Source organism: Aulonocara sp. 'chitande type north' Nkhata Bay, linkage group LG12 (assembly GCF_057382095.1).
Source record: "Aulonocara sp. 'chitande type north' Nkhata Bay isolate Kocher_YH1m ecotype deep benthic linkage group LG12, A_spYH_male_GT1.1, whole genome shotgun sequence".
Lineage (NCBI taxonomy): Eukaryota > Metazoa > Chordata > Actinopteri > Cichliformes > Cichlidae > Aulonocara > Aulonocara sp. 'chitande type north' Nkhata Bay.
The window spans coordinates 8858606-8980501 of NC_141355.1; the positions used below are offsets into that span (position 1 = coordinate 8858606).

The following is a 121896-nucleotide window of genomic DNA, read 5'->3' on the forward strand; positions in this document are numbered from 1 at the left end:
TCATGACCCGGAAAGGCAGTGTCCGTTCCAATAATCTCCGGAGAAAAAACATGAGGAGCCAAGATATAGTCACTCACTTGTGTTCTTGGTGTGGAGCGTCGGTGGCGCGCACGCCGCTTTTTCTTGGAAGTGGAAGACGGCGGTGCACTAGGTGGAAGTCCCTGGTAACTCCGAGGTCCCCCGAGAGCCAGTCGAGTTCCACGGAAAGAGTGCTCGTGCTCTGGAATGAGCCATGGCTTCCACCGGAGCTCCTCCTCCAATAGAGCGCTGAATATTGACTGACGTTCGTCGTAGTCCAAATCTATGGCGTCCAGCGCTTCCTCGCACTGGACCGTGGCAAGAGTGTGGCAAGACTGTGACGAGGGTGTGGAAACTGATGAGCTGAGAGGTGGTGACGCTGTGGCGAGTCTCAGCGAACCGACACGAACCGTCTCAGGCTCGCAAGGCAGCGGCAGTGATTCCTGTTCGCGGTTTTGATGCTGCTGCGGTGGAAAAACTGTGCGAACAAAATCCTGCACATCCTCCGACAATCCCGCCGCGTAAGCAGGATATGCAGACAAAATCTGTTTTAGCTGAACTCTGGTTGACTCCTTCTCATTCTCCTGTCTGCACGCGGAGTAGCAAATCCACTGTCCGCGGAGAATGGTCACCTGAGTGTTGAACTCCCAAAAATCCTCACAGATGTCCGCTGGGTCCATACTGGTCGGTTCGTACTGTCACGGCGGGGTGCGCCGGTGTGTTTTTGAAACAGGACCCAAAAGCAGATGTGGACGAGGTGTTGCAGGTTTAAACAGAAAGCGATCCTTTATTTGGATGATTGCAGGAGTAAACCAGGAAACCAAAGTAAACTGACAAGACACTAAGAAACAAAATACTAAACGGTACTGAGACCAAAACCTAAACTATAACTATGACTGAGGTGGAAATAAACAGGCTAAGACTATGACTAACGTGGAAATAACAGACGAAAACTAGACCTATGACTGAGGTGAGGTAAACAGGCTAAGACTATGACTAACGTGGAAATAACAGGCGAAAACTAGACCTATGACTGAGGTGAGGTAAACAGACGAACCGACAATGGCATGCAGAAAACAAAGGGCTTAAATACATACAAGAGGTGATCAGGGGAAGTAGAGACACATGAGGGGAACAGCTGACTAACATAAACCTAATGACAGGACCAGGAGAGGAAAGCTAAATACAATAAACAAAGAACACATGACACTGTCAGAATAAAACAGGAAACACTAAAACTAGACATGACAGCACAAACTAACAGACCTAATACATAATGAATAAATACAAGAACCCAAAACATAGAAAACCAGAGGAACAATAAACAAAAGCTGCCCAAACTAAAGACAGAGAGGAAATGACACAAAACTAATCACATAACAAAATGAGACAAATACAAACATGAACTCAGAGCGCTGGGTCAGAGACCCAGCCTGTGACAGATCCTGGGGAACACTACATGGAGCTCGCTGATGGATCCAGGACAAACAATGTCGCACTCAAGAGGGGAGACGCGAACGTCTCTCTACGAGACACACAAGGACACTGTACCACCATCACACTGAGAGATGCTCTGTTCATCCCATCCTACCCTCAGAGCATATTTTCAGTGAAGGCAGCTACAAACTATGGAGCACAGGTGATCTTCAAGAAGGGACAGAACGAACTAGTGAACAAAGATGGGACAGTCTTCCCCATCGAAGAATACAACAGACTCTACTATTTGAAAACGGTAAACATTGAAACATCACTCAATGACATAATGTCCTGTGATACTGTTAATCTGGCTTGTGATGTAAAAACATGGCACGAAATTTTAGGACATTGTAATGTTAGCGATGTGTTAAAACTACCTGATGTTGTAGATGGCATGAAAATCACAGGCAGGGGGATGCTAGATTGTAATGTGTGCACAGAAGGGAAATTCACTAACAACAGAAACAGACAAAGTGACCCAAAAGCGAGTGAACCATTACAGTTGGTACACACTGACCTAGCCGGCCCTATTGAACCAAGTGGCCAGAGTGGTCATAAATACGCTATAGTATTTACCGATGATTTTTCTGGGGCAGTGTCAGTTTACTTCCTAAAACAGAAAAGTGACACGACAGAGGCCACAGCAAAGTTTCTAACTGACTGTGCACCATACGGCAGTGTTAAGTGCATTAGATCGGACAATGGCACAGAGTTCACAAGCAGTTCCTTTCAGTCTCTTTTAAGAGAAAAAGGCATAAAGCATGAAACATCTGCACCATATTCTCCTCATCAAAATGGCACAGCTGAGAGGCAATGGAGAACTCTCTTTGAAATGGGGAGGTGTCTCTTACTAGAAAAAGAGCTGCCAAAAGAATTATGGCCTTACGCCATTCAAAATGCAGCTCACACCCGCAACAGATGCTACAGTAATAGGACTAAAAGTACACCATATCAAATGTTAACAGGGAAAAGACCAGATCTCTCAAAACTGTGGATATTTGGATCAGACTGTTATGCATACACACATAACCACAAGAAACTTGATCCCAGATGTGAAAAAGGAATATTTGTGGGTTATAGTAAAAATAGCCCAGCATACCTGGTCTATAACCCTCGCACAGGAAAAGTGTCAAAACACAGGCTTGTGAGATTTATCAAGAAGAACACTGTTGAACAACAAACACAGACTGATGAATATGACTCAGAAATTCAGACTTATGAGTATGTAGTACCCTCAAAAGAAAGTACAGGACAACAAAATGAAAATGCAGCAGAAAACAGACCTCCTAGAGAAGAGGAAACCAACACAAATGAACCAAACCCTGACATAGAAAGAAATGAGGGTGATGAGCAAAACCAAACTGAGCGCTATCCTAACAGAGAAAGGAAACCTCCGAAATATCTAGAGGATTACACATCTAACTGCAAAGATTTAGCAAATGTAACCTCTGTAAGTGTTGATTATTGTTACAGAGCAACCTGTGGAATCCCCCAAACCTATAAAGAGGCGCTGATGTCACCAGAGGCACCAAGGTGGAAACAGGCAATGACAGAAGAAATCAACTCTCTGAAAGAGAATGACACATTCGAACTGACTACTTTACCTACTGGTAGAAATACCATTGGAGGAAAATGGGTCTACGCCCTCAAAGAAAATGAACAAGGACAAATATTCAAAGCCAGGTTTGTAGCAAAAGGTTACAACCAGACACAAGGAATAGATTACCAAGGGACATTTGCACCAACAGCAAACATGACATCTGTGCGAACCCTAATGCAAATAGCAGTCCAGAATGATCTTATTATCCACCAAATGGATGTTAAAACTGCATATTTGCATGCTCCCATTGAGGAAGAAATATACATGGAACAACCAGAAGGTTTTGAGCAAACAGAGTCAGGAGAAAACTTGGTGTACAAATTAAAGAAATCCCTTTACGGGTTAAAACAATCAGGTAGAAACTGGTACAAACTCTTGAATGACTACCTTGAACAAAATGACTTTGAAAGAAACCTTTCTGATCACTGTGTATACAGGACATTGGACACGAAACTCTACTGGTTATCATCTGGGTAGATGACTTGATCATTGCGGCTAGCAATACTAACTTGTTAAACACATTCAAAGAAACAATGAGGTCAAAGTTTAACATGAAAGACCTGGGGAAAATATCCAGTTTTCTTGGGATACAGTTTATACAAAAAGAGAGTGAAATCAGGATGAATCAGAAGAGGTACATTCAAAGAATGTTGGAACGCTTTGGGATGTCTGAATGCAAACCCAGATCCACACCGTGTGAACTAAAAACGGACACTACTACATGTGGAGGAAATGATGCAAATGAGACTGTTAACTCAAGAGAGTACAGAGAAATAGTGGGCAGTTTGATATATGCCATGACATGTACGAGACCAGATATAAGCTGGGTGGTTAGCAGACTATCTCAAACACTAGCTCAACCCACGAGAGAGGACTTAGTAACGGCAAAACAAGTCCTCAGATACCTAAAAGGCACAAACGACTTCGAACTGATCTTTAAGAAAAGCAGTGAGGATCTAGATCTAATTGCTTACAGTGACTCTGACTGGGCATCCCCTGTAAAAGACAGACGCAGTACAACAGGCTACTGTTTTGCACTTACTAAAGAGGGACCAGTAATATCTTGGAAAACAAAGAAACAGCCTACAGTGGCACTCTCAACACGTGAAGCTGAATACATTGGTCTTGCAACCACTACTCAGGAAAGCATGTACTTAACCCAACTGTTAAACGGCATGGACAGAAAAAGGTACACATGTACTAAACTGTTTGGGGACAACCAAGGGGCCATTGCGTTGAGTAAAAACCCAGTGAACAGACAGAGGTCAAAGCATATTGATGTGAAATATCACTTCATTCGTGAAGCGGTAAATGAAAGGAAAATCTGCATTGAACACTGTCCATCAGAAGAAATGGCTGCAGACATACTAACAAAACCAGTTACAAGAGTGAGACTCAGAAAGTTTCAAAAATGGTTCTTTGGAAATGCATAAGATGCTATGGGTTAACAGCATGAGAACAAGGGGGGGGGGGGGGGGGGGGTGTTAGATTTGTGTTCTCAAGAGTAAATATATTTATTTATTTTATGTTGTGAAAGACGTTTTCTGATTGTCATTTTATTTTGAAAAGGATTTTATTTTGGTGATTATAGATGACTTCACTTCCTGTTCCTGTTGTTCCGAAGCGCGAACTGCTGAAGCAATGATGTATCTCATTCCCTTCCTGTGTTGCTAACAATAAAAGAAACGGGCAAAGTAATCAACCAAGTGAGTGTATTATTAAGAGAACATGGCCGAAGAAGAAGGAAACTCTTCAAGCTCAACAGAACACATTCAATCCAAGGAGTATTGTGTAAAAGTGGTAAAGTTCTTGAAAGTGTCTGAGAAAGAAGCCAGATAGTGAGTCTTTAGGATGAGTGACAATGCTTTATAAAAGAGAAAATAAAACGAGTCGGAAAATTACTGATGTGGTAAATGTTTTACCTTGTGGGATGTGAACTGTGGCTCAGATGGCTCCAAGATGGCGCTGGAGTGACGGCAGCCTTTCCAAGTAGCTCTGCAACACCGCACCTTTTTCTTAACTTTAACTTTTTTTAGACTAGGCTTTCAAACTTTATTTCACCTTCCTCTAGTTACTCTACTTATACCTCTTATACCACTACAGTTTGCATACAAGGCGGATGTCGGAGTGGAGGATGCCATCCTGTACCTCCTGCATAGAGCCCACTCACACCTGGATGGGGGAAAAGGCACGGTCAGGATCCTGTTTCTTGACTTTTCCAGTGCCTTTAATACCATCCGTCCATGTATGCTTCAGGAAAAACTGAACAGGATGGAGGTGGACCCCTGCCTGGTGGCTTGGATCTCCGACTACCTCACCGACAGACCACAGTACGTCAGGCTGAAGGACATCACGTCTGACACTGTGGTCAGCAGCACAGGAGCACCACAGGGAACTGTGCTGTCCCCTCTTCTCTTCACCCTGTACACCTCTGACTTCTGCTACAACTCTGAATTGTGCCACATTCAGAAGTTTGCAGATGACACGGCCATCATGGGGTGTATCTGGGATGATCAGGAAGAGGAGTACAGAAGTCTGGTGAGGAACTTTGTCGCATGGAGTCACACAAACCACCTGCAACTCAACACCTCAAAGACTAAGGAACTGGTTGTGGACTTCGGGAGGTCCAGAGAAGGTCCACTGCCGGTTCAGATAGAGGGGGAGGAGGTGGAGGTGGTCAACAAGTACAAGTACCTCGGGCTGTGGGTGGACAACAAACTGGACTGGTCATGCAACACAAGAGCACCTGTATAAAAAAAGCCCAAAGCCGACTGTACTTCCTCAGGAGGCTGAGGTCTTTTAACATCTGCAGGAAGCTCCTGAGGATGTTTTACCAGTCAGTGGTTGCTGGAGTACTTTTCTATACTGTGGTGTGCTGGGGGAGCAGCACAGCAAAGAAGGACTCATCCAGGCTGGAAAAACTGATCAGGAAGGCTGGCTCTGTGGTCGGCTTGAAGCTGGACACTCTGGTGACAGTGGCAGAGAAAAGGACACTAAAAAACTGCTGGACATTATGGACAATGCCAGGCATCCTCTGCACACGGCCATTAACAACCAGAAGAGTCTGTTCAGTGACAGGTTGCTTCTCCCAAAGACAAGAACTAACAGACTTAAAAACTCCTTTGTCCCACACGCCATCAAACTGTTTAACTCCTCTCTGGAGGGGAGAGGGAGGGGAAACAGGAGGAGAAAGGAGGGGGGAACAACTAAGCTGTAGTGCCTCTTCACCTCACTGTGCAATACCTTTTGTGCAATACTTTTGTTAATAGTCAACAGTGCAATAGACTCAATACTTTAAATGTGCAATTCACTTGTATTTTTATTTTTATTCCTATTTATTCTATTTATCCCCTTCGTATATTTTATTTATATATGTCTCTGTATTTATATATGTGTGTGTGTGTGTGTGTGTGTGTGTGTGTGTGTGTGTGTGTGTATATATAATATTCTGTAACTCTGTAACTTCTGTCGGTGCTGTGCTTTTGGAAACCGAATTTCCCAGAGGAACCCACCCGAGCAAGGCTGGACTGGGACAAAAAATCGGCCCGGGCATTTTGACTAGAGACCGGCCCACCAGGATAAAGATTGAAAATGTGACGTCATTCAGGGGTAAAACCGCAAAGGATTCTGGGAACTTATGGCAAGAGGTACTAGCGCACGCAGGCTTTCAATTGAACTCAGTTACACAGCGATAAAAAGAAACCCAAAAAATGGCAAGAAGCTGTTATATTATTAACTGCAATAGCCGGTCGCATGACAGCCACGGGAAGCCGACGGGTAAAGAGATCGGTTTTTTTTGGTTTTTTTTATCGGAATACGTTGTTGAAGAGATAATTTTTTAAGCCATGTTTCCGAAGTAAGAGCCGACGGATGGTCTGGATATACCAAATATAACGTCTCAGAACACTCCAGCTCACATGTTAGTCTGCTCCAAGCATTTCCACAGAGGTCAGAGTTTTTTAGTAGTTAACTCATTCACTGCCATTGACGTCTATAGCCGTCAATGGCAGTGAATGAGTCAATGGGTTTAACTCATTCACTGCCAATGGCTGGCAGTGAATGAGTTAATAGTCATTTTTCTTAACATAATTGGTGATATAGATTACAAGCAAGTCTGGCGCTGAACAGAAATTGTCGCGCTATGCTCTTTTATTTATTGTGCATAAATAGTGAATTGTCCTGACACAATATTGCGTTTCGCTTCTGTTATTACCATGGTACATTGACAAAAACATATACTTTTATTCACAGGATAAAACAGTTGTTTTGTATCACTAATTGTCCTGTGCGATTACAACATACAATATTATTGTCACTGCTACATTTCTGTAATGCTACCAGAAATTATTTCCACTACTAATTAATTACCGTTGAGCTCAAAGGTTATATTAATAAACGGTTAACGAATGTGTATTTATGACGACGATTTGTGAGACTGGTAAACTTACCTTTGTTTGTACGATGGTTTTTCGTTCTACACGGTGCGGTTCAAGGTCCTGCACCCATTCGTCGCTAAACTGTACCTGGGCTTGTTGCAGTGACCTGAAGTTACTAAACTTAATGAGTGTATGCACTCACTCCAAGAACCGTATAATTATAAATCTGCGCGTGGTGAAAGTTGGGCACTCTGTCCACTCTGTGTGCTCGTAAGGGTCTGACCCTTTCACTCCTTTGATTTTTTTTCCTCGTATCTTTTCTTTGTCTTTTCGTCGAGTCTGTCTTTGTACAGACTGGCATTGTTCTCCTTTTGTTTTGTACATTCCTTTTTTGTGCGGCAAAGAAAAAACAAGAAGGTATTGGAACCAGAGAATGAACGTTTTGCGGTGCTGCAAATGTTTGTATTTAATGCTGTACTTGGATTGTTTTGCCACGAGTTCCCGGCATGCAATGCACGAAAATCACGTGATTGCTAAACAAGGGGGAGGGTGCATCCGGCCTCCTCGGCTGTAATTGGTCCAGCCCAGAGTCGATCATGAACAATTGGCCAATCCAACACCTTTCATTATATATACCCTTCCTTAAAAAAAAAAAAAAAAAAAAAAAGATCCATCGGCCCATAAAAACAAAAAATCGCCAGCGGCCCACCGGGCAAATGCCCGGTATGCCCGATGGCCAGTCCAGCTATGCACCCGAGGGATTAATAAAGTTTTATCTTATCTTATCTTAGATAAACTTGATGCAACAGAAGAAAAACAGAAGCAAGAAGAAATTGTAACTTGTGTGATCTCATGCAGCTAGGATGCTAGCGTTTTTAATAAATGTTTGCACTATTCAAATTCAAATTCAAATTCAAATTTTATTTGTCACACACACACAACCATACACAGTATGACATGGGGGTGAAATGCTTGTAGCTGTACAATGCCCGACCATTAAATGACAGAAGAAAAGTTTTACAATATTTACAATTTACTACAAAAATTTACAAATTAACTTAGGAATTTACAGTAAAGAATGAGCAAATAGCAGAAGAGATTATAAAGATAAGGATTATAAATTATAGGAATTATAGGATTATAGGAAATGTGTGGTGGTGCGTGTGGTGACGTGTGTGAGAGTCCAGTCTTATAGTGACGTGTTTGGGAGAGTCCAGTCCTACACCTGGTTCAGGGCCCGAATAGCCTGGGGGAAGAAGCTCCTCCTCATTCTCTCTGTTTTGGCCTTAAGGGAGCGGAAGCGCTTCCCAGACCTCAACAGTGAGAAGAGTCCATTGTTGGGATGGGAGAGGTCCATCATAATCTTCCTAGCTTTGGACTTGCACCGCTTGGTGTAGATGGACAGCAGGTCAGGGAGCTCTGATTGAATGATGCGTTCTGCCGAGCGCACCACCCTTTGCAGATCTCGTCTGTCCTGCTTGGTGCTGTTCCCAAACCAGGTGCAGATGTTTGACGTCAGGACGCTCTCGATGGTGCAGGAGTAGAAGTTCTTGAGCACCTTCAGTGGCAGATGGAAGTCTCTAAGTCTTCTGAGGAAGAAGAGACGCTGACGGGCTTTCTTAACCAGGGTGTTGATGTGACAGGACCATGACAGGTCCTGAGTGATGTGGACACCCAGGTATCGGAAACTGTCCACTCTCTCCACTGGCGTGCCACTGATGATGAGGGGTTTGTAATTCCTCGCCTGCAATTTGTTATTGTCAGGATGTCCGAAAAACTCCCTGAAAAGCCTTCAGTTAATCCAAAATGCTGCAGCAAGAGTCCTGACAGGGACTAGAAAGAGAGAGCAGATTTCTCCTGTTTTGGCTTCCCTTCATTGGCTTCCTGTTAAATCCAGAATTGAATTCAAAATCCTGCTCCTCACATACAGGGTCTTAAATAATCAGGCCCCATCTTATCTTAATGACCTTGTAGTACCATATCACCCTATTAGAGCACTTCGCTCTCGCTCTGCAGGCCTACTTGTTGTTCCCAGAGTATTTAAAAGTAGAATGGGAGGGAGAGCCTTCAGTTTTCAGGCCCCTCTTCTGTGGAACCAGCTTCCAGTTTGAAATCGGGAGACAGACACTATCTCTACTTTCAAGATTAGGCTTAAAACTTTCCTTTTTGCTAAAGCATATAGTTAGGGCTGGACCAGGTGACCCTGAATCCTCCCTTAGTTGTGCTGCAATAGACGTAGGCTGCCGGGGATTCCCATGATGCATTGAGTTTTTCCTTTCCAGTCACCTTTCTCACTCACTATGTATTAATAGACATCTCTGCATTGAATCATATCTGTTATTAACCTCTGTCTCTCTTCCACAGCATGTCTTTATCCTGTTTTCCTTCTCTCACCCCAACCAGTCGCAGCAGATGGCCCCGCCCCTCCCTGAGCCTGGTTCTGTCGTAGGTTTCTTCCTGTTAAAAGGGAGTTTTTCCTTCCCACTGTCGCCAAACTTCTTGCTCATAGGGGGTCACATGATTGTTGGGCTTTTCTCTGTATCTACTGAACAATATGAAGCGCCTTGAGGTGACTGTTGTTGTGATTTGGCGCTATATAAATAAAATTGAATGGAATTGAATTGAACTGTTTCCAATAAAACAGAAAAATGTGCAGATGTACAGATGCAATCATATTGTGTTAGTTATTGCACATTACCCAGATGCTCTGAGTTTATTTATTTGTGTGCTCACTTGCATTGGTTCATCATATTAGTGGTATAGTGGTTAGTGGTATATATGCGTATAATTCAATAACTTGCCAGACATTTATCTACCTCTTCTACTCAGGCTGTACTTGACCACCAAATCTTACAGAAATGTTTACACTTGTATGGCTTTCACATAATCTTAAAAGGATTAACATTAACACATTTTGTTCATTGTGTATTGATAATCAAATCTTCTTCACCAAACCACTTCTGTAGCAAATTAAATCTGTTATAGTAGCAGCGGTAATACTACTGCAGGGTAAGACCAAGATCTTGCTAGAACAGTAAGCTATCAAGTTAATTTACCCCACTCATAAAATCCAAAAACCACAGCTAATGTAGATTATGCTAATCTCTCCTTCACGACTTTGTTGCACCTCTAGACTGCTATTAGCATTTTAACTGTTTTTAGATTACTCCTTGGACACACTATTGTCAGTTGTGCATTTGGATCGGACTGTGATTTTCCTCCACTGTGTTGCAGGATTGAAAACCACTGATCAGGTCTGCACTGCTGCCCATGCTGGTTGTGTCAGGTGCTCTTCTTCATGTGATATTCACACATACACAATGAAAAGTTTGGACGCACCTTCTCATTTAATGTTTTTTCTATATTTTTACCACTTTCTACATTGTAGATACATACTGAAGACATCAAATATATGAAGATATATGACATTATATAACAAAGAAAAATTGCAACACTAAATGTCTCATATTTTAGATTGCTGAAAGTAGCCCCCTTTTGCTTTGTTGACAGTGCGGCAAACCTGTGGCCTTCTCTCAATGAGCTTCAGTTAGTCCAGAAAATTGCTAAAACAAGGATAAATTCATCAAAGTCACCAGCCTCCAAGAGTGTGCAATGCAGTAATCAAAGCAAAGGCTGGCTATTTTGAAGAATCTGAATTATAAAACATGTTTTGAGTTATTTCACACTTTTTTGTTAGCTACATACTTCCATATGTGTTCATTCATAGTTTTGTTGCCTTCAGTGAGAATCTACAATGTAAATAGTCATGAAAACAAATCAGAAGTTTTCAAAACAATAACACGGCGCACAGTCTAATGTCAAAAAGAAGTAAGGGAGCACACCTCTGAGACTGCAAGACAAGGACTCAATTTTCTTTGTCCACACTCAAATTTTAAAAACAGTTCCCAAGTTTCTGAAAATGTTCATGCAGGTGAAAGGTCAAAATGTATTTTGAAAAGCTAAGTTTAACAAAATACCCATCTCCCTCTTACTGTTTCAGTGTCCGTGATTCCCTTTTGTTAGCTAAAGTTAACTTGATTTAAAATATTCATTCACTTGATTTGCTCAAATGACAATTGGTGAAAGATGATTCAAGTTTTACAATTTATTTAACTGTTAGAAATAAAAATCTATTTTGTTCTGCAAACATAATGCATAATTCATTATTGTCACTGTGTAAACTTTTGTTTGCCTTGGACAGGAGCATTTCACACTTCAGCTGAGATGCAGAGCAAGACCCCAGAGAGAAGCCCAAGCCAGCATCTCTAAGCAAAAAGAGGAAGGCAACGACAGGCATGAGCGGCATGATGATGGCATTTGTGGGGATGCAGAAGAAGCGATACAGTGAGTTTATGCAACTAGAGCAGCTAGACCAGCAGCAAGAGAAATAAACCCTGAGCACATGGAGGAAGGCACAGAACAAGATAAAGGAATACGCCCCCCACCCCCAAGAAACAAGAAAGTTCATGCGTTCAAATAATAAACAGACTGTGAAGTCATGATGCCTTTGCCACACACACATATTCAGAAGCTACCCTTTTGCTCTGTTCACCCTCTCCCGGAACTTCATAATGATTATGTCCACAATTCCCATGAGGAAGCACTATTGTGTTTGAGGTTTTTATGCCTTTTGCACCAATTACATGCCAAACAAGAGCGCAACTCCCCCCAAAGGGTAAAAGCTATACTAAAATTACGTTTTAGAATGTTTTTATTACAGCAACCTGTCATCAGCCTGTTATGATGTAATTGTGGCATCATAGGGTGTTGTACAGCTCTCTCCGTGTCCTCTCATATGATATTTTATTCAAATGATTTCTTGATTTTTTTTTTAAGATCAAATTGGATCATGGACACTAGCAGTGAAGGTCAAATGTCTGGCAAACCTAGGTACTCATGGCCTAGTATACTGCTGGGAAACTTTAAAGATGGTCCATAAAACGCTGTGGGTAAGCACCAATAATATATCTCTGTGTGGTAAAGGATTTTTACTAACACAATATCCAAGAAGTTTGTGCCTCAGCTTTTTAAACGGAATATCTGGTAATTTATTTATATGTTTCTGAACAATAAATAGCGGGATTTTGGGTTTTTGTGATGCAGCTACACAATCTAAAGATGTAGCTTACTAATCAAACATGCTAGCATCAGCTGATAATTTAGCACTTCCCCCCTTTTATCCAGATGTGGTCTGGTCTTGAACGTGTTTGCTACCAAAATGCCTACACTGAGGCATCAGGATGGATTTCATGGACAAATTGGTGGCTACAGTTTTTCTATACAGTACTTAGAAAAAGTACATACAAAAATCTAAGCCATCCACCTGTCAACTTGACCCTCTCCCTACTGTGTTAGTTAAAGCCTGTCTTCCCTCTTTAGCTCCTCTCATAACCAATATTATTCATTCCTCCCTGAACACTGGGATTGTTCCTGAAGCACTGAAAAAGGCTTCTGTTATTCCAACTCTCAAAAAGCCTGGTGCAGACCCCAATAACTTTGATAATCTTCGCCCTATATCAAATCTCCCCTTTATTTCAAAAATTCTTGAAAAAGTTGTCGCCGCCCAGCTTCATTCACATCTCAATGACCATAATCTCTATGAACAATTTCAATCTGGTTTCCGCCCCAATCATAGCACAGAAACTGCTCTGTTAAGGATTACCAATGACCTTCTGATGGCAGCTGATTCTGGTCTCCTATCCATTCTCACCCTTCTTGATCTTAGTGCGGCGTTTGATACCATTTCTCACAATATTCTCCTGAACCGGTTAGCTTCCATTGGTATTAGTCATACCCCACTTACCTGGTTTACCTCCTATCTCTCAGACCGCACTCAGTTTATCCAACTTAAATCCCATTCTTCAGCTCTCTATCCTGTTTCTGCTGGTGTGCCCCAGGGTTCAGTATTGGGGCCTCTTTTATTCATTATTTATATGCTTCCTCTTGGTTATATATTCCGAAAATATAATATAAATTTTCACTGTTATGCCGATGACACCCAGCTCTACCTTTCTTCTAAACCCAATTCATCCCTCCCACCTACCTCCCTCTCAGACTGTCTTATTGAGATTAGATCCTGGTTCTCCTCCAATTTCCTCAAACTTAACAGTAATAAAACTGAAGTTTTACTTGTTGGTACACCATCTATCTTAACCAAATCCCACAGCTTTTCCATTAACGTTGAAAATTCTCCCACCCTTCCCTCCCCTCAGGTTAAGAGTTTGGGTGTCATACTTGATAATACTCTTTCATTCCAGTCTCACATTAATTACATAACACGGTCTGCTTACTTCCATTTACGTAATATTCACCGACTCCGTCCCTTCCTTACTCCCCATGCTGCTGCCATCCTTGTCCATAGTCTTATTACATCCCGTATTGATTACTGTAATTCCCTCCTATTTGGTCTCCCTAAAAGGTCCCTTCATAAACTCCAACTTCTTCAAAATTCTGCAGCTCGGCTCATAACTTGCACTCTGTTAAGTGCTCATATTACCCCAGTTCTTCAGCAGCTTCACTGGTTGCCCATAGAAGCCAGGATAAATTTTAAAATCTTACTTCTTGCATAAAGTGTATCCATAAATCTGCTCCTTCATATTTGTGTGACCTGCTCCATATCACCACTGTTTCCCACACTCTCAGATCATCATCTGCTATTCATCTTACTGTTCCGTCCTCACACCTTATCACTATGGGGAACAGAGCTTTCAGTCGCTCTGCTCCTCGGCTCTGGAACTCTCTTCCTCCTGCACTAAGAAATATTGACTCCCTCTCCGTATTTAAGACACAGCTCAAAACACATCTGTTTAAACTGGCTTATTTGCTTTAATGCTGATTTTATCTGTTGTCACGCTCTGTTTTGTAATTTTAACTTATTTTATGTATTTTATGACTATTGTTCCTTTTATTAATTGTGTTTTTTGTAAGGTGACCTTGGGTTTCTGAAAGGCGCCCTCAAATAAAATGTATTATTATTATTATTATTATAGTATGTTTTCTCCTTCACTGAGACCCTCACAGCAGTTGGGGATATTTTGAGGCATAATCTACACTCACTGGACACTTTAGTAGTTACATTTTGCTACTACTAGAGTGGAGCCCATTCCCATCTTTCATTAGACCACATCCCAAAGGTGTTCTATTGAGATCTAGTCATTTAAGTACAGTCAACGCCATGTTTTGGAGATTATGTATCGGAATTTCAGGAGCAGGACCACGCCTCCAGACATGCTCATTCCGGTTGTCATCTATATAGGTTCCCCCAGTTCTGCAAGCTGTTCATTCTTGTTTACGTGCCCCTCCCTCCCTCCTTGTTCTCAATTCTTTAACTTCTTCATTTCTATTTAGTGCATGGGGATCTGCCAGACCCGGGAGCCGTCGCCAGTCCCCTTCGAGGCCTTCCCCAAACCGCAGCTCAATTCATGTCCAAGCGTTCACCTTTACCTACTAAAGCACTGTCAAACCTAAAATGAGGACGTGGGCCCAGCTAGTGAAATGTCAAAAACAAAAAAAAAAACCTGTTTGACATGTTACATGGTATGAGCCGTTAGAAGATGGATACGGTCATGTGGTCATAAAGCGATGGATGAAGAACAGCCATAGAGAAACTGCTTCTAAAGATATCAGACTTGGACAGTGATATACAGAAAAAAATCAAAAAATGTCTTTTTTTCATTCAAATGTGTTGACTAGAAAATTCACATCTTATTTATCTCCTTACTAATATTAATGCTGTACCTTAGCACATCCATCAGTCAGTTAACTGCACATGACAGGGTACTGAACAGGGGTTTGTATTCGTATTGGTACTTTGTACCCTGTTTGTGTCTGTTTTACGTTGCAATATTTAGATGCAATGTGAACTATTTAATGGTGTCTTCTTTGTTGTTCTTTTCTGTTTTGTCCAGAAAAGAAAACAACAGGAAAATGCTTAAAGATCAGCTAATGAGCTTGCAGGTTGGCCTAAAAATAATCAGAGGGAGCCAAGCTTAAAGCCAGCTAGCAGCATGCACTATGTTTGGGATCAAATGAGACAGCAAATGGCAATAATTCACTTGCAGATTGTCACAGTATCTGCCATGATTGTGTAATAAGGAAACTGCTGGGGTGAATAGAAGAGGTATCAGAGACAGCAGTGATATTCTATACTTGAGCAGTCGGTGTTGCTGGTGGAGTATAGAAACATAAATGATAAATGGATTGTAACCTAGCAATATTTTCAAAAGAAATGTCTCAATGCATGAATGCTTATGAGTCAGTAAGCCTTTGCTGCTACTTTAAATGCTTATTGGGGGAAAAAATGACATACTCTTGCTGCAATTTTAAAAGTTAAAAACCAGAATTAAGGTGGTTAAATTGTCTAATAACTCCTTTCTTTGAGATATTGACATCTGAAGCCACTGCTCATCTGCTGGTGACTAATCGGAGAGAAGTGCAACAAAAGAAAATTACACTGACAAAAACAATAAAAGGAATTTTGTTTTGAAAAGGCTTAGCTGAGCTTTTACTTAATCTGCCACAAAGAGACCCCTGTTTTTAACAGATGCTGTTTGAAAGATGGAGTAATGCAAATGTACAGAGCAACATGCAGCTGGTGACAATAGGCTCAGGAAGAAAGGGCAGAGGAAGGAAGATGGAGAAAAAAAAGCAGCTGCCTCTCATATCATCCAAAGCTGGCAAAATTTAACATTTTTAATCTGAGCTTGCAGGTGGTTGAAGAGTGAGGAGAAAATAAAGACACGACAACAGACTCTTTCATATTTATAAACTCGAAACCGAGGTGCTTCACTCTGTGTCTTTCCTTTATTCTTTTTCTTCTGACGTTGGCTGTTTGGCCTTGCTGTTTTCCCTCACCTTCCTCTCAGCAGAATACGAATGGCAGACCAAGACTGTCACAGCTTTTCACAGACTGCCTGCCAAAGCCCAGCAGTGTGGAAACAGTTTTAATCCATTCACTTAAAAAGCAAATTTCAAGGAATTTTAAAAAGTCATCTCTGGTCTCTGTCAGCATTTAGCAGCGTTATTGGGATTGCCAAGTTTTAACCAGCACTTCTAGTTAACTGTTGGCTTGAGGGAAGAAGGAAGGATTTGATTTTTTTTTTAACCTTAGTGAAGCTTAAAGTCTGATACCACACTAATACCACAAATATTGAATCAATATTGTACCAGCACAAATCTGCTCTCTGTAGTGGCGCTCTTTATGGTGCCATAAAATATGCATTCACTGTTACCCTGCTACCCTGTTAGATGTCCCAAGGTAACTCATTAACAGTGACTGGCAGAGATATGGTAAATGTATATCTGTGGATACTTCTCCACTTTGCACTTTGTTGCCTGTCATGAAAGAAACAAGTTTTTTCCCCATTTCTTCAGTCAAATCTATAAAATCAAGGGTGATCGTGGCTCAAGAGTTGGCAGTTGGTCTTGTAATCGTAAGGTTGCCAGTCGAGCCCCGGCTCGGACAGTCTCGGTCGTTGCGTCCTTGGGCAAGACACTTCACCTACCGCCTGCTGGTGATGGCCAGAGCAGAGGGGCCGATGGCACAATATGGCAGCCTCGCTTCTGTCAGTCTGCCCCAGGGCAGCTGAGGCTACAACTGTAGCTTGCCTCCACCAGTGTGTGAATGAATAGTGGAATTGTAAAGTGCTTTGAGGGTCTCGAAAAGCACTATATAAATGCAATCCATTATTGTTATTATTAAAATATGCCAAAGATGGTTTGACAGGCATAAAATAAGATTTTCGAAGAAGTGGTAACCCTACAAACCTATCTGTAGCAGATAGAGTATCTGAACATCAGTTAAAAAGTAGGAAATGCCATGCAATGCCATCTAGAAGCATATGATTGCCAGAAGCTTAATTTTTCAGTTTGAAACACTCAGTGTAGTAAAATCATACCTGGCTGCTCCTGTCTGCATGCCAAAGCATAGATTTAGCTTTGAAGCACGATGGACTAATCCAACTGTTGGCCTCTTTTTCTAGCCTTGATCTAGAGTAGCACAGATGTTCTAGTCAAGAACAGTTATGATCTGTATAGGATAAGATAAGTATAGAAGCAAGGGACAAAGAAATTTATACTTTGATTTGTCATCTCAACAGGTAACCTGTTTCTTGCTAATCGTCTTTGTTAAGATGTAGGACTTTTGATAACTCCTTAAGAACTTAATCAAGGAAAATGAACTCTAAGGAAAATTCATCTTCCTCTTTCACGTTGGATAATTCAGATAAGCTGAAAAAGCATTTTCATACTAACACATAAGATAACAAGATGGTTGGTGGTATCTCAGGTAACACTATGACATTTGATTCAAATTTGCCCCGCAGATATTGAAAGATAACTTTGTCACACAGTGCTCAAATCTTTTATTTATAGTAATTTAAATGACTGTATTAATCAAGGTGTGGTTTCTCTGTGGTTTTTCTAAGCTGAAGCTTTTGCAGAATACTTGTTCCTTACAGCACACTAAAGCCTACTATAAATATGTGATGATCTATCAGATAATTTAATGGATTGCTGTGGATACAGAACATAAAATATTCTGTATATATAGTTCAAAAATATACATCTGCAGTTGTAGTATTCATCCAACACCATCAGAAATAACAGTAAAACAGTGACAAGGTCCAGTTTTATGCTTGATACTGTGGGTAAAACACAAGTCTGCTTGCAACACATGCCACTGAGCTCATGTAGTCCTTTTTTCTATCCCTGTGAGCGTTTCCTGTTATTTCAGCTGGTGTTCTGTCAGGTCATCATCTTTCTTCAGTGAGGATGTGTCCATAGAGAGACATATCTTGAGTGAGTTCAGGTCATTCTCCTCTGTGTGAGACTGAAAGATAACTATAACTCTGAGATTCTGCTTCCACCAGCTTCATTATAAGTAGCTTCCCATCTTTTGCTATTACTGCAATTCTTTTTCTTTGAATTTTCCAACACATTCCACCAAAGTTTGCATTGTATGCGCCCATGTGGAGTCCTATGCACATAGAGGAGGCAGCAAAAGACACAATTTAAGTAAAAGAGGGAAAGTGTCTGTCCCGCAAAAGCAGTGCAGTCTCATATAAACTGGGACCTCTGGTCACCCCTCATTCATTTAACATTAACCAGTAATGACTTCTCTATTGGGTAAAATACAGTTTAAACAAGCAGACATATCATTATGTAAAGCTACTTTCAATACTACTGATATTTTCTTTCTCTGAAATGGATTTTTCTGAGTTAACTTCAGTAGTTACTGCCTCCAAACCATCAATATGTCTATTGGTCGGGTCATCAACAGCAGGCTCATGAACAGCCCTAAGATGATCCCTTGCTCAGTGAGATGAGCTTTCAGCCATTGCAGACATTATTACAACCCACACAGATACATGAGCATACATGGTCATTGCAGTATTTCAAGAAAAGACAAAAATACAACCCTTGACAGTTTACCATTGTGGCAGGGTGTGGTCTCTGGCTCTGCTGCAGTGGAGGGGAGGGGCAGTGGGCTTGAGGGGCAGTGCCAGGGAGGCTGAGGGCTAGCTGGAAGGGATTTCACTAATGAATGCTCCTCTTTATATAGTGACGCAGAGAACCAGAGAGGAGGCGATGTTTGTGTTTGTGTGTGTTTGTGTGTGTGTGTGTGTGTGTGTGTGTGTGTGTGTGGGGGGGGTAGCTGGAAAGCTGTCCAGACTCATCAAAGTGCTGACCACGAAACTCTGTGGCTGAGCTGCCGGGAGGAAAGCATCTAGCTTGACACACTGTGTAAATAAAACTGTTACAATATAAACAAACGCTGTGTGGGTTCGTGGTGTGTCACAGTCATATATAATGTACTACTTAATGTTTGTTGAAGTTAATTAAGTATTTTGTGTCACTTTCTAAATACCAGCATGTCATACAACACCCAAAGTCAAAACATAATGGAATGTAATTATTTCTTGTGATTAGTTCCACTGGGGTCCGTTCTTCGTACCTCGCTAAGTAAGTTAGCTGGATTTGATTGTTGACGATTTCGCGTGATCTTGGATCGTTCAGTTCCCCGAAGCTCATCCGGGACTTGCTGTCATAGCAACAGAGCCGTAAGCATAAACCTGCTCGGGAGCAGGTTTACTTTATGTAAACAGGATTAGATCGCGGCCACGCAGGTATGTCCGCTTCATTTATACGAAAGCAACAGCGATATTCCACCACTGTTTCACCATAAATAAATAACATCAATGTAACTAAAGATAATGCAGCACTTGATCCTTTTATTGATGTCACACAGATACATACAGGTCATTTCCTAAAAAAGGGAAATGTACTATTAACATTCTATTACATGTATGTGATTATTACAGATGTAATTCATATTTCAGAGTAGTAATTGCAAATTACTTCGTGTAATCAAGATGGGAGACCACGGCTATAAAAGCGAAGGTGGATTTGGGAAGTCTGTCGCAGTCATATCCTGTCCGTATACGTGAGCAACCCATTGCGGAAGGTGCAAGATTGATAAGGAGAGTCCTCAGAATTCAGCGTATATTGCGGGACAGACAGGATCCTTTAGCTCAGCGCGACAGTGTGCTCATAGAGAGATATCGATATTTCCGTGAGGATATTATTTACTTAACCAACTTGTTGACGAGGGGATGCAGGACCACCACCTGTCCTTTTTTGCTCTGCCCTTTTCTTGGTTGCTGTTATGAACACAGATTATTTCAGGGTCTCTTTCCAAGAGACTAAAAGCAATATAAGTGATAAATATTACCATTCTGTAGAATATTCTTATATTTCACTTTTACCTGTTCCCATGTTCTAGTGGGTCCTGTTGTGGCTCTAATGTGAAAGGGGATATAATATAACATAATATAATGTAATATAATATTGGATAATATAGTGTAATATAATAAATCTACCCTACCGCCTACTGGTGTTGGCCAGAGGGGCCGATGGCGCAATATGGCAGCCTGGCTTCTGTCAGTCTGCCCCAGGGCAGCTGTGGCTACAACCGTAGCTGCCTCCACCAGTGTGTGAATGTGAGAGTGAATGAATAGTGGCATTGTCATGCGCTTTGGGTGCCTTGAAAAGCGCTATATCAATCCACTCCATTATTATTGTTATTATTAAATTACTTACGAGTTTAATTTGTCAGCAACTTTCTGCCAGCCCTCTCTCCTTGCTTTTGCAGCCTTTGCAGTGTTCCCTTGCGTTTTAATTAAACTCTGAAACTCCTGAAATCCCTCAATCAAGAGTTCTTGCTCTGCTGCCGAAAAATACCGAGCGCTCTCCTTCGACATTTTCGCCGACCAATCAGAGGGTTGCCGATCAATGTTTCTACTATCAATGCGTAGCCCCTTTTACGACACCCAGTGATCTCACATTACTTCATCCAGCTGTACTAATCGTCAACAGCAGGTGTGTTCGGAGAACCGGATTAGCAAGCTCACGGTTAGCGCAATGATTTGGTCTTGGATGTGTCATTTGATCTTGGATGTAGTAAGCGACGTATGAAGAACGGGCCCCTGAACTAAAAAAAGTTCTGTTTATAGATGCACAATGTGTATAGCAGGTAAACTTTGGTAAATTCATCCCTAAAATCTGCATCCATTCTTAATGTAACAGCAGCTGCCAACAATAAAACAGAAAGAAGAGAATATTAACATGTAAGCCTGAATAATTCACAGCGTTTTCACACATGACTAGCTGCTTGTTTTAATTTAAAGCCAGTGTAAAAGTATTTGTAATGAGAGATTAGCAGCAGTCTCTTTGCCTGACATTATAGTATAGCTGACAAAGGATCTATTCAGGTAGCATAACTCACAAACAATAAGGCATCCCTCTTTCCCCAATCTTGCCGTATTTCTTCTGCTATGAACCACTGCTAATTTCTTCTGTGAGATGTAATCAGTCTCAGAACAAATACACATAAAATAAATTTCATGCACATGATACAAACTGACAGAACAGCTTCCACTAGCATCCAACATATGATGCTGACTTCTGAGACTATGGAGAAGGGGACAGTGGTTGATGTCTATACTCCTTTGAATGCAATCCATGACCTTTAGCAGTTTGGTTTGATCACTGACACACATAATCTGTGGTTCCATACTGCAGTCTAGTCCATTTGCACATCAAAGCTGGTATTGCCAATCAACAATAAACAGATGCCAGAGAAAACTCATAATGTTGGGAAAAGCAATTCTTAACAATAAGTAAAAATCTTTCAGATATCTCCTTTTGAAATAATATTGTCTGAAGGTTCTGATTGTCTGTTTACTCTTTCCTGCAATACTGTTATAATTAACTAAGTGGATAATGGTAAAAAAGCTAACATCAGTAAAGAGTTTTGTCAGTATTTATGAATCTATCATGCAACACATAGCTATTTTTTTTAAGTTTTAAAGTGAGAACATATATTTGATGGTTCTTCCTTCTGTGTTTTTGTGTCAGTCCCAGTTTTTTTACTTGATGTTAGATCAGGGGAATTTGCCCCTCCTTTCAGTTGCTAATGTGTCTTCAGTAAAGGTTCACACTAACCTGGAGATTTTACAGGATGCATAAAGCAGCAACAGGTCTGCAGATGTTGCAAAAACTAACACTCACCATAACAGCCTCAGCTGGAAAAATCAATGCTTATGTTAGGCTCCTCTTCATCAAATTCAGCTCAGCCTTTCACACCACCATTCCCGGTGGAGAGCTGAGGTTGCTCGGGTTGGACAGGTGTAAATGGATCCTGGACTTCCTGATTGAGAGGCAGATTATTTGAGTGAGCAGCCGCATATCTGACACAATCTCAGTAAGCAAAGGTTCAACTCAGGGCTGCGTTGTGAGTCTCCTGTTCTTTACCCTGCTGACCCATGTCTGTATGGCCAGTTTCACCACCTTGTTATCATCATGCTGATGAAACTACAGTTGTCCTAACCACCTCTTCCAATGCACAATTGAAAGTGTTATCACCTACTGTATTACATCCTGTCTTTTTGGACATCTGCATGATATCCAAAGAGAAAAAGCTGGAAAAGCCTGTGAAAAACAGCAGGGAAGATCACTTGTCACCCTCACACCCACCCACTCTTCAAATATAGCACACTGTTCACTGTGTGAATATGTGTCCCTTCTAGTGTTGTTCTGCATGCCCCTGTTTTTCTGTCTCTGTGTCAGTATGTACATGTGTGTGTTTACCTTTTCTCCCACCTGGTTTCTGCTTTCTTTGAGTAACTCACCTGTTTGCAATCTGCTGATTAACTCAGCTGCAGCTCATCAGAGGATTAAAGCTGGCTGAGCACCAACTCGTTAGTCACCAGATTGACAAGCCAGGTAACGTGCTCGGCCTCAGTTCTGTCCATCTGTTCATTTTGTGCAAGGTTAACTATTGTTTCTGTCCAGTCCTCTTGTAGTGTGTGTGTGCCTGCCCACGAACAACCTGGCAAACCCCACCACTTCACCCTCAAAACAATGTTAGCTTGTTTTATCCTCTACTTGTAACCGGAAAACATTACCATTGCTCAGCTTTGCTGGTCCATTCTTCAGTCTGTTTGGGATATTTATTTCATATTGTGATGTTTTTACTCTTCTTTTAATATATTTGTACACTCTGTTTAGTGTATGATATGCGGTATTTCATAATGGTAAGTAAATGCAGGAGATATTCAATTTAAATTAGATTTAAGCACCAAAAGAGGGCTGGTGCTTGCAAAAGTCATTAGCTTTATTCCTTTGTTCAGCTCTTGCATTTAAATTCTCATCTAATCATTTGGAATTGAAATCCCTGAACTCCATCGGGGGTGCTACACTGACGTCTGCAACCTCTTCTGATTCTGTCTTATTCCTCACCAGCTGCACCTTCTTCACTCATCGAATAGCCGACTGTGCTATCTGTCAGTGCATATGCTTCATGCTACTGTACGTTATTCTGGTTTTTGTTTTGTTTGCCTGGTGTCTTAGACATCATTTATCTTCTCCCTCACCTGTAGATCTGTCTAGTCCTTCTCTAGCCCCCACTTTCCAACCCTTGCTTGGACAGCTCTTCTGCCAATGACTTTAACACTCCAGCTCTCTCTTTTTCATTTCAGCCTAACTCCCTGTTCTCTGAATTTTGCTCTGGTTGGTTTTTTGTAGGAAACCCCTGCTCCGCCTTAACGCATTGCGTGACTTTAACCTCAGGCTTAACTCTCCAGCTGTCAGTTGGAGTTGGCAAGTAAACCGCAGCCACTTTATAATAAACAACATTTTTTCATGCCCTATGATTGTTTGCTCTTGCGTTGATTAGTTCGGTGCTTTGCGTCACAGAGGAAACATTTTAAGTTGTTATAGGCCCACACTTTCTTGTTGTTGTATGCCTACCCTTGCAGTACTCCTGTCTATGTTCTTCATCTACCAGATTATCCCACCTCAAATACTTCCTTTGAAAGTCCCCTTGTCCTCTTTCCTTCTGTCTAGATGATATGCCGAACACCTTCTTAGCAGAACCTATCACAGCTCTGTGCAACATTCTTCCTTATTCTACTTAAACCATCTAATCCGTGGCTTCACCGTCACTCTTTTCCCTTTCTTTTTTACCCCCCAAAATCATCCTACAGACTACCAAGCAATGCTGCCTAGCTATACCCTCCCCTGACATCAACTTGCAATCTAGCTAAATGTTCGCTTCAGTTTTCCCTTTGCCCCTGGTCGTGGTTGTGTTTCTTCCCCATGTGCTCTCAGTCAGCGTTTCCTGGAGTTTAATTATGACTGGATGCATAATTTGATTTTCCCTCATGGATTTACCCAGAAAGCTGATTCTGTTCATCTGGACATTGCACTTTCAGTGGGAGAAGTGTTTCATCATTCATCCAAGGGTCCTCTTAAGTCTTGTGAACTTACTGTGTGGACTTGTGAATTTATGGACTTTACATCAAACACATTAAAAGGTTTGTTGATCTTGTGAATCACCTGCCTTCTTCTTAGAGTCTGCGTTTGGGTAACTCAAGCTCACTTACGTCTTGATGCATGCTCAAACATCTAGGTAAGTAAATCTCCAAAAGTTGATTCAGTTCATCTGGACAGAATCAATTGAAAGAGTGCCCACAACTACAGGCCAGTGGACACTCTTTCAATGATGAGGATGTACACACCCTGGACAGGGAGGAACGCTGGTTTGAGCGCGGAGTCAAGGAGGCCATTTATGTGAAAAGGGAATGACCATCTCTGAATCGAGGAGGGGGCCTAATGGTACATCTTTTGCCATCATACAATGATGTGATTGCAGACATTCCCCAACTCTCTGTGAATGGTACTCATGACCATTGATCAGTGGTCTTTGATCAGTGGTCTTTGATCAGTGGTTGTTGATCAATGGTCATGAGAATTTGCATAATTATAATTAAGGAACTGACCTCCCAATCCATTGTTCCTTCAGTGGGCTGGTTTCAGTCATTATGCAAATGTACTGTTTATAAGATTGGGGAAACCTGCAGGCAGCTGAGACTGAAGAAGTCACTTGGATGAGTGACGAAACGTTTCTCCCACTGAAAACGCTACGTCCAGATGAACAGAATCAGCCTTTTAGGATTTCCTTTAAAACCTGAAATGATCCTTTAAAAACTGCACTTTGAATTTACTTGGGTATCTTTGACTAATATTATAATTTGCTGATCTACATATGAAAAGTTTACAATAATAGCCATAACTTCATTAATCATTAAGCATGATCATTAGATGAACCAGATGAATAGAATCAACTTAAATCTAACATTTTTTTCTAATTACTATATAGTATAATAAACATATTACCAAGGTTTATGAAAATATAATGAATGCTAATATTATGTAAAGAGTTCTTGAACCCAAGAGCAGAATTTCATACCCAGTGAATCAAATCTTCAGTTTCTGTGAAAAGAAACACTTTTTCAAAGAAAAGAGGCTACAGCAGGTCATTAAACTGATCTACTGTAGCCTGATGAGCTACTCTGATCAGTACATGTTGGCGAAATGTCAACATAATGACTGCATGATTAACTCTGGACACCAATAGTATTAAATCAGAAGAAAACTATCCGTGCAGTGTTGAAGTATGCAAGAAGGAAATATCAATCAAAAAGAATGTGGCTAAGTTTTCTTAAAACTTAAAACTTAGCCAGGTCAGCAGACGCAGCATCGAGCATCATCTTCTCCTGAATCAAAGGAGAGGAGCATAGCTCTCAGGTCACTGTTTTTCTGAAAACTGGAGTTGATTAACACTGCCTGTGTGAAGGATCTCTACTCCTTCACTCTGAGCAACCTCCCAGCTGGCCTTTTGTAATCAGGATCACGGTCTTTACCTCTGTATGCCCTCCCACAAGCTATGCTCTTAACGCTGATCGTCAGCATCATCTCCTTGATCTTTTCCTCGCTCTGTGCCGTCTCTGTATTGATCTTAAGTAAAGAAAAACTTTCTCCAAAACTTGTTGGACCTACTGCAGCGATCTGAGATTTAATGGGATGGCAATCTAAGTAATTTCTGCCAACACTTACATCATGTATGCACTAGACAGGTGAACGCTTGCTTGCCCAAAGATCAGCTGTCAATTGGAAATTGAGTCCTTGACTGGCGTCATGTTTTTATTTGTGGCTTCAGCAAATCTATGCGAATGATTCCTTTGAAAGTATCCAGTATAATCACTAACAGGCTCACTGTCAAATTTTTGAGGGACATATTGACACAGCATGTCAGTCTTTGCTTTTATAAGTGAAATTCTTCTTTGCTTCAAGTTTCCCTTCAGCCAGTCACTGCTGTCAGAGAAAACATGCTGCTATTATTGGCTGTCTTGGGGTAGACATAACTGACAGACCTGAACTGATTATAACTCACGTACATCCCAGAAAATGGTACCTGCTGCACATATTTTAAATAAATCTAATGCCAGTCACCCAGCAGCCTAGGGAGGGTTCAGGTCAGCTTACCCAGCTTCAGCTGTAATATTTATTAAAAGGTTCATAGTCACACTGTCACAAACAGTTTAGCTCAGAGCTCCGGGAAATGTTGATGTAAACTCCACTGACCTTTCATAAACATGAATGCAATCAGTGTTGGCAAATGTGATAGTCAACTTGGTATACAGCCAGTGACCATGGTGACCCCTTTGGATACACATAGACAACTGCACTCTGTGTTGACCATGCTCAGAATCTTAGTTGTTTTATTTATTGCACCCCCCCCCCCCCCCCCAAAAAAAAATGTTTTTGTGTTTTTGTACAAATCTAGTTTTTATTTTCCATAATTCCATAGGTCTATCAGAAAATCTGTTAATTCTTTGAAGATTCTAAGATTTATGATCAGCATTCGTACTGCAGCCAGCTGCTGTATACTGGGCTTCACCTTTGCTTATTCAAGTCTGTTAACTGGACACCTTAAGTTGTTTGTACTATTGTTGCCTTTTGGAAAAATGTTCAGTGTAAATATCTGACAGATAATTTGGCAACTCCTCCAAACAGTGTTTAGCTCCAGTTTTGTTAAGAATTTCTCATATTTTATTTGTTACTTTATTTGTTTAGGGGGGGTTGCCCTACTATTGTAGTAGTTGTGGGAGTCTCCTAGTGGGTGCGTGATTCTAGCGGCAGCCATTCCATGCTGCTCATGTTCTGTTTTCAGGTGAAACCATACCGTTGTAACGCATGTATGTACGGACCGAGTAGAGCCGTGGAGGCCTGGCTTGTATGGCTGACAACGAATAAAGGTCTGTTGTTTGATTTAACTGACTGGCTTCAAGTTATCCAGCCAGCCTTCCTCCACACCACATGCCCGCTGGACCTGCTAGCCACTCCTTCCTCGCCAGACTGCTGTTACACTAGCAGGTATCCTTGTCAGTGCTTTGCACTTGCAAACTAAGCTAGCTAGTTGTAGCTGGTAACTTAGCACCACATGTGGCAAAAGTACAGACATTCTGTACTTCAGTAGAAGTACAGATACCTGTGTTAAAAATAGTCCAGTAAAAGTTGATGTACTGAAGCAACTTCTTTACTGAGGTAAGAGTGAAAAAGTACAGGCTCCGCAATGTACTCAAAGTAGGAAAGCACAAAGTAGCTCATTGAGGACAATTATAACCATTTTTGTACAAAGGTAATCAGAACCTTGTAGAATATTAATATAATAATAAAATAATGTTTGTACATGAGAATATAAATGTTATTCAAATCTAAATTCTGATTCTAATGAATGTACTTAGCTTTAATTTTTATATAGGACAGCTGCAGTGAAAGATAATTTAAAAAATAACTATTGTCTGTTGTCTACATGGTAGACTTTGCCTCCACAACTAAACAGTAAAATGAGAACAGGCAGGGGGATTCAGTCGGTGAGCGACCCCTAAGATTTGCGTAGTGGCTCCACGTGGGTGGGGGTGGGGGGTTAGAAATCAATCATTTCTAACGTGAGCTTCAGTAGGTTTTCTTAGTGTATATGTTGTGATCAGCTGACCTTAACACAACTGAATTCAGCCAGATGTATGCAGATGTTTCACTGCTATCTTGGCTGATTTCCATCACCTACACTGACACCACACTGTTTATACTGTCTTTATACTAGACAGTGTACAGTTGGAATGAAGCTGGAATTCAGTGAGTTAATCTAAGCATCATCAGATTAATTGCAAATTCATCTCTGATATACTGGATCTAACCTAGCACTGTGCAGCAGTCCAACACAGAGCTTTACTCTGAATTCACCACATTAATGCAAACTAATCTGTTTATCCTGCACAAAACTTCCCAGTATTTTCATGCAACATGTGTTAGTATCACTTCATTTGTTTTGCAGTATGTTTCACAACACGTCATATAGAAATCCAATATATGATTAAAATGATCATATGTAGAATGGTATATTTGTACTTTGTTACTTACCACCTCTGCTTTGCACTACATAATCATACAGTGACTCAAATATGGTGACATTTCACAGTTGCAAATGCAAATAACCTCTCTAGAGATTTGAAAGTTTCCTGTTCTGTTAATTGATTGCGGTTTCTTGTAAAGGTCTCAGTGCATTTCAAAAGAACATTGCATGTGTGTTCTACAGTTTGTCTAGAAAGATTGCACGTCATTGACTCTGAATGACTGAAAGGCTGTCTCGACTTCCCTCCTTGACATCTGTGGCTTGCCGTGTATTTGTTTGTGTGTCAGACACTTTAAGAAAGTCACTTTTATGGTGTGCTCGGCTGTACATGTGGGAAGTGGCAAAGGTTGCAGCTTGAAGAATGAAAAACCAAAGCTATTCAGTTTGCCCCTTTGGATGTCTGACCAATTGCTATATAAAGTGGGCATGCTTGTCAGATTGTCTGCTTCAGGAAGGATGATTCAGACGATGTTGAAGCACTTCATAGGCCCTATACTGACATCTTAGCAATCTCTTGTTTCTTTGTGGTGTCAGAAAAGCACTTCTTGTTCAGACTGAAACCCACTTGTTACTGTAAATGACCCATATCATGAATACGATCTTCCTTCAATCATTCACTGTTCCCAGACATTCTTTTGTATGATTTGTATTAGAGTTTAGCGAGAGATTTTGAACATCTTTCACACCCACGCTTACATACACGCCTTACTTACGGTCCACATTATATTCGCTGCCTTTATTGGGCCCAGCCACTATTTTCCTGTCTCTCCACAGATGTTGTATGGGGTTAGAGCTTTGGCTGGGCCGCTCGCCCCAAACACAAATCATTTTTGGCTCCACTTTCAGATAGCAGATCATCACCTCCCTGTATTTTACTGATTTCACCTGATCGGGCTCATATTTCTGGGTGCCTGGGCTTTGCCTGACATGGTGCTTGAAGTTCTGCACACACGGTTAAATTTTGACCTCGTCAGACTACAAAACATTAAAGGCAAACTCTCAGCACTGTTCGTAGTCAACCAGAAATATTGGGCTGAGAAGAAGACACTGGACACATACACAAATTTAGGAGATTTATTAACAAAGGCAGAATGAAAGTAACAGTAGAGGATGGATATTCTTTCACTCTATTCAATGAAAAATAGAGCAGCGGGCAAGCGCAGGGAAGGATCGTTCAAGTGATGCTGACAGGATGATGGTGGATATATAGAAGAGGATCACAAGGGATAAGGGATAATAAGCTGCTATTACCATAAAGTGCTTCTAATAATGTGGGTAACTGCGACACATAAACAAAACTGATAAAGATAATTAAACATAAACATAATGAGCACATATTAGAACATGGGTAAATGAGACACACTGTTTTATTAGTTGTTTCATTATGACTGGAGTCTGAGTCACATTGTCAGAGGAGCAATACAGCATTGTTTTGTTTTTGTTTTTTTTTCTGCCTGTCCCATTTGGTTCTTTAGCCATCAGAATTGTTGTCTGAAGACCAACAAGAATACCCAATGGATTTACTTTGCCAAATGGATCATCGTGGCATTGCCGTATTGGTCCATTTGGTCGATCTTTGTTTTTATTATTCATTATATTTTATTTTCAGATGTTACAGACGGGACAGACATGAGTGAGGGATAGGAAAGGGAGAAAGAAAGAGGAAGGAAAGGAAAAACAGAAGGGGAGAGGGACAGTGAGAAAGGGGGGGAGAAAAAAAAATAAAAATCTCCTGGATCACCTGTTGAGAGAAGAATAGAAAACAAGCAAAAAAGACAAAAAAACAACAAAACAAAGCAACATACTAAACACAACACCATCGCATTAATCTAGCTAAGTGTAAACAGCAGTAAATACTAAATATTCAATGTTGTTGTGCAGCACGCAGGACAGATGTGCTTCGAAGTAGCAGCCAAGAAAGGTGTAATTTGGGTCTACGAGCAGTGAACACCCGTGTGCATACCTGTGTGGATCAGCGCGCTTGTATTCCAAAGGTTTCTCCATGTAATACAGCATTGTTGACTGCTGATCTATGAATTTGCAACTATATTGCATGACTTCAGTCAGATGGACTCTGTTGGTTTCTTTTGAAACTTTAAATATTATGTGTTTATGTGACTAAGTTTAAGTCTTGCCAGACAGAAGAAGGCACTTGGATGTGAGATGAAATGTTTCTCACTGAAAACAATATGTTCAGATGAACAGAATCAAGTTGTTGGGATTTCCTTAGCTGGATGATTAGCATGCATCTGCTGATGTTTGTTGAGCTGATAGAAATATTGCATTTGGAATTACATTTAAAAACCATTACTCCCTTTATGCTCGCTCCAGCCAGAAATCAGCAGGAAGACACAATCTCACTGAGTGAAAGGGACAAGCGAGGGAAAAATAGGTATATAGTGCTGGGAAGCATTGTATTCATACAATTCACATTTTGTGAATTTCTCCACGATGCAAACAGATTTTTCATTGGGTTGTGGAACATTTTATAAACAGGACTTTACCCCAAGGAATGGGGTCATTTGGTAGAATCCAACTGAATGATATTTAAACAAAGAGGTTTTTGAGAGTTTATAAGAAAATCAAAGAATATTTCCACATGGTTTCTGCTGCTAGTTGACTTCTTCCACCTCCAAAGTTCTGAATGTATGAATTTGACATCTGCTGTTAGTAAGAAGTGTCTTCCCCATGTATGTTTTTGCAGCGGCACCAGATCTGACATTAATAATCATACCGTAGCTGCACACACTGTATTTCCCTCGTTTTAAAATTAATCAAAGCACTTTGAATTGTAAAGTTAAAGTGAAAAAGCCAATAAAACGTTGAGCTTGACATAAGAGGTGCTTCTGCTGGGTAGCTAATTTATATAATTGGTTCGTGTGTATTTTCCACATCAGTAGAGCACTGTATAATCCTTGGAATTACAATGTAAATGAACAAAAGAATCACCCTAAGATGAGACCTAAGGACTTCAAATGACAGCAGTAGGGGATGCTTCATTTTAGGCACATTTAAGTTCTGTCACAGTGGAAACCATTAGCAGGCCTGATGCATTTGCATGAAGTCACTGAAAGCTTTTGATTAATGTAATTGGCTTGACTTCACTTGTTGCACTTTTATGAATGTATAATCATATCAAGGGAAGAGCTGCTGGTTGCTCTAATCCTTCACCAGCTTTTATCAAAAACAATATAATGTATATAGTTTTTTTTAAATAATGAGGTATTTAATTTGTTTTGTTTTATATAAAAACAGATTGTCAGCAGGTATGCTACAATTAGCAGACAGAACTCTCACCAAAAGCCCGGAGTTTAATTGAAACTGTGAGTTCTTTTATTTTCATGATGAGAGTTACATGAAAATACTTCACTATCCTGACACTACAATTATGGCTAATAAGCCTAGTTTAGCATAAATTCAAAAGAGTACGAGCTGGCCTAGCCCTGTCTAGTCAAAGCAGACCTCAGGAAGTCACATGCTTACAGTGTCCAAAGTTTCTTTTTCCCCCAATAGCTACATTATTATCTTACACCTGTTACTTTGTAGTTTTTCACACACTTAGATTTCAGAGGTTAAAGCCTTCTAACACATATATATTTAAATAGAGATTGAGAGTGGATTTTGTGTTGTATCTGAGACCATCTGTTACTCCAAGAAGCCTCATTTGGTATCAAACTTCACAGAGGATTGAATTTTTCTAAAGATTTCACAAATTATACACTTCTTCATTTAATGACAGACTGATAATGGATCAATATGTTCTTTGTAGTCTTGCAGGGTAAAAATGAGGACATTCAGTTAAAATCAACAGTCAAAACTGAAATGAAAGGCACGGACTTAGAGCTAAAAGGCAAAATATATTTTTTATTGCTTTTTCTTAGGAAGTACATTTGAGATGATATGGCAGGTGAGGGCCAAAGGTTGAAGGAAGCTGGTGGCTCGCAAAACCGTGCAGAGTGGGGATGAAGAGAGTGTACATGGATGGCGAACTGTCAGGGAGGGAGGCTAGCAGAGAAGCAGGCAGACAAGGAACAAGGGAAACCACAACTTAGACAAAGAGAAAGAGACATGGGGCACAGAACACAGAGCGAAAAGAATAAAAATAAGAGAAACCTGTCAGACACACAGAGAGTGGATTTTCTGCAGTGGTAAATGTGCCGTTTCTTTTTAGTTATTTTTAGAGAGATATTATTTGGATCTGCACTGAATATGAATGGGTGCTCAGCCTTGTAGTTTTTGATTAATTTTGCCTTTGAACCAAAACTGGGAGTGAAAACATACCCCTGCACCTAAGCAGTGACACAAACTGGACTCATGACACATATTTGCACTGTGGGTGGTTTTCATGGCTTTTTAAGATTGCTGGCTTAGGGAAGGTTGGTTAAAGTTTGAAAATGTTATCAGCATTTCTATATCTATTGAATGGAAGGAGGAAAACTCAAGTAAAAGTGAAAAGCGATTCCATGTCCACATTGACACCAGGCGAAATTTTAGACCCTAAAAAAATGCTTTTTGTCATTTATTAACCTTTTTTAAAGTTAGTTTAACCCTCAAACAGGATTTACTGTTTACTGTTGCTAAAAAATAATGAATCTTTATATGAGTGTGAATCATCATTGTTGACCAGTCACATAAGTCATAGTTGCAAAGCTTGTGTCGATTGTTTTCAGTGTGCCATTTTTTCTCCGAGCTTGCAGACGACACGCAGTGGAGCACAATTTTAGTCCTCATTTGAAAACTTCATGAAAACCTGCCTACCATGGGTGACAGAGGTGCACAGACCTTTTTACATTCAGAATTCATCTTTGAAGTTTTCCCATTTGCTGCAAATTATTATTTTATTGTCCCCTGGTTTAAATCTGTACTATTTTCACTGCAAATGAGCCTGTAAAATTCACAGTGCTGTAATCTGGGGACCCTGAATTCCAGACAATTCAGGCTCTGTGCTAAATGCAGACTTTACATCATGGCCCTCAGTGCTCCCCCTTCCCTCTTTTCATGTGACTAACCATCTTGAATCTTTTTCCCCTGTATGCAAATTAGTGTGTGCCAGTCCACTTCTCTTTGAGTTGCCATTTCTGTGCTTCTTCACAGTCCTGAAAATAGCTTTCTTGGACTAAAATACAGCCTAAAAACTAAACGAGTGACTGGCAGCCTTGTGGTTGTCAAGAGGTTAAACTTCGACAGGAAATACTGGAATTTCATGATTAGTGACCTTATATACACATCTCTCCTGAGTCCTAAACCAAAAGGTTATGAGGATTAATTAAAATGTTCCCATTGGATATGTTGGAGTGATATTTAGCATGCTGACTCATTTTTATTTGGCTGAGTTTAAGACATCAAAAAGTATTTAAATTCTTACCCTTTACAGGAAGGAAGTACACCCTCTATAAATGCTGTTTACATATCAGGACATAATAAAAAGAGTTTTTCTAGTTTTTAGCAGGTCTTGAAATTTTGTAAATATGATCTCTGATGAACAGCGATATGAGATTTTGCACCATGTCATCATTTATTCAACAGCAATTAAGCCAAAGTGCAGAAGCAGTGTGTGGAAAACATAAATACACCATTACTGTTTCCATAGGACTTCACAGGAAAAACAGTAGCCATATGCTGCTAGTCAAATGCACTTAACTACATATGATTATTAGCATGTGTGACCACCTTGCAATTCTTCCCAGCAAATTCACCACTAGGTCAGACCATATAATGCTCAGAGAAACCAAATGGAAATTAAGAGCAGAAAACCCAGTGAGTCACTTGACTCAAAAGAAATGATGTCATATGAATTAAAGTACAGTTAATTTAATTAAAATTTTCAGCAAAATTCAGAAAAATTAACAAAAATGAAGCACGTGTAATCGAAATACAGAAAAGGTCAACGTCAAGATGTTTATCTTTATTTCATGTGCTTATTTTGAATGTTTGTTAAAAATGATTAAGATAAATGGCTGTAGGTGCAACCATCACAAATGCAGGATCACACATGATGCATTAAATTGCGCTGTGCCAAAAGAATAATCATATAATGTATGAATTCACTGAGAGTAATGCAAGACCAGTTGCTTCCACAGTTAATAGTGCACGTTCTTTTTATGCGCAGCAGATTGAAGAAATTTGTTCTCTGTTCAGGAAATGATTCCATCATGTTCAAGGTGGAGTGCATTACCAGGCTGATATGCAGTAAAAATGCCAATATCAACCTGAAAAATCGCCAGATTTGTATATAAATGATCATAACCCTCTAGTGTGTGCGTGTCCTGGCTGGAATGCGATTATGTCCTCAGCAGGGTGTTCTGCAATGCAGCTGACAGTGAAGTGCAATGATATTCTTTCAGTTTCTCTCTGGAGAGACACCTCCAACACTCAGCACTCTACCACTTATTTTAGCTCTCACACACACACCAGGTAGAGAAAACATGCAGTCACTCAAGGGCATTAGCTCACTTGGAGTTAATGCACAGCCATAAATAAAAGTATTGTGCCTGGGAAAAGCCCTTGAGATTCATCATCTGATTTTCAAGTTGGTCCGACCAAATGTTCATGGACAAAATGGAAATAGATGCACAAGCCACATTTATAATTTAGACTTGTGAGGACACTGTCATGATCCTGGATCGTTGACCTAGCGTTTTGTTTCATTTTGGTTTCATCTTGTGTTTGGTGTTTATTCTGATTCTGTATTAATTCTTTGGGTTGGTGGTCGTGTTTATTATCCCTACCTGTGTCTCCCCTCTGTGCTCCGTTCAGGTCCCTGCGTTTTTTGTTGTAAAACAGTCTGTGTGTTTCCAGTTTTACTTTGTAGGTCTGCTTCTCGTTATGTCCATTAATTTCAGCTGTGTCCACCCCTGCATGTCATCTCCTCATTACCTAGTGTGTATTTATAGTGTGTGTTGGCTTTTGTTCGTCGTCGGATTGTCTGTGTTTCATGGTGTAACGACGGCTCCCTCCCTCCGTCCACCGCTCAGGTTTGCCCTTTAGTTTTCCCAGTCTAGGTTTTTTCAGTCCTTAGTCATTTCTCACTGCCTGTTCTGTCACTCCACTGTTGTAAATAAACATCACTCTCATCACCAGTCAACTGCCTGCATTTTGAGTCCTTTTCCTCCTACACCACACGGCTCACCCCGCGGGCCGTGACAAACACGCTGCCATTCAGCCACCCTCGGTTAATGAATGTATTCCAAGTCTGCGCAAATGTTTTGCTTCATCGCAGCATGTCAGAAATAAAATGTGAGACCTTCCAGACAATTCCTTAGTTGCACAAGTATAATAATAATTGATCAACAAATCGATTTACTTTGCCTTACAGAAACCTGGTTGCAGCAGGATGATTATGTTAGTTTAAATGAATCTTATCTTAATGACCTTGTAGTACCATATCACCCTATTAGAGCACTTTGCTCTCACACTGCAGGCCTACTTCTTGTTCCTAGAGTATTTAAAAGTAGAATGGGAGGCAGAGCCTTCAGTTTTCAGGCCCCTCTTCTGTGGAACCAGCTTCCAGTTTGGATTCGGGAGACAGACACTATCTGTACTTTCAAGATTAGGCTTAAAACTTTCCTTTTTGCTAAAGCATATAGTTAGGGCAGGACCAGGTGACCCTGAATCCTCCCTTAGTTATGCTGCAATAGACATAGGCTGCCGGGGATTCCCATGATGCATTGAGTTTTTCCTTCACTCACTATGTATTAATAGACCTCTCTGCATTGAATCATATTTGTTATTAACCTCTGTCTCTCTTCCACAGCATGTCTTTCATTCTGTCTTCCTTCTCACAACCCAACCAGTCGCAGCAGATGGCCCCGCCCCTCCCTGAGCCTGGTTCTGCTGGGGGTTTCTTCCTGTTCAAAGGGAATTTTTACTTTCCCACTGTCGCCAAAGTGCTTGCTCATAGGGGGTCATATGATTGTTGGGCTTTTCTCTGTATCTATTATTGTACGATCTACTCTACAATATAAAGCGCCTTGAGGCGACTGTTGTTGTGATTTGGCGCTATATAAATAAAATTGAATCGAATCAAACAAGTAACTAGGTCAAGTCAACCAAGTTGGCAAAATACACAGACCATTATAAACCTGCTGTCTCCCCTGTTAGGAAAGAGCAACATTGAGCTAACAGTGTGTACCTGTAACTTTTAATGCCAAAATGGAACATGGCAGTTGTTGGCTTAAAGGCTTTTTCCAGTCTGGAAGAATTATTTTGTGTAAAGTAAGTATTACTCCATAACACAACTGTAGTCCCAACAATGCTAACACATGGTTTTCTTTCAGGGTGACTGATTCAAGCTAATTACAAGACTCATTAATCACCATGGAAACTTATCACATATTGTGTGTCATGGTCCTTTTGACCCAGCTGTTTGAGTTTCCTGTGTTTTAAAGATTTTTTGTATTATGGTTCATTATTAGTTTAAAGTTAGTTGGTTTTAAGTTTCTTCTATTCCCTGTTTAGTTCTTTGTTTATTAGGTTCCCTTGTGTCTCTGTCCTCTGCGTCCCTCTCTGTGTGTCTGTGTTTGTGCGTGTTCATGTGGGCGTCCCTATGTCTTGTTTCCCTCTTCTATTCCCACATTCCCCTCATTGTGTTCATCCCATCATGTCTCCCTTGTCGTCATGTTCACTCGCTCCCTCTCTTGTCTGCCTTTCCTCCACTCCTGTGTCAAGCTCATGTGTCAGTATCGCATTCCATCATTTCCTGTTTTATTTTGACAGTCTTGCGTCCCATGTTCAGTGTGTCCACTTTGCTTCGTCCTGTCTTGTCACTATGTTCAATATTCCCAGCTGTGTTTCCCGTGTGTTTCCTTCTTCGTCACCCTCACATGTATTTATGTGTTTAGCTATCTGTCATGTCTCTAGGTTTCCTCGTATCCAGCCCAGGTTTTCATTTTTAAGGTTGTCTTGTTTATTTTCTAGTTTTCCCAGTTTAGGTTTAGTTTAGTGTTGAATTGTTTTGCCCTTTGTTTTGGATTCTTTATCAGCCCCAATTAACGGCTCGCCTTCTGTTCCTCCTCACTCACGCCTCAGTGTCTGCATTTGGGTCCTCCTCCTCTCACCACACGATCTGCCATTACAGGTCGTGGCATTGTGTCAACATTTCAAGCTCATAAATGTTTATTTTAGGACGTCATAAAGGAGTACACCTGATATTTTAACATATTATGAATCTAACCAAACTCAGTAATGGCAGAAAAATCTACTATGTAATATAAAGTATGATAAATATATTAACATTAAACAAGTTGTACTGGGCCCAGTTCACTAGATTGAAATGCTGCTATCGAAAACTACATGCATGACACTGCAAAAGTCTTAAACCGCCCCATATGTCTTCATATTTTGGTATTTCACCTGACCATTTTTAAAGGAATGTGGTTGTTTTGTTCGTTAAGCCATTTAACACGAGGGATGGGTACCGGTATCCGGTTCTGACATAAGCGGTAGTAACCAGACCGAAAAGCAGCACACATTTCGGTGCTTTTTTTTTTTTCCTGAGCTGTCATACACTTTGGATTCTAGCCAATCATTTTACCTTTCCAAGGACAGTAGGCGGGCCCAGGTACGTACGTTCTTTTAGAGCAGAGCTACAGATTAAAAATGCCCAAGGCGAAGCGGTCAAAAGTCTGGCTGTACTTCACAGCAAAAGATGAAAACTCAGCAGCCTGCAACAAGTGCTTTAAGGTGATACTGTGCAAAGCAGGTAACACCTCGAGTCTGATGAAACACCTGGTGACGCATAGCGTTTTTTTAAAAGCCGAGAAATGCACCGTATTTGATAGCTTGCTGCAAGACCGAGCACCGAGTGCGGGTGTGGTGCCTGTTACCGGTGTTGTGCCAAAAACTGATTTCCAATATTTCCGTGTATTTTTTATGTGTAATATCTTTACGTATGTTGGTAAATAGACTTTGGTGAACAGCATTTACAAAGTGGTTATATATAGAATTAAAAAATTATCTGTTTTTTCAAGTATCTTTACAACTCTGTGTTATTGTACTTCCATTATAACCAATCTGGTCCTTTATCCCCAGTTAAAATATTTTTACAGAACTATTTTAATATTTGCTGCCATTTCTGCTGTCCTTCTGGCCAACTTACTCTTACAAAAGACATACTTAATGTTAATGACATTTTTGGTAGACAATCACTTTTTGGCACAACACCGAACCCGGAGTTAGCAACATCCCCCAAGAACCCGAAGAATAGAGTCCTGGCCCCTAGCCCTGCCAGTGTAGCAGAAATGATGATGGATGATGACGGCAGCAGCAGCCGTTCTTCTCTGCGTGAGTAGCTTAATGTTGTTCGTGTGTAATTTACGTTGAGTAGGCTAACCACGTTATTACATTAATGCACGTTAGGTGAACTAGCACCGTAGTTACATGCGGCTGTCTTCTTGTTTGATGGCAGATGCTCCCTTCACCCTGGCCAAAAAGGCTAAAATGACCAAAGAAAAAGTGGAAAACAGCTAAACATGAGAGGTTTTTGGACAAAGTTTGTGTCTTTTCCATTGATTAAGCACTGCTTCCAGCCAAGAGTGATACCATATATGCCCTATAGCTGCAGAAAAGGCTAACATTGTTATCTTTTTACAAAAAAACAGCTAAACATGAGAGGTTTTTGGACAAAGTTTGTGTTCTCCATTCTTTAAGTACCAGCACCGTTTCAAAAGTACCGGTTTGGCACCGGTATCGGATAGAACCTAAACGATACCCATCCCTATTTATCACTTAGCTATGAATTATTCAAACATAAAAACGGTACACACTAAGTCAAGGGATGAACCAGTGCTGTGTCTGTGCATAACTTAGCAAAGAATACATTTTAAATTGTGTCTTTAAGCATCTTTTTATCTTTAGTGAACAGAAAAAAGGGCAGCTAACATACAAAGAAGAACTTTGAGTGTATTTTAAGAAGCCCAGAGAACTATTAAGACTGATTAAAGACCTTACTGGAACGCTTCCTAAGAGATTTCAGGCTGTCTTGAAGAACAAAGGTGGTCATACCAAATATTAAATGTCAAGCTCCCTAGAAAGTGAAGAACAAAATGACAAGATTTGCTTTATTGTATTTTTGCATGTTTCTGTAAATTCCTTTACCATGAAAAAAAATCAAGACTTTTGCACAGTTCTGTATTTTAAAGGATTTAATACATGTAACAGATGATGATGGAACAGGTGTCCCAAAGACCATGCACACACACACGTCACCAGCTGTAAAAGAGGAACGGTTAAAGAGACTCGGGATTTAATGAGCTGTTGGCTGAAGGTGCCACCGGGAACTGATGGAGACCCCAAAGTGTGATAATCACCCTGAGCAAGAGCACTTAACCTCATATTTCTATCTCAATTACATTTCTGGGGAGCTCTATTTCCTCCTAGACAGGCAGCAGGGTGATGCATTGTGTCACATCCAATAAGACAGCAGGAGCTTAAATAAATAAATTGCAGAGATATGTTCATCGGAAGCATATTTGTGGTATTTCCAAAAAAAAGAAGTGAATGAGAAAACAAATACTTTTGCACCGTATGCATCAAATAAATATGTTTTAAAGGTATAATTCAGCACTATGCATGATTTAGACTGAAACCAATTTTGCTCGTGAGAATATTTTTAACATAATTTTACAGGAAGAACATTTTTCCACAGCAAAAAATGTTTCTACCACAGAGGTATAATACTGTTGCAATTTTTGCAAATGTATTTACAGTGTTTTACAGTTTCCAGACCTGGGTCTGGGGTTTGCTGAGCCTTGGCCCCTGTGGGACATGGTCATGGAGGAAGAGGTTTCCCTTCACTACCACTGGATGCTGCTGCCCCTCCCTGGGATGCAGGTGCTTGCTGGTTTCAGGGTGCGTGGCTGGATCTTATTTTTAGTAAGGCCAGAAAACATTATTGCATAAGAGTGGTCTGAAAGGAAGTCACAAGCTCCAGAAATGACCTTTATTTCGTCTTTTATACGATACCTTTAAGAGCTGAGAACAACTCAAACGACTTCCTCTTTCATCCACGAACTCCTGGCAGTCATGGGTTGAAAAGACACAGTAAAAAAAGAGCTTCTGTAACCACCTTTCCTGTTCTTATTGTGTTTCTTACATAAAGGTTTTGGTAAATTTCTTTACAGTTGCATGTGTCTAAGACAGATTTTTAGTTGAAGGTTCAGACTGATTGTTTCTAAATGTTGTTGTCGGGTAAACTTATTGTCCTTCATTTACCTCATCCATTTTTCTGCTGGGTTTGTTTGCTGTCAGAGTGACAGAAGTATTCCTGAATGTCCTGAAGTATTTTGTGTTGAGCCTTCCTGCCCTTATCTTCTAGAGCTGGATCTTAGATAGTTTTTAGCTTTAGGCTTCTCCCATTGACAGATGGTCTGGGATCAGTGCAATTACCGTCATGTGAAAAAGAAAGTTTTCACAGGACTCTGTGCAATGCTGTGAGTCAATAAGTTGACCATGAACCCCTCTATTCTGGAGTCAAATATGAGACCATCTGTCTCAATGGCACAAAAAGAAAATAATCAACGTGTAGCATTGACTGAAACCTGATTAAAATGCTGTGTTGGGACCTTATGATGACTGGATATGTAAAGCGCTTTGGGGTCCTTAGGGACTAGTAAAGCGCTATATAAATACAGGCCATTTACCATTTAAGAGAGCTGTGCATAAATGGATGTGCGGAAAACTCAAAGCAAAACAAAGCTAGAAAGAGAAGGACAAAATTCCTCCATTGATACATTCATACAGAAAATTTCAAATTATTGCTGCTAAAGGTGGTTCTACAAGCTATTAATAGAGTGTATGCAGTTTGTTAGTGTATTTGTCATGATTCGGCTGTGTGGCAGGCAGGATGAGGACCCAAAATGCAAACTCACGGACTCAGGGGATAAACTCAAAATCACAGCTTTAATGCTGGAAGGCAGATCACAAGAAATACAAAACTTAAACCGGGAACAATAACTAACACTTGCAGAGAGACACAGGGAAATCCACGCAGCTATGAGGGAGACTACGACACAGAACTGAGGGAGACGCAGACATAAATACACAGAGGGTTAACGAGGGAAGTGGGAGCACACGGGGAACACAGCTGACACAGATAATCATAACGAGACAGGGCAGGAGTGAACACAACATGACGCATACTGACGAGAGACTGTCAAAGTAAAACAGGAAGTACAGAGGTTCAGACAGGAGGAGAGAGCACGGGGAGAACACAGACATAACAGGCTGGGGGAAACATGGAATAAAACACGAAAGGGGACAAGGGCTCATGAATACATAGAGGGGCACACAGGGGGTGAGAGTCACAAAGGGAAAGCACACAGGGAACAACATAACAGGGCAACTCCGGAAACAGAACCTAAACAGGGAACTGAATACAAAAAATACAAGAGAAGAATACTGGGCCAACACGGCCCAGGACCATGACAGTATTACGTTTTGCGAAACTTTCTGTTGGTAGTTTTTTAAAGAAGATGATTACAATCTCTAAAAAAAAAGTATCTGTAGTTCTGCTGCAGCGACTTTTGATTCTTCGGTTTTAGGGTTGTCATGCTGGATTGACTTTGATCTGTTCTTTTTTTCAACCTCCATTCAGTTTGACAGTGTTATCAGATTCCAGTGTTAAATCAGTGACCTACTCTGTAAATGTATTATTGTCAGCGGCAACTTCTTGCTGTGCTGAGCTTGGTGTTCCCTCGTGGTTGTGACAGATGCCAAGAAAATTGGGCATACTGTAGTGAACATTTATATATTTATCTGACTGACTAAAATAACTTTGGCATGCGTTTACAGCGCAACTAGCTTTGCATATCTATGACTTATTGTGATAAAGTTATTTTTATGTCCAGGTGACTGATTTAATTTATTATTGTTTTCTTTTTCTTTTTTTCTTTAGAAAATTAAATGTTAAAAAATGTAAAAGTAGAATTTACCATCTGCATTCATCCAGCAGCACTTGGTGAGATACATTTATATTACAATCTAATTAAAATATTGCTTAAAAGCAGGAGTGATGTTTGTCTTTAATATCACAGGGAGTTTCTGGTTATACTGATAGACTGTAGATGTTTCCTCCTTGAATTTCCCTTCCTTGGTTTGGGAAATGACAGGAAGCAGACGCAGTGCAGAACTGAGCTTCTTAAAGGCTGGCAGCAGATGTGATATTTATGACCGTTTTTTAAAAAATCAGACACTGGCTGTGGTTCTCTACCAGACCACAGGCAGCGCTCAGAGAAGACTCTTTTTTTTTAAACTTTTTATTTTATTTATTTGAACAACTCACCTGTCCATTACGCATACAGTTTCTTCAGAATAACAGCATACAAAGAGAGTCACAAACTCAAGACAGTGAAATTAGAAAGAAAAAGAAACAAACAAATATATATATATGTATAAAAATATAGACACATATAGAATAATAATTAGAAAAATAAGATAAAGTAAAACAAAAGAAAAAAAAGGAAACATGCCTGTGGTGTCAAACATTTCCATCGTTCATTTCACTTTTTTTTTTGTATGCTCATCTTCATTCAGTTCAGTCTTTTTTTCCCCTTCCGTTGTACGTCAACCATTTTCCCCAGTACTTCAAAAAGCGTTCTTCCTTTAATTTCAGTTTATATGTAAGGTTCTCCATCTCCATAATGTCCTCCACAATTGCTACCCACTGCTGCTTTCCTGGTGTTTCTGTCTTAAGCCAGTTTTTGGTGATGGCCTTCTTTGCTGCCAAAAGGAGAATCTTAGCCAGGTAACGATCCTTTACATCTACAGTACCTTCCAAGTACAAAACAAGGCAGGTTCTAGGAATAATATAACCTAATATATCACAGAGAGCCGAGTGAATTTTAACCCAGAAAGTGTGAATTTTTCTGCATTTCCAGAAAATGTGTGTATGGTCTGGTTCATCCCATCCACACAGCCTCCAACATTGTTGTTGTGTATTGGTTTGTTTATTTTTAATCTTAGGTGTAATAAAATAGCGAATTTGATTTTTCCAGATGAATTCTCTCCACCTCAATGAGTGAGTTGTATTCTTATGTTCTTTCCATGTTTCATACCACACCCTCTCAGTGATTTCTTCACTCAGCTCTCTTTCCCATTTTACTTTAACATATACAGTTGATTCCTGTCTTGATTCCATCAAACATTTGTATAGGGTGGACACTGTTTTTGGAATAACACTTTTATATGCCAGTATAATTATTTTTATAATAGGATGGATTTTGTCTTCCTCTATTTTTATGTTTTTATTAAAGTAATCTCTCACCTGTAAGTATCTGTAGAAATCCTTGTTTTTTTTAAGTTGTATTCCGGTTTTAATTCTTCAAAACTTTTAATTTCTCCTTTTTTGATTAATAAACAAATTGCTGTGATTCCCTTTTCATTCCAATTTTTTAAACCAAGATCCAATTTTCCTGGTCTAAATTATTCATCGAAGCCTATCCATTTTAGCAAACCAAGCTCTTTGCCAATCCTGAACTCCTTTACTGTATCATACCATACATTTAATGTAAAGGATATTATCGGGTTCCTATCTTGGTCTTTAGTTACGTTATGCTGGCATTAGGTATTTTCTGTTCTGCAGCAGTTTGCCCTCTAGTGGTTGTTTTTGTGTATTTTTTTTACTCTGTAAGATCTAGCGAGAGGCAGTTTCACCTCCGTTAATCTGTTGCCATCCATGCCTTCACAAGCTGATAAGCGGCATCATCTGTGAGTAATATTGTTTGTTATCACTGAGACAACTTGTGTGCATTATTATTTGTTGTGAAGGCGTGATATAGTTTGTAGTTAGAATTTAATTTGAATGCATGTATAACCTAAGCTATTAAGGTTAAGCTAGCTCATATGTCATGTGGTTTCTTTAACGTTTTGATCATGAGTGTGATTTCATTTGATGTTTTATTCGGGCACTCACTAAGCAGATAAATATTGTGCTCATATTTTTGAATATGTGTTTGTTATACTGTATATTGAGGCAACATTTTTATTGGTTTATTTCTGGTTTTGTCAACAGTTTCACACTTTTTCCTTATTAAATCATCCAACTCAACACATTGGCCTGTTCCCTGGATTTTGATTAGGACAGTGTTTAGCTGTCTGTATAGCTGAGTCTACGTTCACGAGGACAACGCTTAGTGAGGACAGAACATACGTATTCAGGGGTCTTTTTCATACCCATGTTTGTTTGAATTGGGACATTGAGTGTGGAGAGCTCCACATCCTTCCAGCGAGCCCCGTAATCATCACTACACCAATATGTTATCTGGCGTATCTGTGCAGCACGAAAATATTCTTTTAAATTAGGGAGCGACATTCCTCCTTTCTCCTTAGTAAGCTGTAAAGTAGTGTGACACACTGTAATGTGTGGTCACATCATGTGATTTAATTTTTGTATATCGTATAAGCTTTTAGGTGTAGTTTTGTTAAGGAAGGGCCTTAAGCTTGTGATTTTTGTTGGAGATCCAACATGTGGTGTGATCCCTAGTTACGCCACAAGGGGGCACTTCCGCCCTAGTGAGATGGTTTAGTGTGACGCTACTGCTCGTCTTCAGTTCTGGCAGAAGCGAGAGAGGAAACACACTACCTGTCGTCCATCTCATGATTTATCTGTTTTTTTTCAGGTTAGTAAGTAATAAGGCCACACATGTGGTCCGCATAATTTACATGCCAAATAAGGGTAAAACCTGACCAGCAGTTTGTTTTGCTGGGATCTGTATTCGTCTGTTTTGCTCATTGAAATGTGTTACGATCGAGAGTAGGAGCTAGCTTAGCTCGCCACATCCTGGAGTAGCTGTTAGCTTTGTTGTTTTCTAAACTTAAGGCACCCTGTTGTAACAAAAGTACACCACGGCTCCTGTATACTTGAGTTAATGTGTTCGCAGAGACAGTTTGATGTGTTGTCACTGTTATTGTCTAAAGTTAGTGTAATAACCTATAATAATTCTGATCGCTCTGCAATGTTGATGTGGAGATTTCCACTATACAGGTACTCCATTAGTATATGGTACAGTACTGGAATGTTTGCTTTATCAAACTATGTGTGAAAAAAGTGTGATTTATAGCTCTTAGTAACAAACAACAGAGATGACTGTTTAGATTTTTGTTTATACTTTTACTATACTATTTTAGTTTATTCTGATTTTGGGCTTTGGGAATGTGAGACAGAGATGTTAAGAAGTTTTTGCAACCTGTTGTGAACACATGAATGTGTTTAAATAAAGATCTGGCAGAAGCGAGAGAGGAAACACACTACCTGTCGTCCATCTCATGATTTATCTGTTTTTTTCAGAACCAGACATAATCTGTCAGCCGCCCTCTTGCTTGGGGTGTGTTACAGATTCTTGGGGGCTCGTCCGGGATTGGCTCTCCACATTGCCATGAGCTAATCCCACAACCTACAACACCTCGTGCTGGTAAAGCTGACAGCGTGATGCCGGCTGCCCCAAAGTGAGCTGTCTGTGTGAGACAAGCTGAGACCAAGTGAGGAAGAGGGCTGGACCCAAAAGCAACCTACTACGAGAGACTGGGGAAGACGTCGTCATGGCAGACCAGGAGAGGAAAAGCCTGGTATGGGACATCAGGAAAAGCCTACTGTCGCTGTCATCCAACGAACTTTTCCAGATTACTTCTACAGTCAGCCCTGTTCCAGGCAAAGATGCTGCAGAGCTTTCCAGCGGAGACGCAGAGGGATGTTTCGAGTACATCCACGCCTTTATGTACAGTAAGAACTTGTTAGATGCTGAGGATAGGGGCATGGGAGAACTGCTAGCCCTAAAAGATGTTGTCGATGAGGTTGTTCAGTCTCAAAGTAGTGTAATCTTACCTGCTGGGTCAAGTGTAAATACAAAGCCAATGTCCCCACTTATCACTGTCCCACCTACTGCATCAGCCCAACCAGCTAACACTGATGTACTATTTTCTGATGTAACAAATGTAACCACTCCTGTAACAGCAAACGCCAAGCTAATCACTGAGACAACTAATGAACTCAGTTGTGACGTTTTACCAGAGAATGTCCAAAAGATGCTGTTAGACTATGAGGATTTGAGCCAAAAGCTTGGTAGGCTGATGCACATTCCCACACCTCAAGCTACAGCACAACCTACACTCTCAGTCCCACATCACTCTGAGACACAGATGGACGTTTCCAGACACAGAGGACCCGAACAAGTAGTATCATTGAAGGATCTGTCCTACATTCATCGCCGTGAATTCAAAGTTCAAGGAAGCCAAATTGGAGATCACTCATCTGATATCAGCTTTAACAGTGTTTGCAGACAGATAGAGGAGGGGACAAAGGACAATTTCACTGAGTCTGAGATCGTGAGAGGTGTGCTAAGGATAATAAAGCCAGGAGATTTCAAGGACATGCTGGTCAATAAAGAAGACATGACTGTGGCTGAGCTCAAGGGGTTCCTCCAGTCGCACTTAGGTGAGAGGAATAGCACAGAACTATTCCAAGAACTAATGTGTGCCAAACAAAATGAGCATGAAACCCCTCAGCAGTTCCTCTACCGTGTTATTGGACTGAAGCAAAGAATATTGTTTGGGTCAAAACAGCCAGGGACTGATATCAGGTATAGCCCAGACACAGTACAAGATGTCTTCCTACACACAGTGTATCAGGGAATAGGACACAAGTACAATGATATTCGCAGGGAGCTTAAACCTTTACTTTCAGACAACACAGTTACAGATGAGACAATCCTAAAGCATGTCATGAGGGTAACAAGTGATGAAAGTGAACGACAAAGGCGTTTGGGGTCAACACAACGCTTAAGACAAGCTGCTGCACATAGTCTACAGGTTGAGGGAGAACAGGTTAAGCAGGCAAATACAAAGAAAGACATGACAGAGCATAGAGCTAAATCAGATGAAGTACAGAAGCTTGCAGAGAAAATAGATGTGCTCACCAAACTAGTAGACACCCTAGCAGAGAAAGTGGAGAGAAGCCAGTCATACAGCTGTCTACCCCCCAAGCCACAACCAACCAGAAGAGGAAGCCGTTATGGTTGTCCAAAATGTGTGCAGGAGGGGTTACAAGATTGTAAACACTGCTTCTCTTGTGGCGAACAGGGACACAGAGCTGTGGGTTGCCTAAAAAACCCTAAGCAGCAGGGAAACGTGAACCGGTTGCTGTGGGGGGACAAACAGTAACCGGAGTTCTTCCCAAGTCCCAATTCACAGACAGAGGAGCTGAAACAGACACCACCCACAATGTGACGGGGAACAGCAGGTTCAAAACAACTATTGAAACAGCTGCTGTTAACAAAAAGCATAGCCGTGAGAGAACTGCTGCTGACCCCCTAAAAGACACGACGCCTACCAATGAACCTGTTGCCAAATTAATAGGTAGGAAAGCTTTGACTAAGTGTATTCTCAATGGCCTCGCAGTCAATGCTCTCTTGGACACTGGGGCCCAAGTCAGCATAATAGACCGCCATTGGAGAGACAAGTACTTACCTGATCTTGACGTTCGTCCCCTGACTGAGTTAATTGAACTCATGGAGGATAAAAAGACACTGGAAGTGTATGCAGTGAATGGAGGGCTAATCCCCTTTGATGGCTGGGTGATCATAACCCTGAACTTACCAGGAAATGAGGACCCAGATTTATCAGTCAGTGTACCCTTCCTGGTGAGCTCGTTGCCTTTAGAAATGCCACTTTTGGGATTCAATGTGGTTGAAGTAGTGATTCAGGGAAAACCAGAAAGGCTAGCTTCCACTTTAAGTCGCCTCCTAGGTGGGGCAATGTCCATCCCTGATGACACAGCAAAGACCATTGTCCATTTTGTGCAGACAAAAAAACCTGTTTCTGCTCAGGGGCGCCTGAGAACAGGTCCGAAAGACAAAGTCATCCCAGCTGGTAGCGTAACCTGGGTAAAATGTAAAGTACCACCACAGTTTGACTCTGGCGACCCTCTAGTGCTGTTCGAACCTGAGGAAAATTGCCCACAGTTACAACAGCTAGATGTGGGTGAGGGCCTCTTAGAAGTTCAGATGGGCAGAACTCCGCATGTAAATTTGCCTTTAGGAAACCAGACAAAACATGACATTATTCTACCCCGAAAAGCTTTGATTGGCAGTATCCAGCCTATCAAGAAAATTGTTGAGACTGACTCACTCCCAAACAGAGACCTGGAGATCCAGAGTCCTACCACTGCACCACCTACTCCAAGTTGTTCCACTCTATTGTGGCATCCACCCGTTGATGTACATCACCTCACAGAGGAGCAGCAGGGAGTTGTAAGGAAAATGCTGTTTGAGGAGTCAGCTACTTTTGCAAAGGATGCTAATGATATAGGCTGTATTACAAGTCTAGAGCTGTCACTAAATCTTAAAGATGACATCCCTGTGCAAAAAGCCTACAGCTCAGTTCCAAAGCCATTATTCAATGAAATGGCCTGTATTTATATAGGGCTTTACTAGTCCCTAAGGACCCCAAAGCGCTTTACATATCCAGTCATCCACCCATTCACACACACATTCACACACTGGTGATGGCAAGCTACATTGTAGCCACAGCCACCCTGGGGCGCACTGACAGAGGCGAGGCTGCCGGACACTGGCGCCACCGGGCCCTCTGACCACCACCAGTAGGCAACGGGTGAAGTGTCTTGCCCAAGGACACAACGACCGAGACTGTCCAAGCCGGGGCTCGAACCGGCAACCTTCCGATTACAAGGCGACCTCCCAACTCTTGAGCCACGATCGCTCAAGAGTAAATGAAGTAAAGGAGTACATCCAGGACCTTTTAGCAAAGGGCTGGATAATCAAATCAAAATCTCCTTATGCTGCCCCTGTTGTATGTGTCCGCAAAAAGGATGGCACATTACGCCTGTGCATCGACTACCGGTTACTAAACCAGAAAACCATACCTGATAGGCACCCACTGCCCCGTATCCAAGATCTGATCGATACGCTGGGGGGCCATTGCTGGTTCAGTATTCTTGACCAAGGAAAGGCATACCACCAGGGATTTATGGCAGAGGGCTCAAGGCATCTCACAGCCTTTGTAACTCCCTGGGGGTTGTATGAGTGGGTCAGAATACCCTTCAGCCTCTCCAATGCGCCTGCAGCCTTTCAGAGGAGTATGGAGGAGATGCTGGATGCATTTAGGGATGAATGTTGCATTCTCTACCTAGATGACATCCTCTGCTATGCCAAAACCTTTGAGGAGCATGTTGAGGGCGTCCGCAAAGTTTTGAAAGCACTTCAGCATCACGGTGTGAAGCTAAGGCCTGAAAAGTACGAACTCTTTCGCAGACAAGTAAGATATTTGGGTCGCCTCGTATCAGCAGAGGGTGTGCAAATTGACCCAAAGGATCTAGAGGCTGTGCAGTCACTCAGGGCCAAAACACCGCAGACTGTTGGCGATGTGAGGCGGCTCCTGGGCTTCCTCAGCTATTACCATAGCTATATTCAGGACTTCTCACGTATCGCAAAGCCTGTGTATGAGCTTCTCCAAGCCAAGTCTGACATTTCACGAGCACCACCTCACCAGAGGAAATCCAAAGGCAGTCAGCTGTCCTCCAATACTCCTGTGGTGTGGACTGGTGAACACCAGGGGGCACTGGAGCGACTCATCGACATGCTCACCCACCCTCCAGTCCTGGCCTACCCAGACTTCCACTTACCTTTCTTGCTACACACAGATGCCTCAGAGCAAGGCCTTGGCGCTGTACTCTATCAGCAGCAAGATGGTAAGCTAAGGGTTATTGGGTATGGCTCCAGAACGCTGTCTCCAGCCGAGAAAAACTATTGCCTGCACAGTGGGAAATTAGAATTTCTGGCGCTTAAATGGGCGGTGTGTGAAAAGTTTAGAGACTACCTCTATTATGCCCCACACTTCACCATCTATACTGACAACAACCCTGTGACTTACATAATGAGCACTGCTAAGCTTAATGCTGTTGGGCATCGCTGGGTTGGGGAGTTGTCAGATTTCCGGTTTGAGATAAAATACAGACCAGGAAAGGTAAATATAGATGCTGACACGTTGTCCCGCATGCCCCTTGACATTGAGAAGTACGTGACAGCATGTACTGAGGGGCTCTCTCATGAAGTTGTGCAAACCACATGGGGTGGGGCCAAAGCAGCCCAGGAACACGATGTAGCTTGGGTCGCCATCCTGGCTCTTACTGCTAACACAAACCAAGACCCCCCAACTTCACTTCCAACCATAAGCAGTGAGGAGTTGGTGAAGGCTCAAAGGGAAGACCCAGCAGTGGGAGAAATCATTCGGCTAAAAGAGACAAATGCTGTAATGACAAACGAGATACGACAAACAGTAGGTAAAGCTGCAAGGAGATTGCTTCATGAATGGAGCAAACTGCCTTGACAATGGACTTTTGTATCGACGTACTACTGAAAGACAGCAACTTGTTCTCCCAGCAGTTTACAAGGCCAAGGTACTAAAATACCTCCATGACGACATGGGACACATTGGTACTGACCGAGTACTGGCCCTAGCTAGAGAGAGGTTCTACTGGCCATTTATGAAACAGGAAGTTGAAAACTATGTCACAAGGAAGTGTCCCTGCATAAAACAAAAAAAACCGGTTGGACATGTCCGTGCCCCAATGGGCACAATCACTTCAAACTCACCTTTGGATCTTGTATGCATAGATTACCTGCACCTAGAGCCCAGCCGAGGTGGATATGAATATATCCTGGTCGTAGTAGATCATTTTACAAGGTTTGCTCAAGCATACCCGACCAAAAATAAGTCAGGCAAGACAGCAGCTGAGCGCATCTTTGGTGATTTCATCCAGCGTTTTGGATATCCCGGCAGGCTGCATCACGATCAGGGTCGTGAGTTTGAAAACGAGCTCTTTAGGACTTTAAGAGATAAAGCTGGAATTGGACACTCAAGGACCACACCGTATCACCCCCAATGTAATCCCGCCGAGAGATTTAATCGGACTCTCTTGCAGATGCTTAGGACACTCGGCGACAAAGAAAAGCAATGCTGGAAAGATCACCTTCAGCAAACAGTGCACGCTTACAATTGTACGCGGCATGAGTCAACAGGGTATTCCCCTTACTTTCTGTTGTATGGGCATCACCCCCGTCTCCCAATAGACTTGTTGTTTGGCCTGGTTGGGGAGAAAAAAACTGTGTCTCACAAACATTATGCTGAGAAGTGGGCAGAAAAGATGACTGAGGCGTACAAGATAGCCAGTGACAATAGTAAACTGTCCAGCGCACGAGGCAAATCCTACTATGACAAAAAACTCAGGGGTGTCGTCTTGCATCCTGGGGACAGGGTCCTCGTTAGAAATCTTGGTGAAAGAGGTGGGCCTGGAAAACTCAAGTCATACTGGGAAAAGAGTATCTACGTAGTCAAAGCACAAGTAGGCGACAACCCCGTGTATGTTGTCTACCGAGAAGCAGGAGATAAGGATAAGACTAGAGTGCTTCACCGTAACTTGTTACTACTTGTGAATGACTTGCCAGTTGAGGCTCCACAGCACATTCCTGAACCTACACCAAAAAGACAAACAAAATCAAACAACCTGCCAGGGGACAGAGGCAGGAGAAGGCAACAGACTGAAACAAGTGACTCAGACTCTGAAGAGAGTACTGGAAAACTCTGGTTGAGGCTCCCTGTAAAAGAAAGAGAGCCCATCAGAGGAAAGACTTACCATAGGATATCTACTGCAGAACAGCCCGACCCAGCCTCCGGTGAAGAAAACAGTCATGCGAAGGTACCTGTCAGGGAAGAAAGCGATATTGGCCGGCCAGTCAGCCAAGATCAAGTCAATCTAGGAGACAACTTTCCAGAGGTGCTTTCACTACATGACCCAGTCCCATCAGAAAACGCAGATGATGAACTGTCAATTCCAAATGAGGATGAACTGTCTGCACGCACCCCTCCACGATGTTCTACTAGCGACATGAGAAGGTCGACTAGGGAGAGGAAACCAAGGCAGATGCTGACATACCAAACACTGGGTGAACCATCGTACCAGCCTCATCCTACAGTTGCAACGCTCTCCTCACCCTACATGCCACCATGGACAGTTCCTTATCATATTCCAACACCCACAGGCTTTACACCTCACCTTCCATATGCTTACACACCTTACATATACACACCTTTGTTATATTGAATAAGTGTATGTGTCAATGTTTTTGAGAAAAATTGAGGTTTGAATGCCAGGAGCCATTCTTATTTTGTCGGGGAGCGTGTGACACACTGTAATGTGTGGTCACATCATGTGATTTAATTTTTGTATATCGTATAAGCTTTTAGGTGTAGTTTTGTTAAGGAAGGGCCTTAAGCTTGTGATTTTTGTTGGAGATCCAACATGTGGTGTGATCCCTAGTTACGCCACAAGGGGGCACTTCCGCCCTAGTGAGAAGGTTTAGTGTGACGCTACTGCTCGTCTTCAGTTCTGGCAGAAGCGAGAGAGGAAACACACTACCTGTCGTCCATCTCATGATTTATCTGTTTTTTTCAGGTTAGTAAGTAATAAGGCCACACATGTGGTCCGCATAATTTACATGCCAAATAAGGGTAAAACCTGACCAGCAGTTTGTTTTGCTGGGATCTGTATTCGTCTGTTTTGCTCATTGAAATGTGTTACAATCGAGAGTAGGAGCTAGCTTAGCTCGCCACATCCTGGAGTAGCTGTTAGCTTTGTTGTTTTCTAAACTTAAGGCACCCTGTTGTAACAAAAGTACACCACGGCTCCTGTATACTTGAGTTAATGTGTTCGCAGAGACAGTTTGATGTGTTGTCACTGTTATTGTCTAAAGTTAGTGTAATAACCTATAATAATTCTGATCGCTCTGCAATGTTGATGTGGAGATTTCCACTATACAGGTACTCCATTAGTATATGGTACAGTACTGGAATGTTTGCTTTATCAAACTATGTGTGAAAAAAGTGTGATTTATAGCTCTTAGTAACAAACAACAGAGATGACTGTTTAGATTTTTGTTTATACTTTTACTATACTATTTTAGTTTATTCTGATTTTGGGCTTTGGGAATGTGAGACAGAGATGTTAAGAAGTTTTTGCAACCTGTTGTGAACACATGAATGTGTTTAAATAAAGATCTGGCAGAAGCGAGAGAGGAAACACACTACCTGTCGTCCATCTCATGATTTATCTGTTTTTTTCAGAACCAGACATAATCTGTCAGCCGCCCTCTTGCTTGGGGTGTGTTACAGTAGTGTATCGTACCCTTGGCCGCTTGCCTTCCCAGACAAATCTAGGTATATACTTATCCCATTCTGAGAATTGGGTTTGAGGTATGCTTATCGGAAGAGAGAGGAATAAATATAGCAATCGTGGTAAGATATTCATCTTTATCACATTTATCCTGTCACTAAATCCTAACGGATATGTATTCCATCTTTCCATATCCTGCCTTATCCTGTTATTTATATGTCCATAGTTACTTTGATATAGTTTGGCATAGTTTTTGGTTATATTTATACCTAAATATTTAAGGGTTTTTGCCTCCCACTTTATTTCCCATTCCTTAAGATTTTGAGTTGGTATACAATTAAACATTAGAACTTGAGTTTTAAGTATATTTACTTTGTAGCCAGAAAGCGTACCAAATTTTCCTAACATTTCTGTAAGCTGCATAAAAGAGTTTGTGGGGTTTTTGAGGGCTATCAACACATCATTAGCAAACAGACTAATTACATGCTCTTGTCGGAGAAGACTATTTCTGTATCTGTGTGTGACCATCACTTCAATCCATAAAAAACCTGCAATAAGCATCCATCACTGTTGCCTAAAGAGCTGCAGGCTTTCACAGGAGACATTACATATCTGAAATGCTCAAAACTCAGTGGGTATAGGCTTTGCTATGTATAGTATTTTATACAAACTAATCTCAACAAGTTACCATGTAATAATTCAGAAGGTTATATGACCATTAGGGATGTTGCAAATCCCATTTTCATGCTTAAACTTGAAATATGAAGTATACAACTATGTAAACTATATGTATTGTTGTGAGCAAAGCAAAGCTGTGATGCAATATACACATGTAGAAAAAACACATCTGAGCATAGCTCTGAATGCTTGTGACTCTGCTTTACTTTTTCTACCTGCTTGCTTAAGTATTGGCAACTATGCAATAGCCTGTCTATCTCCTCCATACTTGTAGGAATCCTGCAGGAAAGCCTGAAGAGTACCTTTCTCACCCCATCTGTCATCACTACTCACCTGCCCTAAAACTCTCAGCATTGGAGCTCTGCCCTGATAGATTACTTACCTAAGGAAGCTCATTTGAACTTTGCTCCCACATTAATCAGCTCTTGACAAAAAGAGAAATAGCTCTGATTCCTGTTTAGTAACCTACCTAAAGACACTTACCTGAAGACTGTTGCTGCCTGTGAACTTTAGGGATTTGCATAAAAACACTAATCAAAGTCATTAACTGGTTAACTTGTGACAGTATCCTGCATTTGGGTCCTTCAGTGAAGTCTTGGCAGAATACAGAGAAGCCACAAAATGCATAAATTCATCGACTTGATCTCACTCTGCAAGAAAGCTTTCCAAGAGTGCATGTGTGCCTGAAAGCGAGCACATGCCTTTAAAGAGGAGTTGAGATGCTGAGAGAAACTGATGCGTAATTCAGTCCTGATCATTACGGGTAATGTGAGCAAGTCTAGAGGGTGAGAGTGGACATTCGTCCAAGTGCTTGGTGTGGGAAAGAAAACTATTCATCACAAGATAGTGATTGGGTGAAAACAGCTGTCTTGTCCTTAAGTAGCTGCTGAGGGGAAAAATAGCAATCCAGTAAGTGTAGTGGTGAAGAGGAGCAGAGATAGGAGAAGATGGTAGCAGCTAGTGGAAACAGTGCTTCTTACTATTTTATTTCTCCAAGGAAAACAATCACTATTCACACAGATCCCAGAACTAGCAGATCATCAGTAGAGGTTGTATACTGAGCAACCTGGTATTCAACAATAAAATAAGTACAGAATTTTTTACTGTGTCCTCAGCATCCTTTTCTCTCTCACTTACTCTGTCTCACTCTTGCTCTCTCACTCTCTCTCCCAATTCCCTTCAGAGTGATAGTTTCTGTAACTCTGCAAACAGCTCTTATACATACAAAATTTGAACTGAGGTTGCTGTCTGCGTCTAGATCTATATAGTCTTATACCCTGAGTTAATTTATAAATAATCCCATGAACAGTAGAGGTGGACGTAACTATCATGAAGACCTGATTAGTAGATTCAATGTTACTATGTTGGTTTAAAAAATTGGATATGATACCACGGGATGGAAAGGGTGGATCTGACTGTGAAGCTGCTTGCTTACTTGCTGGCTAGAGACTTGCCTGTGTCAATAACCAATGAGCAAACCTTGGATAAACCTCCACTTTGAAACATAACAAGCCAAGATTTACAAAATAGAAATATTTTTTTATTTGATCTAGTGTGAAATGAGTGGCTGAGTTCGTAAACTTCACAGGAAGTTTGATGTGGAAGTTCGTAAACTTCCACATCATTGTCTAGGTTCTTGTTAATTCACAGAAAATGTCCCATTTCTTTTTAAAAAAAAATTGTAATGTAAATTTTAAAAAAAGAATAAAATTTCTGTCATTTATCTAATACTTGTACTCACTAGCTGGGCCCACGTCCTCATTTTAGGTTTGACAGCATTTTAGTAGGTAAAAGTGAATGCTTTGACCTGAATTGAGCTGCGGTTTGGGGAAGGCCTGGAAGGGGACTGGAGACAGCTCCCGGGCCTGGCAGATCCCCATGCACTAAATAGAAATGAAGACGTTAAAGAATTAAGAAGAAGGAGGGAGGGAGGGGCACGTAAACGAGAATGAACAGCTTGCAGAACTGGGGGACCTATATAGATGACGACCGGAATGAGCGTGTTTGGAGGCGTGGTCCCGCTCCCAAATTCCGATACATAATCTCCAATTAATATGAAGGCCTGGAGGAAAGGTCTTTATCAGTAGGGAAAGCCATAAAACCTATGGAAATCCCCCTGGATTGGTTTCTTACGTACTATGTAATAAGATTTAATGTTGCAGCCTCACATGCATGACAGGGAATCTCTTGATGCTGTTATTATTAGCATTGGTAGTGCTACTGGTCAAAAGTTCAGCTGCAGTGTGCTCTTGCTAAAGATCCAGTGCAGCACCTGACATGTTTTTATCTGACATCAACAGCACACTGAGCCTGCTGTTTCTGCTGCTTCTCATTCTTCTTCTTTGTCCTCCTCTCTCTGTCTTATCTGTAAGCTGTCATAGTGCAGGTCAAGACACACACACACACACACACACACACACACACACACACACACACACACACACACATATAGTTACACATTGTTCTGCTTGAAATAAGCACAAATTCCCGATGACTTGTAAATTATTCTTTAATTATCCCTTTACATCAAAATTTACACCAAAATTTAGGCAAAAGCACAGATTTAAAACATCTACTGCACATTACACATTAAATGTAACCAAACATAAGGTAGTTAAAACTAGGTAGTAACAGATACACAGTCACCTTATCAGTACTCGCACTGAAAACACATACAAAAGATAAACACTTGGTTTCTGTCTTTTTTAGTAGCGAAACCATGATGGAAACACCAACACAGTGTGGCTGTGTCTGAAAAGTGCTATATCACTACTTACTGTACTTTTCAAATGCATTTCTCAGTTAAAAGTGCAATTTTCAGTCACATATGACCAAAAATACCAGATCAGGTATTTTTTCCACACACACTGTGCAGTTAGCTCTATATTTAATGCTAAAACGCTGACCTTCAGCTTTAAGACAATTTGAAGACTAAAAGAAAAACCCTGGGTAGCAGTAGACATTGTAGTTTTGTACCCTTTAGGGTGAGGGTGATTCAAATAGCTAAAAGCCAAAAGTTCTCAGTCGATTGGATGTGAATGTAATTGCCCTCAAAGTAAAACTGAGTCAGGAGTTTAAAGCATGATGCTATGCTATATTTTTCGTCATGTCAGCTCATCAGAAAAGGGCCATCATCAACAATGTGTTAATCCTTCTTTGCCATGCTGTGCGGGACACGTGGCTAGCCTCAAACTCTTTTGTTTGTCAGAAAAAATAAATGCTGGAAAAACTGGTAAAAAACAATGTACAGTTTAACTTTTAACTTTTAAAATGAGGCTCTGAATTTGGTGTAGATGTGGATCCGATGTGCATGGTTGTCTGTCTCTCTCTGAACACTTAGCAGCACAAGGCTCATGCAGGCTTCATCAACAAAATTTCACCAATGTGGTAGCTACACAAAAGTGGTGATATAAGTTCTCAGACACAGCCTGGCTTCTCTTTTTTTTTTACCACGGGAAAGATATGTGACCATTTATATTGTAACAGGCACTGGTTCTGTAACACACAGAGCACATCTTTCCCCAGAGTCACATCTCCTCCACGGACACAGTTCAACAACATATGCGGCTGTAATGCTCCGCTGTACATTTTGTGGTGTGTTAAATGACTTTACAACACAACACACACACAGACATCACTATGCCATGGTTCAAGGTGAGTTCTCTTTACAGCTTGTACTCAAAGTGTCACATTGAAAAGGAGATTCACAAAAGAGACCACTGGAGAGGTTGGCATTTGTACAATATGAGAAAAACGCTTAAATTCAAAGCAGCAATAAACGTCTCAACACTGACACTGCAGAGGCGGTCACTGAAGTTTTACTTCCAGATGTGATGATTTCTTCTTTTATTCAGGCACATCTGCCACTATGATCTAATTTCCCCTGGTTGTGCAAACATTCTTATAGATAAGATTCATCATAATGAAGTGCACTGTGATTAATATATATATGTAAATGTAAGGCTTCTTGTATGTAAACCCCCCCAAACCACTTGATCACTGATAAGTACACTAATCTGCTCCCACCTTCATGAGCAAACACACTTGAGCATACACACATGTCACTCTTTTTATTTTATTCCCCCCATTAAGTGAGGAGTCCCACAAGCATTTGCATTGTAAAGTATGTGTGTCTGTGTGTGTGTTTAGATAGTAGCTGTAATTAGCATGATTGGAGAGTGAGGGATGGTTAGAAACACAGGTAGAGATGGTGCTGATGAGGACATTCACCCTACCGTGTAGCCTGCCAGGCGCCTCTCCTCAGCAACAAGCAGGCATCTTTTTGTCTCCATCGCTACAGCTCTCATCAGCAATGGCCGCGTGAGAGCTCTGAGTGTGTGTTGAGAGAGACACTGCGGCGCGCTCGTTTAAGGAGCGCTCGCTGAACAAAGTTGATTACACATTCATTAAAGCCCCGGCCTCTCGTTCACCCACTCCACTTGACCTGTCCAAGTGAGAGGCGGATCAGGGAGCGTACTCTGCATTCAGGACACACTGTGGATTATTTCTGGCTCTGTGCTTATGATTAGGGCACCGCAGTCACATGAAATATAAATAAATAAAAGATGATGATGATGATGATGATGATGATGAGATGATAAGATGGGTTTTGAAGTGCAGCCTCCCAGTGCTCACTCCTGCATGCCTCTCTGGCTCAGACAGCTAATGCCACATTATAATGGATACTATGGATTTCTTGCATCCTGTTAGATTTGTGATTTGCCCCATAATTGTGTTTGGAAGGCTTACTTGGGATTTTAATTTAGTTTTCATTTTTACATCGTTAGTTAAACCAAGTTTGCACAACTGAATGGGATCCTCTGCCTACAACTGAGACAGTTCTCTGCACTAAAAAACAAAAGGGAAAAAAAATATTGGATAGTAATTCAGTAAACAGCCAAATCAAATGGACCTCAGACAATCCTTCCAAATGTTTGCAGCACTGTCCTCGTGAGGATCTTGCAATTATAGCCTGAAACGCCTAGCACCAACAAACTGAATCTAACTTATCTTTGAAACTCCTCTGGAGAAGGCCGTCTCTGTTAGAAAATCAAATTTCAGCAGGAGCATGCGGAGATTACCTCTTCACGTTTCGGTCCCCTTGCAAGGGAGACAAAAGATTAAAAGATCACAAGGCGGTTGCAGGAAAATTAAACTAATAAATAAACAAGCACACTTCTGTTACACATAAAGGACACATTCTCTGCTCGGGACTTTTACTCTGTGTTGTTTTGCCTCTTCGGATAAAACAAAATAGCCTCACAAATCACTCTTGAAACGAACTGCCCGCAGCTCACAGACGAGTCACAGGGGGTCAGTTTGTATTAAAGGTTATGAGCAACTGTTGCTAATTGGTTTATTTTCCCAATAGTGAGACTCCAGTAGGGACAGGCTAACTGTAGCCACAGGCTGTAACCACTTTGTGCAAGTGGTGCACCTCTGTAGACTGTATATGAAAGATGTAAGTAGACTCCATGTCTGAGAGGTGAAACCTGCAGTCTCTGGGATTTTGCTAACCAGTCTAAGTACCCCTTGGTATGGCTATGTGCATCTACCACTACATAAAACCAACATGTGATGTCTTATCATGCCCAATATTTAGCAAAAATACTGATATACATATTAATATTGATGGAGTATCTATTCCACTCTAACGGCTTTAAAAATATGTTTTTAGCAGGATCTAATAAACTAAACCCTCCTCATAACACTGAATGATCCCCATTGCAGAACAAAAAACCCACAGCACAGGCTGGTTATGGGTAATATGTCCTTGAGATGGTCCTCATTTGTAAACAGAGTAAGAATCTGAGTTGCAGACTTGATCACTTACTGAATGAGCTCATTTGCTTCCAGTATTTTAGCTAAGGAACATTTTCTGCTCACTTCACTCACTCCAAATCATCCAACCAGGGCAGCACACATCAAGGGTGTAGGTCTTGTTTATAAGGTAATCAGGTTACTTTCATCAAATAACATCAGCCATCATGCTCTCATTCACTCCTGGCTAAGTCTGTTTGAGGTTCTTCTCCCAAAATGTAACTATGCTCTTTGGATTGACAATGCACCACTGCTACCAGAATACTAAAACACATATTTCATTAAACTTTTATGATAGCATGTGGCATTTGTGGTTATTTCACAAGTTTTTTAAAATTTGCTTTACATTTTCCACATGTTCACCTCAGATGTTGGTGCTGATGAGTGTGAAAATATGACGTTATGAACCTCTGTGCAGAAGATGAATGAATAAAGATTTCCCTGTTCACTGTGAATCTCATGTCATCAGATGTTGCCTACATGTTAGCAGTGCTGTAGTGCAGCGGTCCCCAACCTTTTTTGCGCCACGTACCGGTTTAATGTTAGACAATATTTTCACGGACCGGCCTTTAAGGTGTCGCGGATAAATACAACAAAATGAAAAGATACAACCAGATATAAGAATAAATGTGAATTCACTGTGCAATTGTGTAACTTTATTAGCAGCGTCCTCCTGAAATGCACCAACAACACTGAGAGCAACATCCTCCTCTCTGCCCCTTAATGCTCTCTGGTCGCTATGGTAACGCATAAATATTTCTTTCAAATAAGACACACAACTACAACACGGGAAAAGATTCAGGAAAACCAAGTTAACGGTAAAGTCCCTGAAAACCATAAATTTCACACCTGAGCCTCAACTCTCACAGCCCGGTACCAAACGACTCACAGACCAATACCGGATGGTGGCCCGGGGGGTTGGGGACCGCTGCTGTAGTGCACTCTTTAACATACTAGATACACTAGACACTGTATGTATATATGTCTTGTGCTGGACTACATCATTCTTTAAACTTGAAACACTTTAATTCTCAAGGTGAATTTATTTTGCAGCTGCTAGTATCTGATAATGTAAGGAAAGCCAGTTACATGTGAGACATTTCAATATATTGAAGTTTTATGCTTGGCCAATTTAAATGACACAGACTGCTGTCTATGAGAACAGCAGGGATCATGTTCATGTTTGACTTCTATTTTGCATAAGAAAAGTCCCAGAGATCATATAACGCTGATTTCTGGCCACACAGATATTTCTTCAGATTCTCAGACTCTGTTGATGATATTATGTACTGTAGATGATGAGATAATCAAAGTCTTCACAGCTTTACATTGACAAACATTATTCTGAAATTGTTTCACAGTTGTTTTGCAGACTGGTGAACCTGTGTGCATCTTTACTTCTGAGGAACTCTGAAGTCATGTTACTGACTTGCTGTCAATTAACCTAATTAGTTGCAAAATATTCCTCCAGCTGATTTTCACACTGCTTATCTTTTCAACCTTTTGTTGCCATCATCCCAACTGTATTTAAAAAAAATATGTTGCTGTCATCAAATTCAAAACAAATTTTCAGGCAATAAAGGCAAGTAAAATAAGTGTTTAAACTATTGAATATATTTGACATTTTACACAGCTTTCCAATTCTCTTTTGTCCTGTCTTCCTTTCCTCCCCCCAACTAGATGCAGCAGATGGCTGTCGGAGGTTGCTACATAAATAAAACTGAACTGAATTGAAATGAAATGAATTCGTTACTTTAGTTGACTCAACAGAGAAACACAATACTTGCAGCTGCAAATTGTAGTTATATCAATTTCCAGAGTGATTTCCAGTTCTTTTTCACTCAGACATGGCAGACTGAGGCCAATTAGTCAACTGATATAATGTTGAGACAGATATTTAGATATTTCAGATATTTAGGCATGGTGACTAAAATTGGCCATTATTTCTTAAAATTCAATTGAATTTTTTTTTCTATTGTGCCAAATCCCTTTAACAGTCACCTCAAAGCCCTTTATATCGTAAGAAAAAGACTATGATAATACAAGCGTGTCATCATTTGGATTTACATTTCTTTCAGTCTAAACATTGCAAGTTTATCACATGACATTTTCTTTAGTGAGAAATAACTGTGCCTGTACTGATCAGATGTAGACACTCCGTGTTGATTCTGTAAATACAGTGGCTTGATAAAGTATTTGGCCCTCTTGAACTTTTCCACATTTTGTCACATTACAGCCACAAACATGAATCAATTTTAGTGGAATTCCACGTGAAAGACCAACACAAAGTGGGGTACATGTGAGAAGTGGAACGAAAATCATACATGATTCCAAACATTTTCTACAAATAAATAACTGCAAAGTGAGGTGTGCGTAATTATTCAGCCCCCTAAGTCAATACTTTGTAGAACCACCTTTTGCTGCAATTACAGCTGCCAGTCTTTTAGGGTATGTCTCTACCAGCTTTGCACATATAGAGACTGAAATCCTTGCACATTCTTCTTTGCAAAACAGCTCCAGCTCAGTCAGATTAGATGGACAGCGTTTGTGAACAGCAGTTTTCAGATCTTGCCACAGATTCTCGATTGGATTTAGACACCAGACAGGTCAGGGATAAAGTTATTGAGAAATTTAAAGCAGGCTTAGGCTACAAAAAGATTTCCCAAGCCTTGAACATCCCACGGAGCACTGTTCAAGCGATCCTTCAGAAATGGAAGGAGTATGGCACAACTGTAAACCTACCAAGACAAGGCCGTCCACCTAAACTCACAGGCCGAACAAGGAGAGCGCTGATCAGAAATGCAGCCAAGAGGCCCATGGTGACTCTGGACGAGCTGCAGAGATCTACAGCTCAGGTGGGGGAATCTGTCCATAGGACAACTATTAGTCGTGCACTGCACAAAGTTGGCCTTTATGGAAGAGTGGCAAGAAGAAAGCCATTGTTAACAAAAAACCACAAGTCCTGTTTGCAGTTTGCCACAAGCAATGTGGGGGACACAGCAAACATGTGGAAGAAGGTGCTCTGGTCAGATGAGACCAAAATGGAACTTTTTGGCCAAAATGCAAAACGCTATGTGTGGTGGAAAACTAACACTGCACATCACTCTGAACACACCATCCCCACTGTCAAATATGGTGGTGGCAGCATCATGCTCTGGGGGTGCTTCTCTTCAGCAGGGACAGGGAAGCTGGTCAGAGTTGATGGGAAGATGGATGGAGCCAAATACAGGGCAATCCTGGAAGAAAACCTCTTGGAGTCTGCAAAAGACTTGAGACTGGGGCGGAGCTTCAACTTCCAGCAGGACAACGACACTAAACATAAAGCCAGGGCAACAATGGAACGGTTTAAAACAAAACATATCCATGTGTTCGAATGGCCCAGTCAAAGTCCAGATCTAAATCCAATCGAGAATCTGTGGCAAGATCTGAAAACTGCTGTTCACAAACGCTGTCCATCTAATCTGACTGAGCTGGAGCTGTTTTGCAAAGAAGAATGTGCAAGGATTTCAGTCTCTATATGTGCAAAGCTGGTAGAGACATACCCTAAAAGACTGGCAGCTGTAATTGCAGCAAAAGGTGGTTCTACAAAGACTCAGGAGGCAGAATAATTATGCACACCCCACTTTGCAGTTATTTATTTGTAAAAAATGTTTGGAATCATGTATGATTTTCGTTCCACTTCTCACATGTACACCACTTTGTATTGGTCTTTCACGTGGAATTCCAATAAAATTGATTCATGTTTGTGGCTGTAATGTGGCAAAATGTGGAAAAGTTCGAGGGGGCCGAATACTTTTGCAAGCCACTGTATATGGCAAGCTGTGAGTAACAATGACATGTAAATGTATAAGTTTTATAATGAATTCTTTCACGTATTAGAGATGATCCATCTTTGGGCAGCACAATGAAGCAGTTAGCAGTAGAAATGTTCCTAGCAACTAAATAAACAGTTATTTAAATGAGAGAAATGATGCCTAGTCTAAAATACAGGAAACTGGGCACATTTTAAATCTAGGAAGTTAATAATTGGCCAAACAAATATTTTGTCTGTATTTTAGGAACAATGTGAAATCGTGTTTCAAATGTCACTGAAATGTACTTTGACTTGACTTGAGCACACACAGGCTCAGATTAGTTTGGCTAACCCTAGCAGTGCTAACGGCCGCAGCCTGGGTTTCTTCCGTCCTAACCCTCCTATTCAGTGCAGAATATGGTCACACCTGGTTTCTGTTGCTTGGTTACATATCTGCTGTCAGTGCTGGCGGTCGGTTGTATTATTGCACCATCTTTGAATGGTACAACAGCACCTGCCATTGTACTTTTATAAAATAAGAATAATACATCCTGCACCTGTGTTGAACCCCATCACCACCACCACAGTCTAAATTTATCCTTGTTAGGGTAACTGGTGATTCTAAATGGCGTGTCGGTGTGAATGTGAGTACCTCACCAGTGGCTGGACAAGCACGATAATTTAATGGAAAGCTATCCTTCTTTGAATTTTCTTTCTTTTGAGTAGATTTACTAGACTGTCACTCAACATGGCTGTCCGGTATGTGTATATGAAATCTCAAAGCTATTATTCTGATGGTCTTATCACTCAACCGATGCACCTGTCTAGCTATGTTGCGTTTATTACTAGCTGCATTGCCACGGTGAAACATTGGAATGTTAACTCGGGTGATGACACGTCTGGTATTTGCCTTTCATTTTCCCTCCCCGCACTGAATGTGACCTTCTGTTATTCGTGCACAGTGTCCATGTTAAATGCTGTATGGTTCACTGTCAACAAGACAATGCACTGAAATTGCGATAGAATTTATTGAATCTAATGTAGTTATGTTGCTTCACAACTGCTTCTCACTTTCATGTCAGCTGACACTGGAATTTATAACAACAGGCCTTGTGTGCCGAGAATAGACCAACAATCAGGGGGGAGCATATGAGCGGTATGTGCGTCTGTACGAAAATCATTGATGGGTGTCAGCAGGTGATCACTCTCTTGTCATGTGTGCACGTGTTGTGTGCACACACTGAAAACAATATCCATCTTGGAACTATATTTAACCAAGGGCTGCTGCATACTGTGTTCAGTATGTGATAGCAGTGAATTGATTCTCAGTGCAAAGCAAGTAAAAAAAAAAATGCCAATAACGGTTTACTTACTTTCAGTTTTTAAAAAAATCACTGAAATACTTCAAATGGATTCAGTCTTTCTTGCTTTGTGTGTTCTTGTCTGATAAGCGATAGCTCTGCAGTGCTGTGGATGTGCGTATCTGAGGCTGTGTGTTCGCTCTGCATCCAGCAAATATGTAAATTGTTGTGAATTTAGCTGTTAAGCACACTGCAGAATATCTGTATACAAATATCCTGCAGTGTGAACTCTTTCACAGATATAGCAGCAAGAAAACATCTTAAAATTTCATTACAGTTGTTAAAAGTATTTACAGTTTTTCTACTGTGAGAACAGTGTCACCATAGGTTTGCACCTCACTACAATTTGTTATTACAGCAGTTGTTTGTAGACATTTGAGTGTTTACTACTGTAGGAGGTAATGACAGTTTGTCCCTGTGGGCTTTTCATTTCAATTTTATTTATATAGTGACACATCACAACAACAGTTCCCTCAAGGCGCTTTTTATTATAAGGTAATGACCCTACAATAATACAAAAGAAAAGAAAAGAAAAAAAAGAAAACCCTGACAACTTCCCATTATTTGGAAGGAAAAAGGAAAAACCTTTTAACAGGAAGAAACCTCTAGCAGAATCTGTCTCCTGGAAGAGTGGCCGTCTGTCGCGATTATTAGAGGTCAGGGGGGAAGACACGACAAAGAGAGCCAGAGATGAATAATAACTAATAATTAAATGCAGAGAGATGTATAAACACATAGTGAGTGGAGAAGGTGATTGAATGTGCAAAACCCACGTAATGTACCTGATCGAGCCCTAACTATATGCTTTATCGAAAAGGAAAATTTTGTTTTTATGTCTTTTTGGGTTTTGTTTAGTGTGTGTGTGTTTTTGTTTTGTTTCAGACATTATGAAAAGCAGCAAGGCACATCACTGCACATTAAAGAGCCACAGGTAACAAGCTGCACATCCAAGGACAAAAAGTCTGCAAAGAACTTTAAACCTGATACTAACTTGTGTCCTGTTGTAGCTGGATTACATTTTGGACTGACAGCTTAAACAGTATTTGAAACAACTGTCCAGTGACACCTCATGCAAAGGAAGTTAAAGTTCACTTCGCCCATCTTAACAATGGAGCCTACCCATATAATGTACCAGATTCAGCCCAAAACAGTGTAGGGAGAAAACGATAAAGCTAACATAGAAATACAAGAAAATAAAAGACCATAACAGACAAAGTGAAACTAAAGTGGTTTGCTGGATTACCCCAGGGAATGTCCAGAACTGAAAGCCCAATAAATCTGATTTTAAGGTGAACAATTGCTTGAAAAGATCATTTTATGTTGGTGCCAGCTACAAAAAAGTTTTTTAAAAAATGTTTTACACTCTGAAAGCAGTGCCTGTCTTTCAGTTCACCAATGAATCGTTATGTATCTGATGGAGGAGGAGCATGTTAAACAGACTAAAATAATGTACTGGTTCTGCAGAACACTCGATCATTTCTTTTCCAGATTGTGTTGAACAGATTTAATGGTGGGCTCACATCATTTAAGGGTTCATATTGGGCATGTGGGGTTTTTAGCTAAATGTTTGCCTTCTCTTGAAACAGCAGCCTCTTTAGCATCTGAAGCGCCTCTGTTTTTCAGAAATGGTGCTGCCAGCTGCTGAAGTCAATGCGTAGCCTGATGACGGGGGAGTCCTACACTGCTGGTGTTTATGCTGATTGCCAGAACTTTTCAGCAACACCTGCAGAGGATCTTTTGAGCACTTCTTCAATCAGACAGGCGCTTGCTCTGCATGTTGAACTGCTCATGAAGTCCTGCTCAGTGAGACAGAGCTGGCAAGTTCAGAGTAGATTTTCCTTTGTTGTTTACAGTTTTTATCCCCCCTTGTGGGAGACCCTTTGAACTAAAATCCCACATCTGCCTGTGTTTCAGTGTCTGTTAGAGAACTCCTGTGTAAAACAGGTTGCCTTCACTTTTTTCAAAACTTTGTCTCTTCGGAGAAAACCCCTCTGTTAAAAGGAGAAGCCGCCGTTTTTACAGCAGTGTATTGGCATCGTGTGACAGCTTCACTCTAAAATAGACTGTGAGAAGTCACACAGCCTGCGTGATCGAGCATGTGTGAACCTGAGATGACTGGGGTGACATGCAGAAGCTGTGAGCAATGGAGGCGCTAGCGTCGGCTTCAGTTTAGCTTTTTGAAACTGACATGTGCTCTTGTTGTTGAAGCTCGAGCCATTCTGGCACCTGACAAATCCTACGAATGCCAGCTGACCATTAGCTCTGAATTGGATAACTAAGTGAAACTACAGTTCTGTGAACAGGGACAATATTTCCCAGCATTGCATTCCAGCAAAATGGAAATGGAAATGTGTTCATTAAAATCTCACATTCACCAGCAGACAAACTCACATATTCCTGCTGTACTTTTCATAAACACACGCAGGCAAAAGCAGCAACGTGATCGCTCAACTTACATTCTTTTCCTGCTGTCCAGCAAAATGCTGCCTGCACTTGAAGTCTATTCCTCCAGGTTGCTACTGGAGTAGAAACTCGACATCTCTGATACTGTTTTGGAGACACTCCAGGATGATGAACCATTTGAGGTGAGGTCCAGGGAGGAGCTGTGTGGTCTGGCCTCAACCACAGCCCCGCCAGGCCCTGGGCCTCCTATAACTTTCACCTTGGGCTGCTCTACATCGTCCCCAACCTGTAGAATAGTAGACACGGTGGTCTCCATCCTGCTGGCCTTGTAAACACTTGTCTGGGTCTGAAGATAGCGGGTGGACTTGAGTTCGAGGCCTTCATAGGAGCCTTGAGGGACGCAGGGGCAGCAGTGGAATGCTTGTTTAAAACCAGCTCGAAACCTGTGGAGGAAATACACAAATAAATCTGTTCTCCTGTGATTTGGCTGCACGATGACTCAGAGGTTTACACTGTTGCTTCACCCCAAGAGAACCCTGGGTTCAAACCTGGATAGCCCCCTTTCCCTTATTGACATCTATCATCCCCTCATAAATAAAATCATCATTTACAAACTGCATTCTTTACTCTGGTGATCTCTGCCTAATATTAAAATTTGTTTAATAATCTAAAACATGTTAATGTGAAAAAAATAACAAATCAAAACCCTGAAATCTATTATCTGCTATTTTGTTTTAATGTCTGACCAGGAGTGACAACTTGGGAAAGTTACAAAAGAAGATGACAAACATACAAAACTATCACCAGTTTAGCTCTGCAGAGTTTTTTCATCTTCAGCTAACTGTTTGCAAATGGCCTGGTTTTGTTTGATCCCTGTGTGTGGATGAAGCCAGGAGTACAGTGCCAGGCAGTGGCAGCACAGTAAGCAGGGTGGTGTTATAACTGAGACACTCAGAGTCAAACTGGTGTTGTAACTATTCAACGTTACCTCTCTGTGAAGCCCCAGTAAAAACTCAGTGAAGCATTTAGCAGCTAAAGAGATATTTCCACACAGGAGTTGGTTAGAGAGTGAATATTAGACCTAAATTGGTCAGATGGACTGAGAAACAGCTCTAAATAGAAGCTAATGAAGCTCTCTGTGGATTCTGGTTGTGTAAACAGAACGGTGACACATTACTCATTCCAACTTTATAATGAAATTTGTGTAGCTTGTTGTACAGCCTCCAAGTAAACAAAAAGTCATTTAATGCAGGTTTAAAGGACACAGCTGGTTCATTTTTTCCTCATCTTCTTACTGGTAAACTACAGTACAACAATAACATCCATCCATGAAACCCATATGCTCTAGATATTTTAAATGTAAAGGAAACTGTAAATCTGAGTTATTAACATTATATCTGTGGTGCAATTGTATGCCAAAGACACTAGAACATCATGTGTGTGTACAAACAAAAGATCATCTGTCAATGGCACTTCGGGCATGAAGCTAACAGCAGATGTAAAACTGTAACAGTTTAACACACATGCGCAGTGAACGTCCAAATGTTACTGTTCATTAACACATTTGCAGGTGTTACAAAAAAGACTAAAAATAAATCAAAACACTGACAGAAGACACGATGGAAGTATTTTGCGATTTAGATGAGAAAAGCCTGACATGAAACATCTTCAGTAGACAAACACAACCAAATGTGAAGCCAAGACAGAGAGAGAAGAATGAAGGGAAAGGCAACATGTCTGTCGCTGAGAGCGAGCGATAAGAAAGAGACTGATAAAAAAACACTCACATTGGTTATGCATATGAGCTCAGGGAGACAAAAACCACCAGTGACTAAATCAGAATCAGAGAATCAGAAAGGGGTTTATTGCCAAATGTTGAGCAGGTTTACAACATTAGGAAATTGCTGCGGTGCTTCAGTGCAAACATAGTGTCATAAAAATATAAAAATAAGAATAAGAATTAAAAGTGCTATGTAGAAAGATATGTGCATGAGATATACATGAGATATATACATGAGAATAAGAATTAAGAGTGCTACGTAGAAAGATATATACATGAGTGCAGGTGGTGATCAGTGCCAAACATGGAATGATGCAGTGACACAGCGTAGGGTCATGTGATAGTGGCGGGGACAGTCATATGGTTATTGTTCATGTGTCCAACAGCAGAGGGGAAGAAACTGTTCTTATGGCGAGAGGTTCTGGTGCGAATGGACCGGAGCCTCCTGCCTGAGGGGAGCAGGTCAAACAGACTGTGTCCAGGGTGAGAAGGGTCAGCTGAGATCCGAGCTGCACGCCGCAGTGTCCTGGAGGTGTACAGGTCCTGCAGAGATGGGAGTCTGCAGCCAATCACCTTCTCAGCAGAGCGCACAACACGCTGCAGTCTCTGTTTGTCCCTGATAGTGGCTCCAGCGTACCACACGGTGATGGAGGAGGTGAGGATGGACTCGATGATTGCAGTGTAGAATTGCATCATCGTCCGTGTTGGCAGGTTGAATTTCTTCAGCTGCCTCAGGAAGTACATCCTCTGCTGGGCTTTCTTGATGACGGAGGTGATGGTGGGCTCCCACTTCAGGTCCTGGGTGATGGTGGTACCCAGGAAGCGGAATGAGTCCACAGAGGTGATGGGGGTGTCAGTCAGGATGATGGGGGGGAGTGGGGCTGTGTGCTTCCTGAAGTCCACAATAATCTCCACTGTCTTCTGGGCATTCAGCACCAGGTTGTTGTGGCTGCACCAGGACACCAGACGTTCAACCTCTCTCCTGTAGGCAGACTCATCCCCGTCCGAGATGAGCCCAATAATGGTGGTGTCATCTGCAAACTTGATTAGCTTGACAGACTGGTGGGTGGAGGTGCAGCAGTTGGTGTACAGGGAGAAGAGCAGAGGAGAAAGAACACAGCCCTGAGGGGAGCCGGTGCTGATGGTCCGGGAGTCTGAGACATTCTTTCCCAGCCTCACATGCTGCTTCCTGTCCGTCAGGAAGTCAGTGATCCACCGGCAGATGGGATCAGGCACATTCATCTGGTAAAGCTTGCCTCGGAGATGGTCTGGAAGGATGGTGTTGAAGGCAGAGCTGAAGTCCACAAACAGGATCCTGGCGTAGGTTCCTGGGGAGTCCAGATGCTGAAGGATGAAGTGTAGGGCCATGTTAATGGCGTCGTCTACAGACCTGTTGGCTCTATATGCAAACTGTAGGGGATCCAGGAGGGGGGCCGTGAGGGTCTTGAGATGGGAGAGAACTAGGCGCTCAAATGACTTCATGACCACAGATGTCAGAGCCACGGGTCTGTAGTCATTTAGTCCAGTGATCCTAGGTTTCTTGGGGACAGGGATTATGGTAGAGGACTTGAAGCAGGCAGGCACATGACATGCCTGCAGTGAAGAGTTGAAAATGCCAGAAAACACTGGGGCCAGCTCGTTTGCACAGTGTCTGAGGGTGGCAGGGGACACACCGTCTGGGCCGGGAGCTTTCCGAGCATTCAGATTCTTAAACTGCTTCCTCACATCTGCTTCATGAATATGAAGAGTTGTGGTGGGAGGAGGTGGTGTGAAATCCTCTTTTTAGAGGATTAAACCTATAAACCTCACCTCAGCCCACACATTTTCATTTTTGGGACTTGGGAGGTAAAATACTCAAGTGTGAAATCGCATTTCTCTGAAAGCTCAAAGGCAATTAGCAGGTTACAGCAATGGCGGACAATGGAAGATGCTTCATTAAAGAAGCATCTTCCACTGTCTTTGTGAATGATGATTCATTCGCAAAGTCAAATATTTTAGATCGATAGAAAAGATAGGATAGCTTATTTCGAACATGTCAATGTAAGTAAAATAACAAGAGAGAAGCCAGGAGTACCAGGCAGTGTTAACCAGCAAAAACTGCTATAAACTTAAAAATTGTTGACAGTCACATTAGCTTAAGTGTGTACCATTATAAAGGAGTGTCTGGTGTTTAAAATTTGCTATGTTTTTTGATGAGGTTTATTGCCCATACTAAGTAATTTTGATATAAAAATAATGTAGCCTGAGCTTTTCAAAAATCCAAAGCCTACATTGTCATGGGGGGCTTATTGTTTTTTCCCTTATTTTCTCAAACTTTTTGGTTAAGTTGCACGTGGAGTTTTAACTCCATCCCTTGGAGCTGTGATCCTTCTGTGATGCTTAAAACTCTAAGTTTTCAATCTCAATTGGGCTAGATAATGGCTTAGAGCAGACTAACGAGGCATTAATGGAAAAAACAAAAGCTGTTTAGAACGCACTGTGTGCTACTCTTGTCAGCCACATCTCAATCCAAATCAATGACTTTAATGTACTTGAATAAGAAAATTGCATTATGAGGTTGCTGTCCACAAGTTTGAAGCAAAAGATGGATGCTGTCATGTCAGTCTTAACCAGAATCTTTGAGGAATGTCTCACAGCTGAGCCTACGACAGGAAAAATAAAGACAGTTCTAAACCTCAGTATTTGATATGTGGAACTAATAAGATGCCCTGTTGGTGAAGTAGTTGCATGCATAATGGTTTGGAGGTGCTAACTAACCTGTCATTTAAGCAGCAGTAGATAATGGGGTTGTACATGGTAGAGCTCATGGCCAACCACATGATACCAAGGTAGACCTGCTGGATGTATGTTTCCTCAAACATTTCGGGGAAGAACTGGTGCAGCAGGAAGTAGACATGGTAGGGCAGCCAGCAGATGGCAAAAGTACATACCACCACAATCATCATCTTCACCACCTGTTGAATACATGATTACGCAATTATGTTTTGTAGATTTCTCCAGTGTGAACATGATTCTCAGTCAGACAAAGATTAATGTCAGACCAATTACAAATTGGTATCCTTAAGGAGCCTTAAGGTCATTATTATTAAAATAAGATTTCAGCAAAAATCATCCATTCATCTAAAAAGGAACCCCAGGTTACTCACGATGAATGTATCATGAGTAACTTGGGGTTCATTTTCTTGTTCAATGACACAAAGGAATGGAGGAGCCAGAGATCATTCCATTAACCTCCCAATTGATAGATGTTCTTTGGGCCAAAGCTCATTTAAGATAGAGCAGAAAATTTGTCTGTGGACAGAAGAATCAAAATTCAACATTCATTTTTGGAAAAATGCCTGTGAGAGGAACCATCTGACGTGGTCTCTATTCAAAAGCCTATATTTCTGATGGTATGAGGGTACATAAGTCCCTATGACAGGGGTCGGCAACCTGCGGCTCCCGAGCCGCATGCAGCTCTTTAGTCCTTATAGTGCGGCTCTGCGTGGTTTGGGAAAATAAATTAGAAGCATTTAGCTGAAGTGTATTTTATTTATGTTAGTTCATTTTTAACTTGTAGTTCTAAATTGGAAGATTATTGTGATATTGAAATATAAAAATAAAATTATATTCTATTATTTTTTTCATCGCTCAAAATAAGTGTCACACTCGCGAAAGCCGGTTTACCCGCCGAAACGCCGTGCATTTATCGAGACTTTCAACCCCAGGTAGGCCAATTATGGAGCTTCGGATCCACATTATGTCAGCAGCTGTTCTCCACCGTGAACTATGTTAAAAACAAACGCCACTCACGCCTCACAGATGACAGCTTACAGTCCTGCGTAAAGATGAAAGTGACTTCGTACAGCCCCGATTTGCAGACGCTGTGCGCAGAGGTTCAGGAGCAGAAGTCCCATTGCAAACATATCACGGCAGACCCGACGATGTTTCCATGAACATGCTTTTCAGCATCTCTTTACTGACCACTTTTCACACGGTTGCTGTACGCACACAGCCGGCTGTAGCTTTTCAGCTCACAGCCCGACACACACCAACACAACAGCAGAGAGAGCACAGACGTTAAGGCAGCGAGGCGTGATTGCGGGTGCCGCTCAGGTGCGTCCGCCTCCCCTGCAGCGGTGTTGCAGACCACACCTCGCCACACACATTAACCAATTAAAATACATATTTAGGCAGAATTTTGCAAATATCTATTTTTCATTTTTCAGCAGCATAGTGCTTTTTTTTTCCAATTATTTTTTAAAAGTCAGGTCAAGGCTCCAAAAGCCCAAAGGCGATATAAGGGTGGCGGCTCACAACAGTTTTTGTTTGCTACATGGATCATTTTAGTTCAGCTGGGTGTCTTTCCTTTTGTTATATTTCTTTAAGAGTTCAAAATGTGTTAATTACATAAATAAAATGTAATTTTCTCTGTAGCACTTCATGGATTTCATAAGCAACACACCTTAGTTGTTCACACAAAGCATAAAGGTAAAAAACAATATATACAGTGTTATCTTCATTTTAGATGTAGTATAGTAAAGTATTTGCGGCTCCGAGTGTTTTCTTTTGCGTGGAAACCGGGTCCAAATGGCTCTTTGGGTGTTAAAGGTTGCTGACCCCTGCCCTATGACACGGAAAGCTTGCACATTTAATACATTTTATATGTTCTAGTGTGAATTAAATTTGAGTTTTTGCGATTAGCAAATCGCCACATTCTGATTTTATCGATATTTTACACAGTGTAGTAACTTTTGAGAATTTTGAGTTTATAGAGTCATAGATGAACTCAATATGCTGTCTAACACCCAGAGGAAATCCACACAGACACCCCCATTGAGGCTCCCCATGATTAGCAAGAGCAGTTCCCCAAATAAGAGAGTGAGCCAGTAAAACGTGTCTCAGAAAACCAGTACTCACAACAGTGTTACAGCAGGTATTGTCAGTTTCCGGCTTCATTTGTTATCTCTTAATGATGAGATTACAAACTGCACTGCATCGATTGTTTCCACTGAGAACTCAGCATTCACCAATGTCATTTTAACAAGACATTGGCCAGCAGAGCCAACAAATCTGTTTGTGCAGAAAATTCTGAGCTACTTTGAAATCTTTCTGGGGCAAAATAAAAATATAATAGATCATGAGACACGGTCAGCGCTGCCAAGACAGACAGTGCTCACTGGCATTTAAGAGAGAATAAACAGATGATAATTTGACACATTAATCACTCTCTATTTTAAAAAATGCCAACTCTAGCATATGCACTGCTAGCATGCTAAACTTTAGCAGAAGTTGGCACTGACCACAAAGAACTCCTGAGGGTGTAGTTATTGAGAATGCAATTAGCTCAGCAGGTTTTGGAGAAATGAAAGTGATCTCATATTTGCTGTTAAAGACGGTGGCTCACCAAAGTGACAAAAGAATTTACCGCGGAGGAGTCGTGGTTTTCTACACCTAATGAGCAAGAAGAAGAGCTAATGGTGAAAAGAGTGGATTAAGAGACTGCAGTTGGTTAAATTAGCAAAAAGTGGTCTGAAAAAAAAAACAGTCTAAGATAGAAGAAAGGACTGAGAACTCAGATTCAGGTGTGTGATGCTATGATGATTTTTTTATTACACGAGGAGACATCAGTCACATCCTGCTCAGGGCTGCAGAGCACAAAAATATTCTGATTACATTAGTGGTGAAATCCAGTAGGCAGGTTACCTTGCGTTTGGCAGTCAGCTGCTCCTTGTAGCGGTCAGAGGAGTCCCCAGGGATCTCACTGGCCCAGAGTGTCAGTCCCACCACCAGGTAAGCACAACCCATCAGCAGCAGTGGAAATGAATATATGAGGATGACCACACACACGTAGTACCTACAAACACATATTCTATATTATTACAAAAATATTTATCTATTCAAATAAAGTCAATAAGTAAATGCATTTGTAAAAGCAGACACATTGGCATGTATTGCATGGTAAATGGAAAAACTGTAGAGCAGCCAGGATTAAAGTATGACTAACTGACTCCCAGCCACTCCAGCACAAATTAGTCAAGACAAGGCACAAGATGTGATACCATATGCTGAACTCATATGTTTTATCAATCAGTCAACAATTCAATTTCAGTTCAATTCAATTTTATTTATACAGAGCCAAAACACAACAACAGTCGTGTCAAGGTGTTTTATATTGTAGGTTAGACCCTAGAACATAGGTGTCAAACTCTGGCCCGCGGGCCATATTTGGCCCGCAGCCTAATTACATTTGGCCATACCAAATTACTATTAGAGCTGGCCTACTGGTATTATACAGCTAATATATATATTGTTTAGTATTAAGCTTTGCTTGTTCCATATTCAGGTTTCCAGCAAAACGTATTTGAGTCCATAAGAAAATATTCATTCTTATATCTGGAGGAAGATTTTTTTTCAATAAATATTAATGTTAGCCCGCGACTTTGTTCCAGTTTTGGCCCACTGTGTATTTGAGTTTGACACCCCTGCCCTAGAATAATACATAGAGTCAACAGCAGTCAATACTCCAGAAACTTGCACTTTGAAGTAGGATTTGGAGCAAGAACTTCATCTTATGCTGCATAACTAACCTGCCCTGGTACCTGTTGGATCAAAAAGTGAAAGAACTGGATTTTGTAATCTGACTTAGTCCTAGACTCTGGCATGCGGGTGCAGAGTCACATAAGTGTACCTTTTGGATGCACTTATTCAGACCAATTCTTTGTGCTGTCCTTGCCTAAAGAGTTTGAAGCTGGCAGCTCTGTTCTTGGAATGGACTCGAAAGCTTTATTTGTATCAACAGACAAAGTAGTGCTCAATTTGTGCATTGTTCCAGAGTGAGGCTTGAAGTGAACCCATTACTACTGTTGGTGAATTAAAATAATTTCCCTTAAAAAAAAAAAAGGTTATAAGAGTCCATAAGAGTGCAGCTCAAGGAACACCTAAGATGCTGCTCAGTAGCCTCAAACTCCCAGGCCTCTAGTAGAGGACCAGAGATTGAGGAGTACAGACATAGAGATGCAATCGCCCACTTCTCATCAGCCAAAGTAATGGCTATAACTGTCAACCTGCTGAAGTTCAAACTGAGCATCAGATTGGGGAAGAAAGGTGACTTAAATAACTCTAGACTCTGCATGGTTGTTGGTGCCTGACGAGCTGGTCTGAATATTTCAGAAACTGCTGACCTACTGTGACTTTTCCACAAAATCATCCCAAAGTTTACAGAGACTGGTCTGAAAAAGAGGAAATAGCTCCCTGGGTGAAAATGCCTCGTTGGTGTTAGAGCCTGGAGACGAATGGCCAGATAAGAAGGCAACAGCAGCTGAAACAACTTGTTTCTCCCAGTTTATACATACATTTAACAGGAAACAAGATAATGTATAATAGGTCCTGTTTCACAGCTTAAGTTACCTCCTTTGGTTTGCAAGAGTCAGGAGTTGATGTTACAAATATATCTTTTAATGAAATCCTGCCTTCATGCACCACCTGTCTTTCCTTAAATGTTCTTTAATTTATCATGAAACTGGTACACAGCTGCTGTTAAAGTGAATTGTTAAATGTTGTCATTTTTATGCTTACCACCTCTACATTGTTTCAAACTCTGTGATCAAGGCATTCCTTTGTCCCCCTCCCCAGCCTCTCGATGTTCTGGGGGGAGGCTGTAGTGTTTTATTACAAGCACATCCCATGTGAAGGATTTGGGCTAGAGGCAGGTGATGAGCATTATGCTCCACCGCCTGGTTCTGACCAAGGCTTCCCTCGTTAGTGAGTTAAAGACCGGTTGAAGATGTTCTGTTATGTCTTGTGTTCTTCATGAGGAATAAGTCTCTAAACTAGCGGGGCATATGGAAACACAGACCCAACATTTATTTAGCCATTATATCTCGAGCATGCAGCTATCCGTGAGTTCAGTTTCTTCTTCGCACCTCATATGGGCAACAGCTTTTCTGCATCCTGATTCATGTGTGTGAGACTTTTGTAACATCAGCATCATATTTTTGTTTTGGCGAAAAGCAGGTGATTGTGTCTGACGTCCTGGTGTGTGTGAGTTACAGAGAGGTGTGAAAGTATGTGAGTGAAGCGGTATCCAGCTGGGGCAGACATGATTCTGCAGGTCACCTGCCCAGTGGACAAAAGAAATAAAATAGTTGTGTTGATGAAATATGAATGATAACATGAAGAGTGTTTGGTGTTTCTCAGCCTGAAGCAACTGCAATGCTACTTTCTGTTTTTAAGGAAGGATAGTTTAAAAAAAAAGAAAGACAGAGATGTGTGTTGTTTAAACAGTGATGAGAATAATGAAAACATGATGTGAGAGGTACATAAAACACACACAAACAGAAAATGCATTAACCATACTAACCCTACATGCATGTATATATACAATGAAACTCATGAAGACCAGACAGCATCTTAAGCATGAGATTCTGTTTGTCATCTTGTCCAAGTCACTAGTAAGATGAAAATGATACATAGAGTAGTGGACTGAATATTATAGGAGCACAGATGTTTGCACCACATAGGGAGAAATCAGAATGCTCATGAGGGGTCTTGAATGAGTGAGCTGAGTGAGCTGATTGTTGAGTTTCTGGTGTGTGAAGAAGTTTTAACATGGCGCACATTTGGTTACATGAGAAGAAACTTATTATGTGATGAGACAACAGGGTTATGCTGTATGTTGTGTGTGGCTGATTGGATGAATGTTTGAGATTAAACTGGTTGATGAATTAGGATTGGTATGATTCCCCCCCTCCCGAGATGAAGAACACGTGTCATGATTTAACAAGGCCTTTCCTTTCTTTTCCTGTCTTTTCTTTTCTTTCTTTTATTGTTTTTATTTTGTTACTTTCATAGTGCACTGAAAGTTTTGTTTAATTTCTCTGTCATCTAAGCAGATCTGAACATTGAATAGGAAGAACTACTACATGTTGTTGCGAACGGTTGCAAAGTGAGTTTCTCCAAAATTAAAATGGGCTCAGGAGAAAGCCACTTATTTGGGACAATTAGGAAGCGAGTCCCTTTTTCTATAAGGATTCAACGAGGAAATCCAGTATAAATTTTTTTCTTTTCGAAAGGTCGTCATTTTGCTGAAGGTGGAAACGAAATGCGACGATAGATTCCGCTATCAGCAAAGAAAGAATTAATGAATTAATGATGAGTGAAAATAAAAAAGATGGGGAACTGACTGACTGATAAAAGCTGACAAAAGCTGACAAGAATTGACTGACTTAACACCACTATGTGAACTTAACCCCCACGCTGATGTGACAAAGGTGTGGATGTATCTCTGTGTGTGTCTCTTATTGCAGGAGCAATAGGAGACCACAGGAGGAAACCTGGGTCACATGACTATGTGAACTCTGCAAATTTAACCTTTTTAGTTGTAATTTTTCTGGGTTTTTGAATTTATCAAGGGTGTTATTCACCACCTTGTGTTGCTCACAGAGCTCACTGTGAGAAAGAGTGTATACACCTGCGCAGCGATAACATTTACATTTCTTTTCTACAGTAGAGGATTAATCATGTGATTTGATCATGTGATTTACAGCAGGACACGCAACTTAATGTTTTTCTACTACAGGATTACTGAGTTTTTGTGTGAAGAAAACTGTGGTTACAGGCTATTTGTTGGTGATGAAATTACACTGTGTTGTTGAGAAAATGTTGTGAATGTTACAGGGGAGAAGTGAATACAGTGTGACACATACTGTGTTTAAAACCAGTGTTACTTCTTTTTACAGCAGAGTGTTAACTTTATGACCTTTTACAGTACCTCTGGAATCTGGATGGCCTACGCCTGACCACCAGTATAATGTTGTTTGTTTTTGTTGTTCTAATGTTTGTTTTTCCTTTAAGAGCGCTTGTAAAGGATTCAGCACAGACAGACAAGTGATAATTGAACAGATGTGCAGTGGTTACAGAATAGTTACATGGGGCTCATTATCTGACCACTATTGAACTTATGGTGAGTGACAAACTTAAGGAAAGTCACTGATTACAATGTGGAATGACGTTGAGATTACAATGATTTGGAGCAAATTATGGAAAAAGTAGGGGTTTAATGAGTTTAGAATAAACCTGCAATGATACTTGTCTCTGTGATGCTGAATACTTTATTACACTTATGAGCTACAGTTGGTTGCAAATGTGAAGTTTGTTTTAACTTAAAGACTTTGTCTTCTAGGATACAGGCTCCGGGTGGAGCTGGGAGTTAAATAAGTTTAACATTTAACCACTGACTAATGTTTTGAAACAGAAAAACTTTAAATAAAATGAAAGAGATTCGACGTTGACGTTGAGGAAGATAACTAAGGTGTACGACGTACTCTGCCTTAAATCATCCGCGGAGTTGGAACATGAGAAACTGAGGGATGAAGGGAGTGTGCCAAGCTCCAAAAGTGACAGCGCAGAGGAGGTCCAGCGATGGACTTGTGGTTCTGTGAACAGCACAAATGCCGGTGACTGTGAAATAACTAACAGCACTTTTCCCAAAAATGAAGCCAGTAACTTACTATCCTAAAAGATTAGCTCTAGTTGCTTATGCTTTACCTCCGTGTGTGAGATCAGTATGTGCAGCAGCTCAAGCTGTACAATGTTCTGGAAAATAGTTTTATTTTACCCTTTTGACACTGTTAGTTCTACACGAAGTAGATGTCTACTACTGCAGACTAAAATTACATTTCTGTCAGCTGCAAGACACTTGTCTTTAATGTTACTGCTACTCTTACAACCGCACATAACCATAAAGCGGTGCACAATTCTGAATCCGTCAACCCTTTTGCCAACGAAGGAAGAGGGCACTTCTCATGAGTGTAGAGAGCACGTGGAGACGGAGTGTAAGCCAAGAAATGACTTAATAGATGTGCCACTTGTTGAGGGAAAGGTTTGGTTTGTTGATGGTTTGAGCTTTACAACAGCAGAGTGACAGGCTAAAATAGGTTTTATTGTAGTAGACAGCAGAGGTGTGGACTCGAGTCACATGACTTGGACTCGAGTCAGACTCGAGTCATTAATTTTATGACTTTAGACTTGACTTGAAAAAATGTTCTAAGACTTGTGACTTGACTTGGACTTTTACACCAATGACTTGGGACTTGAATTGGACTTGAACCGGTTTACTTGAAAAGACTTGATATTTTACCCCAAATATAAAATTTAACTTGCATATTATATAGAGATTGAAAATGTGACGTCATTCACGGGTAGAACCGCAAAGGATTCTGGGAACTCGTGGCAAGCGGTACTAGCGCACGCAGGCTTTCAATTAAAATCAGTTATACAGCGATAAAAAGAAACACAAAAATGTCAAGAAGCCTTGTATTATTAACTGCAATAGCCGGTCGCATGACAGCCACGAGAAGCCGACGGGTAAAGAGATCGGTTGTTATCGGATTACGTCGTTGAAGAGAAATTGTTCGAGCCATGTTTCCGAAGTAACAAAGACGCGACTGGATTGCAGCCATTCAAAGACCAAATATAACGTCCCAGAACACTCCAGCTCACAGGTTAGTCTGCTCCAAGCATTTACACGAAGGTCAGTGTTTTTTAGTAGTCAATACGTCATTTTTCTTAGCATAATTGGTGATATAGGTTACAAGCAAGTCTGGCGCTGAACAGAAATTGTCGCGCTATGCTTCTTTGTTTATTGTGCATAAATAGTGAATTGTCCTGACACAATATTGTGTTTCGCTTCTGTTATTATGGTACACTGACAAAAACATATACTTTTATTCACAGGATAAAACAGGTTTTTTGTATCACTAATTGCCCAGTACGATTACAGCATACAGTATTATTGTCACTGCTACATTTCTGTGATGCTACCAGAAATTATTTCCACTACTAATTAATTACCGTTGAGCTCAAAGGTCCTATTAATAAACGGTTAAGGAATGTGTATTTATGACGACGATTTGTGAGACTGGTAAACTTATGATACGTACGATGGTCTTTCGTTCTACACGGTGCATTTCAAGGTCCTGTACCCATCCGTCGGTAAACTGTACCTGGGCTTGTTGCAGTGACCTGAAGTTACTAAACTTCATGAGTGTATGCACTCACTCCAAGAACCATATAATTATAAATCTGAGCGTGGTGAAAGTTGGGCAGCACGCTAACGTCTTTGGTCCACTCTGTGTGCTCGTAAGGGTCTGACCCTTTCACTCCTTTGATTTTTTCCTCGTATCTTTTCTTTGTCTTTTCGTCGAGTCTGTCTTTGTACGGACCGGCATTGTTCTCCTTTTGTTTTGTACATTCCTTTTTTGTGCGGCAAAGAAAAAACAAGAAGGCATTGAAACCGGAGAATGAACGTTTTGCGGTGCTGCAAATGCTTGCATTTGATGCGGTCGTTGGATTGTTTTGCCACGAGTTCCCGGCATGCAATGTGCGAAAATCACGTGATTGTTAAACAAGCGGGAGGGTGCATCCGGCCTCCTCGGCTGTAATTGGTCCAGCCCAGAGTCGATCATGACTAATTGGCCAATCCAACACCTTTCATTATATATACCCTGAAAAAAAAAAATCCATCGGCCCATAAAAACAAAAAATTGCCAGCGGCCCACCGGGCAAATGCCCGGTATGCCCGATGGCCAGTCCAGCTATGGCTGTGGCCATATAGCATCACAGAGAGCGAGATAGTTTGTTTGCTTGCCTTAGCAACACACCCAGTACAAGGCTCTAGAGTGCGACCAATTTGGTCGCAAATGCGACCAAATTTTTCAGTGGTGCGACTAAAAAAAAATTTTTGGTTGCACCTGTGCGACCAACTGTTCGGATAGCAAAAAAAAAAAAAATCTGCAACCTTCCCTGTGGTCAACAACAGACACACATTTTGCCCCTATCGTGGACTAAACCAATCAGAGATAGTCAGGGGCGGGACCTCTCTGATTGACCGTGGTCCAGTTGAAAGTGCAGGTGGAAGTGGGAGGTGAGTAGCTTGAATAAAGCGATATCAATTCATTAAATCCTGAATCGACTTTTAAATATAACTGTGTTTTGCCAGAAACGCCAGATTCTCAGATTAAAGCTCACAAAACCATTTCAACAACAACCAAACAGCAAATGAGAGCAGGTACACGGATTCCACACAAAGACGTAAAGACAGAACGGACAGACGCAACTTTGTCTTTCTCGGCTTTCTCACCCGACGGCCTGTAGACGGACACACAGTCGGAGCTTAGCGATCCTGATGCGTCCGGTCCGCGCTGTGTTTACGTCTTTTTGCGCTGATTCTGAGCTGCAGGTTTTGTCTCTCTCCAACCAAAATTTACCGAGCCAACAGCAAAAGAAGCAGCAAACTGCGCTTCACATTTGATCAATGTCGTCATGAATTTTGCTGTTTTGCTTCCACGACTTCATGCACAGCTAGCTCTCGCTCTACAGTGGGGCAAAAAAGTATTTAGTCAGCCACCGATTGTGCAAGTTCCCCCACTTAAAATGATGACAGAGGTCAGTAATTTGCACCAGAGGTACACTTCAACTGTGAGAGACAGAATGTGAAAAAAAAATCCATGAATTCACATGGTAGGATTTGTAAAGAATTTATTCGTAAATTAGGGTGGAAAATAAGTATTTGGTCACCTCAAACAAGGAAAATCTCTGGCTCTCACAGACCTGTAACGTCTTCTGTAAGAAGCTTTTCTGTCCCCCACTCGTTACCTGTATGAATGGCACCTGTTTGAACTCATCATCTGTATAAAAGACACCTGTCCACAGCCTCAAACAGACTCCAAACTCCGCCATGGCCAAGACCAAAGAGCTTTCGAAGGACACCAGGAAAAGTATTGTAGACCTGCACCAGACTGGGAAGAGTGAATCTACAATAGGCAAGCAGCTTGGTGTGAAAAAATCAACTGTGGGAGCAATCATCAGAAAATGGAAGACATACAAGACCACTGATAATCTCCCTCGATCTGGGGCTCCACGCAAGATCTCATCCCGTGGGGTCAAAATGATCATGAGAACGGTGAGCAAAGATCCCAGAACCACACGGGGGGACCTGGTGAATGACCTGCAGAGAGCTGGGACCAAAGTAACAAAGGTCACCATCGGTAACACACTACAACGGCAGGGAATCAAATCCCGCAGTGCCAGACGTGTTCCGCTGCTGAAGCCAGTGCATGTCCAGGCCCGTCTGAAGTTTGCCAGAGAGCACATGGATGATACAGCAGAGTATTGGGAGAATGTCATGTGGTCAGATGAAACCAAAGTAGAACTTTTTGGTATAAACTCAACTCGTCGTGTTTGGAGGAAGAAGAATACTGAGTTGCATCCCAAGAACACCATACCTACTGTGAAGCATGGGGGTGGAAACATCATGCTATGGGGCTGTTTTTCTGCCAAGGGGACAGGACGACTGATCCGTGTTAAGGACAGAATGAATGGGGCCATGTATCGTGAGATTTTGACCCAAAACCTCCTTCCATCAGTGAGAACTTTGAAGATGAAACGAGGCTGGGTCTTCCAACATGACAATGATCCAAAACACACCGCCCGGGCAACAAAGGAGTGGCTCCGTAAGAAGCATTTGAAAGTCCTGGAGTGGCCTAGCCAGTCTCCAGACCTCAACCCCATAGAAAATCTGTGGCGGGAGTTGAAAGTCCGTGTTGCTCGGCGACAGCCCCAAAACATCACTGCTCTCGAGAAGATCTGCATGGAGGAATGGGCCAAAATACCAGCTACTGTGTGTGCAAACCTGGTAAAGACCTATAGTAAACGTTTGACCTCTGTTATTGCCAACAAAGGTTATGTTACAAAGTATTGAGTTGTATTTTTGTTATTGACCAAATACTTATTTTCCACCCTGATTTACGAATAAATTCTTTACAAATCCTACCATGTGGATTCATGGATTTTTTTTTCACATTCTGTCTCTCACAGTTGAAGTGTACCTCTGGTGCAAATTACTGACCTCTGTCATCATTTTAGGTGGGGGAACTTGCACAATCGGTGGCTGACTAAATACTTTTTTGCCCCACTGTATCTCTCTCTGTACTTCAAGAACAGCTTCCCGTCTCCAATCTCTGTTTTCTGTATTATTCATTCGCTTATTACCCACCAGTCTACCGTTGTTTACAGCGCTGTGGCTGCTGTCTTTTTCTTTTCTTTTTTTCACTTAAATGACCTCAGACAAGAAAGCCTATTTTTTCTGTTATTCAATACTGAAGAAATTTAAACTTTATATGCAGAACATTGTAGAATATTTTTAAGGTTATCTGCTATAAAAAGCCAGACCAGGAAAATCTCCTTCATGTTTTTCTGTGTTTTATTCTCAGTTACTTTCACACAAAGGCATCTGCTGTGATGTTCACAATTCTGAAGAAGTCAGTACTGATAAATGATCAGAATTATAATATTTCTGACTGTCTGAGGCTAAGCTGAATTGAATCGGGACTTTGAAAACCAGAATCGAATGGATTATAGAAATCAGTGATGATACCCAGCCCTAGAGAGCAGCCTAGGCACGACAGAAGTGGATGTAGCTGTAATAGGAAAAGAACTATTGCTAACTTTTCTGTTAAGTTAAGGCCTGATCCTTCTGAAATTCATAGCCAGTGCTCTGACACGGTGTCATCAATCTTTGAATGCTGAAAAAGCACAGTGTATCCAGAAAATACAGGGTGGGCCATATAAATGGCCCACCCTGTATATAGCGCCAAATCACAGCAACAGTTGCCTCAAAGTACTTTATAGTGCAAGATACCATCATATTTTGGTGAATATAGACGTAAACACATGAAATATTTCCTCTGCTTATTATGTCTGGCGTCAGTTCTCGATTTTTTGAGCATAATAGCTTGCTAAATCCCTGAATGAAAATGCATGTTAAAGGTAATAATCATTTCTAAATCATAAGGTAACTATCTTTACATATCTGTTTGAACAAGGCAAAATTCAATTAAAATTCACATATTAAAATTTACAGCCTCTCTTTAGCTATAATGTCATAAGCATTCACGTCAGTAAGACTTGTCAGTGCCACCCTGGGTAAAGATGTCAAGGTGAGCTTTCTGACTCACAGACGTAAATGGCCTCCCATTGTGTTTCAAAACTGTCTTCATGTGGTGCTTTTTTATTCAAAGAGCCTTCAGAGACTTTACATCATTGCCAAAAATGGCACCAGATGCATATGGCATATGAACTCATTCTGAAGCGGTCCTTCATACGGTCTCCCCTCTCTAGACAATGAATTATGATGCAGACATGTAAAGCAAGCAAGGATCTGACTGAATCACTCACTTAAGCTTCAGATTAGCATACTTGAAATGGCTTTAAATTTATTACTACATCCAGCTTCACAGAAAAAAAAGCTTCCTATGCTTACATTTTGGCTCTACATTGTGTAAATAACCAGTGTAGTGAAATGTAATGAAATCACTCAATGAAATAAAATGACTCAAGCAATCCACTAATGTTAATGTCAAATGTGGTGGTCGGAGGGCCCGGTGGCGCCAGTGTCCGGCAGCCTCGCCTCAGTCAGTGCGCTCTAGGGCAGCTGCGGCTACAGTGTAGCCAGTGTGTGAATGTGTGTGTGAATGGGTGGATGACTGAATGTAGTGTAAAGCGCTTTGGGGTCCATAGAGACTAAGTAAAGCGCTATACAAATACAGGCCTTTTTTTTAACCATTTAATAAATGAGAGTCCACAGAGACATAATTTAGATACCCAAAACTAACAAAGTAGCTACACAAAGTCAGGTTTATCCATTAAAGCTGATTTTACTTTTCTGTTTATTTTTGAACTTCTTAGTTTTCATTTTTTAAAATGTTTGGTCTTTTTTCACTATGATGATTTTCCCTCATCACCACATTCAAACCTTCTCATTTCTTGTATGCTTATGATTATGGTCATGATTCTTGTTGAATCCCTAGCTATTACTGTTCCAGTGACACTGGCTGGCGATACCCTGTTAACCAACAGCTTTTAGCACAAGGAATATTTCCCGAAACGATTGCATGTGGTTGCTCAAGACGTCTGGCAGTCGATGTGAAATCGACAGCTAAAGACTCAGTAATAGGGACCTAGAGATTGTTTAAGTGAGTATTTTTTTCTGGAGGTCACCATGGGGTTGCTAGCTGGTCTTCAGGCCTATGTGACTAGGTTTTTTTCCTGTTAGCTTCCAAACTGAAGGTAAGAAATAAAGTCATAACATGCTTAAAACTAGCTTAAATACACTGAAAAAAAGGGACTGGCCATCTCTTGGATTTATGTAAGCATCTTGCATGCATTTAACACAATTGCCTCATGTTTTAAAGTTAAATGTAACTATATAGTGTAAAAACTACATGATATGCAGAAAGGGTGTATTAAATTGTTCATATCATGTTCAGGTGACGTAAGTCAATAAGATAGCAACGTTAAATCTCGTGAAACCACGCGTGATTTCATCTCGCGGGCTTTGGATCGTGGTTTAAAAAAGGCATCCATCTCAGTCAAGTCGAGCAGCCAACTCTACGTTTTTGGTATGTCTTGATTTTTTGAATTATTTTTACCATAATTCAGCCAAATGTAGTTAAACGTCTAGAGTGTCGCCATGTAACATGCTAAAAAAGAGCCGTTAGCTTATTTGCTGTTTTATCTGTTGTCAAAGAATTGGCGCTTTTTCATTTGAATTTGTCTTTGGCACAAGAGCCGTAATATCACATTAAACCTAATTACGAGGCACTCATAACATAATTTGGTTTTCTGTGTGAATAGATTTGTCAACTGACTCTTCAGTTACATTGTGTATTTACTGCACCGTGGTGTTAGTGAGATTTTGGACATTGAACAGCTTTAGCTAATATCATCAGCGGCATTATGCTAGCTTACATCCCTACCCCTCCTGCCCTCACCTGCTGTCCTTTTGTTTTTGTTGCTGCACATTGAGAGATTACCTCTATTCTGCATTTCACCAGGAGTCAGCTGATGGATTGTGGGTTCAAGGTGTTATGGTAAGAAAGTATATTCTATTTTCGTTTCTGTAACTTAATTATAATAGGTTTTTTATAATTATTAGGTGCATGCATACTCACCCTATTAATACAACTGAGAGATCCAAAATCTGCCATAGGTTTAACTTATACCTGTATGTATTGCCAGAAAGGTGATTACTGGACTCGCATTAATGCACACTTGAACTGAAATGAGGTTGTAACTTGTGGGTTGTTGGGTTGCAAATCAGAAACAAACATCTTTGGATTTTTTTTAATCCCATAAGATCTGGAAACACAGTTTTTATTCAACAAAACATTACTGATTAACCAAGCACAGTGCCTGCTGTTATTTCAAAATAATTTTATGTCATTTCAGATAAAATGCAGCATTCCAGTGCATCCCAACCATGCCTTTACAGTCAAGGTTTCTGACGGAGCTGAGTTTTTCTCTGACAGTCTGCTGAAAGTGTTTGCAAAGTGATCGGGGGAACAGGGCACAAAGCTAAAGGATGTAGCTGCCATAATGACAGTAAGAACTTTAAAATTCTTTAACTACAAAGTGTATATGTATTGCATTAGGTCAGTAAAAGATTTTTATGCTACATCCATTGAAACAGTCAACTATTACCTGTGAGTAATGATTCCACTAAAAGGATGCCATAATTTTCGTCATGCATTTACTGGCCCACTGAGAAAAAATTATCTTTTTTTAAAAATAAATGTTCTGGAAACTATATATCCATAAAGTTGATGTCAAACAGGAACTTTTGATATTGCTTTGTAGATGCTGGTGTTGCATGTTGACTGGTTTAAAAAGTCAAGAGTTTTTGTCTGGGATCATTTTCTTCTGTGCTACTGAAAAGTTCACAAATCTCTGTTTTCTTTGTTATAATAGTCAAGGATGACATTAATGCTCGGAGTCCCTCATCAAAGTGCTCTGCATCTGTGTGAAAGACAATTGCAACATCTTGGTGCAGGAGTTCATGGTGAGTGTTTTATGAGTAGATTGTGGCTTTGCAACATTTAAAAATGCATTTAGTTATCCACTTGATCCTCATTGGACTGGTTAGGACCAGTAGTCCTCTTTAATAATTTGAAGTTCACATGAGGCCTAGTAGTGAACTCGGCCGCCGGCCCTTGAGGCCCCATCCCCACCCCTGTATTAGGGGTCACATCAGTGTGAAAAAACTTTAAATTTGTCATTCTAATGAACAAAGGAAAATCCCACCAATATTTATATTAGCTTTTGTTTGAAAAAATGACCAACTGACCAACAGCTAACCAAATTGTGGGGCTGAAAGTCTAAATTCTAACATCTTCTGAGTGACATAACCTGGATTTCTGATGGGCCGGTGTCTTTCTAACAAAAACTAATGTAAAGCATTTGAAATTATTATGTTTTTCACCCTCTCTTAGAAACTCTGTTAGACCATGAATGGCAGCATGGCAGGCCACTCTTTGGCTATAGCTATTTACTATGTTGCTTGCATTGGTTTAAATTACTCTAACATTAGAACTGGTAGATTCAAAAGAGATGAGTTTAAAAAGGAATCTTAAAGAAATGTTTTGTGTTTAACCAGGACTTGACTGAGGCCACTGCACAGATTGAGAAAACCACAATGAACATCTGTCTCCAGAGGATGCGGCAGGCAATGACTTTTCTGATGTTGTTCTTCAAGATCTGGATAACGTGACCTTTGCAGTAGCCATGCTGTTTGGACCTTTTTTATTCCTTCAACATGAGTTACCCATCACAACTCTGCTACACTTTTGAGGTGATTCAATGGGTGGTAATGGAGTTGGATGCAACTCAGCTCTCAAGAAAAGCTCACAACTAAGACAAAACTGCTCCTGCAACGAAGCTCACTGTTATGCATGTGAGGTGACCAGCTCTAGGTGAGAGGACATTTAAATCTCACACTTGTTCTGCTGCATTTTTGAAGCTCAATTCCAGGAACGGATCGCAGGGTTCATTTTTATATACTCTGCAACTGCCATGAGGACGAGCCGTTTTTTGTTGTTGTTTGTTTTTCCTTTTGCTCTGTACAAGTTCTGTTTGTCTGTTTGGCAGCATTTTTAAATTTCTCTTTGTATTTTTTCTTTCTTTTACTAGTGAAGAGATGTAGCGTGAACAGTTATACAGTCTAAATATCCCATATGGGTCGTGTGAAATGGTATTTTCAGTTTCATTCAGTTGAAGTAAAGAACGTTGAATATTTCTAAGTGTGCTGTTTTGAACCAAGATGTCACAGTATGATCAGTGCTGTAATTTTTGACAGTCACTGTATCAATGTTATTTTTGCGTCTCTTGAATAAAGGTTTTGACCTGCAAGTGCTAATTTCTTTAGTTATTGGGGTAAAATGGGTAGTGTTAATAGGAAGGTGTTTGCCAATTCAGTAACCTAATTTAATGTTAATGGAAACTAACATTACCTCAAATTGTTTAGTCATAATTGTTGTTTAACTGAATCTTGACGTTAGAGGCCTTAAATAGAATGTTTTGTATTGTTCTTTCCCAACATTTTTCAAAAGAAACAGTCCAATTTCTTTGCTGTGATTGATTCCAGAGAACACGGAAGAACTGACATTATTTAACTGTTGATTTATATAGATTCAGTAGAGGAGTAATGTCAGTTTAATTCTTTACCTACTGCAGTGAAATTAGACATTTTGTTTTGAAAGGTTACTGGTGGATGCCAGCAACCATCTTGGAAGAGAACAATACAATCTGTTATAAGGCCTCCATTTGAAAATTGTGTATTTGATACTAGAATATAATAGCAAAATGTAATTTGAAGATAACATGTAGTATTTAAGTGACCAAGTAGTATTGGGTAAAAGTTATTGAATCGTGTTGGGATAACGTGAGAAAATTGTGAAGGATTAAAATATTCCAAGAGCTCAAATTACTTCATCAAAACATGTTTAAGTCACATTTTATCAACACAAATTGCACAAGTTTATTGAACATGAATAAATTGTGTTAATTTAACTCAATTGTTTAAGTTGCTGCCAAAGCAAAACATCTGTGTGCAACAAATGTCCACCATTGAATTAAGTAAATCCAACAACATATTTTTTTCAGTGTAGCTACTACAGACTATGTACAAAAGAAAACATAAGAATATGGAGAATAAAGCTAAAGCATAAGTGCCTTATAACTGAATTATGTCTAAACAGAGATGTACCTGTTAGAAAAGAAGACCGACTGTGCAGATGGTTTATGGGAATTTACCATTTGGCTTACTTGATCCTTAGCCCCAGTTAAACCTTTTCTGATTATTATTGCTAGGTTAAAGTCTTAGTGGATAATGTTTGGATCTTCAGAGTCAAAAGAGATGGCAATGTTAGTTTTGTACTGTCTCAGTGTGGAGTGTCCTTTGGTTTCACAGTGAAGAGCCACCCTCAATTTATCACACCCTCTTTCAAAACACTAAAACACTTTAAGACAGAGGACTGAAGTGAACTACTATGCGAGAACTATTTCTATCATTGAAATTTATGGCTTCCACAATTTGAACACAGTTCAGCTTTTACATCTCTAGTCTGTCCTACTGGTGTTAGGGGAAAGTGTTAAAAGGTTACTTTAATTAAACAATCTTCTTTATATCTGGACATGTTGGAATTGTGTAACTAACTTCATAATATTCATTCTTTTACATTTATATTTTCTGTCAAACTGGGGCCTAACATGGAGGCTACATTAGCTTTAGAAAGCTGCAAATGTAATTTTAATGATTTTGTCCATTTTATATTAAAGAAAACAGTGAATACTCAGTAGCTGATATATAGACTCACGAATCCACACGTTGCATGGTTCTGTCATTCTGCACCATTTTGGCTTTGATGAATACACCACAAGATTTTAGAAAATTAACTTAGTTTGATATTTATGTCCAGTGCTCAGAGCAGAAGTAATTATCTGGTTAATAGTTGTGTAATTCTGGCAGGTGAACCAACTGTGGGTCAGCGTTTAAAACCTCCCCACGTGTTAATATGTTGTGGTATTTTCCCCCATTTTAGATTTCTTTTCACTCAGTTACAGAATGGTAAATGGCCTGTATTTGTATAGCGCTTTACTTGGTCCCTAAGGGCCCCAAAGCGCTTTACACATTCAGTCATCCACCCATTCACGCACGCATTCACACACTGGTGATGGCAAGCTACATTGTAGCCACATCCACCCTGGGGTGCACTGACAGAGGCCGGACACTGGCGCCACCGGGCCCTCTGACCACCACCAGTAGGCAACGGGTGAAGTAAATAACCGAGACTGTCCAAACCGGGGCTCGAACCCGGCAACCTTCGGGCAACCTTCTGATTACAAGACGAACTGCCAAATCTTGAGCCACGGTCAAGATTGTGTTCATTGCAATGGCTGCCGACAAATCACAAAAGAAAATCGGTGTCGATATTCCAGAAATAAAATCATTTGTGTGGCTTAAATGCTCATTGTTGGCTGGTTTTTTGCTGCAGACAGGAAGGAAAAAATCTGTCTGTGACATCATTTCTTGACACACATATTCTCTAAAGGTGTGAAAGCTTGTGCTGGTGCTCACAAACACCAGCTACTATCTATGTGTGCTGTTGCTGTTTATATATTGCAGTTATCTGGGCATTATCGACTTAGTATTTCAGCAGCAGTAATAGATAAATGTTGTGGGTTCTGAGGAGAGTCTTATAGCAGAAAGCCGCCAAGATTAAGCAGCATTACACACATAATGGAAATGTCTGATATACACTCAGTGCATATGCTCCTTTATCGGGTCAGTAAAATATTTAACAGGCCTGGTTCTCTCTGTGTTGCCAGATTTTGTATTTTGGTTTTTCTTTGTTTCTGTTCCCCCTGATCTTTGGTTGTTTTACCTTCTGTCTTTGTGGTTGAGGAACTGTAAGCAGCGACCCCAGAACTGTGTATATTTGCAGTAACATGACTCAGGAAAGGTGATTTAGTGCTTCATTTATTATCTCTTGTTGCGGAGGACACACTGAAGCATCTCTTATGAACATGAAGGAGGTAATGCAGTCCCACAATTCATAACATCAATTAATACTCAACAGTAAATCACAAAAAGTGTTGCAAGTCGTGCCACTCTGCCGCTGAGGTTTTGAACCTTCAGCAGCAGGTAACATTAAACCCACAGGTGTACCTTGAACATTGAAAAATTTGAAAAAGCAGTTGCTCCCTAAACCTAATAATTGGTTGGGCTTCAGTCAAGCGTTTATGATAACTGTCAGTGAGTCTTTCCTCTGACTGTGAAGGAACTATGGCCCACTTTTCTTTGCACATTTCTTTTAAGTCACACTGGTTTTCAAGCAGGAATAAACCGTTTAAAGTTACACCAAAGCATCTTAATTGGATATAACTCCGGACTTTGACTAGACCACTCCAAAAGATGAATTTTGTTTTATTTTTTTTAGCCATTCATGTGTTTTGGTGTACTACATGTACTTGAGCTGTCAGACATTCTCCCTCAGGATGTTGTGGTAGAAAGAAGAACTCTTAATCTCAGCAGGTTATCCTGAAGCAGCAAAGCAGACCCAGACCATCACACCACCATGTTTGACTGTTGGTATGATCTCCTTTTTATGAAATGCTATGTTAGTTTTATGCCAGATGTAACGAGACTCAAACCTTCCAAAAAGTTCAACTTTTTGCCAACTATTTTCCCCAAAGTCTTGGGGTTCCTCAAGATGATCAGCAAATGTGAGACAAGCTTTTTTGTTCTTTTTATCTCATGGATACCATTTTTGTCCAGTGAACACTCAGTCTAACTGAGACTGAGAATTTCCAAGCATAATTGTGGTTGGTCACAGTTAACTCATAATTTAACAAGACTGGGGCTATTTCACAGGGTGAGGTAGGTTTGAATAGCCGCTTTTCTTTAAAAAGTCTTGATGCATGCTCAATCATCCAGGTAAGTAAATCCTAAAAGGTTGATTCTGTTCATCTGGACGTAGCGTTTTCAGTGGGAGAAACGTTTCATCACTCATCCAAGTGACTTCTTCAGTCTCAGCTGATTGCACGTTTCCCCAACCTTATAAACAGTACATTGCACAATGATACTTGATAATTAGACATCAGGGAAACCAAATAACCTCTGGCTAAATGGATGGCACAACACAGAAGAGCTATCTCGTCAGGCCAGGACTCTGCAGTCTATTTACACCTACAGGCCAGTGGACACTCTTTCAATGATGAGGATGTACACATCCTGAATGGGGAGAAACCCTGGTTTGAGTGCAGAGTCAAGGAGGCCATTTACGTGAAAAGGGAAAGACCATCTCTGAATCGAGGAGGGGGCCTAAGCGTACATCTTTCGCCATCTTAAAATGCTGTGATTGTAGCCATTCCCCAACTCGCTGTGAATGGTACTCATGGCCATTGATCAGTGGTCTTTGATCAGTGGTTGTTGATCAATGGTCATGACGATTTGCATATTAATGATCAACCTTTTAGGATTTCCTTTAAAACCTGAAATGATCCTTTAAAAACTGCACTTTGAATTTACTTGGGTATCTTTGACTAATATTATAATTTGCTGATCTACATATGAAAAGTTTACAATAATAGCCATAGCTTCATTAATCATTAAGCATGATCATTAATCAAGTTCAACTTTAGTCACAAAAAGCCCAAATAAATGGCAGGATTTACACTGGATCATCTCTACATGAAGGTAGAGAAGGAAAGAAGATACGACGAACAAATAATCTAGAAATAAATATGAAATCTTTTTTACTTTGACCTTGTGAGAACCTATGGACTAAACACATCTTTTTTTTTTTGACTATTTCATTTATTTTTCAGCTTCTGCAATTCCCTGAATGTTTCTACCTGTTTCTCATTTCCCAATCATCGCTATAGTCTTTTCCTTCTTTGACAGATTATCTGTGGTTTTTCTCTTCTCAGTATTTGGTACTTTTGTTGTCATTTGTATTCTCTGTGAAACTTCTTATAGGTTCTTGCTTTGTACTGTATGTGAGTCTGTGCTTGTGTGCCAGTGTTTCCAAATATGATTTCAAATATCCAGTTATTTAAGCTCCTGTTTTGTTGACAAAGCAGCTCTCCAGTCACTAACATTCGTGTATAATCAGTCTCGGCTGGCAGTTTTGTAGCATTACTCTAAAATTCTACACTTCCTACAAACTCAAATGCCATTAAAATACAGCTTCACTGAGATGAAAGCCATCTCCACAAATCAGATTAATGAGCACAGTCGTAGTTCTGAAAAAAAAAAGCTGGAGGTTTGTTTCTTGCTCGCAGCTGTTTTCCTCCACCTGAGTTGACCACATTCCTAAAGGAGGAGCATTTCCAATGCCAGCACGTTTTACAGTTCATAATGGTTGTTATGGCCTCGTATTTGGGTGTATTTGAGTTTCTCCGACTTGTTAGTTTTGTTGATATTTGTAAAAAAATAAAATAAAATACATTGAATATATAGAGCACTTAGTAGCTGTGTGGTTAGTAAAATGTTCTTTTTGTAGTAGTTTAGAAGCTTAGTTAGAGACTCATTTGATCACATTTCCTGCTGCAGAAGTTCACGATTGATTATGGAACTTCTTTTGTTGATATTAACAGACTTCCTCACTGAGATTTGGTTCACACTGTGGAACAGGCCTTTCTAGAAAGAGTGGTCGAGTAACACAGGATGTTATGTCTAGATTTCTACTGGAGCTGCGACATGACACTTACCAGATCGACTCCTTGACAGAGTCATTCTGCTCAGAGGGCCCGAGCAGGCTCTTATTTCTAAGTGATGAATGACGCTTTAGGGAAAGGAAGCTGCAATATATCACCTAACTGACATACAAGCAAAATCAATAAAACCTTACTCAGTGGAGGTCACAGCTGCACTGACAAATTACACACAGTAATTTATATATACAGGTTAATGTGTGTGTGTGCATGTGTGTCTTTAAATGCATAATAATTAATGAATATGGAATACATTTTTAACACATGGGAACAAATGGATGCATGCCTGTTGTTCAATAGTAGCGTTCATATAAATATAAATACATAAATAAATATATCTATATATAGATATATAGATAGATAACTTTATAGATATATATGGAAGGAAGGTCAGCTGTTTTTTGACTTTTCTTGCTAACAGAGGCAAAAGATTACTGGAGGTAACAGGAGGACAACTCCAGACTGCTTCACTGTCACTAATGACAGGCTCATGTCGTGCAATTTTACAATGCCCAAAACATGCTGTAGCATGTTAAGGGGGAATAGTTTGTAAGCTGTCAGTGAAAGCATGCAGTAACATCTATTAATACCCACCTATGAGACCTTGCATACTAATTCCCACTGACTGCAAAGTCAAAGCGTTGGGCTTTAATCACAAGTGTCATTTACAGTCTTGTTAGCTCAGCTTAGTAACTGTTTTCTCACTCAGCTCCGGCATGTCACTGATTATGGTTTCATTAAAAAAAATAATAAGTGTAGCAGGCACCCCATCATGAACAATGAAATTGCTGTTGTGATGTTCATAATAAGCTATATTTCCATGGAGAAATGTGGGAGAATATGGGGACGGCAGTGGCAGACTGGCACCGAAGCAGAGTAAACATCGCTGCTGATGAGCTGAGAGGGTGCCATCAGTGGGGCTGCGATCAGCCTGTGTTTGTGTGTCATTGTGTGGGTGTTTTTCTGTGTTAACATTTGTAGAATCTACCTGTGTTATTGGCATCATATGTGGTATTGGACAGTCATCCCACTAGGATTACAAGAAGACAAGCAGGAGAAACTGCAGGTCACTGGGGTGGTGTAAAGTGGGGCTTCGTCCTCTTTAGATATGCTGTGTTTATCCAGCTTTGGCTAAAGCACTTTCTGAAGTTTGTATAACACAGCAAGGTGTCCGTGTGTGCAGAGAGAAGATTAACAGGCGCATTTGCACAACAATACATTTCTTTGCCTTTTCTTTGATCTCAGATCACGGGGTGAGGGGAAATGCATTTGGAGCACTTCGACAGAAGTGACAGCTTTTGCTGTTTCCTCTGCTCAGGCAATGCATAAATATGGTGTTAAAATGATTCATGTTAATGTTCACTCACTGCCTTGATATGAAAGCTCTTTGGTCCTATTTTAGCAACCAGAGGAAACATGATAATTGGAGGAAAGGGTGCTGACTGGTCATGCCTGAATGAACTGCCTGACCAGGCTCACATAGTAGTAGTAAACCATTTGAAGAGCCTGTTTTAACCTTCTTTAACTTGCAGCATCTCTCATCCAAATATCTGCCACACATCTTGTCAAACCTCTGCAGCACTCACACAGTTTCATATAATACATGATGAGAGTACTCAAATCTGCCAGTGGATAACATCAGGCATTAGTTCAAGCAGACCACAAAGTCAAGCACAGCACCAATCTCAACAGGTGAGCTCATCTCAACACCAAGCCATTGGCCGGTGGGTCCATCCAATCCAAATCTCAGATAGGGCACAATATTTAAGCTGCTGCACCCTGCCCACAGTTGTTGCTGCCCATCTGCGATCCACTCTGAAACACAAATCCACCCCAGCTCCTCCTTTCATGTTTTTCTGACTTAATATCATTTAGTACTCTGTTTACTACTAGGTTTTTGCAGCTTTTAGTGATATTATTTTTCTGTTTAAATGCTGTTTCACTTAAGGTCCACATCTACTTCTCTAAGGGTGTGTTGTTTGGGTTTTGCCTTCTGTCTTCAGAAGAATAAACACAGTCTGATGCTAAAAGATTTTGGCACTAAAGGCTCTTTGAAATCAGCCTAAACTGGAAAATACAGATAATTTAGGGAGCCAGTCGGTAGCCCGGACTTCCAACAGTATGATTAGGATGTGAAAACTTCAGCAGAAAACAATAGTTGCTTCCATCAAACTTCTCCATAAGACAGACTTAAGTAATTAAAAGATATTCAACTAACTAATTAGTTTCCACCATTTAACTAACAAAAACTCCAAAGTTTCTGACCTACACATTTGAAGTGATATTCTTGATTTTTGCATTTATTAGTATTTTAAATTAGCCATTAAATCATAACTGTCATGGTCCTGGGCCGTGTTGGCCCAGTATTCTTAGTTCTCTTGTATTTTTGTATTCAGTTCCCTGTTTAGGTTCTGTTTCCTGAGTTGCCCTGTTATGTTGTTCCCTGTGTGCTTTCCCTTTGTGACTCTCACCCCCTGTGTGCCCCTCTATGTATTCATGAGCCCTTGTCCCCTTTCGTGTTTTATTCCATGTTTTCCCCAGCCTGTTATGTCTGTGTTCTCCCCGTGCTCTCTCCTCCTGTCTGAACCTCTGTACTTCCTGTTTGACTCTGCCCGTCTCCCGTCAGTGTTATGTTCACCCCGCCCTGTCTCGTTATGGTTATCTGTGTCAGCTGTGTTCCCCGTGTGTTCCCACTTTCCTCGTTAACCCTCTGTGTGTTTCTGTCTGCGTCTCCCTCTGTTCGGCGTCGCGTTCTCCCTCATGTTGTGTGTTATTCTCCCCGTGGTTCCTGGTACATCTCATGTTTAGTTTTTCCAGTTTAGTTCAGTACTGTTTTGTGTTTCACCATTAAGCCAGCATTAAAACTGTGATCTGTAAGTTTATCCCTGTGTCTGTGAGTCTGCATCTTGGGTCCTTCTCCTGCCTGCCACACAACGAATCATGACAGAAGAACGCGACCACGAACTGGACCCAGCAGCTCACAACCCCTCCGCGGACCTCCAGGAAGACTTGGTCTACACGGTGGAATACCACTGTGAGGAATGGGCGACGCTGCCTAGAGGCGAATACCGGGAGACTGTAGCCGTCCGTCTTCAGCGGATGGTGTCCGGGCTCCCGTGGCTATTCGGCGCGCTGCGCCCCCACATCCGGGACTTTCTTGTGTCCGCCGTGGGCATCCGCCCGGGGCAGCTGTCCCAGAAAGAACCGGAAATGGTCAGGATCGGGACCATGGGGCTCACCACCGTTACGCCGCCTGTTCGCTTCTCATCGGCTTCTACATCTTCGCCACCGCCTGTCTACACTACGTGGCGCACGGAGATGCCAGAGGCCAGCGACTTCGGTGAAGAGGAGCAGCAGCAGGTGTTACGGGCGTATCGGGAGGACGAGCTCCGTTGGAAGCCCTGGCTTATCACCGAGGAGGAGCTCTCGTCAGCTGTCCCACCACAGACCGACCACCCACCCTCGCCGCCACGATCGGGCTACTCGTCTCCTGCTTCCTGCCTGGCACGGATGTGGTCTGAGGGCGAGGAGCCGGTCGCCACGGAAGGCCAGGCTGAGCCCACGGCCGCCCCTAAGAGGAAACGGCGTTCCCGCCGCTGTCGCGCACCGCCACGGCCCGTTCTGCCCTCCACTGAGCAACACGAGGTGGCTGTGGGGGGCGCGGATTCCGACCTCGAGGAGCGGCAGCAACTGGAGGAAGAGCTACGAGAGGAGCCATGGCTCGCTCCCCCCTACGATGAGGTTTTCCGCGGGACACGGCTAGCCCTTGGGGGCCCCCGGAGTTGCCTGGGACTCCCGCCTGCCACTCCGCTTACTACCGCCTCCTCAGCCGCTGCGACGCCTCAGGAGCCTCCATCTCCCACGTCTACGGGGCCCACGGCCAAAAGAAAACGGCGTTCGCGTCGCCACCGCATCGCCCGACGCTCGGAGGTGAGTGAAACTGTCCAGTCGCTCCAAGTTACCTCTGAGCGGAAGGCATGTGAGGAGGCTACGGACTTAGCCGGTGAGGTGGCTAGCAATGAGCCATTCACCGAGCCACAGGCCAGAGACAGTTCCGCTCCCGCTTCACTCAACCCGGCAGGGACCACAGACTCGATTCACAGACTGACAAGGTTTCCCACTGCCTTTGGTTTTAATAACGGTAGGGAGGTGTTTCCTTTGGTGTCTCTTTCCGTGTCTGCAGTTCCAACTAAATCTGAGTTGCCTGTGGTTTCTCTCTTCCCTCCTGAGCCGGCCCTGCTCCTCCATCAGTCACTGAATGAAGGCAACGAAAGCATAGCTAGTGCTCCGGTGTGCCCAGCTACACTTGCTTTTCACGAACCAGAGACTGTGAACACTGGTCATGAACACTTAGCATGTTACCAAGATGCACACATAACAGCACATCATGGTGACCAGGACACTGTAATGTCACAACACGTCTCCTGTCTCCCCATAGGTAATAAACCAGGTGGTTCTGAACTGTTTTGCTCCAGCACCATAACCACCACTCAGGAGATGGAAGCTGGGGTCAGGCTTTATGTGACACCATTTTCTCCTGCCTCTATGAACTCGTCACTAGATAGGGTTTTGGCCCCGAACAATGTCGTAACCACCCTCTCTCAGCCTGAAGTGTCACCTGCTTCAGTTAATGGTTCACGTACCGTTTCACCCGTATCTGTCTCTCCACTCAATAGGGTTAGCACTCTGAAGCCACAGATCACTGCAGGTACGGGTTCCAACAAACACATCCATCCAACACACCACAGTCATGCTACCACGGTGCCATTGGTTAGGTCCATATCTGTGTATTTACCGTTTTTCCAGGAGTCAGCTCCTGATGATCTAAGCTTTGTTTTTGTGGATCGAGTGGTGGTTCTTGTTTTCCGTATGGTCGAACCAGCTCCTCTGAGCCGCACACTACCACCGGTTGAGTCCAACCAGCTTATGTTGACCTCTCCTAGGACTACACAGACTGGGCTAGTAACCTCTGAGCCACTTTGGACTGATGCAGACTTTGGGAACCTAATGAATGCTGGCTCAGAACTGGTGGTCCCTACCACTGTCCACTTCATGGTTTCTTGTGTTAAGATGTTAAGCCCTATAGACTGTTTTTTACCTGCTCTCTCTCTCTGGGTTTGTGCCTCAGCAGCCTGTGTTTCCTCAGCTCCTAGTCCAGCCAGGGGCCTTCATAACTGTTTGTCCTGCGTCTGCTGTTGGACTCCCAGGTGTGCCTATCCGGCACCCTGCGGTGACGCCACCGCTTCGCGTCACGTCAGCTGGAGGGCCCGAGGGGCCCGTTCAGCCTCCTGTCTCCGCTGGAGGGTCCGAGGGGCCCGTTCAGCCTCCTGTCTCCGCTGGAGGGTCCGAGGGGCCCGTTCAGCCTCCATCAGCCTCTGCAGCTCCGCCTGGTCCAGCCTCAGCCTCAGAGTCTTCGTCCTCATCTGGCCCCGCCTCAGAGTCTTCGTCCTCGTCTGGCCCCGCCTCAGAGTCCTCGTCCTCGTCTGGCCCAGCCTCTGAGTCTCCTGCCTCGACTGGTCCCGCCTCGACTGGTCCTGTGCCCACCGGGCCTCGGCCAGTGCGCCTGACACTGGAGAGCCGCCGCTGCCTTCCGCGCGGCCGGCCTCCTGAACTGCTCCGTCGTCTCCTTCGCCGCCGCCGCTGCCTTCCGCGCGGCCGGCCCCCTGAACTGCTCCGTCGTCTCCTTCGCCGCCGCCGCTGCCTTCCGCGCGGCCGGCCCCCTGAACTGCTCCGTCGTCTCCTTCGTCGCCGCCGCTGCCTTCCGCGCGGCCGGCCTCCGGACCAGCTCTGTCACCGGTGCCACCCGCCCGGTCGGCCCCCCGACCGTGTGACCCGTGAACTTTTGTGCCGGTGGGCTCTGGGTCGGCCCCCTGAACTTTATTTGAACTATGGTCTTGTGCTCCTGTGTTTTCTGCTGTTCGTTTTTGTTTTTTGTTCCGAGCCCTCCGTCCTGGGCCCCCGCCGCCCGCCCTGGATCGTTTTCTGTTTGGTTTTTGTTTTCCTGTGTTTGGGCTGTCTGGAGCCTGCCCTTGTGGGGGGGGGGTGATGTCATGGTCCTGGGCCGTGTTGGCCCAGTATTCTTAGTTCTCTTGTATTTTTGTATTCAGTTCCCTGTTTAGGTTCTGTTTCCTGAGTTGCCCTGTTATGTTGTTCCCTGTGTGCTTTCCCTTTGTGACTCTCACCCCCTGTGTGCCCCTCTATGTATTCATGAGCCCTTGTCCCCTTTCGTGTTTTATTCCATGTTTTCCCCAGCCTGTTATGTCTGTGTTCTCCCGGTGCTCTCTCCTCCTGTCTGAACCTCTGTACTTCCTGCTTGACTCTGCCCGTCTCCCGTCAGTGTTATGTTCACCCCGCCCTGTCTCGTTATGGTTATCTGTGTCAGCTGTGTTCCCCGTGTGTTCCCACTTTCCTCGTTAACCCTCTGTGTATTTCTGTCTGCGTCTCCCTCTGTTCGGCGTCGCGTTCTCCCTCATGTTGTGTGTTATTCTCCCCGTGGTTCCTGGTACATCTCATGTTTAGTTTTTCCAGTTTAGTTCAGTACTGTTTTGTGTTTCACCATTAAGCCAGCATTAAAACTGTGATCTGTAAGTTTATCCCCGTGTCTGTGAGTCTGCATCTTGGGTCCTTCTCCTGCCTGCCACACAACGAATCATGACAATAACTTCATGTTTGTTATTGTATTATTGAGTAAAATACCTATTCCTCTTTTTGCCAATTGTCATAAAACCTAAAAGCAGCCTGGTTTATAAAAATGTGACAGTAATAGGCTGTAGCAGTGCATTAAAACTGGTTAAATGTGTAAATGTGTAGTGTCTGCCAGGCAGATGTTTCTTCCAAATGTTCCCCAGTAAAGAGAACATTAATGAAAAGGTGTTTTTGCTGCATGAGAGACAATGACCACTTTTAAATAAAAATCACAGCAAAGTGCTGAAAAGAAGAAAATGAGCTACTGAATATTCAGCAGTATAAGAGAGAAGACTTTGACTCCACATGACTGAATTAGAAACCTCAGGAGTAAAATTTCCTTGAATGCTGGTAATAACTCTATTTTGAATTCTGTGTGACCCTCTGGCTTAACTCTCTTAATCTGTCGCATTTCAGATAACAAAATAAAAAATAAATCAAGTCCACATTTGGCTACTTAAGTTGATGACTGAACAGGCTCTTTCATTTATAGAATTGAGGCTGGCTTTTAGACAAGCTGGAATCAATAGCTCAGCAAGGGCACTTGTCCAAAATGCACCACATGCAGTCAGTCTTCTGTGGTTTAATAAACAGCCAAATGAGGCCGTAGGTTCTGTTTACATTAGGCTTTTGAGTCAGCTCTTCTTTTTTGTTGTCCCACAGGCGGTTTGTCTGAGTGCCGTCACTTGACTTACTTTGAAAGCTTTAATCATTTTCACTGAATACACACAAATTTCACAAACCTCCCAAATTTGTTGTTGATGGGAAAATAATTAGCTAAGCTTGTTGACTTGAATAGCTGCTTGCCAGAGAGACTCACTCACATCTTTTTGAAGTCAAACACAGTGTATTCTGGCCAGTCGATGTAACACACCACACGGCCAGGGACCTCAGCCGTGTTGGAATAGTAGTACTGAGGAAAAGCCAGGAGCAGAGCCAGAACCCAGATCACACCCACCACCACCTTGGTCTCTGTGGAGGACATGCGCTGCTGCAGAGGGTGGATGATGGCCATGTACCTGCAGGGACACAAATGCTTCATGGTTTACATGAAAGAAGAATATAGGACAGAATAAAGAGCTTTACAGATAGAAGATTCTTTTTTTTTAGCATGGGATCACAAGTTATTTAAGTCCTTGACGTGGGCAAAGAGTAAAAACACTCACAGAAATAGAGTTTCTTGAGAGTAACTTGAACATGACCTCTGGGATGTGAATATTCACACGTACTTGCCCACTCAGCACCAGTAAAAACATGACCTTTTTTCTTTCATATTTACAGGTTGAAAATCACATGACGTTTTCATTTGTTCAAAAATTATTTAGACTTTGAAGATGATTTTTTTCTGCACGGGATCGTGAAACTATGCTCCCTAGAGAGTAGGGCTGCTACGATTAGTGGTCTAGTCACAATTACGTCGACAATCAAAATCATCGACGACTGATTTTATAGTCGACGCGTCGATTGAAGCTTTGTAAGATCACAAAAGACGCATGAATGAGTAGTAGGATTTAAGAGTGTAATAACGGACTGAAACAGAAGATGGCAGCACTGCATGTACAAGGATGCCAGCTGCCGTTAAACCCCGAAGAAGAAGAAGTAGCTCTGTCCCAGAATTCATAGCGCAGCCCAGCTCAGTTTCCAATAATGGCGGCAGCTGGTTAGTTTTAATGTTACTCTTATTATTCTTTCTGGTTCACAAAATAAAGTTTAACATATTTTCAAGCAAGAATGTAGCTGTGTAAACCTCAAATATCTGCTCAGTTTATCAAGACACCACATATTTTCAAAAGCGCTCCGACATCTGTTACCCACTAGCTCGATAGCTAGCCGGGGGCAAAGCTCACTAGAGCCGGTGAGAACCCCGGACTCCGGGCAAATCGTTTTCAAACCCACCGCTGTCTTTCGCTACTCAGGTTAAACATATATAAGTCACTTAGATAACTTAAAAATTTTATTGTTTGGCTTTTTTTTAGAATTTTATTTATTCCTGAGTAAATCTGTTTGGCTGAGATTAAAGTTATAGTTTTTACACAGCTAAATAAACGTCAAGCAGACAACTGATTATCAGAAGTGTGAGATGCTGGAGAATATACTCCGGTGTCCTGTTATATTTTAGATAGCAAGGAGTTTATTAAACTTCACCGAAACAATCTGCAAATTTCATTAAAATTTAATAAAATGGTAAATGGCCTGTATTTATATAGCGCTTTACTAGTCCCTAAGGACCCCAAAGCGCTTTACATATCCAGCCATATCCAGTCATCTACCCATTCACACACAGGTGATGGCAAGCTACATTGTAGCCACCTTGGGGCGCACTGACAGAGGCACCGGGCCCTCTGACCACCACCAGTAGGCAACGGGTGAAGTGTCTTGCCCAAGGACACAACAACGAGACTGTCCAAGCCGGGGGTCGAACCGGCAACCTTCCGATTACAAGGCGAACTCCCAACTCTTGAGCCACGATTGCCCCTCAACTAAACTATCATCTTGCCTTTATTTTTAGTTAGCACATACCTTAAACACTTAAAGCTGTAAGCTAATGATAGTTATATAAGAGCAGATGCATGCTGGTGCAATAAGCTGTACGTTTTACGTCCAATGGATGCATGATCTGATTAGTCGACTAATCACAAAAATAATCGTTGACTAGTCGACTATCAAAATAATCGTTTGTGGCAGCACTACTAGAGAGACACTGGAATTACAACATAAAAGTGTTTCATAAAATGTGTGAAGGATTCCCATCAGGCTCCCTCGACGTTTCCGTAGTGATTTCACACTGCCATGTTCATGCTCCTCATCAGAGACGAAGAGGTGCAGGAATCACTTAAAATGACCTTGCACATCATTGACACTGAGCTTCATTACAAAGTCCATCTAAAGTCATTTTTCTGTTGGATCTCATTTCTCCTCATTGAAAATACAATACTTCAGGGAGAGAAAGAAATAATTATCAACTCCCCATCAGTTCTTATTTTAAACCTCTGTATAGATTTTTGACTTACATTTATTAGAGATTTGGTTGTATTGACTGAGTTGCACTTTAATTCATGTTTTTCCTGCTAGCTCCATAATCTTGAAGGTATGCTTATCTGGTGAAGTGTTTTCTTTATGGAAGTCATTTCTCAAGGATTTTCAGTTTCAATTACTAAATTCCCACACTATGTGAAAAGCCTATAATGTTGATATTTTTGTTGTACACAGTATACTGTTACTAATTTTCGTCTCTTTTCAGAAAAGCTCTCCAGCCAAATGCCATCCTGAGCCAAAGAGGTCTAATTAAAGGCTTAATCCCACTAATAACCCAAATGAATCTGCTAAATGGATATTCTCACTCTAATTATATCAAGCACAAGAGCAGGCTTTTAAAATCAAATGCTCCCTGCAGTCCACTGAAAGCGGGAGATCAGTACCTCGGCTTTACCTTAGCTCTACTTCAAAAGGCTCTGGCAGCCATGTGGCTTTTCCTTCATGTAGGTGAGTCATATTTAAGCTGGTGATGTCAGATTCAAACACACACCTGCAGAGAACAGTGGTCCGCTTGCCCAAAAGCCCAAATCACCATTATTATCCCTACTGGCATGCAAACTGGACACCAAACTACACTTGCCTTCACCCTCCGCATGTTCTCGAGTTCTTCTCTCGGCCCTTGGTTTTTCTTGAGCTTTTCATGTTCCTTCCTCCTGATGTTGCCCCAATTCAGTATAGCTACATTTATTACTACAACCATCTTCCTCTGCTTGTCTACCACTATCATTTCTGGTTGGTAAGCCATCACCAGTGGGTCTTACTGTATTTGGAAGTCCCACAGGATCTTAGCTTGGTCACTCTCAACCACCCTAGGGGGAGTGTGTCTCATATTGACCTTGGGACTTAGGCCACACTCCGTACAGATGTTCTTGTACACTATGTCAGCCACTTGGTTATGGCGTTCCATGTATGCTTTGCCTGCTAGCATCTTGCACCCTGCTTTTATGTGCTGTATTGTCTCAGGGGCATCTTCACACAGCCTGCACCTGGGGCCTGGTTCTGTTAGATTAATCTTCTCCTGCAGTTACAAAAAAAAATAAATAAAAAACACATTCAGACACAGACACACTTCTTTACCCGAAAGTAATTTCATTTTCATGGATTTGCTGGTAGAGATCTTAGCACCCCTGTGTTTCCCTCCCCTTCATTCATATCTTGGTAAACACACCCTTGAGACTTTGTACTTCAAACATCTGTCTGTAGGCAATATCTGATTCCTCTCAATAGGATTCCCTCTCACAAGGTAGCAGGTAGCTTGGGCAGTAAATGCTGGATTTCATGTCTGACATACACCTCCAGTTATCCACAAATTGAACCTAAAACTGCAATGGCAATGCAGTGGTTCAATATAAACACCATGAACCTGCTGCAGAGTTTTCCTGTAATGTAAGTGATTAAGAATGAGACAGTAAAGGTGATTGATTAATTATTTATTTTATTTTTTTCAGAAATTGTATTTGAATGTAGGCGGTGGTAATTGTATTGTTAATCTATTTCTTGTGGTCCTTCATCTTTTTTTGGTTTACTATTTCTTTTTGCAGCAAATTACGTAAATTTCCATCTGTAGCTGGAAGCTGGATGATGGTAGCAAAGCTTGTGTGTGTTTCTGTATGTGAGAGTTCATTGTGTTTGTGAGATGTAATTTGAAGTATTGCATCTGTTGTTGCCATTATAGACTCTTTGCATACCTGTAAATCCTTCAGCCACCACTCACTCATGCAAAACCAATAGGAGCAGTCCACAGGGACTTCCCTGAATAGAAACCAGTTACCATCCCAGCAGCAGACATCCAAGAAAGTGTCTCAAGTATGATGAGTTGGACAGCACCATTCACACTTACTGGCTAAAGAAACGAACTGCACTCAATGAGCACGACAGCACAAATGAACCAGCTGCTACTGGATGAGATGCGAAATCGCAGAAATGGCAAATGAGGATTGATGAGGATTTCAGGGACGTGGCAACACTAAAGGCCAACTTCAAACCAATTACGCAAGTCACCATTAGCCTCCTAAGACCCGAACTCTTCCACGACATGCATTTTACCTTATTTTTGTTTTTATGAAAAATCAGAGCCACATATGAAGGTATTCATTTAAATTTTGATAGAACAGTAGCAGTATAATGTCCTCGTAAGTAGATATCAGGCCCTTGTAGAGCAAAATTGAGTATTTTGGTCTAAATAACGCACAATGTGATGTCCACATATGTGGACGCCAGGTCCTAGAAGGTTAAGTGTTGGATTTACCAAGGAGATGCCCTGTCCCATACATTGCTATGCATAGGCACGAATCCCCTCAAAATGGAGAAAAATTAGCCTCCTCATCTACATAGATGACATCTAGTTGTGACCCAGTTTGTGTAATTCTGGTTTAAGTTATATTCTTTGATTTATTGTTTGTCATGGGTTTGGTTCTTTTTATTGTTTTCTGCTTGTGTCATATTTATAGTTCCTAGTTCACTGTCCCTTCCCTGTGTTTTACATTTACAGGGAGTGCAGAATTATTAGGCAAATGAGTATTTTGTCCACATCATCCTCTTCATGCATGTTGTCTTACTCCAAGCTGTATAGGCTCGAAACAATCAAGCGTTTCATTCAAAATAGTCAACAGGGTCACAAGAAGCGTGTGGAAAAACCAAGGCGCAAAATAACTGCCCATGAACTGAGAAAAGTCAAGCGTGCACCTGCCAAGATGCCACTTGCCACCAGTTTGCCCATATTTCAGAGCTGCAACATCACTGGAGTGCCCAAAAGCACAAGGTGTGCAATACTCAGAGACATGGCCAAGGTAAGAAAGGCTGAAAGACGACCACCACTGAACAAGACACACAAGCTGAAACGTCAAGACTGGGCCAAGAAATATCTCAAGACTGGTTTTTCTAAGGTTTTATGGACTGATGAAATGAGAGTGAGTCTTGATGGGCCAGATGGATGGGCCCGTGGCTGGATTGGTAAAGGGCAGAGAGCTCCCGTCCGACTCAGACGCCAGCAAGGTGGAGGTGGAGTACTGGTTTGGGCTGGTATCATCAAAGATGAGCTTGTGGGGCCTTTTCGGGTTGAGGATGGAGTCAAGCTCAACTCCCAGTCCTACTGCCAGTTTCTGGAAGACACCTTCTTCACGCAGTGGTACAGGAAGAAGTCTGCATCCTTCAAGAAAAACACGATTTCCATGCAGGACAATGCTCCATCACACACGTCCAAGTACTCCACAGCGTGGCTGGCAAGAAAGGGTATAAAAGAAGAAAACTAATGACATGGCCTCCTTGTTCACCTGATCTGAACCCCATTGAGAACCTGTGGTCCATCATCAAATGTGAGATTTACAAGGAGGGAAAACAGTACACCTCTCTGAACAGTGTCTGGGAGGCTGTGGTTGCTGCTGCACGCAATGTTGATGGTGAACAGATCAAAACACTGACAGAATCCATGGATGGCAGGCTTTTGAGTGTCCTTGCAAAGAAAGGTGGCTATATTGGTCACTGATTTGTTTTTGTTTTGTTTTTGAATGTCAGAAATGTATATTTGTGAATGTGGAGATGTTATATTGGTGTCACTGGTAAAAAAAAAATTGAAATGGGTATATATTTGTTTTTTGTTAAGTTGCCTACTAATTATGCACAGTAATAGTCACCTGCACACACAGATATCCCCCTAAAATAGCTAAAACTAAAAGCAAACTAAAAACTACTTCCAAAAACATTCAGCTTTGATATTGAGTTTTTTGGCTTCATTGAGAACATGGTTGTTGTTCAATAATGAAATTATTCCTCAAAAATACAACTTGCCTAATAATTCTGCACTCCCTGTATAAGAAAAACTAAATACTGTCAAAATTTGCAGTCCTATGTGGCCTTATAATAATGGAGCCAAAGTTAAGCTAGTAATTTAAATTACTTCAGCACCACCACACTCAATTATCTTGTAGCTTATTTTTTTTTTAACTTCCTATACAGACACCAAATTAAATAATAACATTAATAACAGCAGCCACCAGTCAGCTAAGTGCCCTCAATTAGACACATCCAGTCTCATGGCTGTTTTTTCCAAGCTCTAACCTGAGTAGATTTTGTTCAGTGACAGGAAATGACAAGTGTTAAAATCAGTATTTATTTATTTTTTTTGCTCAGAGGTGACATGGCTCTGTGGCACCTTTTCAAAATTATCTAAATGTCTGAGACTAAATGATGCATGTGCATTTACCGAAGATCTGAGAGCGACTTGTCTTTTGAAATATTTGCAGCACATAAAATAACAATGTTTTTTTTTGTTTCAATGAGATCATGTTTGCGAACGTATATGATGGTATCTCCTCTCACCACTAATTAATTATAATGATATAACTCTTCTATATTTCTATATTCTTCTATATTAGGTGTTTTGTGGCCGACATGCCCTTGACTTCTCAAATGAGTAACCATAGTAACACTTCATATCAGCGTTTAACAGCAAATCAGCAGCTCAAACAGCACTTTGCTACATTTGTGCGAGTCCTTGTACGTTAGCAATGTCTGATTACTGGTGACTAAAACATGACCACACATTTTACTGTATCTCTGATAGGAAAGGACAAAACATGCTCTTCCTGCTTTCCTCCTAGTGCTCTCATCATGAGGTGTGGATGACTGTTGTTGGGAAGAATGAAATTTAATTTAGCTAAACAAATCAGCTTAGCTACATCTTGTTGCAACTTCCTGATCGATCAGCTATAATCATATTTAACGATTAGCTTGATCACAACAACTAGTAGACCCTACAGTTTCCTTGGTTTTTTGAAGAGCCATATGACAATTCAAGCTTAGGATAAGCATCAACAGGTTGATGTTTTAACAACTGCATAACTGCAAAGCATACCCTACCTAATAAACAGAGTGAGGCACGCTGTCAGTACCATGGCATGAGATAAGCCACTACCATAACCAAATCATCAGTTAGAATACTGAATGTTGCTAACAAGGTTATGTTTTTGGTAGTGTTTGCATGTGTGTGTGCGCGTATGTCATCATTCTGTTTGCAAACATAGAAGCTTAAAAAGCTTTGAATGATTTCTGATAAAACTTTGTAACGGTGTAGAGTGGGGTCATGTTAACAGTTTGTTAAAATTTGGCTTATATCCACCAAAGTCAGCAAAATGATTTATTGGTTGAAAATCGACCAACTTAGAAACTATCCTTACAAGTGTGTTTGTGTATTGACAGCATTTAGAAGAAACTGTATAAAGATTTAAAATATTATGTAATTTGAACTCTGACCTCTCTTTCAAGGTCAATAGTGTCATGGTTCTGGGTTATTTTGACCCAGCTTTTTCTGTTTCTTATGTTTTGGTGTGTTTCTGATTATGATTTATGTTCTGATTATTTAGTGATACTGTTTTGATTATGGTTATTATTTTTGTAGGTTTAGTTCCGTGTCAAGTCTGTCTCACTCTGTCTAGTCCGTGTCTTAGTAAAGTGTTTTACTTTGAAGGTTCATGTTCATGCCTGATGTCAATGTGTTCAGTTGTACTTTTCCCCTCGTTAGCCTAGTTTCTCCCAGCTGTGTCTCCCTCCTGTTGCCCATTTCCTGATCACCGCCCTGTGTATATGAGCCCTGTGTATTCCTGTGCTCTCTGTCGTGTCGTCTGCGTTACTCTGTGTAACCCTGCATTACGCTGTGTAACCCGGTGTTCTTTCTGCATCTCTCTGCCATCTTTCTCTGTGCATTTTGCTCCTCCTCCTGTGAGTGTTTGGTTTCAGGTTAGTCTTATGTCCTTGTCTAGTCTCGTGTTTTTGTATTACTTTTCCCTGGAACACTCTCTCACAGTCTGTTCTCTAAAACCTAAAGGAGGAATTATGGATTTGATCTACTGGTCCCTAAATGCAATTGACACCCCTTTCTCAACGAGAAGTTTGGGCTTGGGTGAGCCTGAGTGCTGAAGATATCTACCTATTCGGAACCATGGTAACAGGGTTCTTGCCGATCGGAGCTGGCTTGGCCCTGACTTATCGAAGAATTAAGAAAGCGGAACCGGCTGTTCAAACCCCCACAAGGCTGCCCACTGGGATTGAAACGATGGGACAAGGCGTGAGTTTCTCAAAATGGGCTCATTGAGTGCAGCACGGATAAGATCTTGGAGAACGCACGGCTGCCGTGAATAGTCAGAATAAGATCTCTGAGTGCAGACTGGATACATCTTGGAGGGGCTCGCTCGGAATAACATCTCTGAGCGCAAATTGGATGACATCTTGGGGAGGCTCACTGTGGTCGTGAGTTCTCAGAATCGGCTCTTTGAGCACAAGAATGACAACATCACAGAGCGCAAGTTTGATAACATCATGGAGAAGCTCACGGCTCTCCAACGGGAGATTGAGAGACCAGTGTTGGACTGTTAGAACAGCTTTGAAATTCATATGAGCTGTTCGCACTAAAGTAAAAAGCACCATCCCTTCATGCGGATACCCTTTCGGCGCCAGCTGCGGTCGCAAGGCTGGAGCCGAACAAAAAAACCCTGATAACGACTGTGTTTAGTCTGTTCCTTCCCATTCCATGCCCCAGGGCAACTGTGGCTACAACTGTAGCTTGCCTCCACCATTGTGTGAATGTGAGAGTGAATAAATGAAGGTATATTTTTTGGTCACTAATTGCACAGAGCTATTCTTACTACCATATTCAGAGGTACAGTACTTGTACCTAACTGTAGGATAAAGTGATAAAGCATTTTTACCGTTCCCTGTAACGCTGCTGTACCCCGAGTTCTCTTTGTGCATTAGAGGTGCAGTCCATATCTGCCTCAATAAACATAATATAGCAGGTTTCTAGGTTTCACTAGCATGGCTATTTAGCATGTTTATTTCATCAGCTTGTTTCACTATTCTGTTTTAATCTCCCAGTTTGTTGTTGTATCAGCATTATTCTTACTTACCCTGATTAATAAAATGAACTTGATGTTTCAATTTTGTGGAGTGCCTAATTGGATATTGAATTAGATTGTGGTTTTGCATATTAATTAACAAATAAAACAAATTGGATTAAATTTGTGCATAGTTTGGGAACTCAAATGGGGAAAAACTTAATAGCATCAAATGAAAATTCTGTGCTAATATTCATGCTAATTTGCAAAGCAAAGCAATGCTCTGTCAGCATTTTTCCTGATTAGTCACGTCAGAGAATCCTCTCGTGAGGAGTGATCCCTTTCTTCCCATTTTTTATGTACAAGGCATGAATCATGGAGAAGCAGAAGGGAGGAAGAAGCCAGAATAACTTCCCTTGATGGTCCCTCTGGATATAGCAGACAGAACAGGAAGGGAAGATGTGGAAATTGGAGGAAGGACATGAGATGGAGAGGAGAACACATTAAGCTGTAGTGGGTATGCAGCAAATAAACCCCTCCTAAGACCTGCTTTTCCTGGTGTAAGCTGTCCTCCAGCTATAGTAGGTAAATACAAAAAGTACTTCATCTCCTTTGATCCAGTCTTAGCTGGTGATTTTTCATTTCTTTGTTTACTCCTCAGTCATATTGATTGTTGATTAAGTGGCACCCTTAAAGGATTCCTTTATGAAAGAACGTGGCATTATCACAACACATGGATGGCAACACAAATTGTTACAACTTTAAAATGTACAGTTTGTTTGATTCAGATTCATATCATTCAGCAACTATTGAAGTACCTCCTAGAAGTTGATGCTTGTCAATTCTGGGTTGAAAAATGAAACCGCCACACAAGTGTAAAAACTGCAGTTCCTTCAATGGCCACTTCAAGTTACAAAAACCCATCAGTTGTCATAGATCTCCCTAAGGCTCAATGTTACAGCAGAAATGAATGTATTTAACTCTGGTCTAAGAGAAAGAGCTATGCCTTATTTTTCATGACAGCTGGTGGGAGTGGGAAGATTTTTATTGTTTAAATAGTTTTAAAGGTGAAGTTAAATGATGTAAGTGCTTTTCTGTCATCTACTAAAAGGCACTCTAAAGAGTAGCTCTTTACTTTGTTCTGGTACAACAGCTTAGTTTTAATCCTGTTCTTTACCAGCCAACATTACCAGTTAATAATAACATCACAATGAGTTTTTGCAAGCACCTAGCTAACCATGCTAGCTAGCTGTCTTTAGTATTAGCTGACAAATAACCAGCTCTACTGTTTCTACTAGGGTGACCAACCGTCCTCTTTTCCCCGGACATTTCCACTTTTCACGTTCTGTCCGGGGGGATTTTCGAGATGGATGAAAAAGGTTTTCCTATAGGCTTACAGAGGACCCATATGTGCAACTTCGTCCCCGAACTGCTGCGTTGTAAGTGGTTGTTCCGCGCTCACAGACGGGACAGAGTGCGCAGTGGCGCGCTGAAAAGATGCTACAAGATGCCAAAGCGCAAGTGCATCTTTTCAGACAAACTGCAAAACAAATTTCCCTTGTACCATCCCTCAGAATAAATGGGAGGCGGAGTGCACTGTGTGCAGAGGTGGTAAATACATTTGTGTGTCTAACGAAGGTTTAAAAACGTATAAACAGTGGTACATATAAGTGATCCGCAGGTGCGCATTCGCTGTCAAAATAAAAGATGCGCACCAGATAAGAAGTTGCAACGCGCGTTCGCGTACATATAAAAGGCACTGTTTTTGTTCGCTAGAGTGGGATTTTCACGGCATATTCTGCACCAAATCTTTGTGCGTTCATCATTTGTTTGAAGCCAGCTCACCTCCTGCAACCACTTTTCCGAGAATACGCGAATACGAGGTTCGGACTCCTTCTGACATTTCTTTGGAGGTGGAGGAACACCAAAGTAATTGCTTAAAGGAGCTTCTTCGACATCTTTAAGAGTTCTAAACAAATGTCTGTCTTCCTCCAGAAAATCTTATGTACGCAAACGTGCGTTGCAACTTCTTATCTGGTGCGCGCCTTTTATTTTGACAGCGATTGCGCACCTGCGGACCACTTATATGCACCCTGTATATAAAGGCTGTGCGAGGCGAAAATTCATCTAGTAAGTTGACTGAGTTCTTTGTTACACCTGGGAAAAACAAAGATGTTGTTGTGTCTGCAGCAGAAGGTGCACTGGCATTTCATACTATGAAGCGTCACAATAGCTACAGATTCATGGATTGCACTTGTGTGTTGCTAAAAAAAAAAGAAGCGTTTCCAGATTTTAACAAAGCAAAAAAGTGCCTGCACCAAGACTGAAGCTATTGTCAATGGTGTCATAGTGCTACATTCAGTTGAAGTCACTCTTTGAGCTCTTAATAAAATCCAGTACTGTGGCATTTCTCAGACTTACCAGAGAATATATTCCCAATCATACTTTGACTGGAAGAATGGTGGCGTGCAAAGAAAATTAATTGAGGTTAGAAACGCGAAATGAGACAGCAGAAACCATTGCGCAATACCTCATTGGTCATTTTTCTTATACAAATGAGGCATTATTTCTGTAACGTTATTTAATTCTAGAGGTTTTTAAAATATTTTTTTGCACTTGTTGACTTGTAAGAACCTTTAAGACATTTTTTAATTTCACCCCTCATTTACCGCACAGAGAAGGCATTATTTTAATATGTTAAAATTTTATTTAAGCAAACAGTATTATTAAAATTCCTCATGACTGTGCCAAGTGTCCTCTTTTTTGGAAATCAAAATATGGTCACCCTATTTCTACCAAATAAAATAATTAAATAAATGAGTACTTATGAGGACATTATACTGCTACTGTTCTATCGAAATTTTAAATGAATATCCTCATATGTGGCTCTCATTTTTCTTAGAAACAAAAATTAGGTAAAAAATAAATAAATATAAATTTTGCTAATTCTTTGTTTTTACATTCATCAGGTCCCAATCTGTCATGGTCCTGGGCCATGTTGGCCCAGTATTCTTAGTTTTCGTGTCTTTTGTATTTTGTTCTTTATTTATGCCGTGGTTCCTAGGTTGTTCTGTTAAGATGTTCCTTATTTGATTACCCCCTGTGTGGCCCTCTGTGTATCTGTGAGCCCTCGTTTCCCCTCCTTGTGTTTTATTCCATGTTTTCCCCAGCCCATTATGTCTGTGCTCTCCCCGTGCTCTCTCTCCTCCTGGCTGAACCTCTGTGTACTTCCTGTTTTACTTTGACAGTCTCTCGTCAGTATGCGTCATGTTGTGTTCACTACTGCCCTGTGTCATTACGATTATCTGTGTCAGCTGTGTTCCCCGTGTGCTCCCACTTCCCTTGTTAACCCTCTGTGTATTTATGTCCACGTCCCCCTCAGTTCAGTGTCGCGTTCTCCCTCATGACTGTGTGCCCCTCCGTGTGTTTCCTTGTGAGTCAGTTCCTTTATGACTTCCCAGTTTGGTTTTATATTATGTAGGAGCCTACATGCAGTTTAATTTGAAATGTATGCTTTTATTTTGATGGTGCAGAGAGGGCAGGAAGTTGGGTGAGAGGAGAGTGGAGCCACATGGTTTTTTGACCTCGCAATCTCTCTTCATCCATTTTGAATTGAGCTTTATAAGTTTTCATAATTTGGAATTTTGTTGCTGTGTACCTCATTGGACTTTTGAAGTAAATATTGAGAAACTATCAAGGACTGTTGTTTTTTTTGGATATGGAAAGAGGGACTAAGCGGAGCGTCAAGCTAAGGCTCCATTCGCAGGAAACCTACATATTATTTTGTATCGCCTATTTTGTATCACCAGTTGTTTCTCTGCTCTCAGCAGAGAAATAACTGGAACCTGTAAGAAGAGAAGTGGGAGCCATTGTTACTGTTGTGCTGCTATTCTTGGCATCATTTTCTAATTTGGCACCTAATGTGCTCCAGCTGGTAGCTGTAATTGATTACTAATAACAGATTTACAATTTCTTAGTGTTCTGTAGAACAGATACAAGTACACTCATTGGTCACACCTTGCTAGTACTGGGTTAAACCCCGTTTTGCCTAAAGAGCTGTTTTAATTCTCTGTGGCCAAGACTGAGATCTGGTAACAGTGTAGGCCATTTGATTACATTGAACAGTGTCATGTTCAATGAGCCACTTTGAGATTACATTTTTCAAAGAACAAGTTGTAGAAAAGCCAAAAAGCTGGCATGAAATGGAAACATTTTGGCAAACACTAAAAGTGAAAACCATAAACTAAAATTCAGTACAACATCATATTGGACTATTCATTTGTTGTCTGTAAGCAGTAGTCGCTGATCTGCTGGATAGCATGTTTATTGATGACCATCACATAATTTCATAATTATGTGAGGAGTTTAGAAGTGTTTTGCTGAATCTGAGAGCTGAATAAAATGAATAAGCTGAAATATCCTAAGACGCTCTGATTTAGACGGGAATATCAAAGTTGGCTGTTTAATGGCTTTGAGTTTGTAATTGTAAAAACGTTTTAATTCTCTACTTTTCCTCAGCAATAAATATCCCTTTATTTTCCAGGCAAAACTGCAGCATGTAAAACTTTACCATCACCGAAATCTCTTGAAAGTCAGTTGTTAATGCTACTGACCAAACAGAAAGCACTTTAAAGAGGAGCTACAGTCTGATGCCTTAGAGAGCAAATTCTTTCTTCTTCAGGAATGCTGCTGCCTGTTCAGGTAAACTAACTGAAGCATTACCCTGCAGGGCCAACTGAACTACATCTTATTTCATTTCAGCTCCTGTTCCCATAATGACGTCAAATCTGGCCTTGCTCTTAGGTAAGGTTAAGAGGTTCCTTAGTTTCGTTAAATAACTTTTAGCTGATCCATTAATAGCTTAGAAAATATTAGGCTAATTTCCCTTTAATGCATATACATGAAGCTAATTGGCATATAGTGTCTGTCTGGCTCATTCTGTCCAATCAGTAGATTAAGAGTTTCTTTAGACTAATGGGCACTTGAACATGCATACTTATGCCTCCACACTGGCTGATTCAAAATCCTTGATGTTCATAATTGCAACCTATCGACTCAGAGTAAACCACTCATTACTACATACCAGCAGCTCTTAAGAATGAACATGAGGGAAAATTATCATCAGGGAGTGAAACAAGACGAAACAGCTATCTGCGACGACAGAAACAAAATGGAAGAGAAATATGGCTGATAGAGACAATAAGAATTTTCTGTCACCACCTCCATGCTGCAGTGAGCACAGTGATTATAAGTACACTGAATACTATTGAACAATATTCAGCAATGGATTTTCTGCACTCTCTAACCTCTGCAAGCTGGAGTATATTCCTTGATGCCTTATGCAAAGTGGCTGTTGAAAGGCCAGTACATTCTGCATATTTGTTTTTATATAAACACATAAATTTAATCAGATGAAGTTAAGGACATCTGTTTTATAAGTATCGTAAAATATTGCTTTAAACTCTCAATTATTTGAAATCTCCAATAGTGAATTACAGAGCTGATTTCAAACAAAGACTTCTTATACTTTTTCATCATCACCATCAACTGTTGTTGAAAAACTGATGTTTTTGGCACTTTGTAAAATGTGGCCTGTTGCATTTTGTTTGTTTGCAGTAAGCAGGAAGTACATTTTATCCCATTACAGCCTTTTGGAGAGCATCGTATCTATAATCTTGCACACTCAGAATGTGGATACTTAATAATATCAATCCATCATCCATCCTGGAAAAACACTGTGCACTGTGTTGCTTTATATAGTAACTAATCTTGATGAATGGAGAGTTTTGAGTTTAAGAGGCTGAGCTTTCACATAAACACAGAGACCCACACAAATATAGTGTTTCCATTGCAGTTTATTTAGAAGGGTTTCTACTTCCTAACCACACCTTTCTATTCAAAGAAATTATCAACATATGATCACACCTGGTGCATAAAAGATGGGAGCTTTCCATCCGATCGGTTCTACAAAAAAATTCATTTCTTGAGGATTCATGTGCACACAAACCCCCCCTCTGCTGGTCAAAACCTTTGTTGCCATTTCAACTATTTGTAAGCGTCAGCATGGGAATAATCACTGGCTAGAATAGAAATAAAAAATAGCTTAATCTGATTTTCTTTTTATTATTAATGTGTGAGTAATGGTAACAGAAGTCTATAGATGACAAAACAAAAAAACCTTGTCAGTGTTTAAATAATGAGACGTTTATGTTAAAACTGTTGCAGTGTTTTCAAATGATGAGACAGTGATTGTACTTGTGAATACTGGGGTGATGGTAACTTCATTTTTATTGGGAAATATTTTTTTCCACTTTACTTTGCTCAGTTGGTTTCTATTTTTGGTATCAACCTCTCCGCCTTTGGAGAAAACCCTGTCATGGGGTACTGAAGAGGCACGGATCTACGAGTATCTCACAGCAACCCCGTAAAGGCTCCTATATATCCACTTATCCACGATATATCAGGTGTTTTTGTATCCAAGTTGCTAGACACACAACAAAAACCACACCAGGGAATTAAAAACAAAACACAGACTTGAATATTATAGTAGTAACATATTTCATTATTTACAGGATTACACTTTATTGGGAGAGATCAGCTCAAAGAGTTGCCATACCAGGGGAAACCCTCCTCCTTTGAGTAGGCTCCAGGATGTCACAGGTGAAACTCAACTAACGCATAAATTTTGTAGGAATCCACTTTATAAACTTTACTTTTAAGACCATCTATCTTTTATATACAGTTTACATAACTATGTCAGCTACCCATTACTAACTTAATAATAATAATAATTATTATTATTATAATAAAATACAAATGATTCCCAAATATAAGACTTCAAAAGTTTAGTACACAAGACAGTTTTCTTCAGTTTATCTAATGTCAAATGGGGAGAGGTGGAGTACAACCTGCAGAGGTCACCAGTCACAGACAGACAACAATTCATGCTCACATTAACACCTACTAGTTAGAATATGAACTGAACAAGCTTTATTTTGGACTATGGGAGGAAGCCAGAGTGTCCAAACGTCACACAGCTAGCCCCCAAGCTCACCTATGGATTCAAATATACGACCTTCTTGGTTAAAGGCAACAGTGCTAACCACTGCACCACCATCGCCAGTGAAATGCCATCCATCCATTCTCTTCAACTTATTCTTTTCAGGGTCAGCTGTCTTAGGGAGAGAGGCAGGGTACACCCTGGGTAGGTCACCAGTCTAACACATAGAGACAGATAACCATTCGCACTCACATTCACACCTATGGGCAATTTAGAATTACCAATTAACCTATCCCCATTAACTGCATGTCTTTGGAATGTGGGAGGAAGCCAGAGTACCCAGAGAGAACCCACACAAACACAGGGAGAACATGCAAATTACACACAGAAAGACCCTAGCCTGATGGTGGACTTGAACTCAGGACCTTCTTGCTGTGCGGCAACAGTGCTAACCATGAATTTTGATCAAATGTAATCATCAAAATACTGAAGAATCAATTCATGTGTTATAGTCTTTTTCCCACTACAGTAATCAGAGGTTTTAGATTTGTACTGCTTTGCCACTTTGACAAATTCTCTTAATTCCCTCTACCCACAATCCAGGGCGAAAGAAATTGAAAACTCCATTTTATAAAGGACCCAATGAATCCACATACGGCCCCAGTAGATTTTTCTACAGCTGAGTTTGTTTTGTTTTTTACCAATTACCTCAATACAGTCAGCATTGGAGCAGCACACTGATCTCAGCACGCAGCTGTACTGCTGATCTGTGGGCAGTGCAGTGCAAGAGCACCCCAGAAATGATGAGGAAAAGGATGGAGATAAGAAAAGGAACGTCTTATCAGCTACAGCAACACTGCGCTACCTCCCCTATTTAACACATTCATCAAACATACGATCAACAGACAGAAATTATTTTATATCTATGTCATTAAGAGATGAAATGTTAACTGTGAAGGTACTGCTGTTTGTGAATGATGGGTCACAGTGGGTGTCTACCTCCAGCTTAATCATCCACATCTCTGAAATATTCTGAAATACTATCTTTTCCTGGCTGCATACATATGGGGCTGTCAAGGTAAAGTTAATGTTCCTTTACAGGGATTTTAATATCATGGTTGTGTTGTGTGGATGCACGTGGATAGCTAGATTATATATCCCCTGATTGGCAAACTCTCATAACAGTATGTTTTCAGTGAGCAGACTGAATGTAGCATGTGTTGTCGCTTCCCTTTTGTGCTCTGTTCAGCTATAACCAAATCTCTCACTTAATCTTGGAAAGTTCAGATTAATGGTGTTCCACAGTGAGACAATTAGTGGCTAACATGTCCTGAGATGCAGAAAATACAGAGCTGCAAACACAGCTTCATGTGGTTAAGCAGGAAAATGAATGTCTCAAATGTACACCCACCCACATCCACCCACACTTACACATAACACATATAAATGTGTTTCGAACTGAGCAATGCACATATCTTCACACACTCCTTCCTGCACACAGAGATATTTACCTACATGGAAATATTGATAGATACTTCACAGATTTATATATACAACACAACACACAAGGACAACAACACACATTTATCACTCACACAAACACCTACTCAAATAGAGCAGGGCTTTCTATGCATTCATTTTCATTCAGGATTATTATGCTGTGTGTGTGTTCCTACACAAGGTTGCTCATTAAGAGTGAGCAAAGACTTAGAAATGAAGAAATATTTTCCCCCAAATGCTATATTTTCAGTAACAGGAGTATACATGAAGACATAAAATGAATGCACAAAACTTTTAACAACAGCTTGCTTTCCTTTTTTTCTTATTTGACAAGGGTTTGAGCCAGAAGGCAATGAACCATTAACCATTAACTGCTTATTGCGCTGCCTGTGCGTCACGCGTTGTTTCGCCACATGCAAACAAAGGAGGCAGCGAAGGAAAACAAATACTGTCAATAGTGCTTTTACACCAACTAGTGAATGAAGTTTCTTATGTAATTTAAAACCTTTTTTCCCCAAAGAGTCAGTAATATTTAACCAAACAAAAACAATGTGAAAGCATTTGCACCTCTTTTTTTAACCACACCTATACGCTCTTAGAAACCAATAGTAGTCTGTTTTCATAATGATCGATATGTATGGATGTACTCTAAGCTTTCGTGGAATTTTGAAACATAAACTGTACCGTGAATGGGCAAATTACATTAGACGGTCTCGGGTGTTTACGGGTGTTTTCCAATACCAAACACTTGGGGCACACTGATCATTTCTCGTGTATTCTGAAAGCAGGCTGGCTGTGAAAACAGAAGCTTACCTGTCCAGAGCGATGGCAGTCATTGAATAGATGCTGGCAAACACAGCCGCGATCGGAAAGAAGTTGTGGAAGCGGCAGTAGTCGAGTCCAAAGTACCACTCGTTGTGCATCCCGTAGGTGAAGTTGATCACCGTGTTGAATGCAGACATGGACGCTTCGGCGAACGCTAGGTTCAGGAGAAAATAATTGGTGACAGTCCTCATGCGTTTGTGCGCCACAATAATCCAGATGACTGTGATGTTACCTACAACGGACACGATAACTATACAGCTGTAGGCAATGGCCCAGAGGACGATTTTCCAGACCGGCTGCACAAACTGGTTCCTGTAAATGGTCCCGTTATTGGTATCATTGGAGCTGCTGGTCCAATTTGGCGCATTGGTAGCACTGAATAAAGGATCCATTTTACTGTTTAGAAGCGAAAATGTCACTAAACCGGCCGCGATAACCCCAATTAATTACACGACTAAGTTAACGATTCCAAACGCAAGTGAATGTTGGAAAGTTTCCGAAAGCGTCACGCTCGTTTCTAAGTGTACAGTTGTAGTCTGCGGAGAGTCCGCTCTCCTACAAATAATAAAGTCAACGAACCAGAAAAAGTATTTGATGTCGAAACTTCCATATCAGTCTTTGCACGTTTCCCCCCTTTTTTCTTTTTTTTCCTTTTTTTTTGCTGTGCGTAAAAACAGAAAGGCGTCTTTTACGCGCACCAGAACGAGTCTGGCAATGGTAACAGCTCAGCTCCGTCTGTGTCTCTCTCCGTGTCTGTGTGCTGTCCTCCTGCTGCTCCTCTACTCTGACTCAGCGGCTGCACACCAGCTTTTGAAGAGAGCTTCTGCGCTCCCGTCCAACATGCTGGCTGTGTAATTATGATTACGGATGAATCCAGGTGACTTGATTACTACGCCTAAATACTTAATTTAATGTAATTTTACTATAATTCCTTCATGGACAGTTACAGTTATGATGTACAAAATAATAATATATACAATCTTTTTTGGCATTGTTGGTGCAATTTAAAAATAAAAGACAGACACCACTTGTGAAAATATGTTACGTCATAATTACAATGTAAGATAAGGAAACATTGTTTGACTTCGTTTCAAATGCCCTCAAATTTATGCATTACATAAAATTACTTAGTGCATAAGT

At 41.2% G+C, this 121896-nt stretch overlaps 1 protein-coding gene and 1 long non-coding RNA gene across 2 annotated transcripts; one reads left to right on the top strand and one right to left on the bottom strand.

The window, feature by feature from the left end:
- Nucleotides 1-57570: 57570 nt before the first annotated feature.
- tacr1a (tachykinin receptor 1a) lies at nucleotides 57571-121523 on the bottom strand. Its single transcript, XM_086313450.1, has 6 exons — nucleotides 120745-121523; nucleotides 102393-102587; nucleotides 74980-75130; nucleotides 72052-72248; nucleotides 67568-67957; nucleotides 57571-59237 (listed from the first exon to the last, which is right to left on the bottom strand). The coding sequence occupies exons 1-5, from the start codon at nucleotides 121146-121148 to the stop codon at nucleotides 67612-67614; spliced, it is 1293 nt and encodes a 430-aa protein (XP_086169576.1). The 5' UTR covers nucleotides 121149-121523; the 3' UTR covers nucleotides 57571-59237; nucleotides 67568-67611.
- LOC147316912 (uncharacterized) lies at nucleotides 86437-89517 on the top strand. The gene is made up of 5 exons (XR_015131754.1): nucleotides 86437-86732; nucleotides 87168-87203; nucleotides 87562-87714; nucleotides 88081-88171; nucleotides 88766-89517. It is a non-coding gene; the product is annotated as an uncharacterized LOC147316912 (long non-coding RNA).
- Nucleotides 121524-121896: the final 373 nt, after the last annotated feature.

Bases quoted from the DNA above. Each gene is read 5' to 3' on its own strand.
- tacr1a (XM_086313450.1), bottom strand. From the start codon at position 121,148: ATGGATCCTTTATTCAGTGCTACCAATGCGCCAAATTGGACCAGCAGC. The intron at 75,131-102,392 runs GTGAGTGAGTCT...ATGTGTTTGTAG, and splicing joins GTGTTTGACTTCAAAAAGAT to GTACTACGTGTGTGTGGTCA. The intron at 72,249-74,979 runs GTAACCTGCCTA...TGTATTCAACAG, and splicing joins AGCTGACTGCCAAACGCAAG to GTGGTGAAGATGATGATTGT.